Source organism: Dunckerocampus dactyliophorus, chromosome 13, assembly GCF_027744805.1.
Source record: "Dunckerocampus dactyliophorus isolate RoL2022-P2 chromosome 13, RoL_Ddac_1.1, whole genome shotgun sequence".
NCBI classification, from domain to species: domain Eukaryota; kingdom Metazoa; phylum Chordata; class Actinopteri; order Syngnathiformes; family Syngnathidae; genus Dunckerocampus; species Dunckerocampus dactyliophorus.
Window position 1 is genome coordinate 9,654,683 of NC_072831.1, and position 141,539 is coordinate 9,796,221.

Sequence of the window (141,539 nt, forward strand, 5' to 3'; positions counted from 1 at the left end):
AGGCTCAGACTAACAGCGTTCATACGAAAAAAAAGCAATAAAACTGATCTAAAAAATCAGCAAAACCGCGATAGAGCGAGGGAACCCTGTATTTTTTATTTATTTTTGCTAAACTAAATTAAAGCTGCTTTAACACCTAAAGGACTATCTACGTTGCTCTATTTGTCATGTTACTGTTAACAGATGATCTTCAGTGTTGGTCAGTTCACCTGCAATGTCACTGAGCTTATGCAACATTCATGGCGAGAAAAACTTCTGAGGGATGCAGTTTTGTGTTTGTTGTCCATTCTAGTATTCAAGTATTTTCACCGCATTGTAAGATAGGATCTGAAATTAGTTACATTTTTTTAAACTTCATCTGCTTACCCAACAGCACTTAATTAGTGAAAACCTATTGAAATAGGAGTGATACATCGTATTCTGGTCACTAGGTGGCAATAATGACAGAAAACATTGAGACATTACTTACATTACCTGAACACTGCATGAAGCCAGCCGTGGCATGTCCGACCTGACAGAGTGAAAACAACTTACCCTCCCATTCCGCGTGGAAGTGGTAATTTTTTGGCTTCTTAAGTTTAGAAGAAATACATTTTAGGCTAACTGGTTAGCTTGTTAGCCTGCTAGCTTGCTAGCTAGCTGCTGTCTCGAGTCCCTGCAGCATACGAGTTGCGCAATGTGTGGTAAACCAGTGGTTCCCAAACTTTTTACAGCCACGTACCCTTCAGACATTTGACCTGTAGTCATGTACCCCCTACTCCTTGACACTTAACAAACGTAAACCTTTTTATTTTAATTAACTTGAAATATTGAACACAATTAATTAACATAATTACCCATAATTAATTGGGTAATACATTTTATAGTACACGAGGTCCCCCAACTTGCGAACATTCAGAGATACGAACGCAAGCTGACTGGTCTATATTTTCATGTACAGTAGTACCTCACATAACGTAAACCTCCTTTTACGTAAATTCCACTGAACATAAAGAATTTATGTAAAGTTTTTGCTTCGTATTACAGAAGAAATTCCATATAACGTAAAGCGTCAAGTCAGTGCAAGTCTTTTTTTTTCAATCAATTTTATTAATGCCGGTCGGTGCAAAGTCGGTGCAAGTTCAGACTAACACTTGGTGACGCCATATGACGCATCACGCTCTCATTGGCTGATTTTCGGGGCACCGCCTACGCTCTCATCTCATTGGCTGATTTATACAGCACGTACGTGAGTTTGTGTGAGAGACAGGCTTGTCCCTTCAAACTCCTTCCTCTTGGTAGTCGCCCTTAAACTACCCTAAACAATTAAGTTAAGTTACAAATTAAAATTTTGCACACAACATTATCGTGTAGTGCATGTGCGTTTGTCTGTGAGACCAGCTGACTCTTAGACTCTTTGAGTCGCGTTTCGACTCAGGCTAGTCCTCCTCCTCCTTCCTGCCTCCACTTGCGCTCCTGATCAAGACATCTCGTGAACGGTAAGATTGTTTTTTTTTCAGTTTTATTCATTTACAGTCATCTTATTTATTACCTTATTTTATATTGGAATGTTACTCTACTATGTTTATGCTAATGTTTTCTTATATTTTCCCACCATATTTGGTGGACTTTGAATATTTTGAAGTGTTAAAGGGGTGAGTTTGGGAAGATATTGGAACGGATTAGGCTATTTACATGTATTTTACGCTTCGTATAACATAAAAACCCCATAACATAAAGGTTCTCGGAACGGATTATTTACGTTGTAGGGGCGTCTATTGTATTTTGCTTTGTAGTAACTCCATATTTATACTGCTACATGCTTGACCAGTAGAGGGCACTGTGACACTGTTAATGGGACCAACAGGTACAGGAAGCCGGTGGGGAGAGAGTGTAAAGGAAAAATGGAAAGCTAAATTGTAGCTGTACGATGCAGAGTTAATAGGCCTGCTTAATTCTACACCACCCACAGAACACTACCTCTTTTAGAAGAGTCTAACGACGACGACCATTGGTCCTTTTTTCAATAACTCCTCCTCCACCACTACCACCAACGACGTATGCTCGACCACTCCTCTTCAAAGGTAAATAACATTTATCATTACGTATTATTATATCATTTTAATTTGTTTTTTTTCATTAATTATCGTCGTTTAATATTACTACTGCATCCAAACTCATATTTACATACATACGCATATACTGTATATGTATACACGTACATGTAGTACCTATATCATTGGTAATATTACCTTTTCCCCTACTTAAGAACAATTCGACATAAGAACGGTCGTCTGGAACCAATTGTGTTCGTAAGTTGGGGACCTAGTGTAATTCCGGGTCAAAAATGTGTATTTTGCATGGTCTCATTTTGATAAAGTTTCACATTAGCAATAAATATGTAATCATATGTAATATGATATGTAATTATCCTACATATTTTTATTCCAGTCTGATGTTGGTATCCTTGTGCTCGAATATAGATGATTTCAGTCCTGGATGATCGGAATCGGCAGCATAAAACCCTGATCGGAGCATCCCTAGTAATTACATGCTCTCTTCTCTAAATCTTCAAATTATGGTGGACACATTGAATCTAGTGATATTTGGTTGTATCCTTTGTCCGGCCTCCCTCACGCTCATGGACAAGAACATGATCAATCACAGTAGCTCTGATTTCATCAGATATTACTGTCCTTCGTCTTCGCTGACCACCTCAACCACCTCCTCTCAGGTTTCTATCCATTGCAGTGCCTCACAAACCAGTGCTCTCTATACTGGCTTCTATTTGTTCCCTCACATCACTAGCCACAAGTGTGATCCATTCATGTTGCTGTGTTCAACCGGTGTCACCTATGCTTTAATTGTGTTTGACTCCTGCCAACTGTGCTCACCATTATACAACACAGGTGCACCACAATGAAAATGTGTTGGCATGTTGTGTCTAAACAGGTGAAAAGTGCTTATCAATCAGTGGGTTCGGGCAACGATTTGTTTCAGACAATGGGGTTTAGTATTTTAGCAATTGAGAAAAACTGTAACACACCAATCAGATCTGTGTGTCAATAAATAGAGCCCAGAGGCATGTTCACGTGCTTCGGAACAATGGTTCCCGAGAGGTTGCTAGACAACAGAGAAGATGGGGAAGAGGGAGAGGACAACAAAGACAAGTGAGATCTGATGAAATCCGTGCCACTCTCGTTCATCATGTGCTGGTACTGTACATGGCTCGTCATGAAATACTGTGGCCTGGCCCTGACCTGAGACAAGATCATGCTGATGCTGATGCTGTTGCTGTGAGTGCTGATTAGGGGTGCAACGATACACAAAATTCACGGTCCGGTTCGGTTCGATGCGTTTGTATTGTGGTTTGATATTTTTTCGATACAAAAAACAACATTACCTTGCCTTTTTTAATTTAAATTTTATTGAAATTGCCCAATTTTTTTGCCATTTTTCTACATTTTCAGCATGGTATGAATGTGGGAGGCGGAGCTCAGTGGCTCTGTGCTTGACAATGCAACCTAAGCCGGAGTAACTGATCGCAGATACACTGAGCTGTCAGCACAGAGCGGCGTCAGAAGTTGATAAAATAAATATGAAACTGCGTATTGTCCGATACAGGGGTCACGGTTCGATACGCATGTGTATTGAACGGTTCCATACAGATACACGAACTGTTCCACCCCTCGTCCTGATGAACCTGTATCAGCGTATTTGCTGAATATGGAAATACTATCGAGCACATTTTGGTGGCAGTGTGTTGAATTACAGTTTTTCTTAATTGTTTGCACACAAATATTGGTACTTGACACACAATGACCACAACATGTGACTCATGCACCAACCTCCTGAACAATTCTACTAAACCGCAGGCGCAATTCCTGTTTGCCCTCAAATTGCAGTTTTAAAAACACACAATTTGCACAATTTTTGCGAAGAAAATCACAAGGAACACACCATCCCTACTATGCACACTGACTCATCACATGGACAAACACTTGTCACACACTTTTACAATTAGCAATCAGAGCTTTAACATTAAAGGGCAACTTCTGTTTTGGAGCAATAGATGCCAACAAGAAAAAGTATGTATGCACTCATTTCTTGTGCTGTTTTGTATGTAGATCACTGTGTGTGCAACTTTGTGTTGGATGGGATGTACATTGTTTTTGTGGGGAAAAATACTGTAAAGTATTTTTGTGACTGTGTTACTTGTGTGTTCTGAGTATTAGAAAGGTAGTAAGGATAACACTGAACAAAAAATACTTCTTCATGGAACATGGAACAGTAGTGAACCTTCCTAGTACTGGCCGGCCAACCAAAATTACCCCAAGAGTACAGCGACAACTCATCCAAGAGGTCACGAAAGACCCCACAACAATATCCAAAGAACTGCAGGCCTTAATTGCCTCAGTTAAGGTCAGTGTTCATGACTCCACCATAACAAAGACACTGGCAGAGTTCCAAGACGAAAACCACTGCTGAACAAAAAGAACATTACGGCTCGTCTCAATTTTGCCAGAAAACATGTGGATGATCCCGAAGACATTTGGGAAAATACTCTGCGGTTTGATGAGACAAAAGTTTAACTTTTTGGAAGGTGTTTGTCCCATTACATCTGGCATAAAAGACAAAGAACATCATACCCAACAGTAAAATGTGGTGGTGGTAGTGTGATGGTCTGGGCTGTTTTGCTGCTTCAGGATCTGGAAGACTTGCTGTGATAAATGGAACCATGAATTCTGCTGTCTACCAAAAAATCCTGAAGGAGAATATCCGGCTATTTGTTCGTGACCTCAAGCTGAAACCAACTTGGGTTCTGCAGCAGGACAATGATCCAAAACACACCAGCAAGTCCACCTCTGAAGGGCTGAAGAAAAACAAAATGGAGACTTTGGAGTGTCCTAGTCAGTGTCTAGTCCTAGTGCTCGACAACCCTCCAATGTGGCTGAATTTCTCACACCCTGCTGTGACACTGGTTGTATGGTTTTGTTATTGTCTTGATGTTACTCAGTTTGTTGTGCCTTTTTACTTATTCTTCTTTGCCCTGCACCTAGACCCTGGCCACTCCTGTCTTGGGCGGAGCTACGGGATGTGCTATTCCTCGTGGTCAAGACGCCAAGCCACGCTTCCTGCTCCTTCTCTCATGGTTGACTTCTTAGCAGTCTTGCTACACATCCCGTAGCTCCGTCAAGCCTGGTATAGTTAATCCTCTGTTTTTCCATTTTGTCGCAGTGCCCTTTTTGTTTGTCTACAGGCACCGTTGTTTTTTGTTCACACGCACCCGTGCAACAGAGACTATTAAAAGCCTGTTCCGTACCAACCTTTGTCCTCCGCATCTTGGGATCCAGATTTCACAGTTTTGTCCACACTCCATGTCACAGAATTACAACAATTCTGCAAAGATGAGTGGGCCAAAATGAGTCCACGGCGCTTTAAGTTGTGTTGTCATTGGCTAATATTTAAATTTGTTTGATGATCTGAAACACTGACAAACAACAACGAGTTTGACAAACATGCAAAAACACTAAGAAATCAGGAAGGGGGGAAAAGCACTTTTTCACACCACTGTAGATATACAGTGTACAATGTCGGCACAGATTATGGAGACAGAGACATGTTTTTCTAACCTCTGCCGATTCCTGTTAGCGTGACATTATGTCTGTTTGTCAAAGTGTCCCCACAGGAGACACCCTCACCATGGTGAAAATTCAAGGACAGTTGATGGTAAGTCTGAAAAGAAGTTCAACAAAGAACTGCAAAATCGTCACAACACTGCACCGTGTGTTGCTATCGTATGCTGTGATGTGCCTTTCTTTGCAGCACAGTGTCAACATTAGCATTAGCTGCTAGCATGACGGGAACAAGTGTAAGTAATGACATGCAGTGTGTGCACGAACACGTGCAAGGCTCCCATGTGTGTGCCTGAACACATCATGACACGTTCACACGCTTGTTCATGCACACTTACACTCAAATGGAGTGTGTGTGTGTGTGTGTGTGTGTGTGTGTGTGTGTGTGTGTGTGTGTGAGGATTGAAATGTGGGCAAATATCAGCTACACACACACACACACTTTATGGGCATGCTGTATGGTGTAAATGTATTCATAATGTCTTCACAATGTCCTCATAATGTCTTCATCAGGTATTGATAATGTCCTCATAATATCGTCACATCTTTATCATGTCCTCATTATGTCTTCACAATGTTTTTATAATGTCTTCATAATGTTTTTACATTGTCTTGATAATGTCTTCATCATGTTTCCATGTCTTTCTTCACAATGTCTTCATAATGTACTTCACAATGTCTTAAAATGTTGTCACATCCTCATAATGTCTTCATCATGTCTTCGAAATGTATTTATGTATGTACTTTATTTATCCCACAGCGGGGAAATTTGCGTCTTCATCTTGTCTTCATAATGTCCTCATAATGTATGTCACAATATCTTCATGTCTTCACAATGTTTTCACAATGTCCTCAATGTATTTGACAATGTCTTCATACTGTCTTCACAATGTCTTCATAATGTCCTCTTAATGTATTTCACAATGTTCTCAAAATGTCTTCACAATGTCTTCATAATGTCCTCATAATGTATTTCACAAAGCTCTCATAATGTCTTCACAATGTCTTCATAATATCCTCCTAATGTATTTCACAATGTTCTCATAATGTCTTCACAATGTCTTCATTATGTATTCACAATGTCTTCATCATGTCCTCCTAATGTCTTCACAATGTTTTCATAATGTCTTCATCATGTTTCCATGTCTTTCTTCACAATGTCTTCATAGTGTATTGACAGTGTCTTCATAATGTCTTCACAATGTCTTATAATGTTGTCACATCTTCATAATGTCTTCATCATGTCTTCAAAATGTATTTACTGTACAATGTCTTCATTGTGTCTTCATCATGTCCTCATAATGTATTTCACAAAGCTCTCATAATGTCTTCACAATGTCTTCATAATGTCTTCACAATGTCTTCATCATGCCTTCAGATCTTCATAATGTCCTCACAATGTATTTCAGTGTTCTCAAAATGTCTTCATAATGTCCTGATAATGTATTTCACAATGTCTTCATAATGTCCTGATAATGTATTTCACAATGTCTTCATAATGTCCTGATAATGTATTTCACAATGTCTTCATAATGTCCTGATAATGTATTTCACAATGTCTTCATAATGTCCTGATAATGTATTTCACAATGTCTTCATAATGTCCTCATTATGTATTTCACAATGTTTTCATAATGTCCTCCTCGTGACTTCTCATTGTCTTCATAATGTCTTCACAATGTCTTTATAGTGTCCTTGCGGGCGGTCCCCGCTGACTGCGTGGTTGTCGTCAGGTGAAAGAACAGTCACAAAGCTTTTAATTTAGCAGCTTGACAACTTCCTGTCTTTGCGTCTTTGACACGTGACAAGCGCTAATCATTGGAGTCGCAGCACGCTAGCATCGAGCCGCTTGTCATTACAGCGTCTTTAGCTGCTAATTGTAAAAGACACTTCCTGATTTCATTAGCATTAATTCCTCACTCGGTTGGAAAGGTCTTTCACACTTTGGGAGCCTTTTGCTGCTTGTGATGTCACTTCCTGTCTGCCGGAGCCTCACAGGAATCTCACCTTAGCTGTGACGCTGCAGGGTTTTAACATGCTAAAGTGGTGAAGTGTGCTAATAACGCTAGCTTGATGCAGACAGATGGTTCCTCAAAGGTGGAGGTCATCAGTCTTGTTGCTGCTAGAACGTTCCAGCTGAGTCCACGACCCCCGGCTGATCCGGCCGACTGTTTGGACTCAGACGTCAGGCGGGTTGATGTATGGCGATCCATGTTTGGTCGCCATGGATCACAGCCGTCCGCCATCTTCTTCTTCTCTGTCAGCAGCTCATTGGTCAGCTCGTTAGTGGGCCGTCCATCATGGCGGCAGCAAGGATTCGAAGATGGGGAGGGCTGAGCTGCTCTGAGGTTTTTTTTTTTATGCCCCAACATAGACTTCGTCAATAAATGGATAGTATGGAGAACATTTATCAGGACTTGCTGTCTGGCTCCTTCTGTTCCTTCCATGTCTTCTCTGGAAGACTTCCTGTCTTTCCTCGCCTGAGGCTTGAGAATATTGTCACCAACAAAAACCAACCAAAAATAATAGGAAGCAGACGTGGCTTAGCTAGCAGCTGGTGTGGAGCAATGAGGCCGTCAAAGGGAGACAAGGTGGACAACAGAGAAAAGAGAACCTAGCCTAGTGAAGAACAAAGATGGCCGCCCATTATGAACTGCAATATCTTATTTTTATATTAATATTAATAATATTGGCCGGCCAATATTATCAGACATGCATAATGATAAGAAATTATATATATATATATATATATATATATATATATATATATATATATTATAATATATATAATATAATATATAATGATGTTCTATCACAATAATAAATACATATAAATTCATATAAAGAAGAATAAAAATAAATTAGATGGCGATATACGATAAGAAATAACTAATTATTAGTCTATAATATAAGTATAGAATATAATAATAATAAGCAAAGTAATAAAAAAAACAAGAACAACTGTAAATACAATTACAATATGGAATAAGAAATGCTACATAAATACATAACAGTAATATAAGCATAGAGAAATAAATATAGACTTATAGAAATAAATAATAAATAATAATAATAATAATAATAATAAATAGATAATCAAAGATAATGTTGATTAATGGTTCAAGTGTAAACAGGAAGTCATCATCTTTATCACCTGATGAAACATTAGAATGTTACATAAATATACACACTTTTATTATAACAGTCGTCATCAAGACATTCTGTGCGTGCGTGCGTATGTGTGTGTGTGTGTGTGTGTGTGTGTGTGTGTGTGTGTGTGTGAGTGTGAGCAGCACTAAACAGGCTTTGATTGACAGCTCTCTGACAAAAGGTGCACAGGAGAGATTTTTCCCGCCGCCGCTCTGTGCTGTCAGCGTCCGCATCTAAAGCGTCGCTAATGCATCGCCCCTCTGCCCCCGTACGCCCCCCCCCCCAGCAGAGAGAGTGATGTGATGAATAGTCGCAGCATGACAATGCGACGCCGCGACGAAGACGAAGAAGAAGAAGTAGAAGAAATGCTCGCTAATGGCGGCGGCAAATAGCCAAACATGTTTAGCGTGACAAAAGGGCCGTCGCCTGCCGGCGCGCTCAATCTTCTCAGGTGTCACCAGGCGCCAGACTGACACGCGTCCTCGTCCTCGTCCCTCAAGTGCATCCTAAGTAGACGGGGAAGATGATGATGATGATGATGATAGCGGCGCAAGAAGCCATCTTGCTGCCACACAAACACTTTGTGTAGCTCGCTAAACAACATACTTAATGTCACTTTCATCGGGTCGCCTGCCAGAGGTCAAAGGTCACAGTGTCCTCTCTTTCCTTTCCCTGTTTTGTGAGTGTGTGTTTTGTGTGTGTTGCATCAGTATCACCCCAGCTGTAACCATGGCAACCTCCCTCAAGTCTACCTGAGCAATAACACACACATACACACACACACACCATGTTGTAGGATGTGGGTGTCATTGACATCATACATTGTGAAGCCCCACCGCCCGCCCCCCAGCATCATATATACGTATATATATATATATATGTGTGTGTGTGTGTACAAAAGCTACGTTGATAACTGTAGCTAGAGAGCTAGCTGCTGCCAATGTGAAGTACAGACAGTGACAGCTAGGAAAAGCGTGCAAACAACAACGCAAGAATAGTCAATCGGCAGTAGGTTTTGGTAAGGAAGTGATCAAACACGCTGGGATCGATTGGCGTAGCCTGTGTCAAACTCAATACGAGGCGCGACATTTTGTCGGCAACCTTACGTGGCACAGCAGACACGTAGTATTTGCCGTCGCGCACCAATCGTTTATTTGTGATCGGCTTTGAAAGGCGCTTATGGGCATACGCCGATCACGTTTTTACGGAAATCGGCCAATATTGAATATTGGTCGATAGATCGGTGCATCCTTAATATACATACATATATATATATGCACACACATACATACATACATACAACGTCGTCCCTCTAAGCTGCTCATGTTATCAGCCCGCAGCAAATGCTTGCAGTGCAACAAAATAACCTGAACTGTAAATAAAATAAACACAATTTATTCTGCAGCATTTTGCAATGCAACCCCGTGAGTGACACAGCGACAACAAGCGGTCCAAACACTGTCCAGCCAATGATGAGATCCTGTAGGTATGAATTTACTTATGCAGCCAATCAATTCATTAACGTCGCGTGACCTAGTGAATGACGATGCAGGTTAGCGTATAGCTACTGGTGCAGGGCAGATAAAGGGAGCTAAATGCTGCTTGCTAACCCTGCATTGTGGCGAAACGAACGGGCGGCGCCGCATCCACACACCAAGCTAAAGTTTTTTAAAAAAAGGTCTTTTAAAGTGGACTGGCTGTCGGAGTATGTGGGAACAGAAGGACAAGAGTTGAATATGGGTGAGGTTTTTTTTCTTTTTCGAATGAGAAAGGATGTCGGAGGGACTGGAAGGTGGTTGTTTTTTTCTGTTGAGATTTTTTTTCTTCTTTTTTGATTTAGTCGGAAGTAAACACATACAGCAAATGTAGCATCACTTTCAAGTCAATTTCCAGAACGAAACAGTGCCAGGCTGCTGCAAAACAGAAAGGAAATAAGGTAAAGTAAAAGTAAGTATAAGTGAAAGTATGCATAATTAACTAAATAAATGGTAACCAAGAAAAGAAATGGAAAATGAAATAATACTCGAGGTGCTTCCTACAAGATTCAGATGATGAATCGGATGAGATCTTCTTACGACTTGTTTTGTCTGAGGTGGACAAAAACAAAGCTACATTGTGAAATACTCCTTGCTGACCTAAATCCATTCTTATAGTAAATACCACAGAATGGAAGTTGGACTACCTTAGGTTCTCAGGTTTTGGACAGGTGTTGTACTACAAGTGTGCACGTCTAATGGCGCTCACAGGGTGAAGATCCTCAGGTTGTTTGTGTGTATATGTGAAGACTGAATATATTATATATTCCATGGCTGAATATAGCCATGGAAAAACTGTTCGTTTCTTCAGTATCTTGTTCATTTTAATGCCTGATACAACTAAAGGTACCTTTGTTTGGACAAATATAACAATGAAAACAAAAATAGCTCATAAGAGTTACATTTTTGGCAGTACAATGCTATAGCTATTCATGTAAGAACTTAAATGATATTGGTTATTATCAAGAAAACCCTGGAAGTTGCTAGATATCAGCTCTTAAATTCAACTCTTATGAGCTATATTTGTTATCATCATTATATTTGTCCAAACAAATGTACCTTTAGTTGTACCAGACATTAAAATGGATCAATAAACTGAAGAAACAAGGGTGGTCTAATCATTTTTTCCATGACTGTATATATTAGGGATGCTCCGATCAGGTTTTTATGCTGCCAATATCGACACTGATCATCCATGAGTGAAATCGACCGATACCGACAGTGAATACATAGATAATAAGGACATTTTTAAATAAAAACCATTTATTTTCATCTTATTTCAACCTTATTTCAACAAACAGAGGATATGTTTGTTTTACCAGAACATGAACAAAATGCTGGTATCCACAACTCACATGATGTTTTTCAGAAGGCATTTCTTTCTAGTGTTCTCACATTAACTGAAAACCTGAACAAAAAGCAGGCTTGCAGGGGCCTCATTTCGTTGCGGGGGGCTCTCTGGTGCCCACGGGCACCACGTTGGTGACTCCTGAGCTATATTATATAAAAGGGGAACAAAACATATTTGACTTACTTTTCAAAATCACTGGTGAATCAGACGCCTTCTTAAAGGAGACTTTGGATGCAAGAGAAGTTGGATGGCGCTCCAGCAGGACCCCAGGCAGTCGGCAAACCCGGTTCCCTCAACCGCCGGCGATCCAGTACGACGAATCCAACCACTGTTCGGGCTGTCAGAGGCCGGCATTTTGGCTAATTAGCCGCCGCCCGACCAATGATCACATCGCGAGCCGTGAAAACTCACCAAAGCCTGCCAAATATCGCACCAAACTAAAGCCATTAGGGTCACGGCGATATGCTGGAGCCTATCCCAGCTGACTTCGGGCGACAGTCGGGGTACACCCTGGACTGGTCGCCAGCCAATCACAGCAGTCCTATATATATATATAGATATATATATGTAGACATACAGTACACATATATTTTATATATATATATATACTTAATATAATAAATACAGAGTGTCACTAAAGTCTGCCCACAGAAGAGAAAATATTCAATTCTAAAATAATATTAAATATATATATATATTTATCATATCAATAAATAATAGAATTAAATGTGTTCTTATTTTTCATTTGACCATTTCTCATTGAATTTCTACATTATTATATATTTTATTTGTCTTTTTATGTATACTTCTTATTTTTATTTAAATGTCATTATCTTTAATGATTCCATCCATCCATCCACTTTCTATGCCGCTTATCCCCATTATTTTTTATGAATTAATTGTTAATGACATTAAACTTTTTTTTTTATAATGTATGCATATTCTTTCATGTGTATATTGTATGGTCAGACTTTAGGGACAAGATCATTGACCAAACAACACAGTACATACAGTTGTACATAGAATATAACATACATGTTGTAACATATACTCCATCCATCCATCCATCCATCCATCCATCCATTTTCTTCCTCTTGTCTGGGTCTGGGTCACGAGGGCAGCTGTCTCAGTAGGGAAGTCCAAATTTCCCGGCCACTTTTTCCAGTTCCACCAGGAAAACACCAAGGTGTCCCCAGGCCATCTGTGAGACATAATCCCACCAGTTTTTTGTAGGTCTGCCCTGAGGCCTCCTCCCGGCTGGGCATGCCCAGAGCTCCTCACCAGGGAGGCGTCCAGAAGGCATGCGGACAAGATGCCCGAACCACCTCAACTGGCTGCTCTCGGTGTGAAGGAGCAGCAGCGACACTCTGAGCACCTCTGGGATGACCAAGCTCTTCACCCGACCCCTGAGGGTTATTCGAGCCACAGTATGGAGGAAACTCCTTTTGGCCGCTTGTATCTGCAATCTCTTTCTTTCCGTCACAACCCAAAGCTTGTGACTAAAGATGAGAGTGGGAACATAGATCGACCGGTAAATTGAGAGCTTTGCCTTCCGGCTTAGCTCTCTCTTCACCACTCACTTCTAACCCAAAGGGTGAAACCACCATTTTGCGACTGAGAACCATGGCCTCAGGCTTGGAGGTGCTGAGTCTTATCCCAGAAGCGTCACACTCAGCTGCAAACCGCCCTAGTAAATGCTGAAGGTCACAGCCTGATGAGGCCATCAGGACCACATCATTTGCAAATAGCAGAGACGAGATTCTAAGACCCCCAAACTGGACAGCCTCCACGCCTTGGCTGCGCTTAGAAATTCTGTCCATAAATATTCTGAACAGAATCGGTGACAAAGGACAGATTGACTCACTGCTGGCAAAGCGAACCAGGCAACCAGTTGCGTACTACCAACCCTGTACTCCCGCAGCACCCCCCACAGGACATTGTGAGGGACACAGTCAAATGCCTTTTCCAAGGCTACAAAGCACATCTAGACCAGCTGGATAAACTCCCATGCACCCTCCAGTACCCTTGCAAGGGTGTACAGCTGGTCCAATATTCCATGACAAGGACGAAAACCACATTGCATCTCCTGGAGCAGAGGTTCGACTAAATGTCGTACCCTTCTCTCCAGCACCCTGGAATACTGTAGACTTTCCCAGGGAGGCTGAGGAGTGTGATCCCCCTATAGTAGGAACACACCCTCTGGTCACCCTTCTTGAAAAGGGGGACCACCACCCCGGTCTGCCAATCCGGAAATACTGTTCTTGACTTCCACGCAATGTTGACGAGACGTGTCAACCAAAACAGTCCCTCAACACCCAGAGCCTTGAGGAATTCAGGGCGAAACACATCCACCCCCGGAGCTTTGCCACTTAGGACCTTTTCTGACTACCTCATATACTTCAGCCACAGTGATGGACCTTTTCGCGTGTGCTCAGACTCTCCAGACGTCCCAGCACACCCTTACTGCATGTGTGGGTCTGCCAGGTCTGTCCGGAGCAAGGAACATATACCCCCTGATCTCAATTTTAAGACCAGTTGAAAAATTGCAAGAATTTACATTTTGCACTGTTGGATGTTAAGGAGGAGGAGTAGAGTTTCAAATTGCAAAAAGGAGAAATGGAAGTGAGGCCAAAAGAACATTAAAGTGAAAGAGGATGTTCATCAGCTGATCAAAAGTTTAAGACCACAGCCTTTAAAAGCCAAAATCTTGGCAAAAATGTGGATTCAATGTCATTTTCTGTTAGGTATTCACTCTGCCAGGATCTCTTGATGGCAATGTCAAAAAAGCTAGGCCTGTTGCTGAAGTTGGATGCAGTAAGACAGTCATTTGAAACTTTCTAAAAGATCCTGACGGTTGTGGAACAAAAAAGTCAAGTGGTAGACCCAAAAAAATTCCACCTGCCCTGAGCCAGAGGATCCCATTGGCTGTGCGGGACGATCCTCGGCTCAAATAAAGGTTGTTCCTTGTACCGGGTGCAGCCCAACAACCAACCGACATCTGCAAGAGAAGGGTTTTAAAAACAAAAAAACATCTTCAAAGGCCTCGTCTCCTTTGACGCCACACAATTCATGGTTCTTTCAAGTGTACATGGGTTTATGGTTATAGTTTTACTCTTTCTATTTTATTTCATATTTTATTTTAGTTACTATTTATTTTTTGTCTATGTCACGTGATATTGTTGCTATACTTAAAATCAACCTGCCCTAAGGGACTAAAGGTGGAAATTAGCCACTGGTTATAATCTTGCATTCATTCATTCATTTCCTATGCCACTGGTCCTTGCTAGGATCGCATGCTAGAGCCTATCCAAGCTGACTTGGGGGCGAGAGGTAGAGTACACCCTGTGACTGGTCGCCAGCCAATCACAGGGCACATACAGTCATGGAAAAATGATAAGACCACCCTTGTTTCTTCAGTTTCTCATTCATTTTAATGCCTGATACAACTAAAGGTACCTTTGTTTGGACAAATATAACAATGACAACAAAAATAGCTCATAAGAGTTACATTTTTTGGCAGTACAATGCTATAGCTATTCATGTTGGAACTTAAATGATATTGGTTATTATCAAGAAAACCATGGAAGTTGCTAGATATCAGCTCTTAGAAAGAAACAAGGGTGGTCTAATCATTTTTTCCATGACTGTATAAATAAGCAACCATTCACCCTCACTATTACTAGTGCATATTTACATGAAAACGTTTATTAATATGTCCTGTGTCTGTTTTTATTAAATAAATAAATCTACAAATTGAAAATCTGAAGAAAAAAAAATTGGGCCCAATTAGTAATTTTTCCTCCAGGGTCATGTGACTCGTTAGTGTTATAAGGTGTTAGGTGTGACTGGGGAGCAGGTGTGTTAAATTTGGTGTGATTGCTTTCACGCTTTCTCATACCGGTCAGTTCAATATGGCACTCTCTGTGGATGTGGGAAAAAGGAGTCCTTGCTCTACATAAATATGTTCTAGGCTAGAAGAAGATTGCCAACACCCTGAAAGTGAGCTGCAGCACGGTGGCGAGGACCATACAACGCTTTACAGGACAGCTTGCCATGGTCCACCAAAGTTGAGTGCATATCGAGAGGTTGTGTTTGTAAAATAGACGAACGAGTCCTGCCAGCATTGCTGCAGAGGTTGGGGGGGGGGGGGATCAGCATGTCAAATTAGTTTGAATGGCTGTCGTCACAGAAGAAGGCCTCTTTTAAACATGATGCACAAGTAAGCCAGAAAACAGAATGCTGAAGACAATCAGACGAAGGACATGGACTAGTGGAACAATGTCCTGTGGCGTGATGAGAAATTTATTTGCTTCCGATGGTGTCAAGCGTGTGTGGTGGCAACAAGGTGAGGAGTACGAAGACAAGAGTGTCTTATGTACAGTCAAGCATGGTGGTGGGAGTGTTGGGCATGGGGGTGCATGAGTGCTTCCGGCACTGGGGGAAACAGGAACGCCAACATGTGGTGTGACATACTGAAGCAGAGCACGATGTCCTGCCTTTGTAAACTGATCCACGGAACAGTATTCCAACATAAGGACACCAAACACACCTCCAAAATGACCACTGCCTTGCTAAAGAATCTGAGAGTAAAGGTGGTGGACCTCAACCTTACTGAGCATCAGTGGGGCATCCTGAAACGAGAGGTGAAGTGCGAGGTGTCTAACGTCCGCCAGCTCAATGATGTCATCATGGAGGTCTGCAAGAGGGTTCCAGAGGCCAAGAGAGTTAAGACAGTGTTGGAAAATAATGTTTTACCCTCACTAAACATTCACACGCTGGACACAATTTGGACAGTTTTATGAGGGGTGTTCTCACTTTTATTGCCAGCGATTTATACATTCGTGGTTGTGTGTTGAGTTACTTTGTGGGAAGAGTAAATGTACACAGATTTATACATTTATATATTTGTGGGAAGAGTAAATGTACACTGTTGTCCAAGCCGTACACTGACTACTTTATATTGAATCAAAGTGTCATTTCTTAACACGTTATTAACACATCAACTTTGACAGCCCTAGTTAGAACAAACGTTATGTTTAGCACCAAAATTCCCCTATTTTTTCCTCTATTAGACGCTCAACTACTTCCACATTTCTCAAGCCATTCCAAGCATTTCTTGATACATGCATTCTGAAAAGGTACCACATTTTCCATAAATGTACATTTTCCGTGCCAACATTCCCATTGAAAACAAACACATTTCTCAAGCGTTTCAAAGCATTGCAACATGAAAACATTTTTAAAAATTCTGGACAATCAGGCTTTATATTTTACACATCCCAAAAATACCCACTTTTCCTGTAATTCCACATGCAGTATTTGAGTTGTTGCGCATGACACAATGTCTACACAATGTGTTGATATAAGCAGCGAATGACATTAATAACTTACGTGTGCGCTGGCCTTCTGCCAGAGGTCCTCATCCCCTCAGCCACAGGCCTGGAGGCGGTTGCCGTGGAAACGATGCTGGAGGCAGTTGATTGACAGTCTCTCCTGCTGCTTAATGCTCTCAATTTACTGCTGAGATCATCGACAACACAGCGACCTCCTCCTCTTCTTCTCCCTCATCGATGGATGCCTGACTTCTTTGTGACTCCATGAATCATGAATGTTTGAAGCATCAAGCACGCTTATGTATTCAAACACATACACACACACACACACACGCGCACACAGTGGTTTGTTGACACACAGCCGCATCGTGTGTGTTTGTCCCAAAGCATCATGGGAACATGACGAGAAGACACAACAAGAAAAGACCAGCTCGTTCTGTGTGTGTGTGTGCGTGTGTGTGCGTGCGTGCGTGTGTGTGTGTGTTGGGGGCGTGTGAAAATTCACACAGTCACACAAACAACAGTGGCAAGATGTAATATGGCGTTGAGGGTATTGAGGGTGTGGATGTGTGATTTAGGGGGAGTGGGAAACACCGCTGCCACACACACACACACACACACGCACACACACACGCACACAGTGCATTATTAGGAGGAGCAGGTACAGCTGGGACTTAAAAACACCTGCACTGATGTTCGTCTGACACTGATTAACACAACGCTACACAAAGACACACATTGAAAATGTGCATTTGTCGCGTCTTTAGCGTAAAATGCTCTCCTGTACCCTCTACTGGTCACACTCGTCATCACACTGAGGTGAAAGGTCAACACAAATCAACTCAAATCAAACTAAACTAAGGTCAAAGGTCACAGACATCATCATCAATGACATCATGCCCCGTCCCCCAGAGGCCACGCCCACTCAGGGATTTGTCACACTCGTCTTTGTGTCTGCAAACACTTACAACACACACACACACACTGACAACACACACACAAACAAAACAAAGAATGCAGCAGCTGTGATTGTTTTAAGATATGCTAAATTGCTAGCTGGCTAGCTTGTGTGAAGTAATGCACACGCACACACACACACACACACACACACAGACACACACGCACTCAGTATTTCTATTTTTTCTTGATCGCTTTGATGTGCTGAAAGATCATCCCAAATTCTTAAAGCGAGGAAATAGCACACATTTTCTGCATGAAATGCATATAATAGATAGTCATAGATGTCAGTCAATTCATTTTCAAGATAATAAACGTTAAATACAGACCCGATGCTCTGTAGCCCCTGTGCTGAGCTGTGATGTCATCCTGCATGGATGCATGTCGCCATATCGTTTTCTGTGTAATTGCCTGTAAGAATCATAAGAGTTTTACGCAAATTTCTTGGAAGTTTTTGGAGAAAATGTCAAGACTTGGTGTCGCAGGAGGGTGCAGTAATGGCACGGCTCACGGTGTTCGTCTTTGTAATTGGCCGAAAGACTAAAAAGTTGTGAAGAGCAGGACGAAATTAGTCAGGAACACGCGAGTGTAGAAACAGTGGCGGACCGACGGGGTGGCCACCCTCGGTCACTCTCCGACCACCCCTGTGGCCACCCCCACGACCGGGGGACAGTTTTGCCAAACTGTGGTGTAGAACATTAGTTTCGGCCTATCCGACGTTTCTGCTTGGACGCGTTTCACTGCAGCACACAACTTTCCGTGTGGAGGAGCTGCCAATAAAACCGCGTCTTGCATGAACTGAAAGCGGTAGTTTTAGTTTTCCATGATTACTTTGGGCCGTTCCGGTCAAGTTTTCTCATTACATTGACTTTGACTTAAATTCTTAAATTCAGCACATAAATCTGTTAATAATAATGGAATAATAATATAATGGAATTAATAATGGAAGCTCTCTGTGGCAGCATGAATGGGCATGTATACCAAGCAGTCTCGAGTTAAAACAGGAGTGCCGACTGGCATGCACTTATGCCTTGCGCGAGTTTGGCCGCCATGACGGTGAGCAGAATCCAGAAACTATGCATTTAAAACATGTCCTCGGTACACTGCTCAGCTATTAATTGCTCTAATAGACGGCCCAAGACACTACCTCTAATAGACACCCCCGCTGCTACGGGGGTGGCCAGTTGTGGCCGTGGCCATCCCTGGTCACCCCACCGGCCATCTAGACAATTCAGGTATCAACTTATGTGAGTAATGGTCTCACCTTGGCCACCACAATGAAAAATTTCTGGCTCTGCCACTGTGTGGAAAGGACCATCGAATGAAGTGGTCGTTGCTATGCTCGGCGCATTTCAACGATGATTGCTTCGAGGAAGCAATCATCTTCCACCAATTAGGCGAAACTATAGTTGGTCAAACAGTTACGGACACTAATAACTGACCTGCTGGTCGCTGTTCAGGGATTCACTCAGTTTTCATCATCACTATCTCAGCAGAGCAGAAGAAACCTCTTGCAAGTGTGTTCACCTTTTGTCAGTGGATTGACACATTTCCCCCCCCAAGCAGTCCAAACTCCATTGTTTTAGGTGTGGCAACCAAAAAGAAAGCATCCATTCTTAACTACAGTGGTATCTCGGTTGAATCCATTCCAAAGCTGAAACATACAAAAACTGAAACAATTTTTTCCATAAGAAACATTTTAAATCCAATTCATTCATTCCAGAGACAAAAACATTTTTAATATAGAACAATTATAGTTTCACATGGAGAAAACCATTTAAAATGGACAAAAAAACATTTAACATCACTTTTACCTTTATTCAAAACTCTTGTTGGCAAAGATGAGGCATCAGCGAGGGAGGAGGGGGGGAGATATCCACACAGACACCACCTGCGTGTTTTGCCATGAGTTATTTCTTGAATTCAACAGAGGTTCTCACCTTCTTCACCAAAGTGCTGGCACTTGCCACTTTCTTTGTCCTCATGGTGGGTTATTTTGCAGCCATACTTGTGGAGTAACTGTGTTAGTTAGCAAAGAACTACAGAGTCAAATGCTGATGATGCCATAGACAGGCGACGGAGCTGGGGGACGATGACTTGAAGTTTTGGTTTCCAGTTGATAGCATGCAAACAGGAATTGTTTTGTAATAAAGGCATGTTACAAGCACAGTTGGACTCATGCAGTGTTTTAATAACGCCACAAGACTGAGTCTTGTTTGGGAACTCAAGGCCGCAGAACAACACGCGGGCAAATGGTCAAATGAACGTGCCTTACATCAGTGAAGCTTATCCGTGGGCCGCGAGCGCACGCTAAAGGGCTGCCAAAAAAATATCTGCGTTGTTGCCAGGAGGCCTGGAGACTCTTAGTTGTAATACACCTTTCCACCACTTGTGGCAGATTGCCATCCTGTTTGACCACATCAACATATTCATTATTTAACATGTTTTTAACCGTTAATTCATACTGACTGACATTACTGTCGACACCCACGAGAGGGCGCTCTAGGCTGCTGTTCAGAAGCCACAGATGAAGGATTCAATGGAGTCAGTGATGTGGAATGAGATCGGGAGCTCAGTGAACTTGGTAACTTGCCTGCTGGACTCGCTGGCTTGTCATCTTAATTTAGCCTATTCAGCCTCCCAGGTATGTTCTTTATGCTATTGTGTTGCTGAATAGCTGCTCATGTGTTATGTTAACATACTGGACACCTATTCAGCCTGTTGTTCTGTGTGTAGTTCAGGGGTGTCCAAAGTTTTTCCATCGAGAGCAGAAAAATGAAAGGATTTCGGGGCCTTTTTTGATATTTTAATTTGTTTTTATTTTACAAATACGATTTTTTTTTTATTACATACATTTAAACCCAAAGCTTTGTTATCAATTATACATTTCAGCGTTTTTCTTTACATTGTGGCTTTTTGCTCTATTTTTCCCATTTTTGCCATTTTTTTTAGTGTTTCATTTTATTTCTCAACATGCCGCGGGCCAATAATAAACGAGTATTGGGCTACAAATGGTGCCTGGGCCGCACTGTGGACACCCCTGGTGTAGTCTGTTCTTGGTCTTGAATTTTGTGGGTTTTTTTGCTTTGTTTTATATATTTTTATAAAATGTAGATATAATTTTAGATAAAATACAAAAAAAATCAATATTTGTATACTTTTTTCTTTTCTTTGCAATCTTTACAATTCGAAGCAGTCTATGTAGACAGACGAGGAATGTCAGGGGCATGAAAGCTACGTAATAGGCTATAATGACAAGCAATGCCGCACTGCTTCACACTGGCTGCTGTATTTGCTATTTTGTTGTGCATTGTGTAATTATTGCTTGAAAGAGCTCCTACTCTTGTTTGCAAGTTGTGGTGTTTGCTTTTGTTGCACATTTTAAATGCTTTGGCAGGGTTACAGCCTTTTACAAACATGATGTGTTTGTAAAGCCACTGTTTCGTGTGCGTTTACGCTTTAGAAAATGTGGAGTTTGAGTTGACTGCTGCATCGAAGCAATCAAGAAAAAGTAAATACACGAAGAATGTGAAAGCTGTGATTGCTTGTAGATATGCTGAGATGCTCGCGTGAAGTAGCACACACACAGTATTGAAGTGTGTATTAATTAATAATAGATGATTAGTGAGTGGTTGTGATTGATCAAGGATGAATGAAAGGATGAATTAAGAGCTGATATTGGACACTTGGCTCCTCAATGCTAACTTTTATGTCTGATCCATCCGTCTTGGGGGAGGTAGGGCTTGGGGAGGGGGGGTGCCTGGTTGTCATTTTCTGCTCCGGTGGTGAGGAGGACGAGGACTAGGGGTGGGGGTGGGCAAGTGGACGTCTTTTTAGGACAGAAAGCTTCCAAAAGAGAGCAGAAAGTGTTGCAACAAACAAGGTGAGGCTTTGTTAGCATGATGCTATCAGGAGGATCGCTTTACCACCACGAGACTCACTGTCGCCGCTGACAGACACACCAGGACCACCGCCACCACTACAGGAAGTTACTAATTACACACACAATTAACCATATATATGTGTGTGTGTGTGTTTGTGTGTGTGTCAGTGATTTTTACATTAACATGTGAACTAATTAGCCATCAACATGAATTCATGGTAACACTTTGTTGGCGTTAAAGTACCATCACTTCACTTGTATGTCTGTCCCTAATATTTTGACCCACTCCGGATGCAACGGCGGTTCGTACAATGTACCAAATGAAGTGTTAGCATGTTAGCTCTTTCACACAGTATTGATCATGTGGTCAGCTGACAAAAATGACCAGACATGTGACTCGGTCATGTGATCCAATCACAGGTCACGCCAAGTTGACCCCTCCTCGTTAAGGCGGCATCAAACAATGGCTTGATGGCGGCGGGCCATCAGCTGCGGCGTGAAGCGGCTTTTGCACTTCCTGTCTGGACAGGCGGGGCCTCCTTCTGCTCGACCCAAACACGCTGACACCGGGCCGCTCAGTACACACACACACACACACACACACACACACACACAGCAAGGCCACAGACAAACAGCAAGAAGAAAGTTGACATGAAAAAGTTGATAAAAATGAACATTTACCACGAAGGAATATTAAAAATCAAATATGAGCTCTTCTCCTAGTAATAGCATGGCCATTTGCTTGTTGTGACACTTTCAAAATGAACTTACGTTTCTGTCTTTTTTCAACTGTAAATGTGATAATACACCATCTCAGGCAACTTCGTTCCATTTTGTTATGCTCACTAAACCAAAATTACTCATTTGAGTAAAAAGACTGAAAGTAACAAGAGTCCGTTTTTAGCATAAAATGAGCAAATACGTAAAATATGTAGAAGGCATTTATGCCAATAGCATGTTGACACTAAGCACGTTAAAGTAAGTCAATACAAAATTGTATTTTAAAAATAAAGTATAAAGTATTTTAAAGTAACATCAAAAAATAATTTAGGTAACAGAATATGGTGAGATTTTAAGCCCACCCAGTCATAGTTGAAATATTATGGAATGTACAGAAAATTAAATGCGTGAACGTACTTTTGGCATTCCGACGGCCTGCAGAGGATCTAAATGATTCCAACCATGTCACTTAGAGAATGTGCTATATTTTTTAGAGGGAGTCATGTGTTCGGGTTACAGGACACGACAAAGTGTTTTGTTTTTTTAAATAAATAAATAAATATAATTTCTGAAGGATTTAAATCATTATATTTCATGGTGAGGTCTACTTTTAGGAATCGAGACAGGCAACAAATGCTATTTTTCCACATACTGAAAAATCAAGGGATGCGGGGGTCCACTTTAATTTTGTAAAAAGGCTAAAAAAATATTATATTTAAAGACTAAGTATTGTGTTGTCATTACTAGTTATTAGTATCAGTAGTTCAACCTTTTTGCTCTGTTTCTCTGTTTTGTTTTTTTTTTGTTTCATTTTATTTCTACAATATACTGCGGGCTGATAAAAAACTCTCCACGAGCTGTAAATAGCCCCCGGGCCACACTTTCGACACCCCTATTATTCCTCTACTGCTATAACGCTCGGGACATGAAGACAAAACAGTACAAAAATGAAGGTTTGTGATGATGAATCTTTGTTTCATACGAATGAAGGTCCGCTTTTTAGGTTAGTCCGTTGTTTGGTGTTACACTGAAATCATTTCCAAACCACAAGCAATGACGCTTACAGTATGATAGACTGATGAAGTCTAACTTCCTGTTACTTCTTCTAGGTGAATGTATGATAAACCTATTTTGGCAATTTGAAATTTGGAGGCGGGATCAGGTTTATATTGGCTGTAAGCTTTGGAATGACACGTCAGTCACTGAGATTAGACAATGCATTCAGCACACAACCACCCACCCACCCATACATACATGCATGTTTATTATTAGAAAATGTCATTATTGAACATGAATCATTTGTGACAAATGTTCAATTTCCTGGCAAACATTACTCACATTAATATCTTATTTTCTTAACTTTATTATATTATATTATATTATATTTTATTATATTATATATACATACATGTATGTATGTATATATGTATGTATATATATATATATATATATATATATATATATATATATATATATATATATATATGTTCCTTGAGATGATTTATGTCTTATATCTTCACCTGATACACAATAGCCTTCAAGTGCCATGGCCTACATGGCCTACAGATACTCCAGGGGTATCTGAAATATTCAAAAAATACATTGGAAAAAATGTTACATTATGCATTTTCTTATGTATGGAAACTTATGTATGGCCCACCCTGTATGTACGTACATACAGGGTGGGGAAAAGTGTTTTCCCTCATTTCTTTTTTTTTTTTGCATGTTTGTCATATTTAAATGTTTCAGTTCATCAAACAATTTTGAATATTAGTCAATGACAACACAACTGAAGACAAAATGCAGTTTTTAAATGAAATTCTTTATTATTAAGGGAGAAAAACACCCAAACCTACATGGCCATGTGTGAAAAAGTGATTGCCTCCTAAACCTAATAACTGGTTGGGCCACCCTTAGCAGCAACAACTGCAATCTAGCGTTTGTGATAACTTGCAATGAGTCTCTTACAGCACTGTGGAGGAATTTTGGCCCACTCGTCTTTGCAAAATTGTTGTAATTCAGCCACATTGGAGGGTTTTCCAGCATGAAGCGCATTTTTAAGGTCATGCCACAGCATCTCAATAGGATTCAGGTCAGGACTTTGACTAGGCCACTCCAAAATCTTCATTTTGTTTTTCTTCAGCCCTTCAGAGGTGGACTTGCTGGTGTGTTTTGGATCATTGTCCTGCTGCAGAACCCAAGTTGGTTTCACATTGAGGTCATGAACAGATGGCCGGATATTCTCCTTCACGATTTTTTGGTAGACAGCAGAATTCATGGTTCCATTTATCACAGCAAGTCTTTGTGGTCCTAAAGCAGATGGACAGCGCAGACTATCACACTACCACCACCACATTTTACTTTTGATATGATGGGTTTTTTTCGCCAGATGTAATGGCACACATACCTTCCAAAAAGTTCAACTTTTGTCTTGAAAGGCCGCAGAGTATTTTCCCAAAGGTCTTGCAGATCATCAAAATGTTTTGTGACAATATTGAGACAAGCCTTAATGTTCTTTTTGTTCAGCAGTGGTTTTCGCCTCGGCACTCTGCCACGCAAGCTGTTTTTGCCTTGTGTCTTTCTTATGTTAGAGTCATGAACACTGACCTTAACTGAGGCAAGTGAGGACTGCAGTTCTTTGGATGTTGTTTTGGGGTCTTTTGTGACCTCTTGGATGAGTCCTCGCTATGCTCTTGGGGTCATTTTGGTTGGCCGGCCACTCCTGGGAAGGTTCACCACTGTCCCATGTTTTGTGGATAATAGCTCTCACTGTGGTTCGCTGGAGTCCCAAAGCTTTAGAAATGGCTTGATAACCATTTCCAGACTGATAGATCTCAATTAATCTCACTTAAGTTATGTTTTAACCAGGGGGGGGCAATCACTTTTTGACACAGAGCCATGTAGGTTTGGATTTTTTTGCTTCCTTAATAATTAAACATTTCATTTAAAAACCACATTTTGTGCCCGGTTGTGTTATCATTGACTAATAATCTAATTGATGATCTGAAAATAAGAAATCGGGAAGGGGCAAACACTTTCACACCACTGTATTACACACACACACACACACACACTGTATATATATACAGTTACCACGGTACTAGTATAAACAGTACTAGTATATACAGTACGAGTATATACACCCTGTTAGTAGTAGACCTTTAACCTCTGCAACAAAGCAACAAAGACGCTAAAGCTAACTAGCGCAGCTATGACGCTAACTATATATTTCAAAAAAAAGAAAAGAAATGATTTTGTTTGTAAAAACTTTCATTACTAGCAAAGGAGAAGCAGGCCCGTGCACGTCACAGCAGGCCCGTGCACGTGTGAGGAGGTGTCCATTGATGGTGAGCACCCGAGCATGCCAACTTTTTAAAGCAGCGAAAGCAAAGAAGACCGCGGCTTTAAGAAAATATTGTTGTGTCTCCTAATTGGCCAAGAAGGGGTGGGGGGGTTCGGGTCAGGCAGGTGGGGGTGTGGGAGGGTGTGGGTCAAATAGAAGCGACACCACTTTGCACTTTGTTCACTTTGTTTAACCCCGCAGGCCCTCAGACGGACGCTTGCTTTTACTCTCATTAAAAACATTTTTCACGAGCCGTCGACTGTTTGCTGCACACACACACACACACACACACACACACACACACACTCTTTGTGATGAACTTCTACTTCCTGTTTGCTGTACCACATTCTTCACAGCATGAATATCCTTCTTAGATTTCATAAGTCTCATTTGTTTCGCTTTAAAATGAGGCCTTACAAGTATGCTTACTGGCATCCTTCCTAGCATTCTTGCTCACATCCTTGCTACCTGAAAATAAGAATAGAGAGCAACATTTTCTCCTTTTGCGTCAAAATATGGCATTATGTTACATTAAATTACATTAACTTACTTTGCCTATACAACGCCGCCTCTCTCCCATCCTCAAGTGTGATCATTTCCATGTTCGTCACGGTGAGAAGAAATATGCTACATTAGCATGTAGCATATTAGCTGTTAGCCACGCCCACAAAGGTTCAGCGAATACAAAACGTGTGCGGGATGTCTCACTCTGACACAAACATGTTTTTTTTTTAATTAGAGTGTCAGCTCAAAGTAAGATTTCTTTATGATACTGGTTTTAAATTATAAATGTTTGTGAGTAGAAAAGGAGCATGAAGAAACGATTATTATTAAATATTTGCCACTATGCACCTTTCCTTAATGAATTGTACAAATGAAAATACCTAAAACACATTTTATCTTTGAGCAGGGCAATAGTCAAAATTGCAAAGGCAATGTAATTTAATTTCTTTTTTAAAACACAGGCATGAAAATACAGTAAATAGGATTGGATTAAAATACAGTAAATATTATAAAATCGAAATACAGTACAATAATACAATTAATTATAAAGTAATCAATTAATTTGTGCTCAACAACACTTTCAACACTTAATATGAAAGCACAATTTACCTTTTCGTGTGTGAAAATATTTCGATGAGCTGCCATTATTACATTTTACGTTGGAACATTTCAAAATTTCCCCTTGTTTATTGCCAAGCTGTACAAACAAAAATAAAAATATTCAATACTTCACTAAATGTGCACGCTGAGGAAAGTGTTAAATATTGATCAATGTTTACATAGTTTATATTTACCAATGACAAAATCAGAATAAAAAATATTTAGAAAGAAGTACAATTTCCCTTTTTTTCCTTTTGTCTAAAAGAAACGCAAATGGAAAATGTGGAAATAGGGCAAAAAAGTTCCTTTTTGTTTTAATGAGTGAAGCGTTCAAAAGGCACCAGGAAGTAGTCGGTGCCGTTCTGAAACAACACGGACAGGGTTTAGTCCAATGACATTTCACCCCCTCCCTCCCCCCGGAAATAATAATGTTAATAATAATAATAGTAATCTGATCATACTCGCAGGTAAAAATAACATGACTACATTTTTACTGAGCTAAGAAACAAAAGAAAAAATAAATAAATATATATATATATATATATATATATATATATATACTGTATGTATTTAATTATGTTAAATATATCAATACATATCTTTCTTTATGTTGATGTTAAAAAATTGTTTGGAAGCATTTCGACACTTGGTGTAAAAATGTTTACGTTCAATTCATTTCACATTTTACCAAACAAAACACTAACTTCATCTTCGTTTTCTTATATTACCTTTTTTCAGAGCTGCTTTCATTTGACAATATTTGCTTGAGTTGAAGACATTTTTGATTGAAATTAAAACAAAAAGAGGAATGAAATTATTGAGCAAATGAATTTTATGTTTTGTTGTTGGATTTATTTTTGGAACGCTTCAGACAAGAGACATTTTTAAAATGGTGAAAATGTCCTCCGTGCGTCCTTCTGTTCAGCTGACAGGATCGGAACATCAGAACCACACATTGGGTTCGTCTGCTCGGCTTCTTCTCCGATGAGACAAACAAGCCAGAAAAATCATGGGAAATTATCTTTGTGTTCCGTAAAAAAAAACATAATTATTATAATTTTTAAATATAAATAGTAAAATTATTTGTCTGCACAACATTCTTACGAAATGACGAAAAGAATGGACAAAATGTACGTTTTTACATTCATTACAATTAAACGTCCATCACGTTTAAATTTGGATTCCGTTTTCTTATATCAGTTCAAATGAAACCTTTAAAAAATATCTTCTAATCATTATTAGACACATTTGGTCAAACGTGTTTTAAAGTCTCGATCTGTGAGGCGTACAAGTACATTTTAGACTAGTTTTCATTCATTTGTTAACCAATTGAGATAAAAAAAACTACTTTTAACATTGTAATAATGATCCTACATTAATTGTAACAGCGCTATCATCAAATGTGCAAAACATCAGACACTTTTACGAACCTCAGAGACAAATTGTAATAATAACACATTTAAATAATTTCAAATATCACAATAAAGCCTTTCAATTTGTTTTGAAATGATGTGATTACAATCTTTCAATCTTAGACACTATTTACTAATACGTTTTATATAGTTATATATATATTTATAATGCATCTATAGATATATTATAAATAGATATTATTTGCTTTATTCAGATTAAATTGATGTGATAAATAAAATAAAATGAATGTAATCAAAAGTGAGGACGTCATAAAAGTTCAATGACAATGAAATAACATGCAAGATAATAACTCATATTAACGTTTACATTTATTTTAAGGTTAGCAAAACAAGAAGAAAATAATCTTCAAAAATAAACTCTATTTGCTTTCCTTTTAAAAAGCGCAAAGAAGTGGTTGGATTTGAATTCAAACAAATGATTTTCATTTAGCTGTAACAATAAGAATCATTTTTCAAAAAAGAAAATATTTCATTAAACTCCAATGCGCGAGTAACGCTGGAGACGTCAGCATCTGGACTGGCCCTCGTTTTTCATATCTTTTCAACATCAACACACACACAAACGCACACGCGTCCCGCCAAGCAGCAAACCGGAAGCAGAAAGACACAAACCTACAAAAGAGCACGCGCACCACGTTTGTTTGTTTGTTTGTTTGTTTGTTTGTTGGAGAGAAAAAAATAACATGTCAGCGCGCGTGCGTGTTGGTGCGCGAATGCAGGGAGACAGGTGAGCGCAAAGAAAGACACAAGAATGTCTTGTTGTTAACAAGGTAAGCTAACTTTATTTCTAACACTTCAACACTTCCTGCTCTGAAAAAACACACGGAGAAGAAGAGGAGGAGGAAGAGGAGGAGGACACGTGACGTTGTAGGATCTCAAGACGACATTGAAAGACAGAGGAACAAAGTTTACAAGCATGTTGGACATTTTGTCTTCACTAAAAAGTCCAACAAGGACATTCGTGCACGTGTCACTCAGCATCAGACAGAACGTGCGCGTGCTCAGCGTTGGACACGAGCCAACCGAACCAGCAGGTCCAAACAAGTAGACATAATAATAATAAAATAATAATAACAACAATAACGTGTAAATAATCAAAATAATACTGAAAGTTAAAACGAGCTGCTCCGTGCACCTCGCTGACATGACACGCACACGCACTATGTACACACAAGTTCAAGGAGAAGAAGAAGACATTATAATAATATTAATAATAACAACAATAATAATATTATTAAAAAATAGCTGGAAACTTCCCGGATGTTTATTTTTTTCTTTCTTTCTAAACTTTATATTCTTTTGTCTTTTTTTTTACACTGAAAATGTTCAACTTACAGTTGGAACTCCTTCAGGTTCGCCGAGGTTCGTCGGGCCGTGTTAGTGTATGAGAGGGTTCGGGGTGGATGCCTGGTTCTGGTGCGTGAAATAGTCAGACAGGCCGGCGGAGAGTCCGGAGGAGAAGGCCGGCAGAGAGGCGCCCATCGGCGGCCTCAGGGAGTCACACGAACCGGCCTGTGGGGAACCGGAGGCCGGGGCCCGGGAAGGCTGCACCGAACCACCGCCGCCGCCGCCGCCGCCGCCGCTCTGCGTGCTGACGGGGGGGTGTGGGACGTGTGGGAAGAAGTAGCTGCTCTGACCGGCCAAAAGGTTGACCGAGCACGGGTTGAGGGAGTACGTGGTACCAGAACACGGCACCGACAGGCCGCAGGGCACCGCCGAGGCCGCCAGGGCCGCCGCCGTCAGGTGATGCGTGGCGTAGGGCAGGTCCCCCCCGACCAGGCGCTCCATGCTCAGTCCGTTAGGCGGCGCAAAGGACGCGTGGTTGGCGCCCACGTTGTGGCCCAGCACGGTACCGTACGACATGGGGTGGCCCGGGTAGGCCGACGACGTCCCGTTGTAGCCCATGGTGGCGCCGGGCCGCGGATGGTGCAGGGACAGGAAGGGGGACACGGGCCAGTACAGCGAACCGGCCCGTTCCATGAAGGTGAGGCCCGAAGTGAGCCGGGCGCCCCGTTTGAAAGCCAGCTTGGCTCGAGAGGTAGTGGAGCGCCGGCGGAGCTTCCCGGTGGTGCCCCCGATGAAGACGTCGTCGCTGCTGGGGTCCAGCATCCAGTAGTTGCCCTTTCCCGGGTCGTCGTAGTGTCTCGGAACCTTGACGAAGCACTTGTTGAGGCTCAGGTTGTGTCTGATGGAGTTCTGCCAGCCTTGCTTGTTCTCCCGGTAGTACGGGAAGTTCTTCATGATGAACTCGTAGATGCCGTTAAGCGTCAGCCGCTTCTCGGGACTTTGGCGGATAGCCATCATGATGAGAGCGTTGTAGGAGAACGGAGGCTTCTCGAATTTTCCGCTCTTCTTGTCGCCCTCCTTCCCGCCAGAACCGGCGTCTGCGTCTTTGCCCTCCTTCTTGTCTTCCGCCGCGTCCGCCGCCTCCGGGCCCGCCGCGTCGCTCTTCGCTTCCGCTTTGGTGTCCTGCGGCGCGGGGGGCTTGTGTTCGGCGTCCTCGCCGCCGCCGGCGGCCCGGTGTGGATTCTGGTTGTGGAGCGGGTGGCTGTGGTGGTTGTCGCTCTGTACGGCCTCCGGTATCAGGCTGTGAATGGTGAAGGACGACTTGGGGATCATTTTCAGCTCCTTGCGCTCTCCCATGTCCAACATCACCGAACTCATCCGAACTGAGCCTCCGAGCAGGACGGGAAGGGAGGAAGGAAGTAAGGAAGGGGGGATGGAAGGAAGGAAAGTGAAGATCAACAAACTATTTCATGTTCGCTTTGGGGAGAAAAAGGGAAACACACACACACACACACACGCATACACACACACACACACAAGCGCGCGTCGATAGGAGACAGATCGCAGCAATTAATTAGCAGCCCAGCAGAACCACACATTGGTTGGACCTTCTGGCTCCTCAGCCAATCACCACAAAGCCAGCAGGCGCCGAAGGCCAATCAGTGAGCGAGGGCAGACATAAGCGCATGCGCACTCACGCGTTCACTGCAAGAAGTTCCCGTTCAGATGGGTCCAAATCAGCCATGGGCCTCATGTGATCATTGTACTGACCCACCAGAACCAGAACACACACATAACAAACGTTTACGTTATTATTATTGAACAATAAAAATACTTCTGTGGGCGGAGCCTACACCATCGTATACGAGGGGGGCGGAGTCAGATCACCTATCAGAGCACAAAATGATCGACGAATAAAAGCTAGTCGTCGTTGCCTTGACAACCTCAGGCTTCCATGAGGCCTGCAGAACCAGAAGTGGATGCATTTGTTTGGCAGATTCATGGGGTCACGTGACGTCAGAGAAGGCCTTCTGTCCACCACCTGACCTTTGACCTTCTGTCCCCCTTTGTGCCACCTGAAATGTGTTTTCAGTCTTAAGGTAGAATCAGTCCATGTCTTCTTTTGGATGCCACATGACGGTTCTGATCATGTGACCTAAACATTTGAAGGCCAGCTTTCGGGACATGACCTTCTACCTCAAACAAAAAGTTCCTGTCACCTGTGACCTCAAACAAAACCACAGGAAGTGTTGCTCTCTTGTCAAAAAGTTTTAGTGTTGTAGGAGGCGGTAAAAGTTGTTTTAAAAAAAAGTTGTAATGCACGTGTTTATGACAAAGTTGTCTCCAGTGTTCTGATGGTTCTTGTCAAGTTCTAGAGCACTTTCAAAGACGTTGAAGGCGTTGTGTCCTCTTTAGACTGGTGCAAAGGCGCCACCCAGCGGTGAAAAGATGATCAGCAGATCTTTACGATTTACTTGTTGATATAAAACCTTCAGAACCTTCAAGACGCCAAACAAACATTTTGTTGTTTTAACAATCAACACATTTAATGATAATTTCTTCTACGTTTAAACACTTTTTGTCACTGTGACGTCATGGAGTATGAAAAGGATTGACCATATTTCGTCCAGTAGCAGCCAAATGGTGACATCTTGTGGTCCAAAAGTGTACAACAATTTCTCTCTCGTCCTGGAGGGCCATGTGGCGTTTCACGTCTCCAAGGCTGACAGAAACATGACGTCGTGACAATGACGTCACCACGTTATTGTTTTTGTTGTTTAATGAAGATGATTAGCTTCAAAGATTGAATAAATGAGCTCGTTACAAATGTTGTACCAGCTATTGATTGATTGGCGTGTGTGAGATGATTGATTGGGTGTCCTAAACTGTTTTTGCTTGTCAGCCAGCAGAGGGCGCCAGTACTAACGTGAAGGCAGCCATGTTGTTTCTTTTAAGGGTTACTTCTTGGCAAAGAACTTTCGGAAGACACTCATCCTGGTTTTGCTCACACTGTCATCCAGGAGCAGCTGGGCTGTGGGGGGGTTGAGGGTGTTACGGGGAGGAGCCTCTGACGGAGGCGGGTCGCAGCGCCGGAGCGGTGTGTCTGTTGTTGGATGGAAAACAGACATACTAGCATGCTAGCTTGCTAAATGACAAAAATGTTTTGACTTCTCACCTTTACTCAGGACCTCGCCACCGTCTGGGTAGCGGTGCTTGTCGTAGAACGTGTGGGGGGGTTTGGGTGGGGGCTGACTCTCCGTGGATGACTGTCTGCTCGGGCTCTCATGTCCAGCATGCCCCGAGTCATCCGAATCAGTGCTGCCAGGTCCAGAGAGAGCCTGCAGTGCCTTCAACCAAAGCTGCTGAAGATCACGTGTGGACGCTGCAAACAAATACTGAGCGCCATCATCCAGTCTGCGCGCGTACACGCACGCACACACACACACACACACACACACACACACACACACACGCACACACACGCATACATTTCATTACTGTGTGTGTGTTGTGTTGTGTCGAGGCTGTGGTGGACTCACATGACTTTGAAAGTGTTGTCCTTGATCCTGATGTGAGGGTCCTCCCTGCAGACAGCGCCCAACAAGCTGACAGGAGGCCACCTAGAGGTCCCCTGTGGAACAACAGCACACGTTCACATCTTCAGTCAGCTTCTTCTTCTCCTTCATTACCTGAGCGGCCGCCTCTTCATCCTTGAACAAGCACAGCGTGTTTCCCTCCACAACAGCAAAGACCTCCTCCCAGTGGTCCTGACCCTGCAGTGTGAGTCAGCTGGTCAGAGGCAGGACAACCAATCATAGATGGAAGCTTCTTACCTTGCTTCCGCCACGCTTCAGCTTGATCTCCAGCGTTCCCTCCAGTGAGCGTGTTGCCTAGGAAACAGAGTAGACTGTCAACAAACATGACACGTCTCAATGTCATCCAATCTGACCTCAGCTGTGGACTCCTTTTCTTCTTCTACATCTTCGTCTCCTTTTTCTTCTACGTATTCTTCTTTGTCGTCATCTTCTTGTGGCTGCGGAGGTGACTGAGGAAGCTCCGCCCCTGCAGAAGGAATGTTACGTGATGCAGGATCTATCTTGGCGGCAGAACCCAGCAGGTCAGGAAGTTGGCTGCTGGCTGGTTGCGTGTGGTCCAGGTGTTGGCTTGTCGTTGGTGGATGGCAGTCCACCTGCTGGTTTGGAGGAGACATGGTGGGCTTTGGAGGCAAAGGAGGTTTGACTTTAGAGGAGCTGGAGCGAGGCAGTCCAGGATGTGACATGGTGGAGGTTTTGGCAGCCATGTTTGCTGTTCTGCTTCTTCCTGGCGCTCCAACATAACTGCAGTACTCCTCTTCCTTCTCCTCCTCCTCCTCCATCTCCGCGTGAGATCTCCTGCTGCTGGAGCAGTCAGGGAGGAGTCTGGTCCAGCGTTCTTCACGTGTCTGTGGGTCGCTGTTTGGACTTTTAAGATCTGATGCCTTACGGAGGGATGAAACTCTGGTAGGAGGTCTTTTCTGGATGAGCTCCTTCTCCTGCTTTCCTTGGAGAGCGAGCCTCCTCTCTCTCTGGAGAACAGTGGATGGAAAGATGAAAACAGGTGGAGGAGGAGCCTCAAGTAGACATTGATCAGTGCTCCTCAACACTTGATGATGTGAGGAACTAACCTGGGTGGACCTCTTGTGGAGGGCGTCAAAACGCTCACTCTGAGCCTGGATCATTGCCTCCATGTCCTCCTGCCTCTTCAGGAGATCCACAACATCTGATAGGGAATCCTGGAGGAACAGGAGAAGACCTTATAAGGACAAGAAAGAGAGGGTGGTCACCATGTTTGAAGACTCACCCCATAATGGTGGTCTGTCAGCGTCTCCTCGTAGGTGCTAAGCCACCGCTCGGCTTGCTCCAGCTCCTTCTGCAAGAGCTCCACCTCCAGCTTCTCCTCATACAGCTGCCAGGTCTCCTCCCAGGTCTCCTCCACACGATGCTCCAGCTCCTCCAGCTCACAAACACGCCCCTCGACCTTGGGGAAAGGAGCCACAGGTTGTGTGAGAAGATGTGACAGCACAGGGACAAAGAAGCTCGCTAGTGCTGATGCTGACCTCTTTGGCCATGAAGTTTCTGTCTTCCAGGAGGCGCCAACCATCACGTTTCACCTCCTGACACCTGATAACCAGTCTCTCCATCTGGACTTTGTACTCTTTGTGTCTCTTAATTAACTCCTCCAGGTCATTTCCCTCTCCAGCTTGTCCCTCCCCCTTCACCAGCACCAACATCTCCCGCAGCCATGTCCTGACACACACACACACACACACACACACACGCACACGCACACACACACACACACTTTCAGCAGCTTCTAGGAGATGTGGAATGTTCTGTCACAAAGAAGAGGACCTACATGAGCTCGGTCCAGACGGATAAGTATTTCTGGACATCCTCCACCTGGCCCAGCATGGCATGGCGCTGGCTCGCCTTTTCCTGGATGGCGGTCCAGTAGGACTGCAGCTCATCAAGCCTGCGAGTTATGGCCACTCGGGCCTGAGGATGACGAGTGCTCAGAGTCCGACTCTCCTCTCTGGTCCGGGTCACCTCGGCAGAAATCAGCATCAGGTCTCTCTGAAGGACAGAGCAAGGACACGATGTATCACTGAAAACTGTTCCTCATCCAAAACATCTTGACTTCGAAACAACAAACATTAGCATGCTAACGACCTTAGACAACATTATCTATGTTAACATGGTAGCATGAAGGGTGCCTTAGATAACACTGTCCATGTTAGCATGAAGGCTACCTTAGATGACTGCCCATGTTAGCATGACAGGTGCCTTATGTAACACTGGCCATAGTCCAATTAGGTTAATTTAGTCTATCATTCATACATTCTAAACAGTTCTTTATTACAGACCAGAGTTGGCAAGTTTTTCATACCTTACAGTTTCAACTGCTCACTTGCAGTCTAACACTGTCCATGTCAACATGTTAGCATGAAGGTGAAGGGTGCCTTAGATAAAACATTGCCCATGTTAGCATGAAGGGTGTCTTACTGTATGCAACGTTGTCCATAGCTATATGTTAGCATGAAGGCTGCCTTATGTAACTGTCCATCTACTGTACATGGTAGCATGTTAGCATGAAGGGTGCTTTTGATAACATGGCCCATGTTAGCATGAAGGGTGTCTTACGTGACATTGTCCATGTTATCATGTTAGCAGGGTGCTTGATAAACTACAATGTTAGCGTCTTTAGCCTTGTTTAACCTCGAGCGCCTCGTGTTGCTGCAGCCGCGTGTGGACGCCGTGCAGGTCCTGCTCCTGCTCATCCGAGTCCAGTACGGCTTCCTTCTCGGCCATCCAGCTCTGCAGCTCATCCAAGTCGTGATGAAACTGGTGAATGTCTCTGGCTGACTGTAAGTTCTGGGCGAATGGGACATCTTTCATCAGCGCTGTCCACTGCCGTCACTAAGAAGGTAACCAGGTAGTACCTGTTCTCTGGTTTTGATGGCACCATCAAGGTCGTCCCACAGCTGACGAAGGGCCTCGTCCCTCCTGCGGGCCTGGCTGTCCTGCTGCAGTCCTCGACCGAGCTGCTGCACAGAGGTCAAGCGACTGCGACCCAGACCGGAGACTTCTGACACCAGAACCTCCAGCTTCTTCTGTAGAACCTGCACTTGGTGGAAAGACATGAGGCCAAATAGAAACACACACGAGCACCATTGTGTCTTTAGCAGTGATGATCCCAAATGGTATGTGCACCTCCACGTCCTCCAGGTCTTGTCCACAGTCCTCTGAGTCCACCAACGCCTTCCTGGTGCGCAGCCACGTTTGGAGTTCTCTGGCCTCTCTGTCAAACACAAACAGACGCAGCTGGTCCTCCAGAGCGCCGCGTCGAGACACACAAAGTCGTCCAATTGTGTCAAAGAGCTCGGACACAGATGGCAGAGACTCACTGACCATGTGGCTGACAGGACAGGAAGATACAATGTTAGGGAAGGACATGAGGACATGTCAAGACATTGAGTGACATGTGGCTGACCTGTTGGGATGTCCAAGGTGTTGCAGGGAGTCTCCTCTGTCCTGCAGGCGGTCCAAAGTCCTCCTGTGGTTGTCCAGCTCCACATCCACAGAGTCCAGCCTCCTCAGCAGGCCTTCTGTGGCCTCCTGGCTCCGCCCACAGTCGTTAGACTCTAGCATCCCTTGCTGCTCATCTAGCCACAGCTGCAGCTCGCACAGCTGTGCACATGAGTAGTGATTTGTTGAGGAAAGCTTGTCAGGCATGTTGTGTCTTTTCTTTCTCGCTTTTGGGACATTTTGCAATGTCACCTCTGCAAGGAAGGAATGGATGCTGAGCGCCTCCTGGAGGAGCTTCCCCTTCGTTTCTGCCTCTATCTTCACCTCCTCGTGGACACGATTGAGCTCGTCCAGACGCTCCTGGATGTCATGTGATGCAAAGTGGCGACCTCTGACCTGTTGGCGATGCATGAGCAAAGACGTGAAGGGCACGGTCCTCATGTGGATCCATGAAAATGACAAGGCTCCTCACCAAGCTATGCCCCGTCTCCACAACTGCTTGGATCAATGGGGCGCGGCTGGAAAGCTCCTGCACTGCCACCTGGAAAACATTATGTGGCTGTGAAGAGATGGAACCTGAGACAAAGACCAATCCTTCTTAGTGACCATTGACCTTCTTACCTGGTGTTTGTGGAGGAGTTGCTGGGAGCTGCTCAGAGAGCCTCCACATTCTGCCGACGAGACAGAGGTCAGTCGTTGTCTGAGCCAGTCCAGTTCCTCCTCCTGGTCTCTGGTGAACTGGAACAGGACCTGCCAGGCCTCCAGGGTCTCCCTGCGACTCTGCAGGGGCTGCGACAGGCTGTTGTACCTGCATGAGGCCGCACGACTTATCCAACAAGTCCATGCACAGAAAGGATGTGAGAGATGTGTCCCACCTGTGGATGATGTTGGACACTCGGTTCTGGAGCTCCTGTGCCCGGAAGTTTCCCTCTGAGTGGAAGTTCTCCACCATCTCTACCAAATTCTGTAGACAGACAGAAGTTTAACTTTATTTATTACTTATATCTATTTATATCATTGTTGTCTAAAGTACAAGTTGTACATCGTGAGTAACACAACACCTGCAATCTGTCTCGCAGTCCGTCCACCTCGTCCTCCAGACCCTGTAGAGTCTTCAGCAGTGTCTTGACTGAAGGCAGGTCATTCCCACAGTCCTCATTGGCCACAACCCTCTCTACTGAGTCCACCCACTCGTCCATGTCATCCAGAGAGCGCTGGAACTGCAGCGCCTGAAAAGGAGCATTTTGGTGCGTGGTCCAGATGTCCAGCAGATTGAGTTTTTGAAGATCTATGTGATCTATATGTGAGGTTGTCCACATGAGGTTGAATGCAAAAAGGTGAATTCAAACAATGATTTCAGCAACATCATTTTTTTGTAATTAATTAATGATGCACTTTCTAAGGGTCCTATCTTGATCCTTTAGTGTTTCTAGCCAAGTGAAGCTTCTAGAAACAGTTTCCATGATCAGATATAACATTTGTCCTTACGGAGATTGTTATAAGCTTAAGTACCCGATAGGCCTCCTGTAACCGATTCTTCTTCTCCTCACAGCTCCTCATCAGAGCGGCCCAGCCCTCCGTGAGCTCCTTGAGACGAGGTTGCACCTTGGCCTCAACAGTTCCACCATCAGATAGCAGCTTGGCAGCTTCCTGCAGGCAGATGCGTCATCAACACACATCCTCTTGCTCTCACCGTGACACAGCGTGCACACCTTGGTGAGAGTGTCCACCCGGTAGCGGTTAGCCAGGATCTCAGCTTCCAAACTTTGATGTTTCAACACTTTGGCCTGAAGGTTGCTTGCTTCTCTCCAGCTCTCGTCTGATGCCACAGCCTGACGCTCGTTCAACCACACGCACACCTGGCAACACACAGACATAGACCACAGTCCAGTAAAATCCAGTTGAGTCTGGCCAAGTCCAATGGAGTCTATAAGAGTCGTCAAGTCCAGTCGAGTCCATTATAGCTTAAAACACTACTCGGGGTGCAACAGTTAAAGGTAACCCATGGTATGGTCCGTGCTTCGGAGTTTGGTCTACAGATTCGGTCACGTTTCGGTATGTTTTTTGTGCGTAAAGGGAAAAACTTTTTTTCTCCCCAAATTCCCTCTTTTCTCTTTATTTATTGTTATTGTTAAATAATTAAAATAATAAAATGAAGCATGAAAATGCAATTGCAATCGACTGTCAGGTAATTCTCCAATAAATACAATTCTCAAATAGAAAATACAAATATTGATATAGCATACAGAAAAATTGAAGGATTTGGGGACCATTTTGATGTGTACAGAAAATATGCAAAAAGCAATCCAATGTAGGTCAGTATAGTGTACTATCCGCTACATAAGCTGCGTTCGCTGTGCGTTCACCACACAGTTTGCTGTGGTTCACTGAAATTATGCGTGCCACCAATTCTGAACATTTCAAATGCAGCCCCGCACAGACTACACATACTTCACATCTGTTTCAACCAATGTACTCATTAGCACGCAAAATTGGGTACCACTGCAGGGAAAAAATGTCTTAGGAGTTGGAACAGGGTGATGATTAATTCATTTTTAACAAAGTTCCTTACTTGAAATACAGCATTAACAGCTGCAGCGTGCAGAACCGTTCTCATCTCGACTGAACAATGGCAGCATGCTGCTTTCATCTTATGAACTCGTCTTTGTACAGTTACAGAGGTGATGTGAAACGGGTGCACCTCAACGACAGGGCGAGGAGGTGGGGGGCCTGGTGGGCACGTAGCTGAGGAGATCTGCCGGGCCCGAATCACCCGCCCCTCTGCATCAGCGATGTGCGGGTCCGCGTGGCTGTTGTCGCCTATACTCTGCAATAAAAACTCTGTGGCCAAATGCTTTACCTTTTTGTCTGCTTTTAGGCACAGCTTCATTTGAAATATGTACAGTTTGGGAAATGGGACATTATGTCATGGGGAGGGCTATTCGCCAGACTCGACAAGCACGCATACACCCAGTGCAAAATGTATTGCAAAACCGCCGGTCCATAAGGGCAGAGCAGAGCGAACGCATCCCTAATGTTCAAGGGATACGTGAATAACAGTGACATGTAGATGTGCAAAAAACTGATATGACAACATAAAATAAATATTAAACTTTGTCCATTGAACTGTACTATAAATGTATTTTCCGAATGATTTCAATCACTTTCTAAATTTTTCTTAAGGGAAAAAAAAAATCGCTGAATTTGCACATTTCCTCATCAAATACAGGGCAGAATCCTGAGGCTGCCTCGAGCGTCTATTCTCAACATTCTACAACTTTCTACGGCCTACGTAATGTCTTATCTGTGTAATTATTTTTGCGGTCAATGAAATACATAGGAATGCCATACATGGAGGCGCTTACAGTCATCCTGAAGGGGTGTAGGCATGCGTGAGCTAAAAGGTTCTTGTCACTGCCGTTCTTCCATTGAGAGAAAAAACAGCATTTTTATGCTCTCTGGAATGAATGAATAAATTTGACTCCCAAGATGGAGGATTATATAGCCAAGCTTACCAGGAGGGGATCAGACTTTGACAACAAAGTATCGGAGCTTTTTCTGGAGAAAGATAGGACAGGGAAACACCATATGCAGATAAAACAATGTGAATAAGAAGTATTAAAAAATGATTTTGAAACGTTTTGGGGGTTTTTTAACGAAATTGAATTATTCTCTTCTTTTTTCCCGTTATCCTCGTTATGAGCAACCCGTATTAATACAGGTTGCTAGTCCATTAGAGTTTGGTCTAGTCCAGTAGAGTCCATTCGAGCCTGGTCAAGTCCAGTAGAGCAGGGGTTCCAACCACCGGGCCGTGGGGAAACTCTCAACCGCAATTATCAAAAAAAAAAAAAAACACTTAAAAAAAAATCAAGTTGTAAATAACTACATCAAATTGTATAGAAATGCATATCATTTTTGGAAATATGATCCATTATTTACTCACAAAATAACAAAGTTTTTAACCACAGTTTTTGCATGTTTATGTTTTGTTTCATTTTGTTTTCATGGGGAGTGGCGACTTATCCGCCTTTGTTCGATGGTCCTTGAATGCACCATATTTTTGTCCGTGTGCTAACTTTCTCCCACGCTGCACAGATAGACTACTACTGTATTTTTACCATTTTTCTTTCACCTCATATTTGGTCTCAAATGCTGATACTATGTGGGAATGCATAAAGGTAAGATTTGATTACGTTATTGAGTACTAATGTGCACATTTGTTCGTTGCACAACCTCAGGTAGCACACTGCCTGTTACCAAACACGTCAAACAGCAACGTTATAATCTTCTCGCCGAAAAACTCGTACTGGTGGATGGTGGGTCTGTATTCATTTTGTGCTTTTAAATCGATGTTGTCCTTGTCTTAGTTTTACAATATAAGAAAAGGCTGAGGACCACTGCAGTAGAGTCTGGTCAAGTCCAATAGAGTCAATTAGAGTCCTCATCAAGACCAGTAGAGTCCATTAGAGTCTGGTCAAGCCCAGTTGAGTCTGGTCAAGTCCCATAGAGTGCATTGGAGTCTGGTCAAATCTGGTTAAATCAGAGTCCATTAGAGTCTGGTCAAGTCTGGTGAAATCTAATCCAATAGAGTCCGGCAGAGTCCATTAGAATCTGGTCAAATCCAGTAGCATCCAGTAGCCACCTGGTAGCTGTTAGACAGGAAGTGCTGTAGCTGCAGTGATTGTTCCAGATCTTCTTGACGAGACTTGGTCTGCTGCTGGAGCTGACTCCGCCTAAAGCCAGACGGACAGGCGTGAGCAGGGCCTGATGGACCACCTGATGTCAACTTCAGCGTTACCTAGCAAAGAGTGCATTGGCCTTTGCTCTGATGTTGTCAGAATCAAAGTGCTTCTGCTGGATCATCTTTTGTGCCAGTTTCTCCACTTGGTCCACTTGGTCTAGCTGGGCATCCAGAGTCTCCTCAAACTGAACCTGCTTCCTCTGCAGGGTCTCCACCTCAGCCACCGAGTTCTACAAAGATATCAAAACTTTTGCATGAAGACCTTGAAGGTGGCACCTCAACTGTGGTTAGGAGGCACGGTCAGTGGTACCCCAAGATCCCGATTGGCCAGAACAGCTTCCTTGTTAGTGATCCAACTCTCACATTGCTCCACCGAGGTGAGGAAGACCTGCAGAGACCTCTAATGAGTCAGTCCAAAACTCTGAAGGATCTACTTGGATCCTGTTACTGATCCAGAAAATGTTTGAACTGTTTCACTTGAGACTGACCTGCAGCGAGCGCGCCTGCTCCAGCATTGTGCTGTGGTTCTGCCAGGCTAGGTCCAATCCATCTTTGGCATCTCTCAACTGGTTCAGAGCCTTCTGAATCTCCGCCTTCGAGCTGTGACCAGACTGGATCAGACTGAGCCCAAAGTCTCGGACAGATTTGACACGCTCAGTCCGAGTGTCAATCTCTGTCTGCACACAGAAACGTAAAAAGTCCAGTTCAACAAAATCAATAATGAATGTTGCTAAAGAGAAGGACTCGGACTGAACTTTCCTTACCTTCCGGTCCTGGTGCTCCACAATGAGGCGGTCAGCCTCTGCTCTGGTCTTAGGGAGACCTTTCTCAGAAAGCTCACTGCTTTGTTTGAGGGTCCAGTCCAGCAGGAGGCGCTGATTTGCCTTGAAGAGCTGCAGCTGATGAGCCTCCTGAAGCTTCGTCTTCCTAAAAGCAGAGCATTTACTAAGCCCTGCTACGATCCAGACCATTGACTTGACACAGGGTCCAAAACCATCTCACCTGTGGTTCACCTCCTTGGTGAGAGTTTTTAGAGTCTTATGAAGCTCCTCCTGTTTGTCTTCCAGCTTCTTGCTCATCACAGACTGAAGCTTCAAGTGATGGTGGACATCTTTGTCCAGAACCTGGAAGGAGGACACATTTACATCTTCTTCTCAAGTCCTGTAAACATGTTAGGTTGATGATATTTACATTTCATTACAATGACGCGTAACGTGCTTCAAAGATCTGCCCCTCTAACCTTTGATCTCTCCTCGATGACCTTGGTCTCCCTCTCCGTCTCTTCATGTCGCCTGATCAAGTTCTCCACACTCTCCACGTCCACACCACAGTCCTGGTCGAGCAGAGGCATCATCTGCAGGGATAGTGGCCAATGGTGACATGACATGAAGATGGTATGACGACGGCATGAAGACGATGTGAAAATATAATGAGGATGACATGAAGATGACAGGTGACTTGGTTGACAACAGACCTTTTCATTGGCTCGATCTCTGGCCTCCTCCAGCTCTCTGATGAGCGCATGGACCACCAGTGCCCCCTCCAACTTCTTCTTGTATGCATTGAGATCCACATGGAACTTAGTCCATCTGAAGGCGATGATGGGTGGGACATGTGGCATTTGAGTGACAGCCCACTGGTACACACAGGTGAGAGGCACTACCTGTCGTTCAGTTGGTGTCTCCTCTGTCTGACGGTGTGAAGCTCGTTAGCACTCTGTCTGTTCTCCAGTCGGGCAGCAAGCCGGTCAATGGCAGTGATGTGAGCATCATCCACTGTCACACCCTGCAAATCAAGCATGCGCTCTCCATCATCATCATCACCAGTGGGATGTTCAAGAGCTTCCTCACCCCGCCTCCTTTTCCTCGGAACTCGCTGAGTTTCTTCAAAAGCTCGAGTCCATGTTCATAGTCCTTCCCCACGTCTCCCACGTTGACCATCACTTCCTGATGGATGACATGCTGATAACACGCTCAACACCCCACCCCTCATCCCACTACCACCGCGTGTGTCTCCCACCTTCTGTCGAATCCAGGCCTCCACCTCTTCCACCTTCTGCAGGAACTCCAGGAAGTTTCTGCTGTCTTCCAGAAGTTTCCCTCGCATGGCCACGGCTGTCTTCAGCTCCTCCCAGTGGCGCTCCAGAGCTTGAGTGCTCCTCCTGGCCTCCTTGGACCTTGGGTGGTGAAGGGAGACCAGTTCTGCGCCAGCCTGGAGGCACACCAGATGAAGATCTTCACTCCCCTCCATCAGCTGACATGAGGCAGTGTCAAAAGGTGGTCTCACCTGCCGTACGCCGCTGATGACCTCACCGTGTGCCAGGATCTCGGCCTCAAACACCTGATGCTTCTGTAGTAGCTTCATCTTGGTCTGCAGGTTGCTGAGGTCGGCTTTTCCGTCGTCAGACAGTTTGAGCATGCGCTCACTCACCCACGCCTCCGCCTGGAAGACGAGAAAAAAAAGACTAAACGAACAACTTCCCTGGGGAGTCTCTCTGGTGTTCTCGTTACCTCAGCAACATCTCTGTTGAAGATACAGAGCAACCAGGAAAGTTGTAGCTCCTCCCTGCGTTTGACAGACAGCTCTTTGATCCTTTCACGCCGCTGCAGGAGGCTTTTCAGTCTGCTTTGGACACAGCCACTTTTCTCTCTGCTGAGCTTCTTCAGTCGACCAGCTAGGTCCTTCAGCGACGAAAGCTGAGGGAGGTCAAAGGTTATACTGATGCACGTTTGACAAATGACATCACCAACATGTTGGAGCCAACCTTGTCCTCCTGTGACGTGAGCAGCTTCTCAAAAGCTTCATGATGTTTGATCAAACCTTCTGTCTCGTCCACTGTGTTACCCAGAGTGCCATTCTTCAACAGGACCTGAGGCGACAAAGCAAAGTTGGACCACAAACAGTCCTTGCGGGTCTTGAAAGTTCTCTATACCTCCTGTGAGCCGCATGTCTTGTCCATGCTGCTGACGTCTCTGTAGAAGACCTGCTCCAGGTGGACATTCTCCAACCAGCCTTGTTTTTGGTTCCACTTCTCCTCCAGCTTCTCTCGTTCGGCCTGTAAGGCGTCCATCTTCTCCAGTAACTGCAGGGAGTGCCACACAGTGAGGCTGCATTAGAACACTACATGGCAGCTATAAACCCTCCCATACCTCCTTCCTGTTGCTTCTGTCCTGCCGCTGTAGCTCCTCCCCCATGTCCATGGCCTGCTGGTACACTTCCTGTCTAGCTTCCATCTCCGCCCACAGCTGCTGGTGCTGAGATAGCTGGAGGTCAGCCATCACCACATCGCTGATGCTCTCTTCAGCGGCCATGGAGACAATAACCTGACTGCACCACAGCAGGTAGTCCTGCGCCTGGAGGGCCACCAGTGACATGGTTACCATCTTCATAAACAAGTCATCCTCATCATCCTGCTCCTTCTCACCGTGTTAAGAAACAAGTATCTCTGGCATGCTAGTTTTAGCTCGACCTCCCTCTGCTCAGTGTGGAAACGTAGCTCCTCCCACTGCTCAACCACTTCGTGTTGCACTTCCTGTAAGCGGCGCTTCAGCTGCGGCGAGCAGAGGTCCAGGATGCTGTCAACAGCATCCAGTTGCTCCTGAAGCTGAAAGCAGGAATCAATCAGCAGCAAAGGAAATATAAAACTTATGACCAAAAGGAACACAAACCCAAGATATATCAAAAAAATTAAACTAAAATAAATGACATATTATTAGATGTAGACAAAAAAAGAACTATTACTTAAAACAGAGCTACTATGAAGTGGGTCCAAAAGCCATGAAGTTATTGGCAAAATGTATGCGAAAGCAACAAACAATAAGCAACATACGGTGGTGCCCCCTTCCCGATTTCTTATTTTTTTGCATGTTTGTCACACTTAAATGTTTCCAATCATCAAATTAATTTAAATATTAGTCAATGACAGCACAACTGAACACAATATTCAAAATGTTTTTAAATGAAAATGTATTATTAAGGGAGAAAAAAAAATCCAAACCTACATGGCCCTGTGTGAAAAAGTGATTGCTCCCACTGTTAAAGCATAACTGAGATTAATTGAGATCTATCAGTCTGGAAAAGGTTATACAGCCATTTCTGAAGCTTTGGGACTCCGGCGAACCACAGCAAAAGCCATTTACCACAAATAGCAAAACCATGGAACAGGATTGGCCGCCCAATCAAAATGACCCCAAGAGTGCGTCAACGACTCATCCAAGAGGTCACAAAAGACCCCACAACAACATCCAAAGAACTCACAGAACAAAACAGAACAACTCACTTGCCTCAGTTAAGATCAGTGTTCATGATTCCACCATAAGAAAGAAAACGGGCAAAAATGGCCTGCATGGCAGAGTTCCAAGACGAAAACCACTGCTGAACAAAAAGAACATTAAGGCTCATCTCAATAATCAATTTTGCCTGAAAACACATTGACGATCCCCAAGACGTTTGGGAAAATACTCTGTGGTCTGACGAGACAAAAGTTAAACTTTTAGAAGGTATGTGTCCCATTACATCTGGTATAAAAGTAAAGCCGCATTTCAGAAAAAGAACATCATACCAACAGTAAAATATGGTGGTGGTAGTGTGATGGTCTGGGGCTGTTTTGCTGCTTCAGGACCTGAAAGACTTGCTGTGATAAATGGAACCATGAATGCTGTCTCCCAAAAAATGGGGAAATGTCCGGCCATCTGTTCGTGACCTCAAGATGAAACCAACTTGGGTTCTGCAGCAGGACCATGATCCAAAACACACCAGCAAGTCGACCTCTGAATGGCTGAAGAAAAACAAAATGAAGACTTTGGAGTGGCCCAGTCAAAGTCCTGACCTGAATCCTATTGAGATGCTGTGGCATGACCTTAAAACGGTGGTGCATGCTCGAAAACCCTCCAATGTGGCTGAATTACAATTCTGGCACAAAGAGGCCAGAGTTCCTTCAGAGTGCTTTAAAATACTCTGCAAGTTATGGCAAACACTTCATTGCAGTTGTTGCTGCTCAGGGTGGCCCAACCAGTTATTCGTTTAGGAGGCAATCGCTTTTTCACACAGGGTCATGTAGGTTTGGATGTTTTTCTCCCTTAATAATAAAAAGTTTGATTTAAAAACTGCATTTTGTGTTCAGTTATGTTGTCATTGACTATATTTAAATTAGTTTGATGATCTGAAAGAATTAAGTGTGACAAACATGCAAAAAAATAAGAAATCAGGAAGGGGGCAAACACATTTTCACACCACGGTAAATAAAATCAAAGAACCCTTATTCTGAGGAGATTATATCCAATCCAGAAACTATAGAAAATTGTTTCCAAAAGGTACTACCAAGAGCTAGGTATATATGCAACCTCTATCAGCAAACAAATAGGAGTTTCTGGAGTTGCTAGACCTACCCTCAATGGAAAATAGAAAAACCACAAACTTACGGCTGACATTACAATAAAGTAGGTGAAAGAAGCAATAAACGCTTTAAAAGACAATAAGTCACCGAGTAGTGATTGGTTTCCGGCAAAGTAGTATAAGATGTTTATATAGGAGCTATCCCCACTGCTCCTTTCTTCTTTCAAGTGGACTCCTGAAAACAATAAAATACCTCCATCCTGGGCCGAGGCAATCATTACAGTCATACCAAATCAGGGAAAAGATAAACAGCACTGTACTAGCTATAGGCCAATATCGCTATTAAATGTAGACTATAAAATATGTACAATAATTTTGAAAAGACTGAACTGGTGGTGTGTGTCAGAATTGATAGACGAAGATCAAGCAGGATTCATAAGAGGGCGCCAGAAGCAAGATAATATCAGGAGAGTGTTACATATTGTGGAACAAGCAAGAAAAGACAGAAAGAGCACTGTATTTGTGTTGACGTTGAAAAGGCTTTCGACTGTGTTAATTTGACTATTCAGAGTACTAGAACAATTTAGATTCAATATTAAATCAATGAAGTGTACTATCTGCAGCCAACTGTAAGAATAAAAATTAATGGCAGACTGTCAGATAAAATTTACATTACAGAGATCAACAAGGTAAGGATGCTGCCGATCACACCCACTTTATTCCAATCTGTGATGAGCACAGAAGTCCAATGACAACGCACCGCTTGAGTTCAGACTAGGGGGTCGTTCCTCCCAATCACGCAGAAAAGAGATGGACAGTTTGGAAAATACCCATGTACAAAGAGATTAAAAACCAAATGGACGAAATTATAAGGCTCACACACTGAAATTCAGGTTTTACATACTAAAAAAACATAAAATGTGAGAAGGGACCACACTATTAAAGTGGATAGCATATGATAGCAGTTTTAAACCAACCAAATATGATAAAGGATTCAAACGGTGGATAACCAAGGAAATCACTATTGTTGAAGGACGGGCACCTGGAGAGGTTCCAAAACGTAAAAGAGAAATACAAAATTATCTTGAAAGCATATTAAAAAAAAAAAAAAAATGGAATTACATCTGAACTATAAAACACTGATATCTAATACACACTCAAATCTATAAATAAACAGTTAAACTTGTCTATAGCGGCCACTAGAGGGAGTCTGCAAAAGTGGCCGCTATAGACAGGTGGCCTCTATAGACAGGTTGGCGTCCAGTTTGAAATGTTGACCAGTAGAGGAAAAAAAAAGGAAAAAAAGGGAAAAAATAATAATGTTGACCAGTAGAGGGCACTGTGGGACTGCGGATAAAAGTTGTACAGCACTACTGGTTCTTATTCTTTTTCTTGTGTTTTCTTTCTTTTCTTGGGAGAACGAACAGAATAAGAATTTCATTGCTTAGTATAACTGTCCGTTTTACTATGCATATGACAATAAAAGTCTTGAATCTTGAATCTACTAGGCTTGTTATTATCCACAACGCACAGAACAAAGCTGTGCTAGTAATGTCTTATGCTTGTTTTTAATATTTTACTTTTTATACGACAGAGTGTCATTACAGCTTTAGTTCATCAGGAAGTGACTGGAAGTGACGGTGGGCGTCCCGAGCAGGAGAGCTAGGCTCAGTGCTAACTGTAAGTTTCGAGAGAGTTGGGAAGTGTGTTTATGTTGGCCTGGATGTAAAGTCCTGCAGTGTTCTCCGCTGTTAATAAAGCCATTAAAGTGCATCGGCGACGTGAGTCTCTCCTTCCCCACAACAAGCGGCATTACAGTATTGACCAGTGCACATTGTCTCACACCAGGAAATAAACGGTGTCACTTGTTACAGGCATTGCCTGGACAGCTATGTGGTGGGGCTTGTTTAACCTTTGCCTTGTGGGCAAGCAGGAAGGAGACACGAGACGAGACGTGTGTGTGTGTGTGTGTGTGTGTGTGTGTGTGTGTATGTGTGTGTGTGTGTGTGTGTGTGTTCTGAACTGCTCTCTGGTGGCCGCGTTCAATAAATAAAGTTGGCAGAAGCAACAGGAGAAGTTTCCTTCTTTGCTTCGGAGCTGAATAACACTGACAAGTTAACAGACTAGTAGCGAACGGAAAACAAGACGGCTTTTTTTGTGTCGAATACAGAAGATGAGGACTTTGATGGATTTGTGGATGAGGATTGATCAAAAATAACGTGAGTACATTCTAAAATACTTCAATTAAGTACAACCAAACTCAGTTTTGCTCCCGCTGCCACATGCATGTTAGCGTATGTTTTTTTTTTATTGTAGCGTCGCTGGGAGCACGTCCTGTTCCCAGTCTACTTTGCGGTAATGTTTTGGTGCAAATGCTGTTAAAGTTACATGTTTGACCAGGAAATAGCAAGCTCAAAAGAAGACGGCTTTTTTATGTGGTACAACTGACAGTTTGTGTGGATCTTGTGAATGATTGTGACTGAGCTAGGACTCAGTAATTAAAGTCTACACACGACGCCTTCATTGATTGAAAAACAAAACTTTTTCGTGCATGAAGCTTCTACTTGAGTTGGTAATTTAGCCGCTATATGCGGTCAGATATTGACCAAGGGAGACAAAATGGGTGGCCGCTGGCCGCGTTGGACAGGTGACTGCTATACACAGGGTCTATAACATGTAAATTTGCTGCGGGGGATTTTTCAGTGGCCGCTATAGGCAGGTGGCCGTTCTATACAGGTGGCCGTGAGAGGAAAAATGCGAATCAGAATTTAAAATAAAAAATCACAGATGAAGAATGGCTAAGCATGTTGAAAATGCATTATACATCCACCAGTTTGCAGAACAGGAGAGACTGCTCTTGGAAGAATATTGCACATTTGTCACACCAAAGATCAAAAGCAAACAACTACATAGAACAATGCCATTGTAGCAGCAATCTACCTACAAAAACATGTTACCTGAGGGATTTTGAAGGCATATCCAACTCGTGATGGTGTGTAAAAACATACACAAATTTATATACAGTAAATCTACAATTTGCTACAACAGCCATGTTGGAGAGAATGTGGAGTAATGGATGCAGATAATTCACATATTTTGCGGAAATGCAATAAGATAATGCAATTTTGGATAATATAAAAATAATACTAAACAGTATACACTATACTGTGTTAAAGATAATACTTGGATATCAGATCCCTATGCCATGCACGGTTATATATATGGAAAACCTATGTGGAGAGAATGTACAAGTGAAAGACAGGTATTTGGTAAATATTCTACGAGCAGCAGGCAAAAAAGCCATAACATGGAAAATGGGAAAAGAAGGCCGCCCCTACACAGGATCAGTGGACTGCAATAGTAGATTAAATCTACATAATGGAAAAACTGATGCATTGCCTTGTACTGCAGGAGACCCAATTCAAGGACAAATGGACTAAATAGACAATATTTACATCCAATCAGCGACAAAATATATAACAATGACTTGAACTAAGAAGCAAAAATGGAAAGCTGTGAAAAGTACTCCCATGTTGGCACTGTTTTTTTTTGTTTATATATCAAGAATGTGACAAAAAAATAAAACAATACCTGTTGCTCAGTGGTGGCCAGTTCATGGAGGAGAGCCTCATGTTTCCTGAGCTGTGACATCACTCCTCGCCAGTCCTTCGCCATGTCATCTGGGATGCTCTTCTTCCGTTCCTACACAAACACACCCACAGTCCAGCATCACTATGTGTCCACACTATATGTCCTGCCTCTATGCACCCTGCATGAGTGTTTATTCTGTGCATTGTCCAGTAATGGAAAACTGCACTTTTTTTTCATCATTTTCTTTTCATCCACAATCCTCATGTGAGACATGTGAGACTCTTTTCTGTGCATTCTAAAGCTATAAAAACAGATAAAAAGAAACAGCTCATTCCGCACGTAATGGGAAACACTTAGTCCACCTACAAAGCTTTCTGAAAAAGACTCCAAAAAGCGCCAACAACGCTCCATTTACATATAATGTGATGTGCATATTAACCAAGCTACAGCCAGCGACATTGTTATTATTATTATTAACATTGTTGCGCCAATCAAACTACATTACTTGCGCATTGACACACCACACCGGCTAGCTACTAGCCAGCGAGAGACTAGCTTCACCACACACTCGCCCGAAGCGCGTCAGCGCCACGCTCACAGTGCCTCAGACCACTACCAAAAAGGTAACACTACATATCGGAGCTACCGCCACTGCTGCTGTGTTTTTATTTTTGAGTTTGAAAAAGTTAACGCTTGGTGTAGGTGTTCGTTTCTATGTTTCTACTGTATATACAGTAAAATCAATGCACGGAGGAAGGAATGCTTAAAAGGCCCAAAATACGGCAAAGTACTGTAAGTACTACATGTTATCATAAATGTGCCTGTTACTACTTGTTCACAGCATGTAAAGTATATAAAACCATAAAACCTTGTTGGAGGTTTTTGGAGGTGTTTTAATAGCGGTCTTTGTAGGCGGCATAGGTGTGTCCCCTTACGTGCAGTAATGAGCTGTCTCTGTTCCTATATCTTTAGAACGCACAGAAAAGAGAAAGATGTGTTCAGGTCTCACATAAAGATTGTGGATGATGGGAAAAATTCCAAAAAAAGTTCAGCTTTCCTTTAAGAAGCTCAGCAGTGTACCTGGATGAGCGTCAAAGCGTCACTCAGGTCTTGGTACAAGTGATGACATTCCTCCGCTTTCTGTAGCTGGCTCTGACGCTCCTTGGCCACACCCCTCAGGTTCTCCCAGCATGCACTTAATAGGATAAGGACAGGTGTATGTATGTGAGAGAAACTTAAGGGCCAGGGAGGTGAGCATACCTGAGCTCTTGCATGGCCTCCTTCACAGCGGCACTCTGCGGGTGTTTGCTGGCAATGAGTCGAGTGGCGAGGTTGCCGCAAGCGTGCAGTCGCTCCTCGGCCACCTCCAGCTGCTTGAGGAACTCTTGAAATCTCCTGCAGAGCAGCTGCAACATCACAGCAGTGAAGCGTCACTTCCATGACCATCTGCTGAGCGTCATCATGATGACAAGTCGAAAACACTGCGGCAAAGATGGCATCACCTGAACGTGCTGGTAGTCGCTGCCCACATCCTGAGACTCTGCCGTCTGCCTCTGCTGGTGCAGCCACTCCTCCAATTCAGATGCTTCCCGTTTGAACTCATGCAGGTGCAGAACTTCTCTTAACCTATGACCTCTGTCACAGGAGAGGGTGTTGGTGTCATCACAAGTGAAACGGTGACTCATTAGACACTCGCTGTGCTCACCTGACCGTCGCCTGATGCTGTAGTTGCTGGTTGACACTGCGCAGGCGACTCAAAGGTCTGCTCAACTCCTCCAGATTCCAGTTCTGAACCGCCTGGTCCACCTGGTCTTCTAACTGGTCCACTTCCACCTGCAGAACCTCCAGCTGGCCCTGTAGAACCTGAGTCAGGAGGAACGTGAGGTTGCTGGACACATTTACACTTGGGGAGATGTCGTGTTACAACCTGCTGCTTGCTGATGAAACTTTGTGTGGCCAGCTGGTCTTTGCCAAAGTCCTCCAAACTGACCAGGTCCAAAGCCTCCCTGAGACGGGCCTCCAGCTCAGAACAGTCCAACAGCAGCTGTCATATAGAGATGGTCTCATTCAAGCTGCGAACAACTGGCGCAGCGCACCCGACTAGAACCTCTTCCTCACCTGTTCTCTGGTGATGGCTTTGCTCAGGTGGGCTGCTCTTCTGTTGCACTCTTCCTCAAGCTCCGCCCACTCATCACTCAGGCGTCTGCACCTGCAACAACAGCAGCACTTGGAACATTGGAGAGGAGCCTTACTCATCAATGAGTTTGTAAGTTTATATGTAAGTGATCATTGGTGCACCTTTTAAGGACTTCCTCAGCATGTGATTGGCTAGACTTGGCCAGGTCCCGCCCCTTCTTTAGGACATGGTTGAGGTGCTTAGAGTGGGCATTCACCTCAGCCTGCAGCTCCTACAGAACCGAACACATCTTCAGCGACCTGGTGTCACACATCATCACAGACTGAAGGGGCGGAACCACACCTTGTGTTTTTGCATGAGGCTGATGGCGCCTGCTAAAGACTTGTCATATCCTGTAGAGCCGCCAGCGGGCACATGTTCAGAGATCCAGTTGAGCTCCAGGTCCACGTCATGGTAAAACTCAAAGAGAAGCACCAAAGCCTCCAGCTGTGCCCGGCGCCGATCCAGTGGCTTCTGAAGGGACTTGAACCTGCAGCATCAACAGGAATGACCACATCTGTCAGTTCTTCTAACAACATCCACTTTTGATTGACACTAACAGGCTCAGGTAGGCGTCGGTCTCCTGCAGGATGCGGTATGAGTCAAAGTGGTTGGATGCCAGATGTTTGGCCCTGCCCACAATGGCGTTGATCTTCTCCGCAAGCTGCTTGGCGTCCTGCTCTAACTGTTGATGTTCCTTCACGCACAAACATGGTTGTTACTGTAACATGTGCACACACCGTTTGGGCTTGGGTTAACTCACTTTGAGTAGCTGTCGGTTGGAGCGGAGGTCGTGACCTTTGGCACCGTTGTTGAGCATCCACTGAATAGACTCGATCTTCACCTTGGCGTCCTGCAGGACACATGGCGACGTCATTAAGGGTCCAACATTTTAATTTGTTGTCTTCCTGGCCTGGCACCTTCAGAAGCTCCATCAGTTGCTCCTGTTGGCCCGCCTGCCTCAGCTTGGCGCCGCGGTCGGCCATCTTATCCTGGAGACGCCTCCAGCGGCTGCTGAGTTGAGACGACTTCCTGCTGATGTTTGCGCTGTTGTCGTGCTCCTCTGCAAGCATGTCACGCCCCAGCTGTACACACCAACCCACACACACACACACATGTTACGGCGCCCTCTCCTGACTGGACTCTGGAGTACACCAGTGACTTCTTTACCTGAACCACTCTCTCCAGCCACACCTGGTGGGCCTGCATCTCACGTTCTGCTGCCTCGTGTCTCTTGAGTTTGTAGAGGATATTGGTGGGCTCGCGGTACGACTCGTCCTCTGCCACCTTGAACTTCTCCTCCATCCACAACAACAACTCGTCTGTGTCCCTTTGGAACTCCTGCAGGAGGAATCAAACACACGTAACTTTGCAATCACGGGATGAACCTGCATGTCATGAAAGAGAAAGGTGGCCTAATGACTTGATATTTCTTGGAGGCCAGCAGTAGACGTCGCCTCTCACTGCTGCTCTCCTTCAACTTCCTGTTGTTCTTCTGGATGTTTCTGCTCCTCTGCTGGATACTGACACACACACACACACACACACACACACACACACACACACACACAATACACAGTTGTATAGTGCACATGCACACAGCTCACAGTGCAAGTGCACCTGGCCTTACTGTTTAGCAGCATAATGTTGCTGGCTGATGAGCTCCTGGCTGCGCTTGGAGAAATGATCCACACGTTGGTCCAAAGCCTTCAGGAGACCTTCCAGCTCCTCCTGCCGAGCCAGTAGACTGTCCACTGCATCCACCGAGTCCTGGAACCACCACAGTCCACATCATTAGCGTCCACTTGTATGACGACAAAACACACTCAAGTGACACATCCTCACCCCAACATCTTTGACCCTGAGTCGGGTTTCATGTCCAGACAGAGCTGTCTCAATCCGGTCTCCTTCCTGGTTCAGTCTCTGCAGGTCCATCTGCTGGTCCAAATGCTGCTTCCTACTGACGCATAGGCGCTCCAGTTTGGACCAATCAGCTTTCAGCTCGTCAATGACTTGTGGGATGTTGACCCCGGTAGATGTCCTGTCTGATGACTTCTGTAGAGACTTGCCTAATGTCTCCATCTCCTTCAATCTGAGACATGTCCAACAGGAAGTCATCGCAATTGTAATCGTGAACGGAATCGCGGAAATGGCCAATAAAATCCATTGTTAAACGCACACCGTCTCGCGGAATTGACATATGATTAAATGCTGTCAACGTGAGAAGAAGGAATGTCTGTGTGGGGAAATATTTCTGTGCAACAAGCAGTGTTTTACCACTTGTTAATAAAGCAGTTCAAATTGCATGGGCAACTGCATCTTCCTTAACCACAAGCACAGGCATTACAGTCTGTTGGGGATGTGTGCAGAGGCTGAAATCCCATCCCATCTGTTTCTGAAATACTGGGCAAAATTGTCAAATTATGTATTGCATCAATAAATGTAAGGGTTATTGCATTTAATTAATGGACATTTTATTCACTGACGCAAAAAATACATACCGTACTCTATAGTATGTGTAAAAGGTAAAAAAAAAAAAAAAAAGAATTCTAAAAAAAACTAAATTTGGAAAATAAAAAACAAAATTTGGGGTAAAATAAAGTGGATTTCATAGGGCCCTACAGTTGTATCTTGTTATGACTGTCATTGTCATGACTCATCATTTTTATTGCTGATGAAGTGAGCAGTCCATTTGAGGTTGACCTGTATGTCATAAGGAGCAGGTCTGGAACCACACATGAAACAAACCAGCAGGGCCACATTTACCTCCTCTTCTGCTCCTCCATCTCCAGCAGGAGCTCCTGGTGCTCCTCCAGCAGGGCGATGGCCGAGGCCACGTCAGTCGCCACTTCCTCCTGCAGGAGGCGGTCCTCGACGGCGGTGGCCCAGCGGCGCAGCTCCTTAGCCTCCTGCTGGAAGTGGTGCAGCCTCAACGCCTCCTCCAGGAGGCGCTGGCGGTTGGCAGCCTGACTCTTCAACTGAGGAGCAACAGAATATCAGGAGGTTTCTCTGTGGGTCACATGAAGTCTGACTCACCTGCTTGAGGAGCGTCTCCAGACCTCGCACCTCCTCCATGATGGCTGCACTCTCCGCTGGGCTGCAGTCCTGCTTCCTGTCATAGAGGAAGTGACAATGAACACCACATGGCAAGCCCACAATCAATAATCCTCAGACCCAATGTAACTCTTACATCTTGGCAACACCCTTCAAGTAGGCAATCTTGCCCTCCAGCATCTTAATGTCTCGAACCACATCAGCCTGGTTCTGCTGGTCAGCCCGCAGCATGAACATGCCGCCGCCCGCATGCACCTGCGCACCATCCAGCTGCTCCAGCTGAGCCTGCAGCTGCATCCTGGCCTCCTGGCAGCTCTGAAGGAAGGAGCGCACATCGGCTGTGCTCAGCAGCTCACGCGCCTTCTCGTCCTTCCGACGCTGGATCCTATCCCACCTGAGGTTACATGCATGTTTGGAATGTACATGTAATCGTAATGTCTAGTTCCCTCCAGCCTTTTCTAGTCCTCCTCCAGTCTCTTCTAGTCCAGTCTCCCTCCAGTCTATGCTAGTCATCCTACAGTCTAGTCTAGTTATGGAGTCTAGCCCATTCTTCCTACAATTTAGTCCTTCCTCCAGTCTCGCCCAGTCCTCCATCAGTCTAGTCAAGCCTCCCTAGAGTCTTATCCTCCAGCAGTCTATTTTAGGCTAGTAGTCTAGTCTAGCCTCCCTCCAGTTTAGTCTAAGTCCTCCTCCAGTCTAGTTTAATCATCTAGTCTGGCCCTTCTCCAGTTTAGTCAGGTCATCCTCAAGTCCAGTCAAGTCATCTAGTCTAGCCGCCCTCCAGCCTAGTCCAGTCCTCCAGTCTAGTCCTCCCCCCAGTCTGGTCCAGTCTCCCTCCAGTCCAGTCTACTCCACTAGTCTAGCCTCCCTCCAGTTTACTGGAGTCCTCCTTCAATCTCCTCTAGTCGTCTATACTTCTGCAGGATACTCTACAGTAGTCCACTAGTCAAGTCTTACTGTAGTCTAGTCCACTAGTCTAGCCTTCCTCCAGTATAGTGTAACAAAACATGTTCCATTTCACCAAAACACAGACCTCACAATCACTCTGCATTACTTTCTCTCCTGCCGTATCACTGCGCGTCCATTGTTGTGTATGTATTCCACAGTGTTTACATGTGTGGTCTTCATCCACTGTGGCTCTTTGTGTGCAGATATGTTATGTAGACTACTTTTGTATGGGTGCGTGCGATGTACGCAAGCTGATGTGTGTCTGGAATGTGACATCACGGTGCGTGCGCGTTCCCGGCCATACTTGCTTCCAATGTGGCTGAGGTGAGTCGCGAAATGTCTCTCCTGAAAGCTATGTGAGTTTGTAAAGTTGTAATGCTGCAGAGCATGAGTTGCATTCTACAGCTTTTTGCAGTGTTGATGTACTGTATTGTGAAAATTTGAACCAAGGTGATGTTCCCTGTGCTGTGCATTATGGAAAGATAGTCTGCTGCTAAACACACCCTAGCGTCATTAGTGCTAGCTGGCTAACAGTCTCGTACTTTGCAGTGTTTTCTGCTCGTTGCTCGTTTCTACATGCTGATATATGCTTCCACAGTGACAAAGATGCAATAAAAGGCATTCAAAAACCAAAAAGTTATGAATTGGTTTGGAATAACAATGGAGTTGTCGTAATTCATAACCCAGACCACAATGCAGAAAGACAAAGCCGGGTTAGATTAGTCTAGTCTCCCTCCAGTTTCTAGTCTCCCTCAGTCCTCTAGCCTAATCGTCCTCCAGTCTAGCTTAGTCCTGCAGTCAAGTCCTCAAGTCTAGTCCTCTAGCCTACTCCTCGAGTCTAGTGCTTGAGTCTTGTCCTCCTCTAGTCTAATCTTCAAGTCTCACCTTCCTCAAGTGTAGTCTATTCCACTAATCTAGCACCCCCTGGTGGTACCTGCTGGAAATGCTGGCGTGGCGGACCTGGACTTCTCTGTGTTTGCTATGTCGGCTCTTGACCAGCTGCTGTGACATTTTGTTGATGTCATCCAGCTGGCCACGCCCACTCATCAGCTCCGTCACAAAGTTCTGGAAAGTTTTTATCGTAAATATTGTGATGAATGAGGGTGTGTGCTTGCTATAAAAGTGCATGTAGAGCTCACGTGCTGACCTCGTATTTGGCCTGCAAGACGTCCATGTGGGCAGCGTGCGTGTGGAAGGTGTTGAGCACGTTCTCCTTGTCCTCCATCCAGGACTCAAAGTCCTGGCAGCTGTTGTAGAAGCGATGCAGGAGCAGCATTTCCTCCAGAACCTTCAACTTGGACTGAAAGCACAAATGAGAAGTAAAAAAATCTCTTGTGACTCGTCAGATGATTTTCACCATGCTGCCTTGCTTACCTGGACCAGATTGCACAGAGTCTTGTAGTCCTGGTCCAACCGGGCCTGCGTCTGCTCCACAGTGTCTCTCTGGTATTGAGGGTCTGGCAGCCATGCTGTTTGGATCTCAGCTGTGCCGCGGCGCATAGAGCGGCTGAGCCTTGGACGGCTCAGCTTCCTGCTCTGGTTGTCTGTCACGCCTTTGGCGGAGGCAGGCAAGGTGGGAGGAGCCTAAGGAAAGAAGGATGTTAAGTATACCCATGAAGTTCTGCTGAACATCCTTTTTCATCTGATCGGACCGGAACTGGCAGAATTGTCAGGTAGGTCTTGGGGACCAGCTGCTGATGTCCTCGAGCATCTCTGACCCAAACTCTATCGTCATCCGGGTCGGTCCTGATGATGCTCACTGTCTCATTGCGATCCAATGGAAACTCACCTGGAAGTACAAGTCCCAGAGGACACTTACAACCAGATGGGTTCTGCTGATCTAGTAGACCTTGTGTGTCAGGCTGACGCACCTCGACTGTATCTGAAGCGGACCTTGGCCTTGATTCCCTCGCTGATAGACCCACTACCACTTTTGATCACTTTTGGACCATCCTCATCATCAGATGAGTCACTGTATTGGATTATGTGACCCATCTGGGGCTCCGCCTACACAGACATCACATTTTCTCAGTGGGTCTTCACGTGTGCGGCCTGTCACAGTGATAAAACTTAAGCAAACTCACAGTGAACGTTGTCAGCTGCGCCGCGTTTCTCGCATGCTCAGACAGTCTCTTAATTTCCATGCCGTAGGACGCCATTTCTTTGTCCAAGCGCAGGTGGCGCTGTAGCAGGGCTGCCGAGCTGGACTCATCCTTTCCGTAATCCTCACTCGTCAAAATTGGCTTCTTGTCGCTCAGCCAGGAGTTAGCCTCTTCCACATCTGCAAAGTACTGAACCCACAAACAGAAGCACTCAACATGGACGGTCCACTTGCTGGTTCCATAATCGTATATTGTTCCGTTTAAAAATTGTCATGTTGAGTGCTGCTGACCTGTTTAATGGCGGCTGCCGCCTGCAGTCTTTGGTGACGTGCACTTGTCTCAGCACTCAGGTGAGTCCAGAGTTTCTTCAAGGTTCTGACCCACTTGTGGATGGCCCGTTGGTTGGACGAACTCTGCTTGGTGGGCAGATCATGACCTCGACTCAGAAGATGTTGATACACGGACTCCTGAGCCTGAAGCTCCACCTCCAGTGCCTACGGTCACAGTCAAGAAGCGACAGTTTTCAAGTTTTTAGCTCATTCACTGTGTGTGTGCTTGAACGTGCACCTTGTGCTTGTGTTGGGCCAGCTGCACGTGGTTCAGGTCTCGTCCCAGTGACGCTGTCTGCAGCTGCAGCCAGCGCTCATAAAGCCACGCCTCCAGCTCCTCACAGTCATGGAAGAACTCAAAGAGTCTGAGCTGAGCCTCCAGCTGGATTCTCCTGAGAGAGTCCCGCCCACACAGAAAGTACATCAGCATGGGAAGTAGACCACCCCACACAGGAAGCAGACCATCCCACACAGGAAGTAGAAAATCCCACGCAGGTCAAGCATACACAGGAAGTATACCATCCAGAACAGGAAGTAGTCCAAGCCATACAGGAAGTAGACCGCCCCACACACAAGGCAGTCAAGCATACACAGGAAATAGATCATCCCACACAGGAAAGTAGATCATCCCACACAGGAAGTTGACAAGAATACAAAGGAAGCGGAAATATAAGACATATGGTAAAGTTTGCTCATAAAAATATTTTTTTAAAAGCACCTGTTGCTGCTGTGCGACATCAAAGATTTATATTGTGTGTCCAGAGCTCTCACTCTGCTCTGTATCTGCTGATCGTCTCTGGAGTTTCCCTGAAAGAAGTACGTTGTGAGCATCCCACCAGACGCCCCAGTCAGACCCCCAACCTCTTAGATGAAGAAGAAGGTACTTTGAGCGCGGCACTGCTGATGACGTTGATTGTGTCGCCGTGTGCAGAGATTTGAGCTTGCAGGAGGTCGTGCTGCTGGAGGAGCGCCTCCACTTCAGTCAGCTGCTTGCCCAGCTCAGAGGAGGTGGCCTGGGTCTGCACACATGGAAGACATTGCCAAAAACAATTAACTTTATACTGTACATGTGCTCAAAGGTGTGCGTGTATGAGTGTCTAGTGCACGCACGTGCAGATCTTTCAGCTCTTGGGAGACGATGTGGATGTCTCTCAGGATGCTGAGAGTGGACACTACATTTCCGAGCAGCCCCCTCTGCTCTTGCAGCTGCCCCAGCAGCTCCTTCCAGCGCCCACTGATGTTCTCCTCCCTGTCAAACACACTGCGTTAGTTTGACGTGCACTGACATTTGTGGCCCCAAGGGGGCGTATATACCTCCTGACGATGCGGTCCTTGCTGTGGTACTTTTCTTTCCTGATGGTGTCCGCCATGTCTCGGAGGGCAGAGAACCGAGGCTCTCTGGCCTGAGCGTCGGTGGCGAGGGCCTCCAGACGCCTCCTGGCAGCCTGGGCCTCCTCCAACGTGCTCAAACCTCTGAAGTCCTGCCTGCGGATCAGGCGCAGTGTGTCCTCCAGATAGCCTTCCCTTAGAGCGGCCTGAGGCAAAGCGGCCTGCTTGAACACTGAACTCCAAAACTAAGCCTTCATCTCAATTTGTTCTATTTGATTACCTTTCTCTCAAACTTTTGGGCCAGTTGCTCCAGGTTCTCCAGGTGCAGAAGTGCCTTCTGCAAGGCTTGTTCTCGCTCATATTCTGCTTTCTCCAAAAGACTCCAAGCTCGCTCAATGTCGCTGAGGGTTTTACCTTCACAAAGCACACACAGCATCACATAGCTGAAAAGTGTTCGCTTAGCTTTGCTTAATAACATAGCTAATGTTCATGGCACAGCATTGGCTGGTGACCTTTAATGTGAAGAACGTAAAACTTCATAGCTTCATGTTGACACGTCTAATGGAGGGACATACTGTGAAGCGAGTTTAGTGGGTTAGCAAGGTCTGTTGAGTAAAAAGCCAGGCTTGCCTGTACAACAAAGGTGGCTCTCTATTAAAGCGGCTATATCACCATGGTGACTTAGGCTAAACTCATAACCTGGTCTCGTAATGTCCAGACTTTCATCTTAAAATCGGCTATGAAAATGCCGCTGTTTCACTGTGCAACTCATTCGGAGATGGCATCACCATTTATTGAGAACCCGGTGGACCTGGAAGAAAGAATAATTCGGGCAACACGACAGGAGCGGCTACTTCGAGATCACACTGATCCGCTAGCATTCCCTGATTGAATTCTCTTTCAGAGATATAGATTTTCAGACCAGGGAATATGCTGGATTTGCTCACATTTTGAGCCGAGCATCAGGAATAAAATGCAATGTGAAATAATAATTAGGACGATGTTAGCAGACGTATATGTCACAGCAGTCCTAGCGTGAGTACTCAGCCCGTTAGTCTTCTTTTATTACAATATTTGCTGGAGGAATAAGTACTCTGAGGTGTCAATCAACTGCAAGAAAATACTTCTTTAACAAAAAGGAAAAATGTGTCACAAAGGAAAAAGCCGCCACAAAACATGTCAACACTGCCACCTAGTGGTTACCACAAAATGCAGTATTTTATCATTTAGAGCAGGCCGTGTTTCATTTGGTACCGGGCCGCACAGAAAGAAAAAATCATGTCCATTCTTTCTTTTTCTTTTGATGTTTTATTTTGAAAAGTGGCCAGATATTCTCTGTTACATCCGTCTCACTTGACGCATGTCCATTGTGCGTGTGCTAACTTTATCTCATGCCGCACAGATAGACTACTACTGTATTTTTACCATTTTTCTTTCACCTCATATTTGGTGTCAAATGCTGATACTATGTGGGAATGCATGAAGGTAAGTTTTGATGACTTATTGAGCACTAATGTGTACATTTGTCTCAAGTTAATTCATGCTAGCACACTGCCTTTTACCACACATGTCAAACAGCGATGTAATCATCTCTCTGGAAAAACTTGGCTGGAACTTGAACTGGTGGATGGTGGGTCGGCATTCATTTTGTGCTTTTAAATGTTATTCATGTCTTAGTTTTACACAATACATAATAAATAAGATAAATTAGATCGCTGTAATGTACGGACCCCCTCTCCCACCGGTCCGCGGGAGATTTGTGGGAACACAAGCCAGTCCGTGGGTCAAAAAAGGTTGGGGACCACTGATTTAGAGCATATGAGAACAATAAAGACATACAGTATTTCAAAGACGAAAAAAGACAGTTGTAGCTCCAATTTATTCATTTTTTTAAATGGATAAGAGTTAATATGTCAAAGTTGCACTAGGTTACCAGTAGGGCAGGGGTGAGCAAACTACAGGCTACATCCGGCCCGCCAAGCGTTTGAATCCGGCTTGCCAGTTGCTTCCAAAGTATTAAATTTAAACTTTTAACATACAAACTGGCAACATGACTTGCAAGTAGTCGGAGTCAATCTGAGACAACCTTAAGTAGGTTTTCACATGCAGCGATCCAGACAATTATTATGCAGTAAAAAAAAAAAAACTGTAAAATTCTTGTGTAAAATACACCGCCTGGGATCGCTTTGTTTTTGCTCGGAAATAGAATAATATGCCCTCAAACGCTCCCTTTCATATGAACATGCACTGAGCACAAAGCTGAGAACAGGACTTGACAAAGTAAGGTGATAACTACTGTCACAGTACGGTTTAACTCTGCTTGGGGAATTCAGGTTTTGTTGAGCTGCATGTTGAGCACAAAGCTTGGGTTTGTTGAACCCCTTTCACAGTATATCCCCATGAGGCTGTCAGAAGAGCATGGTTACTTCAGATGGTGTTGACGTACCTTCTGGGGGGGTGTAGGCTCTTTGGTTGTTGGCGGCCAGTTGGGTTCTCAGACTGAACAAGTGGGCTTCGATGGCTCCGCGTTCCTGAGGAGCAAACAGAGACTCTCAGGGGGTGTTTTTTTTTCACAGATCAAGTTCATAATCTCACTTGATACTTGGGAGGTTTCTCCAGCATCCTGTAGGTCTTGAAGGCTGCCATGAGCACCTGCAGCTCTCTCACTGAGTTTGGAAAGGTTCGGTCGTTTAGGCGCAGCACCTGTAGGCACCCAAAAGCTCATAGACTCTCATGGCTCACTGAGTTATGTGGTCTTCTTACCATCGTCTGGATCCATTGCAGCAGATCACACACCATCTTTTCATAGTGGACCTTCATGGCGTCCAGCTCCATCAGCAAGCCCACCATCTGAAGAGACAGTCCACTCTTAAAGCTCAGACGTCCACAAACCAGCAGGGAGGAGTTCAAACATGGATCCATCAGCACACACATACACATGCACGCACACACACACACACCTTGTGGAGGTTCCATGTGGAACATTCTCTTCTGTACTTCCTCTTTACCCACAATCCACTGAGGCTGCTCCCCACTGACATACCTGACACCCCACCCCCCAGGTGTTCACCTCACTGGTGCTGATATCATCTGGTGCTGACCATCCTCTGATAACCACCTCATCAATTGAATGTCTAAACCCCGCCCACAAGGAGATGGTCACTATAGCAACGTGACATGACTGAAAAGAATCATGTCCTCCCCCTGTTCTTCTTCTGTGTGCTGCACTTCGACGTGTCTGTCTAATCCCGCTTTAATCCACACTGACAACTGGATTACATGACGTCACTGTGATCAAACACGACGGCCACGAGAGGTCAGCATTGGAAAGGGTTGTAGTTCTCTCCGCCACTAGAGGGCACAAAGTCCCAACGTTCTTGTTTTCTGTGCTCAGAGAGGCCCAAATTGAAGGTCAAGGACATAGACAATCTAGATTAGACTAAATAGTGCAAATTAGACTAAATCGTCCAAATGAAACTAAATGCCCACATTAAACTTGCTAGTCCAAATTATTGGCCTAAAAGTAGTATATTAATAGTTAAATGGTACTTTATATTAGACTAAGTAGTCCAAATCAGACTAAATAGTCCAGATTAAACTAAATAGTCATATTTACTGACTAGATACTCCAAATTAGACAAAATAGCCCAAATTATGAAAGTACAAAAATAGACTAAGTAATCCAAATTAAACTAAATAGTTCAAATTATTAGAGCAACATTTAGTATCATAATGTGGACTACTTTGTCATTTTTTGTCTAATTTGGACTGTTTAGAATAATTTGGACTACTTTGTCTAATTTGGTGGTCTAATAATAGTCTAATAGTAGCAGTAGTCTAATTTGGACAATTTAGTGACTAAATAGTCCAAATGAGGCTAATATTCCAAATTATTAGACTACCAAATTAGACAAAGTAGTCGAAATTAGACCAAATAGTCCAAATTATTTAAAAATAATCTATATATTTTTATATATTACTATATATTAGACTAAGTAGACCAAATCAGACAAACAGTCCAGATTAGTAAAGTACAATAAGAAGCAATCCAATTTAAACTAAATAGTCAAAATTATTAGAGCAAAATTCAGTATAATAATGTGGACTATATAGTCCAATCTGGAATTGTTAGTCTAATTTGGACTATTTTGTCTAATTTGGTGGTCTAATAATAGTCTAATAATACCAGCTAAATAGACTAAGGAGCTAATTAGACTAATAGTCCAAATTATTAGACCACCCAGTTATACTAACCAGTCCAAATTAGACAAAAAAAGTCCAGATTAGACTAAATAGTCCACATTATTATACTAAATACCGTACTGTAGTTCAAATTAGACTAAATATTCCAAATTATTTGCTAAATATTCAACATTAGATTAAATAATCCAAACTACACCACCAAAGTAGATTATCCATGCATCCATTTTGTGTACCGCATGCACTTCACTGTACCTCACTATGGTCGTGATCATAACCAGCCACACTCACATTCACACCTATGGACAATTTAGAGTCTCCAATTAACTAGCATGCGCATTTTTGGAATGTGGGAGGAAGCCGGAGTACCCGGAGAAAACCCACACATGGGGGAGAACATGCAAACTCCACACAGAGATACAAACCCACGATCTACTGACTGTGAGGGCAACATGCTAACCACTAGTCCACCATGTAGCCCCAAATTCTACTAAATAGTCCAAATTGATAGGCAACAAAATTAGACTAATAGTCCAAATTATTAAACTAATTAGTCCAAATTAGACTAAATCATCCAAATTAGACTAAATACCCAAAATTAGGCTAATCAATTTAAATTTGACTAAATAATCCAGATTAAACTAGGTAGTCAATGTTAGACTATGTAGTCCAAATCAGACTGAACAGTCCTAAATAGTGTTAATTATTAGACTTATAGTGTGTCTTTGTTGAATGGAAAGACGAAAGAAGTTAGCAAGTGTGTGCTGGAGGCTCAGACCTTAGCCAGCCTCTTCTGGACGGTCTGCTCCTGCTTGATCTTGGAGAAGTAATGGTAGTACAGAGACACGTAGGTCATGATGGACTTCTCGTCCGGGTGCGCCATGATGACGTCATCCACCTCCAGCAGCTGCATGATGCCCAGCGCTCGCTCGGCCACACTGAAGGCGTGATGGAGGTTGCCTCGGGCATCATCGCCATGGAGACGGCGGTAATCAAACAGGTCAGGCCTGGAAGGGTGGGTGGGACGACCATGTTAACGTGTGTGTGTGTGTGCATGCGCGTGTGTGCGTGTATGTGTGACCTGTGGGCATGGATGAGGGCGTTGAAGGCCAGGCCATCTCTCCAGCTGGATGAGAAGTCCTTCACATCAACGTTAGCGTAGCCTGACGTCTTCCGCTGACACCAGATTAGCAGGGCCTCCTTTGCCGAGCGTTGGACGCTGCTGGCTCCGCCCCCCACCTAGGAGAGGAGAGGAGGTGAGACGAGGAGAGAGGAAAGGAAAGAATGGCTGTCGATTGTTTTTTGGGGACCTCGTCCAGGTTGATGCATCCGATCTGAAACCGGAGGATGATGATCCAGAGCAAACCCAGGATCAGCGTGCGGTCCCCGTCCACCACATTCTCTGGACCAATCAAATCCACTCGAATCTACAGCAGATGATTATAAAGACGTTGTCTAGATGTCAAACGTGGTGAAACGATGCTGTAGTAATAAACGCCACCACACAGTAGCATTACACGCTGAGTTCTAGAATGACAGCGGTCACAACAGGCAGTCACCTTGGTCTTCAGGAAGTTGATGGCGACACTGTTGTTCTCCAGGAAGTGGACCCTCAGTTTACGACGGCTGGGCGGCGGCAGCGTCACTGTGGCGATGAGCTCCAGCAGCCGGATCAGAACCACACCGGTCTTAAGCTCCGTGTAAACGTCAGTCAGCTCCACGTTCTCCTGCAGGAGCACGCATTCGCATTGTGACCTCTGACATGCTGGCATTTGTAGCTAATGTGGCTACGCCAGCTAACAATTTGTTTGACATTTCCATCGGGGACAGAACAACAACATGGAATGGAATGTTTCCAGAAGAGTCCGTCAGGAAGTTCACAGTGAACAAATTTCACCTCCATCATCTGCGAGAGGCCTTCTGCTTCCCTCCAGCATTACATAACTTCCTAAAAGTGCTCACTTTAAATAGTTTACTGCTTACTTCACATATTTACTCTTCACTCCTAAAGGAACTTAGCACTAAAATAGAGACCTTCAAGCGCTTTGACATTTCACATCACATCCTCCTCCATTGTTTGTCTTCTTAAATGCTAAGTAGCTAAGTGCCATTCCACCAAATCAGTACCGTTTGCTTGTTGTAATGCTCTCAAAATAAACTTAAATTCTGTCTTTTTTCCAACTCCAAATCTGATACTCCACATATTATAACAAAAAAATGTGCATTGGTCCATCTCAGGAAACTTTGCTTGATTTTTGTTTCCTAAGCTAAGATGACTCTTATGTAACAGGAGAGACTTTTTAGCATAGAATTAGCAAATAAGTGAAGTATTTATGCTAACGGCATGTTGGCGCTAAGCACATTACAATGACTTAATTAAAAAATGTATTTAAAAAATAAATAACATCCGAGATGTGACAGGTGAGATTTTAACCCCTCGAAGTCATAGTTAAAATATCATTGAATATACAAAAAAATAATAAATGAGTGCACTGACTTTTGGCCATCCCGTGGCCTGCAAAGAATGATGATCCAGTGGCCCACGTGACTTGTAGAATATTTAACATTTTTCGGGGGGTCATGTGTTAGGGTAACAGGACCCAGGGGACATGACTAAAGTGACTCACGCGTATTCACTCCTCTGACCGTGCATCGCCCTGCCGCCGTTCGGCTGTAGCATTTTTGTATCCTTGTTAACACATTTTGCTTCTGTCGTCCTCCTCCTCGTCCTACTTCTTGAACCAAAGATTCATTTAGCCAGTTAGCTTCTTCTTCTTCTTCTTCTATTGTTTATAGCAAGCAGCTGAGTCCCCAGATGCCCAATAAAACAAAACTTCACATTTCAGAGTGGCCTTTTATTGTGGGCAGTCTAAGGCACGCCTGCGCACTAATCATGGTGTCTAATCAGCATCTTGGTATGGCACACCTGTGAGGTGGGATGGATTATCTCAGTAAAGGAGAAGTGCTCACTATCACAGATTTAGACAGATTTGTCAACAATATTTGAGAGAAATGGTGATATTGTGTGTGTGGAAAAGGTTTTAGATCTTTGAGTTCATCTCGTAAAAAATGGGAGCAAAAACAAAAGTGTTGTGTTTATATTTTTGTTGAGTGTATGTAGCTGGCTATTGTCTACTGTGGGTTCCTAATATGTTCGTACAGGCACATAAACACACACTAAGACTGGGTGAGGCTGCACATGTCTTCAAATCTCACATGAGTATACAACACCCTCTACTGGTAGCAGTAGTAAATACAATAACAGACACAGACAACAGAACACCGATAGATACACCACAAGGACACAGAACTCAATGCGCATTCATATGCTGCTAAAAAAAAATATCCCAAATTGCTCTTAAAAAATCTGCGAAACAGCAAATCCGGGAAAGGCGAAACACGACGTAGCGAGGGAACAATGTAGTTTAAATTAATCTTTTAACATGTCTTTATTAGGGCCCGTGATTCATCTGAAAATCTTAACGCATTAAAAAAATATTAACACAATTGTATTATATCACTAAGCTTGACCATCGTAGTCCTCCTGCGCGGATGTTTACGTTCCTCGAGTTGAAAGGTGAAAAGCGGGGAAAATGCATCCAGCAGTGATGAGTGAGGAGAAAGACCCTGGTCTGCTTCACAGGAAATTTCCATTTCAAAAGCTAAGTAAAGTAAGTCTGGATAAAAGTATAACTTTGCTAACGTTAGCAAGAACGCTAACAACGTGGGATCAAGCCGCGGTCGTCAAGCTACACTGGCAGCAGGCTCAGACTTATCAACAAAAAGACAACTAGGACCTCATATAGATAGCCACAGGTGACCCATTATATAGAACACCTTCAATGGGAACTGTTGAACAAGAATTCACAAACTGTGTGGAAATGAAAAGGCAACAAAGTTGGACCAGCTAGCCAAAGCTACGTTTGTTGCACTGACAGGAAACCACTGGACAGCAGGAAGCAACCATAACTACCTGGAGATAACGGCACTTCTGATCACAGTCGGCAGCTGCACTCATATGCAACAGTTGCAGTGAAATCGGAGGAAAGACATTTCACCGAAGCATGTGAATCGTCAGTTTCTTGATGTTGCTAAGGAGTGGGGGACGATAGACATGGTTACCACTATAGGGACAGATAGTGCTTGAAATATGATGGCAGCAGCCAGGAGTCTACCTTACGAGCACCTGCCGTGTGTTGCGCACATGCATTGCTCAGCAAATAAAGACATTGCATTGTCTTTATGTGTATAGCTGTTAAGTTTTACAATGCTGGTTTGTTAAATATTTCTTTATTCAAACACCATACCTGTACTACTTTTTATCTCAATAATAAATTCAAGCCAATTGTAGTACTGCAATAGATGGTCTACTTAATTTTATCAATTGACAGCACTAGTATTTATTAAATATGATGAAAATGGCACAGATTTTTTGGAATGGCCCCTAACTGGAGTGCAAAGGATGTAAATAAACTGTGACTAAGATGCTAACAGGAAATAAAGTACTGAAATAACAACTAGTCCAAGCTAGCTAAGAAGAAATAACGATGGTTAGCTTTAGCTTTATAGCTTTAAAGTTCACTTTGTGAGCTAAAAGACGACATTGCTGACAGTAAATAAATCAAAGGTTAAAAAGGTTAAAAAAAAAAAAAAGTGTGTTGACAGCAAACAGCAGCCGGAAACAACACAACATAACACGACATGCTGACACTACTTTGTTAGCATATGCTGTAGTCACATTTTACACCTCGGCTAATAATGCTGAAGGAACACACACACACACACACACACACATACACGTCCTCACCCCGTTCTTGGAGAAGACACTGTTCATCCACTTGGTGAATGTTTTTTTCTGGACCGCCATCCTCTGCTCTTGAAGTTCTCGGACGCGCCCGGCGCCGTCCTCATCTCCGTCCATCTTGACTGGCTGTGGGGTCAGTGAGGTCCAAGGTCATTCTGGTTCACTTTCCACAACCTTTATACTCAGACTTGAAATGTCTCCTGGATTTGAATACAGTGTGAGACAAGACTGCTTCGTGTGTGTCCACAGAAGACATGTCATGATATTTGTGATCTGAAGGTCAAAGATTAGCAAAGTGACTTTGGGTTCTGGATCCGTTCTGGCAGACAAGAACCTCTCATGGGTCAGTTGACCTCCAGCAGTCAACTGATTGGTGCTGATCGCGCAGTTTCACAAAATGCTGTAAAACTCCACATACACCGCTAGGACTACGAGAACTACGATAATGAAGACACATAGGACTACGAGAACAACGACTACTAAAAGACCTAGGACAACTAGGACCAGGACAACAAGGACTACGACAACTAGGCCAACAAGACTAGGACATTGTTGACAATTAGGAATAGGACAACTAGGATAACTAGACTAGCACAACTGCACTAGGACAAACAGCACTAGACTAGGCAACTACCACAACTAGCACCAGGACAACTAGGACTACAAAAGGTAGTTCTGGAGTCTGACTACACTTGGACAACTATATTGGGTCAACTAAGATTACGACAACTAGGGCAAGGTCAACTTGGACTAGACTAGGACAACTAAGACGAGTAGGACAAGAGCATATCCTTGAGGGGAAGGTAGGTCGCTGTGGACCACAATAAGTGTCCTCAAATGTTAGCACAGCTGTGACCTGCAGACTCGTCCATTTGAGGCCGCATCTCACGCTGAAGACACCTGCTGAGTCCATACTTGGACTTGCTGAACTGCTGTCTAAACATCTTAGAAGAAGTGGAGGCATGTACAACTCTACTGGACCCGAAGTGGTTCCGAGTCATTCAGCAGTTTTATCTTACAAGCATTCTGTCTATTTTATTCGTCAACAAACGGACAGAACCGCAATAGAACAATAGAACCACGGTCCAGATGCAATAAAAAGCTTACAAAAGATTCTTCTTACCTGTTCTTCACACAGTGGTCTATCCCAATAGCGTGTGTGAGTAACCTTTGAAGCAGGTTTTACAGCACGAGCACCTGACGCACCACCTGAGGCAGTGTCAAAGTTCATGTGTAATAAGTGAACATCCATTAACCTTAATGCGTGCATGTGACGTGCATGTGACGTGCATGTGAGTGCATTTGATGAAGAAAAAGAAAGAAACTGTAATAAACGGACTTTATTTTTGAAATGATAGACAGGAAGAGGAATTAGGTTGACCTTTGACCTCGCCATTCTGTCACTTTTTCCTGAAGGAGGTCAAAGGTCACGGCAGATTACCGCCGACTTCTGCTCCTAGTGTTGTGAGTTGCCTTGGAGTTTCAAAATAAGGCACTTCAAACAGGAAGTTGTATGCTGGGCTCTTTCCCAATAAAAGCATGAAGGCACAGGACATTGCATTGTAGCCAAATAAAAGGACACAATGTGTCAGCAAACTTTGACCTGAGCAGAAGTCCTAGTCCTCGCTGTGGTTATACATGGCGTCCGCCGTGGGGTCTTTGCGGTGGGCGGGGGGCACCAGGTGGAGGGGGAGCTCTGCAGGAAGCTCGTAACCTTCAAGTTTGACCTTGATGAGGTGCTGAGCCAGCGCGAACTCCTCGTCGTCCAGCATGCCGTCGTGATCGCAGTCGGCCAGCTTCCAGATCTTTCCCAGCACCGTGTTGGGCAGCCGCGAGTTCATCATTTCCTTCTTGGCGTTGACGCCACTGATCTTGCCGTTTACAGGCATCAGAGTGTAGAAGATCTCGTCATAGCGGTGCTTGTCTCGGTTCACGATCCAGTCGTCGGCGTCGGCCCCGGCGCTGATGCCCTCGCCATAGCCCTGACCAAACGGCCCGTCTTGGGAGCCCTCGAAGGCACCTCCGGAGACCATGGCAGGTGGCTGCTTGGACTCCTCGTCTCGGATCATGGACATCAACCCGGAAATCTTGTTGGCCAGCATCTTGTCCACCGACTCCACCAGCTTCATCTTCAGAGACGGGAACTTGCTGAAGTCGTAGTGCTGCAGCATGTCCTGAGGAGAAACACGAGCTGTCACTCACGCTCCCCTTTCACCTCCGAGCCCGCCTACCGGCTCACCTGCATCTTGGAGACGTTTGGGAAGTCTCCTGGGCTGATGTGGTGCTCCCTCTGCAGGATGCTGTAGATCTCTGGCAGCCTCATGATCAGCTCTTCCTTCTTCTTTTCGCGTCCGAACAGTGACGGCATCTCCTTCTTCAGGTAGCTGATGATGTAAGCGTGTACCTGTGGCAGCGAGGGTCAAGGCAAGAAGGAAGGAAGATAGTCATGATTCATCACAACACATTAAAACACAATCAACTGCGTTATCAGACATGGTTTGTTTGGACACGGAGTGGGGGGGCCTCCGGACATTCCAGAAGGTTCCACCAACATTTCCTGTCTCACCTTGGCCAGCCGCGCCCTCTTGATGAGGTCATTGAGTTTGCGGAGCGCCGCGTTCCTCGGAAGACTCTGGATGTCTCGGAAAAGATCCTGAGACTCCGCCTCAAACAGACGCCTGAAGCGAGAGAGAGCGTCATAGGTTCTGACGGTGCTGACGCAGCGGGACTCCACCCTTACCTGTTCTCCGTGTTCTGCAGCGGTTTGGCCCAGAAAGATCCCAGGTATACCCTCACAACTTCAGGAGTGTTGATCACCTTCCCCAGTGACCACATGAGAGCGCCGTACACCCTCATCAGCTGCTGCGTGTCCACCTGGGGGCAGAGAGGACAGGTGAGGGGAAGCTGAAGAACAGGTGAGCGACAGGCAGTGGAGGGGCTGAACTCACCTGGTCAGCCTTGTTTAGGACCACTCGGATCTTGTCGTCTTGGCCTTTGAAGGCTTTGATGGCCTCTGAGAACTCGTCAGAAATATCCAGTTTGTGGGCATCAAACAACAGGATGATGCGGTCCACCCGCTCACCGAACCAGCGCAGGACCTCGGCAAAGTCGTAACCTGCCGACCACATAAATAAGATGCCTTCTTGTCACCACGGCAACCACAAACAACCCTAAAGACAACATGCTCACCTTGACACAATACAAAGATAATGCTCAAGTAAGACGCTCTCCAATTAAAACCCCTATTAAGTTAACCACACAGTCTCGCATAGACACCGGGTGCATTTTCAGCAAAAGCTAATTAGCACAGTCACGGTTGTAGGAAACCTCCTTTTATTAATTCCACAAGATGGAAGTGGCTGCTTCTGAAGTATCATGAGTGGTCAGCAGGCAGCAGCTTTTGTCTAGCTCTGCATGCGCTTTAAAATGTTGCTACTCATCTGTCAGTGTGAGCGTCATGCGTGTGATCGGCTTACATGCCGTCATTTACAATCATTTCATTAGCACTATTAATACTAAGTCAAAGGTTTGCTCCTTGCAGCTTTTACAACATTGGTTCTATTGTGGCTGTGTTTTTATTCATAAATGACATATGTGGTCAAAGAGATACATTTCCACTAGCTATCATTATTAAACTTAACTTGTCTTAAATAATGATTTTGTACTCCAAAATAAATGCTTCATCTTTGATGAGGACTAATAAATAATGTGGAGGTAATCCATTTCACTTTTTTTAACATTCTTATTTGTTATACAAAGGTAAAAAGAAGTTAAGCTGTGCTAACAGTTAAAACAAAAAAATAATCTTAGCTTGAATGAGGAATAATAAATAATTTTGTATATAATGTATTTTGTAAAAAAACATTCTTATGGGCCATACAAGTGTAAAAAGCGGCATAGCAGTGCCAAAAGTAAAATAGTAAAAAAAAATATATATATATATATATATATATATATATATATATATATATATATATTTTTTTTTTTTTTACTAAAATAGTAAAAAGTAAAAATAGTAAAAAAAAATATTAAAAATAGTAAAAAGTATATATATATTTTTTTTTACTAAACTTGATCTTATTTTGTGGCTAGAATTTATTGTCATATGCACAGTAAAACAGGTAGTTCTGCTATGCAATGAAATTCTTGTTCTGTTCATTCTCCCAAAAAAAGAAAGAAAACACAAGAAAGAATAAGAACATCAGAAACATAAATACCAACAAATTAAGCAACAACAACAGGAGAGACATTAATACAAATAAATAAATAAATAGTGCTATGAGTGTGTGCGTGTGTCGCGTGCGGCGTGTGTGAGTGCTTCGTTGAGAAGCCTGATGGCCTGTGGGTAAAAATGTTATGTTTGGATCAGGTGTGTTTGTTTGACACATGAATAGAATCTTTCCTGTACTGGACAGTAGTGCAAATTATTATTATTTATTATTAACCTTTATTTAACCAGATAAAAAACCCGTTGAGATCAGGATCTCTTTCACAAGGGCCAAGAGGTCATCAGCACACGGCACACGTGATAAATATACAAATCTAAGCGGGGACAATATACAATGTATATGAACACACATACTTTGTAAAGTGCAGGTATTTTGTGCTAAATACATAAAAAGCTATTGAAAAACAAAGGCACTGTTCTGTGGTCTCACGCTCTTTGTTCAACAGCAAGGACCGAAAGGCTCCAAACGGGCTAAGTTCTGAGAGCTTCAGTTCAGCCTGTAAAAAATTCCACGCTGTGGGGGCTGCAAAGCTGAACGCTCTCTTCCCCGGTTCAGTTCTGACACGAGGAACAGAGAGATGGAGGATGTCACAAGACCACAAGGCATAGTGACTTTCAGTTCTCTGAAGTAAAGTACTTAAATATGTTGGAACTAAGCCAAGCAGAGCCTTATAAATCAGGATCAGCCAATGCGTATACCTGTGCTCACTCAAAGAGGGCAGTCCTGATTTCACATGTAAGTCACAATGATGTGTAAGGCGGCCATCACCAGTGACAAACCCCAAGGCACTGTGATAAACACTTTTTAAAGATTGGAGACACTTGAGAGGAGCACCCATACACAGCACATCTCCGTAATCAATCAGAGGGAGAAATGGAGCTGAAACGAGCAGTCTCCTGGCTCTGAGTGGAAAAACAAGTTCTATTTCTATAATAGAACCAGAGTTTCACCCTGACTTTGGAAACTAACTTTGCTATGTGTGCTAGGAAAGCTCATGGTCAAGAAGGAACCCCAGGTATTTGTAATTAGGGACCAGTTGGTATATTTACTGGTAACGCACTAGAATTTGAAAAGACCATGAGCTTGTTTTTTTCTGTATTTCAAACCAATTTCAGGGCCCTCAGACAAGACTGAACAGTATTAAAAGCAGCTTGTAAAAACTCAAAAGCCTGAGTTAGTGAGGGTGAACAGCAATAAATAATGGCATCATCGGCGTAAAAATGATAAAATGCATTTGACACATTAGTACACAAACTGTTGATATACAGTATACCGGTAATGAAAATAAAATGGGTCCCGGAACTGATCCTTGGGGCACCCCTTTAAACAAATCCAGAGTAGTGGAGGTGGATCCTGCCACCTGCACACACTGAGTTCTGTTGGTTAAGTAATCAGAGAAATTGCAAACATTAACAGGCTTTGTCATTTCTGGCTTATGAACAATAATCAAAATGTAGTTCTGAAAGCAAGTGTACTGTGAAAAAACACTAACATTAACGACTGTGGCTGTAGGAAAACTCCTTAATTCCTCTTTGACTGAGGTCATTTCATATTTAGGAATAAGCCTCCTTCATGAGCTCAGTGTTGCTCTTCTTCATCCATTAATGATGAAGATGGTGTCAACTTCACCTGCTGCCAGAGTGTGTGTGTGTGTGCATGCGTGTGTGTGTCTATTCCAGGATGCTGGGTGGCTACTCACATGTTCTATTTCCTCTTTCAGGGTAAACGCCTTCAGTCAAACAATCCTGCTTCCTCTTTCAACACCGTGCATGTGGTTTGAGTGCAAAGCAGTCAGTGAAAAATAACAAAATATAGTGTAACCTTGGTTAGCGTGTATTATTTTTTCGGTTAACGTTGAAAATGTAAGCAAAAATTGTCCTTGGTTTGCATACATTTAGCGCACAACGTGGTGTGTGTCTTGTCATGTTATCAATGTAACGATTCATCCACTACATCAATGCATCGATTTATAGCCCTATGATCCAACTACATCGATCTGTTTCTTTGGCACTTTTAATGATAAAACTTTACTCGTGTAAGAGTTTGATTTGGCTTAAGTTGATTAGTCATGCCTGTTGAGTGGGCCGCACGGATGACGTCATGTAAAGGCCACTGTTGTGGTTACAGTGTGGTTGGCGCATGTGGAGTCGAATAAATGGAGCAGACACGTCCTCTCTAAAGACCACACGTTTGTGAGTTTTTGTCCTGTAAAGAGTGACTATAGGCACCCTCGGTTGCTACACTCGATACAGTCTGCCTGTGATGTCATCGCCACGCTTTATACTGGAGACATCGAGTCATACAAGTCAATCTCATTTATCAAAATGCTGGCATTTGCCACTTTCTCCGGTTCCATTATTGAGGTGAGAAACACTATCGAATTCAAGAAATAACTCATGGCAAAACACAAGGTGGTGTTGAAGAGGAAGGTGGTCCACATTGTGTCTTTTTTTTTTCTCGGTTAGCGTCCGTTTCGGTTTCCCTCTGGAATGAATTAATGACGCTAACCAAGTTCTAAATTAAAGTAAAATAAAGTACAATAAAGTCAAATAAAATAACTCCACCCTCATGTCACACATGTTTACTCCACCCAGTCCAGCACTAATGAAGCTCAGTGGCCATCACCATGGAAACCACTCATGTTGCCAAAGAGGACATGGAGGCGGGGCTTGTATCAGGAGTCAGTTGTCACACACAAACAGTAGCAGCTTTGCAGAGCGTCCTCTACTGTTCAGGACAATGCTGACCACCATGTTTACTGTGCAGCTGTGATGATTGCACTTCTGTCAGTGTGTGTGTGTGTGTGTGTGTGTGTGTGTGTGAGAGTGGGTGTTGAGCATCTTCAGCAGAAATTCAGCTGAGCTCCTCTAAATATTTCCAGATGTTGGCAAGGCCCCCTCCCCCATCCTCCCCTTACAATAATACATCCTCCCTCCCCCATGACTCCACCCGCCCTGCTGAGGCCCTAACTGATTATGTCATCACGCTGGGCAGCATGCACTTCGTCCACTGACAGAAGATAAAGGAAACACACACCTCTGCTGATGCGCTGCTTCTCTCCTGACAGGATACCAGGTGTGTCAATGATGCTGATGCTCTGAAGAACCTGATTGGGCATCTGAGAGCAGATGAACCTGAACAGACACACACGCACACACACATTTAGCTCCTATGAAGAGCATGTTGTTATCTTATCCCTTATAAATGTAACATTTAAGACAGCATATCATGATTTTTTCAGCATACAGTATTTTCAGAGTCCAAGCCGTATAAAGCTGAATGCTTATTGCAGGGGTGTCCAACTACTACTTCCATAGTTCACCGTGAATAAAGTATCTATCCGTATTAGTAGGCAGGATTCCCAAAACGTGCACACCGCTCAGTGATGAATAAGCTCAAATAGACAGCCCAAAAGACCGGATTTGTCATTTTTCAAGTTTCCCAAAAACAAAGACAGGTATGTGTCATAAATACGTTGTAGATTTATAACACTGGCATTTTGTAAATAAATGGGACACTTAGGCCTGTCACAATAATCAATAAATCGATTAAAAATGTTAATAATTATGACACTCTCGATAAATTGACATGTGCATGTACAGGTATGTGTCTGTGTTTCATCTGCTCATTGCTCTGTACCACACATGCTGGATGACAAGAGGGTTCGTTCTGCATCCGTCTGTGCGCATTGATTGTATAGTGGAATGAACGGAGAGAGTGAACCCTCCTGTCCTCTCATTCAGCCTCTTTGTGGAGGTGGAACTACTAGGGAGGGGGCACAGGGTGCTAGCACCAAATTAGCCTTGTAAGAAAGCATATGCTAACATGAATGAAGGCACATAAGCAATTGATTCTAAGGAGAACTCAACAGCCCCATTGTGGGAATATTTCAGTTTTAAATAGAATGAACAACGATGAACCGATATGTTGCATTTGTTCGAAAGTAGTGACAAGGAAAAAGGGGAACATGACCAACTTGCGCCGAGAGACGAAGCGGCAAAAACAATCCTCGTAGTCCTGCAGAAAATTATGTGAGAACTGCAACACCTCGGGAGAAAGTGCCGGCCAGGCTTTGAGCTTCACAAGCCTGCCACCCCGTGTGCCCCTGTCTATACGTTTTCTTGGGAAGCAACGGCTCCTCCGGCAACAGGAACTCTGGCACGTCAGCCAGGTAAAAGAGACACGGTTTGTTTGGCTGCCCATACTCTTTTTTCGCACAGGCGGCCACAATGTCCTGGACTTTAAGTCATTCCTGACAATCATACACCAGCAGAGTCAATGGTCCTCACAAAAAATTATAAAACAAAGATAAAACCAATCACAGTGAACTGAGGGAAGTGGCGAGCCAGACAGGCTTATATTATGTCATATAATACATTTGAAAAATTGTCTACAAAAAATGTTGATAATATCGATTATCAACGATAATTTGTAGCACAATAATCGACCAGCAATTTTTTTTTTATCGTGATAGGCCTAGGGACACTACATGTAGGTCATACTTGTTCAGTATACTGGATTCTTACACATTTATCCTCAAGGTCCTCATGTTGAGCATCATCTTGAGGATGTAGGGCTGCATACATTAATCAACGTATAAACATTAATTCTTTCCAATTACATTCATTCATGTCACCAAAATGTATGCACTGCGCATAACTCTGCTCAGAGCAAGCGAATACATTGTACCCCGCCGTGCACCTAGCCCCGCCCAGCTCGTTTTCTTACTAGGATGGCGTGCTCCAGTGCGTACTTCACTCTATTGCATGCGCTTTAAAGTCTTTGGTCCAAAGTGTGACCAGTGACTATTTGCAACCCGCATCTTATTTTTTCTTGGCTCACAGCATATTCTAAGAATATGAAGAGAATATGAATGAATGAATGAATGAGTAAAGTAAAGTAAAGTAAAGTAAAGTAAAGTTAAATAAAATCAAAATATGAAAAGAACTCTCTCACTGCTCACTGGCAGAGTATGTTAGCTTCCTGTTAGTTCACTGGAAGCTTCCTGTTAGCTTCCAAGATGAATATGTTCTTCAAGGTCATACTCTTCCAAGAAGAGTATGTTAGCTAGGGTGACTTTAGAGTTTACTCCACAGATACATACAAATATTACTTCAAAATCTCTGGAATTAAATAACAATAGCATTAACTTGGGATGCTAAGAACGATCCGCCACCGATCAGTATCGTCCGATTTCTGGAAAAAAAAAAAAAAAAAAAAAAAAAACACGTGATGGGTTTATGCAGATAAATGCCTTTCAAAGCCGATCACCAAAACTAATCAGCGTGCGGCGGCACACCCAACATGTCTGCCAACACCAGTATTGAGTCGACAAGGGACGCACCAAGTCCCGCATTGTCGCGAGAATCAAAACTAGTCTGTAAAACCTCAATGGCTTCAGTTTGACAGCTTGGAACAGGCTATGCCAATCGATGCCAGCGTGTTTGATCACTCCCTTATCAAACCTATTGCCGTTCAACTTTCTTCTATCTTTGTTTACACATTTTGCCAAGCTGTCACTGGCGGCAGATATCTAGTTAGAGTTATCCACCTAGTTTCTGATCTTCAAACTCCAAAGTGACTTTTTACCACAGGGACATTTTTTAAAACAAACAAGCGATACGGGTAGTTGGGAGCTCGTTTTTGTCCCAAAAGGAAGCTACAAGTGGATATCACGCTCTTGGGGTACATACTAACTTTTAAGTGTCACTGAACAATTTTTTACGTCTTGTCCTCAAAACACTATTTGTGTGTTGTAGTTTAATGAACATTAACACATAGTGCGTCCAGCCTTATGATGGGGACATTATCACAGGAAGTCCCCTATCTCGCCAGCTGATTTTGAGTAACTCACCAAAAGGGTCAAATAATATTTGCTTCAACTCTTAATTTTCATTATAACTGTTGAATTTAGACTTCATGCCTTTATATAATGACAAATGAGCACAAACAGCATAAAGACGATGGCCACACTGTTTGAGTGGAGATCTGCTTGGTAAATAAAGTAGTGGACAGTTTAAATGTTGCCAGTCATAAATAAAACACAAATAGTTGACAGCTGGAATAAGTGCTGAAATTTGGACACCTCTGCAACCTGGACACTGAATTTATTTTGTTTTAAGTTGAGCAGGACAGATTTCTACTTAATCAATATATTTATTTGGATGATTTTAATCTGTTAATTTTGTTATTTTTAACAAAAAAATTAATGATTGAACAATTTATTTCTCATGTATTCGTATTGCTCCAAAACGTGCATTAAATTAAATTCAGGTTTGTGTCAAATAGTACAAAAATTGTTTCACACAAATAAAAACAATAAATAAATCTACCCAAAAGTTTCTTTTTAAATAATTACCTATTCGCCAGGCGCCCTTGGAATTGTCTAATGGCACCCCTGGCCACTAAGCACTCATCATAAATAAAGTGAAAAAGCTACAGTTCATACAGGTATCGGTATGGGTATCGGCCGATCTCATAGATGATTGGTATTGGAATCGCTGGCATTAAACCGTGATTGGAGCATCCCTAGAAATAATGTCTCTTCCGTATTACAAGAATTGGCCTGTAGGAAAATAATTACTCTCTTTTCAAGTCTTACTGGACACATAAATAACTGGAAAGTATGACAACCCAGCCCTATTGCCACTAAATTTAATGGCCCAATAAAAACAATGAAAACCAGGACATTTACATACTTTCTAAAAAATAAATAAATAAATAAAACGAGGCAGCCAGGTTAGGACGTGAAAACAGGGCATGTCCTGGGAAAATAGGATGTTTGGTCACCAAGAAGCATATGTTAGCTTTCTGTTAGCGCCCAAGAAGAGTATGTTAGCTTTCTGTTCATTGCCAAGAAGGGTATGTTGGCATCCTGTTAGCTCACTGGAAGACGTTAGCATCCGGTTAGCTTCCAAGAAAAGTATTCTAGCATATTGTTAGCGCCCAACAAGAGTATGTTAGCTGATTGTTAGCTCCCACAAAGAGTGTTAGCATCCTTTTATCTTCTATGAAGAGTGCGTTAGCATCCTGTTAGCTCCCAAAAAGTATATGTTTGCATCCTGTTAGCTTCATAGAAGAGTATGTTAGCGTCCTGTTAGGTAACAGACATATGCCATTAATTGGAAGCAGTCAACACACACACCCACTCACACACACACCATGATGATTAAAACACAAACACAAGGTTTCAAACAAACTGAATGACCTTAAAGGAACAATATGTAACTGTAGCTTTAACATGAACGCTAGCAATGAGGAGAGTGTGGTTGACATGGTGACCATTATGGCCTACTTTCGTGGTCTGCAGTATTGGTGGACCAGCCAGGTCAACTGTGATGCTGTGGTAGCCTTGGTGCTTGCATTTACAGTTGTGTGTGGTAAAATGATGAGGCACTGAGGTTAGCATGTTCATCATCAGCGTAGCGTCTTGAGCGTGTTTGAAATAATGTCCACACGAAAGCAACCTCCCGCTCACCTCACCCGGTCTTCAATGGGACCATAAATCGTGTGGTGGCGAACGGCCGGCTGGTAAAGGGAAAGAAAAAAACGTGTGACGCACAAAGACTTCCCCCTGGAAACAATAAGTCATTATGGGGGAGTCGTCACTGACAAGATGGCTGAAGGGAACGCCCTGCATACACAAGTGGGCCTCGGGGGTCCAAGCGCTTTCCCCTTCCTTGCCGCTGCCCGTACAAATATTTCTGGACGCAGGAAGTATGTTCAGACTTTTCAGCTAAATTTAACACTGGAATGTCCACGGCAAGGTTCACGTTAGAGGAGCCATGATGTCACGTGACCTTGATTGACGTGTGGCGTTTACCTGTTGAGGAAGGAGTTGCCGAAGGCGTTGAGCTTTCTGAAGGGTTTCTTGGGGTCGACCACCAGGGCGTTGCCGGGGACGATGCCCTCCGTGTCGCCGTACATCACAGCGATGAAGCCGTCCGTGGTCGGCTCCGGTCCGATCCGCATCCCCGGAAACTCCTGCTCCAGCAGGTACCTGAAACCACAACCTCCGGTCAGCCCACAAAACAGGAAGCACTTCAAGACACACTCACTTTTTCTGTTTGTCTGAGAGACGAGGTGCACGTGGACGTCCTTCATGACGACCTCTTGCACCGAAGGGAGGAGGAAGGAAAGGGGGGGCTAAAGTGGCTGCCAGGGTGAGTTCCTGTTTGGTTGGCTGTGACATGGACATCACAAAGAACAGCGTCTGAAGTGTCAGCCATTGTTTTTAAGTGTCAGCTGATTACATGACTTCATGTGCTGCACTTAAACTGCATGCTAACAAGGAGGACGCCAGCAACACACTGGAAACTAGTGATGGGTGATAAGTACTTTTTAGACATTTTATTACTTTAACGTGTATTTTATATAACATATTAGTCATACCAAATTACAGTACTCGTGTGATATACCGATAACGCGTAATCAATGTACCCATCACTCCTGGAGGCTTGAGGGAACTTTAAATCATGATGCCACGCCCCCCACACAGCATGAGCTGCCCAATCAAAAGACGCGAGTGGCAAATAAAGGTCAAGGGTTAGCTTAGCCTCTACTAATAGGGGTGTCACGGGACAGCCAACTCACAAGATGAGACGATACAGGAGAGTGGGTTTACGAGAAGAGATGTGATTTTAACATTACTCTTAAGAAAAGTACCGTGAAAAAAATATGACTGGACAAAAAAGATTTCATTTAACCGAGTCACAAAAGAATGCAGGTGCGTTTTGAAATGTTTATTGTCCCACAAATGGATGCTAAACAATATTGTTAGCATTTTTTGAAACCAAATAACCACTAATGATAATAATAATAATAATAATAATAATAATAATATCATAATGATGCAATATGTCCTTTAATGTCAGTTTTCACTCTGTAAAGTTGTGGAATTGGTGTTTGTGACATGTATTTTCTCACAGGCAATTCGTACTGTCTAATGTTTGCAGCATTTCTTGAAATGCTGACTTTCCAAATGTATTAAAGAGCAGCATTTCTTTAAACTACACTCTCTCTGGACGCACACTGTTTTCCGCAATTCAGTGTGTGTTGAACTGGGTCGGGTGGATGTGTTTGAGGTGGGCAGCTTTGTTTTGTTGCCTTTTATGTTGCCACCACTTCGAACAAATTCGGCATACTGGCTCGTTCGTGTTGATGGGCTCCTTGCTCATTACCACAGGGGAGCTGTGGCATTTGGCTTTGTAATCAAGTTTTCCCTCCTAATGTCTACTATGTTGCCTTGCATTGCTCCTAATGAGGGTCCATTCTTTTGCTGAGTGCATGCTAGCGGGTGAGAAATTAGCAAACAACAGAAAATGTAACATTGAAAGACATTTTCAAAACAAGCACTCAGCTTTTTCGGAAAAGTACCCAACCGCAGATGGGTGTAAGGGAGCGATTTCAGGACTACTACAGAAGGTTGAGCAAACATACTTTCAAGAAGTGGATGAAGGCTTCAAACTGAACAACAGCTGCTAGCGTACACTGGAGATCCAAGGAGGAGGAAGCCATTCACAGATGGAGAGTAAATGAAAGAATCGTTCAGAAAAATATCACAGCATCTATTCTCTGAATTTAAAAAATACACAACAAATTATTGCTAATTATTCAGAAAATGAAAGAAATGCTCCTCCCTGCAAAGACAGTGAAGAACAGGACCAACAGAATGGCACCAAACATCACCAGTAGGCAAATTGACGACATTCATTCAGTTCATATTGAATTGCCTGTGCTGAGTCACGTGATGTGAATGATCATGAGCAGACACACTGATGTGCAGATACTGTATTTGAACTCTGATGGCCTTTTTTTATGTTAAAGTTGGCTACGTTTTAATTTAATTTTACGCCAACACGGGGACGACTCAAAAAAGCCTACATAGTTCAGCGTTGAAATTATTTCAACTCATTCACTCATTCACTCTGCACTTCTGTTAGTTGAATCCTGTTGTTGCAACAGGTAAAATTGGAAAAAGCTTAAAACGTTTAAAAGTTTATAAGCTGTGTGATGTTTTGCAGCTCCGGACCATTTTTCTTTACTGGAAGACGACGCAAAATGGCTCTTTTGATGCTAAAGGTTGCCGACTCCTGGTCTAGGTGAAACCAATGCACAGAGTGAACTCTCTCCCTGCCTGTTTGGAAGCAAGAGACGAGGAAAACAGACAAGCATGCACATGGCAAATATATGGAGGCCAGCAAAATTAACCAATCCATTTTCATTTGTGATTTACTTATTTATTATCGCGAGACAGGTTTTTTCTGAACAAGAAATCTCGTCTCGTTTTGATCTCGCGAGATCTCTCTCTACTAAATAGCTCACATGATTTTGTCCTTTTGGTTTCCATGAATCATAGCATTCCTGGGAGCAGGGTGGGGCCACCACACACAAACACACACACACACACACACACACACACACTCGCTCAGCTCATATTTCTCTGCAGCTTGCAAAAGCACGGTTGGATCTGCTGATGGTTTGCTGCCAAACTATTTACACACAAACACACACATACTTGGGTGAAAGCACGTGCACTTCACTTTTGTGTATAAGGTTCAGACATGACATTTGGGGTCAACACAGGATGTGGTGGAACAGACAGGAAGTACGAGTGAGTTTGTGTGTGTGTGTGTGTGTGTGTCCAAACAATGCCACACAATGGTTACAAAAATGCAAGAAATCAAAAATGTCACAAGGGGTCACTCAGGTCAAATGACACTGGTTTCAAAATCAGACACGTGTTCATTTTTTGGTAGGAAACGTCACGTCCTGTGTTTCTCAGCTGCGACTGCTGATGAGCAGAAGATGGACACCCAGAAGCGAAACACGGTCATGTCACTATACCAAACTCCCATTGGAAAATATCTCATTCATCACGTTTACGCTAACTGCTCTGTCCTTGTACATTTCAAACACAAACTCGGTGTAAATATCATCGTGCAAGATGAGTGTTACGTTCGGCGTGTATATAATAAATGTCAGGTGTCACTGTGGACCGTATGTCAACTTGCTTTCATCTTGCCACAGCAGTTGTTTGCGGAAGTGCATCAAAGAGGGGCGTAGAGAAGGCGACGCAACAGGATCTATACTTTTAACATTTCTAACAACTAACGTTGTTTGGTATCATTTGAACAGAACCGAATATTAAGTTATTCCGTTGTTACGGGATGATGTTTTTGATTCTTGCTTTACAACACGGGTTATGTTGACGTTTAACAGGACACTTTAAATGTGGGTTTATACTGCGGTGTCTGGCACTAGCCCCAGTCCCAACCACTCGTCGTACGAACCTGATGAAGGTGGTCTTCCCGGTGGAGTACTGTCCCACGAGAAGCACCATGGGCTTGCTCTGGAAGTCTGCGGGCTCCAAGGCAGGAGAGTGGAAGTCATGGAAGAGGTAGGTCTCTTCCAGGGGGAGCAGTTTCTTGCTGTAGAGGCTCTGCAGACCCTCCGTCACCGTCTGGTACATTTCGCCTTCCTTGTTGCGGCCGCCCTGCTCCTGCTTGACCCAACTGAACATCGCCGAGGCACACCAAGAGGAACCAAAAGGAGAAGAAAAAGAGGAAGACAACCTCCCTGTTTCTTCCAGGCACGCAGGATGTTGGAGGCTGTTGGAGGCTGTGACTGACAAACACCGACTGTGACTGCGGCACCTGAGGGCGTGCACACGCCGCGCAGACACTGCCTCCTCTGTCACGCTCTGACCTCACCTGCAGGCTCGGCCTCCCACCCTACACACACACACACGCAAGCACTCGCTCGCGCACTGTGGCAGTTTTCAATGGAGGGGTTCTGTCAACTTAAACTTTTTTTCCTTCGCACCTACGTCACATTGAGGAATCACGTAACAAAACACATGTATGAATTATGTAATGTTCACAGCAGACAGCAATAATTAATCACGCCTGCTTTCAACGTTGTGAGATTTCAAGAAGAAACCTAGCGGCCTGTGGCGCCCTCTGCTGGACACAAACGAGAAGACAACTGACAGGTATTATAATGAAAAAATAAATAAAACTGCTCTTTTAAACGCCGTACTTAGTAAAGATACATCCATCAATTTTTTATGCCGCTTATCCTCACTAGGGTTGCGGGGGTATGCTGGAACCTATCCCAGCTGACTTTGGGCGAGAGGCGTGTTACACCCAGGACTGGTCGCCAGCCAATCGAAGGGCACCAATCGAAGGGCACATATAGACAATCAACCACACAACCATTCATACCAATTAACCTAACATGCATGTTTTTGGAATGTGGAATAAATATATACTGCTAAAAAAAATACAGGAACACTTAAAAAACACATCAGATCTAAACTGGGGGGGGAAATGATCTTGAATATCTTTCCTGATAATAATTGGGTGATGTATTAGTAACAAAATGATGCCACATAATTTGATAGAAATTTAAATGATCACCCTATAGAGGAGGGAAATCAAAGACACCCCAAAAATGAAAGTGAAAAAATTATGCAGCACACTGGTCCATTTTGCTAAAATGTCATTGTAGCAACTCAAAATGATTCTCAGTAGTTTGTGTGGCCCCCACGTGCTTGTACGCATGCCTGACAACATCGGGGCATGTTCCTAATGAGACTACGGATGGTGTCCTGGGGCATCTCCTCCCAGATCTGGACCAGGGCATCAATGAGCTCCTGGACAGTCTGAGGAGCTACCTGGCGGCACCGTATGGACCTAAACATAATGCCCCAGAGGTGTTCTATTGGGTTTAGGTCAGGTGAACGTGGGGGCCACGTTTCGATTGAAAAACGAAACTTTTTCGTGCATGAAGCTTCTACTTGAGTCGGTAATTTGGCCGCTATATGCGGTCAGATATTGACCAAGGGAGACAAAATGGGTGGCCACTGGCCGTGTTGGACAGGTGACTGCTATACACAGGGTCTATAACAAGAGCTCTCTGTTGTTTGTATCCTCCATATTCCTTGTTGTCATGGTAATGTCATCTTTAATATTTATCTAGATTGTTGATGTCTTTGACAAAAAGCATTCTTGCTTCTCCTGGGCCTCTGTTTAGCTTGATGTAGATTTTACCGTTGGTGCGCCAAGTGCTTTGTATCTTTCTCTGCTTCCTGAAGCCTTGTGCTTTCTTGGCAATGTCAGCCAGCGTTGCGTTTTCACAGATGCTCTTTCATATAGACGTTTGTGCCTCTCAAGCTTCTTTCCCTGTTTCAGCAGTGCAGTTTTGAATTCCCTCTTGGCAAACTTAACGATGATGACAGGTGTGGTGTTGTTTCTGCCATATAGTGGGATGCAAGTATTGATGGTATTGATATCTGTGTCCACTTCCTTTGATTGTAGGAAATTGGCTATTTGTTGCTTTGTATTGTATTGTATTGTATTTGTACTTATTTGTACGTATTTATCCCAGCAAGCAAGCAGCAAGCAAGATACGCAAGTAAAGAGTACAGTGTAAAGAATACATAGTGACTACAACATGGTTCAGGTGGTGCAGGTGTTGTAGAGCCTGACAGCGGTCGGTATGAAGGACCTGCGGAACCTCTCCTTCTTACACCGTAGGTGTACGAGTCTGCTGCTGAAGGAGCTGCTAAGGGAACCCACAGTGTCATGTAGTGGGTGAGAGGTGTTGTCCATGATGGATGTCAGCTTAGCCAACAACCTTCTCTCCCCCACTTCCTCTACGGAGTCCAGAGGACCGTCCAGGACAGAGCTGGCTCTCCTGATCAGCCTATTGATCCTGCTCCTGTCCCTGTCCGTGCTGCCCCCTCTCCAGCAGCCCACAGCATAGAAGATGGCTGAGGCCACCACAGAGTCATAAAAGGTCCGTAAAAGAGTCCTGCACACACCAAAGGACCTCAGTCTCCTCAGCAGGTGGAGGCGACTCTGGCCCTTCTTGTAGAGGGCGTGGGTGTTGACGGACCAGTCCAGTTTGTTGTTAAGGTGAACACCCAGGAATTTGTAGCTGTCTACCAACTCTATGTCCGCTCCCTGGATGTTCACCAGTTTAAAGTGAGATGTTTTCCTCTGGAAGTTAATGATCATCTCCTTTGTCTTGCTGGTGTTGAGTTGTAGCTGGTTAAGCTCACTCCAGCTGACAAAGTCCCTGATGACCGTCCTGTATTCCAGATCATTCCCCTCTGAAACACAACCAACGATGGCTGTGTCGTCAGAGAACTTCTGGATGCGACACTGTGTGGAGTTGTGTGTGAAGTCCGAGGTGTAGAGGGTGAAGAGGAAAGGGGAGAGCACCGTACCCTGAGGGGCACCTGTGCTGCAGAGTACCATGTCAGACACACAGTGACGGAGCGTCTCTCCATGGTCTTCATCAGGTGAGAGGTCAAGGCAACAGGCCTGAAGTGGTTAGGCTCCTTGGGACGCGGTGTCTTTGGTATCGAGACTACACAGGAGGTCTTCCACAGGGCCGGGACTTTCTCCAGGCTCAGTCTGAGATTGAACAAGTGCCTGAGAACTCCACAGAGCTGGTCAGCACAGTCCTTGAGGATTTTAGGGCTGATGCCGTCGGGTCCCGGGGCCTTCCTTACCTTGATCTTCTTTACCTGACACCTCACCTGATCATCAGTTATGGAGAGGGGGGTAGAGGATGGCTGGGATGGGGATGTGGGGGTGAAGAGTGGTGAGTGGGTAGGGGATGGAGGGAGGGGCAGACTCAAATCTGTTGTCTGTCCAGATCTTGTCCCCACTGGCTTGGTCTCTCCCCACTCCTTTACCATGGCCTGTGATGGTCTGCAGGCCTCTCCAGACTTCCCTGGCATTATTCTGCTCCAGCCGCTTCTCCAGTTTCCTCCTGTAGCAGTCCTTCCCCTTCCTGATCTTATGCCGGAGTTCCCTCTGGACTCTGCACAGCTCCTCCTTGTCCCCCGAGTTGAAGACCCTCTTCTTCTTATTCAGCAGGGCCTTAATCTCAGAGGTCACCCAGGGTTTGTTGTTGGGAAAACACCGCACCAACTTGGCGGGCACAGTGTTCTCCACACAGAAGTTGATATAGTCTGTGATGCAGTGCGTCATGCTGTCAACGTCACTGCCATGGGGACTACAGAGCGCTTCCCAGTCTGTTGTCTGGAAGCAGTCTCTGAGCCTAGCACTGCTCTCCTCAGACCACTGCTTCACAGGCCTCTTCACAGGGGGTTGTCTATTCACTACTGGAGTGTAGTCTGTGACGAGATGGACGAGGTTGTGATCAGAACGACCCAGCGGGGGGAGGGGGGTTGAGGTGTATGCATCCTTGATGTTTGCATACAAGAGGTCCAACGTTTTATTGTCTCTAGTGTGGCATTTGACATACTGGGTGAAGGTGGGAAGAGCAGAGGACAGGGAAGCATGATTGAAGTCACCGGAGATGAGGAGGAGGGATTGGGGGTGTTGGTTCTGAAGTTGAGAGACGATGGTGTGGATCTGCTCTATAGCTGCAGCAGCGACCGCTGAGGGGGGGATGTACACAGTCATAGCAATAACATGTGAAAACTCCCTCGGAAGGTAGTACGGCCGCATGCTAACCGCTAACAGTTCCACGTCTCTGGTGCACAGTTGCTCCTTCACACAGATGTGTCCCGGGTGGAACCATCTATCATTCACAAACACAGCGATTCCCCCTCCCTTCTTCTTACCGCTCTCCGTTGCATTCCTGTCCGCTCGTACCAGCTGGAATCAGTCCAGCTGTGACGTGTGAATCCGGAGAAAGTTCACTCAGCCATGTCTCCGTGAAGCATATGAGGCTGCATTCCCGGTACTCCTCTGCAGTCGGGTCGTTAGCTCTTGTTGGGGAGAGATCTTACGTTCCCCATGATGACAGACGGTAGACATGGCTTGTACCGTCTTTTCCGCTTCTTGCACTTCACTCCCGACCTGCATCCTCTTCTGCTCCTCCACAGCTCCTTGGGGATCTCTTTGTTGAAGGAACATCCATTCCATCTAGTTGTCCTCTGTTTTGGACGACCCTAACTTTTGACCCGGGTGTAATTTGGAGCCCTGTGAGGATCACATCGTTCATTCGTGCATTCTGAGCCATCTCATCAATTATATTTTTCATTTGCTCAGTAATATTTTCCTTGGCTTCTTTCTCTTCCTTCCTCAAGAGTGGTGCGCAAGGCAGCATTGATTCTTGATATCATGCCTTGATATCATCCTGTAGAATATTGATATCATTGCATAATGCTCTATTTTCTTCCATAGGGTTTGTAACCACCTTAAGAGCAGAGCGCAAGGCAGCATTATCTTCCAATAATCCCTTGATATCATCCTGCAGAATCTTGATACGATATCAATGCAAAATGCTCTGTTTTCGTCCATAGGATTTTTATCCTCTTTAAGAGCTGTGCACAAACTGTACACATTTATACATTTTCCATCTATGTTTTGGAATTGGTAGTTCTATTTCTTCCACCATCTCCGTTTGTGTTACAATTCGCTCTTGTATCTTTTTCATGTTCTTCTCCATGGCATGAAATAATAGCAAATATTTATCAAGAATATTTCCCAGTTCATTCAAGGCGTCGTCCAACAGCCAGGCTGGCCCTGTTTCTGATTATGAATCCGTATTTCCAGGGCTAGTATTGTACTTGGCATTGTGTTTGGCATTGTTGCTCGGCAACAACCGCTTTGAACTTCAGCAGTAGTCAGCTAGCTTGTCTTGCTAGCAGCTGTCAGCACTTATGACAAGTTTATTTGAAGGAATCTTTACCTCTCGCTTATCCTAATTATAGTTGAAGGTATCAGCAAGCTGTTCGGATTTTGTGTTTGTGAAGTGTAGTCAGGAAAACACCAAAAAAGTTAAGAATTCTAGTATTGTCAGCAGAGGTCTTGCCATGTACGTCCTGTGCAGTCAAAAACAAACAATAAAAAAAGTTTGTCACACTTAAATATTTCACATCATCAGACCAATTTAAACGTTAGTCAGTGACGACACAACTGCCACACAAAATGCAGTTTTTAAATGTAACGTTTTATTATTGAGTGAGGAAAAAACCCCTACAAACCTACATGGCCCTGTGTGAAAAAGTAATTGCCCCGCTGTTAAAACATAACTTAAGTGAGATTAATGGAGATCTATCAGTCTGGAATTGGTTATCAAGCCATTTCTAAAGCTTTGGGACTCCAGCGAACCACAGTGAGAGCCATTATCCACAAATGGCGAAAACATGGAACAATGGTGAACCTTCCCAGGAGTAGCCGGCCAACCAAAATGACCCCAGGAGCGCAGCGACTCATCCAAGAGGTCACAAAAGACCCTACAACAACATCCAAAGACCCGCAGGCCTCACTTGCTTCAGTTAAGGTCAGTGTTTATGACTCCACCAGAAGAAAAACACTTGGCACAAATGGCCTGCATGGCAAAGTTCCAAGACAAAAACCACTGCTGAACAAAAAGAACATTAAGGCTCATCTCAATTTTGCCAGAAAACATCTTGATGACCCCCAAGACACCCAACACTACTACAGAGAAAATACTCTGTGGTCTGATGAGACAAAAGTTTAACATTTTGGAAGGTGTGTGTTGAGTTGTCATGAAATACGTTGACTGCCAGAGAGAACAGAGAAGGTGGAGCACTCAGTATTTTTTATTGTCATTTATACAGTGGTACCTTGGCATACGAGATCCCCAACTAAGGAGTGTTTTTTAAATGAGAGCTGTCCCTCTGCTGAATTTATTGCTTTGAACTGCGAGCTAATATCTGAGTTACGAGCTACAAATTAGCGGCAGGCATAGCTGAGGGCAGCTGTTTGGGGGCTTGTGTCACTGCGACCATGACTGACAACGAGAACAGATAAAAATAGCATTAGCAGTGTCAGGATTAGCAGCGCGCTAGCTAGTCACTCGGAAAGAGTTTCAACACATCAGTGAAACATAGGTACATTATAGTTATCTAATTTTCTTATTTATTATGTATTGTGTAAAACTAATCAGATTAAAAGCACTAAATGAATACAGACCCACCATTCACCAGTACTAGTCTGGAGTTTGTTTTTTGGAGAGGTGCACCGCACAAATATGCACATTAGCACTCAATAAGGTCATCACATCTTACCTTTATCCATTCCCACATAGTATCAGCATTTGGGACCAAATATGAGGTGAAAGAAAAGGAGAAAAATACAGTATAGTAGTCTATCTCTGCAGTGTGGGAGAATATTAGATGATGCGTTCAAGGATGATCTAAGTGGGACAAGTCGCCGCTGGCATTAAACATGTAAAAACGGGATGATTTCAAACTGTATTATAATTTGATTTATTATTTTTGGAATAAAATAATGCTGCGATTGGCTGGCGACCAGTCCAGGGTGTACCCCGCCTGTCACCTGAAGTCAGCTGGGATAGGCTCCAGCATACCCCCGTGACCCTAAAGAGGAGAAGCGGTATAGAAAATGGATGGATGGATGGATGGATGGACTAAAATAATGGCCCATATTTCCAAAATTGATATCTCTACACAAAAGTTGATGTACCAGTAGTTACTGTATTTACAAATAATGTTATTTTTTTATCAGAAATATTTTTATTGAATTTTGACAAAGTAAAAAACAAATACACACAATGTTTGCTGGTAGTTTAGGCATAGAATGAGAGAGAGAGAAAACAAAAACAGCAAAATAACAAACAAAAAACCCCAACACAAAAACACCCACAAAGTAAGCCACACACAGCCCAAAGAGACAGAGGTCTGAGTTTGGTAGGACAACCAAATGCAAAACAACCAAAGCAAATGCACAAGTGAATTAAACAACAGATGACAGCAAATAGACCAGAGAGGGAAAGCTATTGGGGTGCTCAGGTAAATTTAAAGTTGTGGAAATATACTAAGAAAGGTCCCCAGACATTTTGGAATTTTTCTTTGGCATTAAAAATTGAGTAATGAATTTTCTCCAAATTTAGACAGGACATGACATCTCTCAGCCACTGAGCGTGGGTGGGCGGAGCAGCATCCTTCCACCTTAACAGAATTGCCCGTCTGGCCAAGAGGGAGGCAAAGGACAAACTTCGTTGTCGTGTGGGGGTCAAACGCGAGTCGGGTTCACCTGTGGTGCCAAACAGTGCTATTAAAGGGTTGGGTTGCAAGGGTAAATTGATAATTACAGAAAGTGACTGAAAGACTTCCCTCCAATACTTTTCCAGACTAGGACAAGACCAAAACATGTGGATAAGTGTGGCATCCTCCCTCTTACACTTGTCACAACAGGGATCCACCTCTGGATATATACGGGCTAGTTTGGATTTTGACATATGAGTCCTGTGTACAACTTTAAATTGTAGCAAGCTATGGCGGGCACAAATAGAGGTTGAATTGATCGTTTTAAAGATTACATGCCACATGTCACCTGTCAAAGACATATTTAGGTCTTGCTCCCATGCTGTTTTGATGTTAATCAGAGAGGTCTGTCTTATGTCCAACAGTTTGACATAAACAGTAGAAATTAACCCCTTGCGTAATAGTTGCAAGTCCAGAAGTGCATCAACAATGTTCGTACCAGGAGTCTCAGGGAAATTTGGTAATCGACTGTAAACATAGTGCCTAACCTGGAAGTACCGAAAGAGATGGGACTTTGGAAGATTATATTGTTCCGTTAATTGCTGGAATGACATGAACGTATTATCGATAAACAGGTCCCGGAAACACAATATGCCTTGTCTACGCCACTCCCGGAACCCCAGATCCAGCAAGGAAGGTTGGAAAAGATGATTGTCTGAAATGGTGCTAAAAAGGCAGAGATCTTCAAAACCAAAATGTCTCCTAAACTGGGCCCACACCCTCAAGGTATGCCAGACCACTGGATTATTGATACGTTTGCTTGACGGGAAAGGGAGTGCAGATCCAAGTAACGCTGGAATAGAAACATTTTTAGCCACATTCAACTCCATTTCCACCCATGTAGGCCGGTCAGAACGGTACTGATAGTATGACCAGAATATGACCCATCGAATATTGGCTGCCCAATAATAACAGCGAAAGTTAGGCAACGCCATCCCACCCTCTTGCTTAGGTTTTTGTAGATGGATTTTATTCAACCTAGGACGCTTGCCCTTCCAAATATAGGAAGATATGACAGGTATGACAGATATGACGAGTCCAAAGTATCAAAAAAAGACTTTGGGATGAAGATTGGGATGGATTGAAAAAAATACAAAAATTAGGGAAGAATGGTTATTTTAATGGAGTTGATTCAACCGGCCATAATGTTATTTTTTTAAGTTTGTTTTTTTTAATATTTGCGCCTGAACCACTTCTGGTGGTTGGGGACCCCTACCTTACAGCATGCTTGGGGAGATGATGTGCTCTTTTATACATTTGAAAATACTGTAAGAATGCCACTTTTATAAAATTGCCTTCTTTATTTTATAATGTAAGTTTCATGTCGACATCAACAAATGCAGCTGTAGAATGGTATTGAATTGTATCATTTGTACACTGTATCGAATTGTATCAAATCGTTCTGTTTTTAATATATGTTGTTTTTAAAACGTATCTTAACCCATGTATCTACATGCGTATTGAATCGTTTACCACAAAGAGATTTAAACACTTCTTTTCATCTGTGATTAATTGTGATTAATTATGAATTAACTATGGACAAAATGCGATTGATCTCAATTAAATATTGAATCGATTGACAGGCAAAATTAAAACAAATTTTAAAAAATGCAATGTAGAGTAATAAATTAGAGAAAGTACAACAGTAAAATATGTGAGGCTGGACCGTTTACATTTTAGACTTATGGACTTCAAGTACATATATATATATATATATATATATATAAATGTGTATAGATTTAAAAATAACAGGGCGCTCTACACTCCTGATCAAAATTTTAAGACGCTTTGAAAAATTGCAAAAATTTACATTTTGCACTTTTGGATGTTAAGGAGGTTCTAAGTAGAGCTTCAAATGCAAAAAGAAGAAATAAGAGTGAGACAAAAAAATTGAGTAAGCAATTTATTACAAACAATCATAAAAGTGAAATAGGCTGTTCATCAGCTGATTAAAAGTTTAAGACCATAGCTCAAAAAAAAGGGAGCCAGAGGAGCTGGAGGCCAGAGGCTCCTCTGGCTCCCTCTGGTGGACAGAGGCAGCTGAATGATTCAGCTTTGAAATGCTTGGAATGAAATGCTTTGCTGGAACAAAATGCATTATAGGAAGAAGTTAAAATTGTTGCTTTTTATTTTAAACTCATATTGGTAGTTGTATTGTATATTTCCTAGCTACCTTTTGAGTGTTAAGTTGCTGTGTGATGAGTTTAGCATTATTTGACACCGTGAGTCAGACTGTTATATTAATGACATCCTGCAATTCCCAATGGGTTGACAAGCTTGTCGTGAGTTGATTGGCTCCTGCCAAAGGAGCAGCCACCATTTCCTCACTGACTCGCAAGCGGCACAGTGTTTAAATGATTAGTAGTATTTCTGAAGTAAAAGAGATGTCGCAAGATTAGAACGTAGCCATACAGTACCCACACCGCTGTGTAAGCCACAAGGCTCAAAGTGGCTTATATACTGGAAATTACGGTAACTTGTTTAGCCACCCGAAAAAACACCACAGACTAAAATACAATGAATGCATGAAGGCCAAAGGTAACGCTGGTCCACTGAATCCCCGTCCATGTCTGCGGCAACCCAGACAACCGTTACAGCACCCCTGCACTGAGCGGTCCAGTATCCATCCACCTCTCAAAGACACGCACACGGAAATAATGAATGCGTTATCAAAACGTTTTACCTGGCCAACGACATGTGCCCTATAAATACTATGAGCAAGGAAGCCTTTTTTTGTTTGTTTGTCGTTTACGATTACACTCTGCAGGTATCACGATACTTGAACTCTTCCACCTGGAACAAGACCTCACTCCCAACCCGAAGGGTCCAATCCACCCTTTTGCGACTGACAACCAGGGCCTCAGATGTGGAGGTGTTGAGTATCATCCCAGACGCTTCACAATCACTTGCAGACCGCCATGTTAAATGCTGAAGGTCACAGCCTGATGAGGCCATCAGGACCACATATAGATCCTAAGACTGCCAAACTGGGCACTCTCAACGTCTTGGTTGCACCATAATTATAAAGGGCAGCCTTCTTGGAAGCTGGAGGCAAAATTTTGAGGCAATGAGGTTAGTGCAGAGCTTGTTTTTGTCCGACAGCGAAGCTACAAGTGGCTATCACGTCCATGGGGTACAGTGCTCACTTAGCAGTGCAGTTAACATGTCCTCATTAACATTGGGAGAGTTCATTGGGGTTTTTTCTGAACAGCGTACTTCCTGCTGTGGCTAGTGTTTCATCAATATACTGTAATATCATAGAGGCTGAATGACACCACATCAGAATGGCTGTAAAGTAGTAAAGTAAATTTGAAATAGACACAGGGCACTATGTCTTACACAAAGATGCTCAAAACACAGCATGGACAGTTCAACACTTCCTAGTTCTTTTCTTCTACGGACCATTTCCTGAAAGGTAGCTCTAACCCAGCATGCAGAACATCACTGCCCTCTGTAGCCCACACTAAACAGCAGTTCAGAACGACACAATACACCCGTCGTTACAGTAACATTGCTGTCCACTAGTGACCAATGTAGAGTACTACATATCACGAGTCCGTATTGAACAACACAGTAGTTTATTAATTTCTTAATTTTGAAAAACCTTGATAGAGCGAAGCGCAAAATTCGAACCACGAAGTGGCGAGGCACTACCACAACAAATTTTAAATAAATCAGTATGCGATGGAAGTGTAGATTTTCAGCTTTAAGAGCTTTGGCAAAAATACAGCATGTATCATTCGCACTTCCTGTCCACTCATCCGGAACACATTAATTGCAACACACACAGCACAACTGTTATTTATGTCTTATTTTCTCTGATTATATCTACTATATGGGGTAATACTCGTGTAAAGGTGACTAAATGGGTGCTATTTCATGTCTAGAGTGCTCTAGTAATGCTAAAACCTGTACGTACAAGATTGTAAATACCGGTAGGTAATCTATGCCATAACTACAAACCATTCTATTTATAAAGAAGGAATTCTACTTCGAGGAAATTCAGTTATCGCGGTCAAGTCTGGAACCAATTAATCGTGATAAACGAGGGATTACACTCGTATAAAAATCTGTGTAGATCCAGGTCGTGGTAATACACAAAAATTCAATTGAGGCAACAAATAAAAAAGGCAAAACAAAAAAAAAGACAATTGGGTCGACCACCCCAAAAAGGTATCCCTTGTTTATTTTTCAAAGAGTTGGCAACCCTAAGTGTACTGCTAGTACAATATAGTGTTCGTAGTACAAGTAGATGGAAAGAAAGTCCAGATTAGCATGTTAGCTATGTTTGGTATGTTGGAGTAATCCTTGTGAGAAGCAAGAAGTGGAGGGGGCGGGTCACATGATCTCTAATCTGGTTTTGAGTTGACTGGACCTTCTAGTGAGAACACAAACATCATTGTGATTGCGAACAGCATTGCATTGTGGGATAAAGTTTGCCAATACAACTCTGTGTGTGTGTTCAAAATGTGTGTGTGTATGTCTGTGAGTAGGTCAAAGTGTGAGTGTGTGTGTGTGTGTTAAGCATGTGCGTAGGTGTGTGTGTATGTGTGTGTAAGGTGCAGGCTCGGCACTCACAGGTCCACTCGTCACAATGAAGTCTGCTGCTGTGGTTCTGCTGCTGCTTCTCAGTCCATCTACAGCCTTCGGTCTGGTTCCGACCCAGGAGGTCTCCATCAGGACGCGGCCGGCAGACGTGAGGACAGAGGAGCTGGAGGACTCAGACCTGCCTCCAGAACTTCCGGTCATCTGGAATGAGTTAGTTGGGTTGAGGCACCTTGTCCTGAGCCTGCAGGCTGTGGCGGTTGACCAGCGTCAGGCCCTTCGGACCACTGAGAGCCGCCTGCGGGACAGTGAGGAGGAGGTGGAGCATCAGAGACACGTTCTGGACTTACTGCAGGTAAAGATGGAGGCTGACAGGAAGTTGGTGACTGAGCTGAACATGGCCCTGAGGAGGAGCAAGGACCAGAGTGCAGGTGAGTCCACTTGGATGAGGACCTACTCACATGAGGCCATCATAACCGCAGTGGACTTGGGCATGAGTCTCCCTCCCTCTTGGCCCCCGATGGCCTGCAATCAGGGGCGCCGTATAGCGGGGGGGGGTTGCACTTGGGAGCCAAACACGCATATTTGTAGCAAGTCAGAGCAAAAATGCTAGCTACATGTGCTGTCGCAGAGCTGCCAACTCTTCCGGAACTGGACTGTTCAGGTTGTCTGAGAAGATGTTTCGCCTCTCATCCGAGCTGTCTTCATCAGTTCACGCTGAAGACTAGGTGGGACACACACCAGTCGGACTAGATACGACAGCTCTAGTCTGAGAACTTGGTACAAGATCCAATCTATTTATCTTCAAAAGGAGGAGACAGGAATAATTTGGCTCCTTAGTGGTGTCAAATGACGATTGTTTGGATACAGTGGATGGTCGATGGTCGTTTGGGTGGTATGACCTTCGTTAACATCCCATTCAGACGTAATGAAGGTCATGGACATACCTAAAACCAGGGTGGCTATACCTTGTTTATTTGTTAGACGCTAAATAATTGAATCCTTTAGGAAGGGATGAAAGGAAAGCATTTTATGTGGGAGAAAGGTGGTGTCACAGACCTCCCCTTCTGTTCAGAGATGGCTTCCCTCACCCCTCTTTCAAACCATCTGTCTTCTCTGTCCAGAATGTGCACGTGTGTCCTCAAAAGGATTGTTCTTTCTCTTTAAGGTGCAGGTCGGCCGCAGAGTCTTGACCTGAAGAGTTAGCCTGTCTGTGTTGTGACATGCGCTTGCTCAGTGACTGCGTTTCCACAATGTAAAAATCAGTGCATTCCTCCCTGCACTGGACAGACACCAGATTGTTTTTTTGGGGGCAGGGTGTCCTGTCTTTGCAGTGTACCAACCTCTGTCTCAAAGTGTTACCAGGTTTGAAGTGTCCTGGTATGTTGTGTTTGTTACAAATCTTTCTGAGTTTCTCAGATAGACCTGAAACACACGGGATGACAATGTTATTGCGTCTGCTACTCTTTTCGTCCTCATCCACCTCGCTTTTTGTTCTTTATGGAGCGAGATGCACTTACAAACGACCAGCTGGGTTAACCACATGTTTTGCGGGCATCCCTCAGGTGTTAAAGCTCTTTACCCTTGGCCTGTGGGCTGGTGGGAACATTATCAGCTGTGTCGTAGGGTTCTGATAACGCCCAGTCTGTGTTCCAGTGGGTGATGTGAGTCAAAAAGTAGGTATTGGTCAGTGTGTGTGGGTTTCCTGTAAACACGATTGTTGTGTTGTGGTCAGATGAGGTTCTGAAGATGAGGTCCAGATTGAACATCAGTGAAAGTTCTGTGGAGGACTTGAAGAAGAAGACGTCAGGTGAGCCATTCAGCTGGTTGACTGATATCTATTGATTGACTAATTGATTCAACAATGTCCAGCTCTGGCGGCCGACGTTCCCTTCCTGCGGGCGAGGTTGAGGGCTAGCGAGCGTCTGGTGGATGAATTGAGGAGAAAGAGTGCAGGTGATCTTCATTATTTCAAAGAGAAGCCAATCAAAGAAGACGTGACTTGTCACATGATGTGTGTTTTCAGCTGTCATGTCACGACTTTGCCTCATGGAGGATCTGAGGAGGCGGAGTTCAGGTCTGAGTTCAGGTCACGTCCTGTTTCCTGTGCTGCTTTCCGCAGAATCGTTGTCGCATGTCATTGTTTTTTCTTTCTAGTGGACCAGCCAGTGCTCAAAGGTCAGCTGAACTCCAGCCTGCACACGGGTGGACCACATGACGTGTGGCGGGAAACAGGAAGCTAAGTCGCCTTGTTGTCTTGCAGAGAAAAATGTCCGACTGCAAGAGGCGGAGTCCCGTCTGGATGAGCTGAGCATGGACAATATGGGTGTGACTCCTCCTTCTTGTTGATACCCTTTGACCTTTGATGATGTCACAAAGACTGTGTACCTTTCAGAGCGACTGGCATCTCCGGCAGCCGACGTGGCAGAAGGTCAGAGGTTGCAATGATAGCATCATAACACTCAGCGCGGTTCCTAACTTTTTGTTTGCCAGGTTTGCCACGTCTGCACTCCAACGTGACCAGCCTGGACGCTCGCCTGCAGCTTGTGGAGAACAACCTGACAGGTTCCTCCTCTCCTTCATCATCATCATCAGCAGCAGTATAACTTAGTAGTCATGTGATCATGTTACAATGATTACAGCACAGACACACACAGTGTCAAACCTGGAAGACAGTACGTTGCAAGTAGCGCGCCATCTACAGGAGATCAGAGGTAACCACACAGCTTGGAGGTCCAGACTATCTGGTTTAATGTGAAGCAGGTTTTTTTTTGGCATTGTCAACTTAATAAATCAGTGCGTGTGTGCTTGCAGCTACTGTGGTGACCACACTGAACAACACATGGACACTAAGTGAAGGTAAACACACAATTGACTTGTGTGTTTGAGTATAAGAAGAGTGAGGTTCTTGTCTGCAGACATGAAGGCCCGTCTGAGCGTGCTGGAGAACCTGGTGGAAGATCTGAGGACTGCCAAGTCAGGTGACAATCATGAAGGTTCTAGAAGGGGAAGACACCAAGAGCAGCATCAAGGGTTCTACTCTGGTTGTTTTCATGTTTCAGTCCAATCAAGTCAGCTTTCCAGCATGGAAGTTCAACTGGCTTACAGCCACAACAACACTGCCGGTATGCTGACATGCTAATTAGCTAGCTGAAGTGTTGGCAATGCTACTAAATACATTAGCCAATGTGTCACTTACAGCTCTTGAGGTCACTGTGAGGTCAGCTGAAGCTCATGTGGAGGAGCTGAATCTTCTCAACATAGGTCAGTCCACCTTCTCGTCTTCCTTTTCTCCGTGATGATGACAACGTGTATTGGTTTTGTCTACACAGGTGGTGCACAGCCTGCTTGTACAGATGCTGGGTTAAAGTTACGAGGGGATGGTTTAGGGTTATGAGATGATAGGTATTGGGTTATGAGGCAGGGGTAGGGGTGTCATAAGATTTCGCAAGATTAAAATGTGACAGGAGTGCCTAGTGTCCACTAGGCCCGGGACTATAATAGGTAAATTAATTAATCACACAATAAATGAAAATTAACTCAATCACTTTGCTGGCCTCAATATATTACCATATGCATACATGTCTGTTTTCCTCGTCTCCCACCTCCTAACAGGCAGGAAAAGGATCCACTCTGTGCATTGGTTTCAGCACCTTGGCATGTTTGTTCCTAGTGAGGATTAGTGGCGTAGAAGATGGATGGACAACCTCTTTGTGTTGGTGGGTGGAGGCAGGGCTGGTAGCAGACACACAGTGCAGAAGAGTGTAATGTACTCGAAATGTTATTAGTGGACTGCAATATATTGTCAGATATTTTTCATTGTACTTTTCTTTAAAGTCTTGACTCATCTCGTTCTCCTATGAAGTCATGGATTGGGGTTACGAGATGGGTTAGGGTTCTGAGCTAACGGGTTTGGGTTAATTGGTGATGGTTTAGGGTTAATTGGTGATGGGTTAGGGTTATGAGGTGATGAGTAAGGGTTACAAGATGATTGGTTAGGGTTACAAGGTGATGGGTTAGGGTTATGACATGACAGGTTAGGTGTATGAGGTGATGGGTTTGGGTTGTGAGGTCATGGGTTATTTATATCATATCATGGGTTATATTTATATCATTACTTTTATGGACAGACTTTCTAGGCACAGCCAAGAAGGGATTCGGTTTGATGGCTGCAGGATTGGATCACTGCTTTTTGCAGATGATCTTCAACTCTCACTGGATGAGACGAGAATCAGCACCTCCAAGTCCGATACCATGGTTCTCACCCAAAAAAAGAGTTCTGATACCATAGAGCCAGTCAATAACACAAACAGTACGTAGCTCTGCCCTGTGATACTTTCTTTTTCTTCTTCAGCTCAGGCCAAGCAACTTTCCAACATGGAGTCACGATTGATTTGCAACCTCAACGACACTGCAGGTGCTCTCATGTCATGACATTCTCATCTCATGTATCATGTAATGTACAAAAGTGCTGGGACACATGTACTTATCAATGAATGAATGAGAGGTTAGACTAGAGTCCTCGGTTGTCCCTGAATCTTCATTCTTCAACTTAACAAAGCATTTTGGACAGTTGTATGCTTCCATCTTTGTGCAAATGCCCGCACCGGGGTTCGAACACAGGAGGTAGACGAGAGCGCTGACCGTGTGTTCAGCGCAGCTTTTAAGGCAGAGGGAGTGAGGTTTACAAACGTACACTTGCACAGCCTGACAGGCTGGTATCCGTTACACTCACCCCCTCAACCCTCACTCCCAGCCGGGTCACGGCACCAACCCGCCCTGCTTCACACTGCCCGCACCGGGGCTTGAACATAGGACCTTCGCAATGGGAGACGAGAGCGCTGACCCCACGGCCCGGACTGTCGACCGTGTGTTCAGCGTAGCTCTCGAGGCAGATGGAGTGAGGTTTACCAACGTACACTTGCACAGCCTCACAGGCTGGCATCCGTTACACACTGGTGAGTTTGGTGTGGAAGTATTATAACAGGTCCGACATCAATGACCTCTGACCTCACAAATGAACAAACAGAGGATGTTTTGGCTGCAAAGACGTCAGATTTTCTTCACTTTTCACTTCCCGGAGCTGTCCCAATACTTTAGTCCATGTGGTCAGATGGTGTTGTTTTGTGTGCAGTGCTGAAGGACAGACTGAATGTCAGTGAGAAACGTGTGGAAGAACTCAAGACAGAACACACAGGTGAGAGTGCGTGTATGTGTGTGTGTGTTTGTGTGTGCGCGTGGTTGCATGGACGTTGTGACAGGTGTGAACTTTGACATCAGTGAGTGACGGCCAGCTGGCGATGGTCATGCAGTCAGTCAAGGTCATAGAAGGACAAGTGGTGGATCTGTGGACAAAGAACACAGGTATGACACATCTACATCTTCATCATCCTCTTCAGCCTCACTGTTGTTGTCATGGCAGAGCTGAAGTCCAGACTGGAAGGTGAAGACCACATCAAGACAGGTGAGACTACGCCTCACCTTTACAAGCTCCTCTCTCTTTCATCACTGTGTGTGTGTGTGTGTGTGTGTCAGTGTTGCAGGACAAGTTAAACATCACGGACACGAAGATAAACAAACTGAAGACGACAACTGAAGGTAAACCAACAGTGTGTGTGTTTGACGTGCGCCTTGCTGACATGATCACGGTGCTTTCCCACCACAGAGCTAATGTTGCAGTTGCGTGTTTTGGAGCAACACAGCCAGGGGTCAGGTAACAAAGCTGTGAGCTGAAGTAGCGTGTTGTTGGCGCGTTGTGATGATGTCAGTGGTGTCATCACCAGGTGAGACGAAAGTGGCCTTTTCCGCCGCACTTACTGACTCGGGATCAGTTGGACCCTTTGACCAGGAAACTACGCTGATCTTCTCCAAGATCTTCACCAACGTGGGCCAAGCTTACGACGTGACCTCAGGTGACCTTTGATGACGCCACCGCGTGTGTGTGTGTGACATGACATCATCATCAACTTGATTCTGTGCAGGTGTGTTCACGGCACCCGTCGGTGGTGTTTATGCGTTCAGCTTCACGACGGCCGACTTCCTAAAAGGTTACATGGGCGTGACCTTGTACCGCAACCAGCAGCCAATTATCTTCAGCCTAGACCTCAACGACCACGGTGGCTACGCATCTGTCACCAACGGCGTGCTGCTGCAGCTGGAGGCAGACGATCAAGTCCGTCTGAGTCTGCCCGCCAGCTACCGCCTCTATGACGACGCCCGAAACTTCAGCATCTTCAGTGGCTTCCTGCTCTTCCCGCTCTGAGCTGATCAGCACAACATCTCCTCGACAATAGACTATCTTGGACTTTGTTCACTTCTTCCTGGTCTGCTTGAAAAGAGGACAAATGTGAACATGTGTCCGACAAGCAGGAAGCAGTGCTTGCCATGCTAACAGTCAAACATTTATTTAACATGTGACATCAAAGGTCAGTCTGTCAGGCCATGCCGTTTCCATGGTTACAGTAAAGTTTTTCAAACTGCAGTCATAGTGTATGGTTCCTTCTTCACAATCTATCATCTTCACACTGATGCAACAGGGAGCTGACCACCATCATGAAGTGAAGTTTTCATTCAAAGCTACTAACAAGTCGACCATCATCAACAGCAATCAGGATCTAGGTGTCATCCAGGGGGCGGAGTTTCCTGTGAACAGCCTGCAGCAGCAGAAGGGAATACTCCTCCAGAAGCGCCGTCGTCCTTTCCTGACCCACCACCTCCAAAAGCCCCCCGCCACCAGCCACTCCTAGGGGCAGAGACTCAAGCTCCACCCTCATGGCCTGGAAACCTTCTGACAGGAGCTGGGCCATGTGACTCTGCTCAGGAGTGGAGTCTTCCGAACAAGAGGCGCTCACCTGCGAGAAGGGTGATCATTTTGAGAGACAATGCTCCCTGAATGGAAAGCAGGGCAGGAAGTAGGGGGGCATACCTTCCTGTAGAGGTGTGCAGCTTGCCTGAAGCAGCTCAGCATCTCATCGGTCAGTGCTTGGCACGCCTCCACACTCATTGGCTGGTCTGCAGCGAGAGGGAAGTCAAACACAATACACAAATGTGGTGTGACAGGTGGGAGGGGTAGACAGGTAAACGGGGAGGTGTCAGTGTCTCACCCGCCGGTGATAGAGAGGAAGAGGAGGAATGATGAAGGCCATAACGCCAGACGAAAAGATGACAGGATGAAGGGATGAGGAAAAGGAGAAGATTCCAAACCTGCGTCGCCCTTTGGCTCCACACCGCCGCCAGGCTGAGGCTCCTCACCCAGCAAGGGCGGAGTCAGGGGGGAGATAGAGATGGGAGGGCGGCCAGAGGGGGTGGTCTTTGCAAAGGGCGAGAAGGATGTGATGGTGGGTTTGTCAGGAAGCGGTGCTCCTGGCAAACGAGCGTGGAGAATGCGGGGGGGTGTGGCAGCCTGGTTACCACGGCAATTCAGAGAAGAAAAAGAGGAACTGATAACAACTGGGGCGACAGCAGCTTGAGGGGGCGTGGCTTGCGGCGTGCAGGAGGCAACTAGACAGGAAAACGCCGCTCCTGCCGGCCCCACCGAGGGATCCAGGGAGGCTTCATTGAGAGCATCGCCCATTGAGACGGAGCGGGACATTTTGGCCATGGAGCTGGTTGTGGGGCTCATGTAGGAACGCGGCGCCCCTACAGATGGGGAAGATGACTTCCTGGGTGTCATCATGGCAACATTTTCCTGGTGGGGAGATCCGGGGGACGCAGAACTAGGCCTCTGAGGGGGCGGGCCTGCAGCGAGGGGACGGCGGGGGCCAGATGGGAGGGTCGTGGGACGTTGAGGAGTCACTCCTCCAGATGAAGGAGAGGTCAAAGGTGAGATACTGCCTGAAAGATATTGAGCAATAAAACAGCACGAGTCGTCACTTTCTGCTTGTGGACATGCTCTGGTGGTACCTGGCTCGCTCAGGAGGCTGTGGACAGACTGGGACTTGTGCAGTCTGGACGACATGTCAGGCTGGAAGACCACACCCACTTTCCGCCTGCACTCCACCTCCTTCCCTGGAGAGGGATGGAGGTTCTGTACCGTATCCTCCGAAAAACAACCTTCTTTTTGGCTCTGATCCTGGTTCTGGTCCCTCAAAGGATGAACCTCAGAGACCAGAGGGTGGGGCTTAATCTCCCGGGCTTCTGACCTGCTCTGAGACCAAGGTACGGCCCGACTGAGGAGCAGAAACAACAAGCTCACACATTAAAAAAGAAACAAAAAGGGTTTGGTTCTAAGACAAACTTCTACCTTGCAGCAGAGTTCTGTGAGAGGAACCTGGACGAGATGCTGAGGCTCTCGCTGGAGCTGTGAGATGTTCTGCTCGGTCCCTCTGTCAAAAGAATACAAACGTGTGTCAAAGCACACATTTGGACTCGGAGCAGAGCGCATGCAGCCAAGGATGTCACCTGCAATGTCAGCCAGCGTGACAAAGTGTTTCTTCAGGAAGGCTTCCTGGTCCGGAGTCTGAGGAACAGGCCCAGCGTCCTCTTCCTCGTCGAGCGAGTCTCCATTGTCACTGACGTGTTCCGCGTGGTCCGAATCTGACGAGAGACAAACTGACTTGTTTGGTTACCTGAAACGCACTGAGTCAAGGTCATGACCTGAGGCCTCACTGTCTGCTCCCGGGTCTGGGCTTGAAGTCCTGGAATTGAATCTGAGCGAGCAGCCGCTGTCCGGACTCGGTTTGTCCTGCTGTCCAACCGCAGCTGCAGAAGCCGTCCCCTTCACCTCAAACTCACTGCAAGAAGTGGACTGAGTCAAGAGTGTGACAGGCATGACAGGTGTGAAGACATGAGGATGGCCTTCAACCTGCTCAGGCTCACTCTGTCCTCCCATTGGTCAGGAAACAACACCAGTTCCTCCTTCTCTGGACTCCGATTGGACAGTGACATGAAGTCAGGTCTGTGATTCGTCTGTAACCCCAAATGTTCCACCTGATTGGGCGGATATCGGGTCAGCGGTTGAAGGTCCAATCAGAAGCACCGGTCACAGATTTCAGCCACTGACCTGTAAACTGATGGTACTTCCTCGCTGCTGATTGGCCCCCTGAAGCCCCGCCTGTGTGACCCAGACTTCTCTTGGGCTCCCATCATTGCCGAGTGTCTTCATCAGGAGGGAGGAAATGAAAGATAGACATTTCATGAAGGAAATAGTTGGGTTTTTTTCATATGGATTGGTATGACGCTATCCCCTGCCCCACCTCTGCCCCCGCTTCCAGCTGTCTCAGATCCAACATAGATGTCATTGCCAGAACATCACTGGCACCGCCAGACTTCCTGGACCAGCGGCGGCGAGGGAGTCGTCTGTCTGAAGGAGGCTGAAAAAAAAAACAAACAAACAAGCTAACAAAAAGATGCAAACAATATAACACTGATAGGGTCAAAGGTCACTCACCGTCTTACAGCTTGTGTTCTTGTCATGTGACATGTCAGCTGGAAACAAAGTGCAGATGCGGCATCAACTTTGATCTAGGGGTTGTTTCTATTGGAAGACATGATGACGTGTTGCTGTGGCAACACACCTGCTTCCTCCTCAACCTTATTGGGATGACCCAGCTGCTCCCCTTCTTCCTCCTCGTCGCTGTCTGAAGACATGGTCACTGCACGAGGACACTCTGCCTCCCTGCGGCAGCAACGGCATATGACACCACGTTTACGGTCCTCCACTCAGAACCGTTAGCATGGCAACCACACACAATGGCTACGTTCACAGTAATGGGCATTCTCATTTTCCTAATGAGAATCACTAAGAAAATTGGTAAAAAAACGTATCGTTAAGCAAACTCAAAAATCAAATCGGAACTGTAAAAAGCTTATCGATTCCCATCCCTAGCCAGGACTAGACCACGAATTGGGGGCCTTGTTTACTTTCACTGACACACGATACCACCTGTGACGTCATTGTGTTCACATTACACAAGAATACAAGTCACCTTGTTTTGGTCATGCAATTGACTGCATGAAAGGATCAGATCTTAACAAAAAATAAGAATTGGGCATCACACCCTACAATCTCATCTCACCTGAGCTTTGCTGCTCGCTGCTGTGGTACATTGTGGGACACGTGACCTGTGGTGGAAGCTCTGAGGTCAGATAGCCGCTGCCGCATCCTGAGCGTCATCTCTGGACTCAGACGCCACACGAAGATACAGCTGCGCACACACACACACACACACACACACACACACACACACACACAAGTTTGACTCAAGCTGCGTGACGACATGGCTCATGGTCAGTTGAATTGTACCTGTCTCCCGACACGCTGATAAGGCGTGAGCAGTCGCTGCTGAACTTCAAGCCTGTCACCACCTCTGACACACACACACACACACACACACATTAGACTGTTAGATACACACACACACACACACACACACACACACACACACAAAAACAGTGACTGACCCGAGTGTCCAAACATTGCAGCTACACACTCGCCAGAGAAGAAGTCAAAGATGTTGATACTCTTGTCTGAACAGGAAGTTGCGATGTAGAGACCTGACGGGTCGATCTGCACCTGAGGAGTGAGAAAAGGATGAGACTTCCTGCTCCTGTTACCATGACAACAGGCATCACCCCAAACCTTGATGAGTGTTCCATCTTCTCCTTGAGATCCTTTGTAGATTTTCTTCTGCTTGCTGTTATTGACGTTGAAGATCCTGTAGGACAAAAGGAGCAACTGTTCCTCTTCATCATCTTCATTTGCTGTGGGCGCTCACAGACAAGGGTGGTCTCACCTAATGCTCCGGTCCTGACAGCCAATGGCAGCATACTTCCTGGTTGGCTCCACGTCCATGTCATACAGCGTGGTCTTCCTTGCCACGTGATGCGTTCGAATAAACTCCAGACCGTTGTCCGTCTGCACCAACAGGAAGAGGAAGGATGGCGTTACCAGCAGGAAGTGATTAGTTAATGAGTGTAGAGGACCCACCTGCTGGCCAGTGCGGAAGTAGATACTTTTGTCGGCACCACAACTGATCAGCCTGACTTTGCCCTCATTAGCTGAAGGACAGGAAGCAAGTGATGATGTCAAAGTTCACGGCAGAAAAGCGTCTAAACTCAGGAATGAGGTCACTGACCAGTGAACCTGACGGCGGTGATGGATGACGAGTGTTCGTCCAGCGTTTGCACTAGACGGTAGTCAGCCGCTGCGTCCAGCACATGGATGAGGCGATCTCGACTGGCCGTGGCCAAAAAGTGCACACCTGACACGTGTGGTCATGTGACATTTTTACTCTCACGGAATCACATGGTTTGATTGGGTCACATGACACTCACCTGTCTCCACGTTAGAGAAGTCCAGACAAAGAATCTCGGAGTCATGAGCCTGAACATTGACGATCTCCTCCAAGGTGTGCACATCATGGACCCTGACAAGCACATGCACGCACACATTAAACGAGAAGATGAATTTCAGCGGAAGAAGATGGATAGATGGATGGATGGATGAATTTCCTGCATTTTCAGTGGGCGTGATCACAAACCTGAGGACGCCTGCTCGGTCTCCTGAGGCAAGGTGTTGTCCATCAGGACTGACCCTCAGGGTCCTAATACCCGTCCGACTCTGGTCGCAGTGTGAGCCCTCCGAGCTTGTTGGCGCCACGACCGAGACGCTGTCCGTGTCCAGCAGGCTTGCCAGGTTGTCATCCATGTAAATGATCTTGTGCAGATCCTGAGGGGTCAGAGGTCAGAGTTATTTTCAGGATGGTTCACATGTACGTGTCTACATGCGTGCTCCTACATGGCTCAAGATGTTGCCGTGGCATCTGTCCACATTCCACACACGGATGGTGTTGTCTGACGAGCAGGACAGGAAGCAGCCCAGAGGGGGGGGCATCTTGCCTGCTCCTCGTCCCCCGACCCCGCCCTCTTGGGGAAACACCTGCAGGCGAGATGGGAGGAGCTAGTCATCAAGCATTGGGGGTCTCAATGACTTGTGATTCTCACCTCTAGGCTCCACACACACGAGGCGTGGTAGAGTGCCGAGTAGAGTTTGCCCACCCGCCGGGGGTCGCGGAGGTTGCACACGTCCCACACGTAGATACTGTGGTCGTTGTAGATGCACGACAGCCAGCGGTTGGTAGGGTCGTAGGTCACAGCCACAGTGTCTGGGTAGCGTGCGTCCAGTCTGCAGGAGAACAGCTGACTGGGAGGAGGAAGAAAAGGATGAGCTTGGAGGGCCGGCGCCCCACGGACGTCTGAGTGCGTTACCTGCCATCCGTCATTGCGGCTACGTCCGCGCCCAGGAAGTGTGGGCGGGGCAAAGTGCAAATGAAGTGTAACGTCAGCGGGCTGAAGGCTCGCACTGCGCCATCGGAGCAGCCGCAGAAGATGAGCTCGTCTGTGACGCACAAACATGTTGCCTGTGACGCCTGCAGATGCACAGCAGACAGTGTCACATCACACGGCCTCAAGGTGGCATCATAACAAATGCATGACTCCGCCCACAACACGCAAGCAGTTATATGACGGCACACCAAAAGAAAACACCAATCAAGTTGCGCGCTTTCTTGTCAGCAGAACATTAGCATGCCAACAGCACCAACTCACCTGGAGCTCCACCCACTTGTCTAGCAGACGGCGGTCATTGAATTGGACCAGCAAGCCAGAAGTGGTGATGCAGAAGGTGGAGGATGCCTGCTGGCCCCGCCCACAACCCACGTCACAGAAAAAGTTGTTCTTGAGCTCTCCCAGCAGCCCTGAACGCCCCAGCAGAGGCACCGTGGCATTCACCTAGACGTGGTGATGGTCACATGGTCACTTGACCACCACATGGACATGTGAGGTCCAAAAAGACAAAAGGTCACCTTGGATGTCTTACTGTGGTCCAGATACCAGAACTTGACATGACGGTTTCCCGCCGTCACAAAGTATGAGCTGTCATGTGAGAAGGACACGGCTGTCACCTTACTGGACACCTTGTTGGCAGCCACTACCACGTCTTTCTACACACACACACACACACACACACACACACACACACACACACACACACACAGGAAGTGAAAACAAGAATGGACCTGACTGGACAGTTCCCGTGAGTGTCTCAGTACCTTCCAGTTCCACACGTGGACCATCATGTCGTGTTGGTAGCCCACACTGATGATGTACTTGCTGTTCGGAGAGAACGTCACGCAGGCGACACCGTATTTGTGTTCCTGGAGCTTTGCCACCTGGACACAATTCGCCACCTCCCACACGCGCACCGCTGGCATGTGGCCGCTCTGAGGACGATCACGTGTCACATGATCACGTGTTAACATTGACAAGAAAATGTCACATGACTCACCTCGCCTGTGACCACATGCTTGCCATCAGGGGAGAACGCTAATGTGGTGATTGTCTTCCTGAAAACAAATATCAGTGATGAGTAACCATGGCAACAGCAGCAGTAAACATACTGAGCTTACCTCCATGTGTTGAAAATGTGACGTTGTTTGTTCTTGCGAGGATGCAGCAGGACCACCACACACCTGTGCACGCACGACAACATGAAGATTCTTTCATTCATTTTCTCGCTTATCCTATGAAGTACAACTCCACCAACTGCAGGTGAAGGTGGTTTTGGACACTTTACAACATTTATCTCTAACGTGTTAATAAGGATATTAATCAACATCACTGATAAAAATGTTTAAACATGTTAATCAATGTGATGTTAATCAATGCTATTGATAAACATGTTAATCAATGTCAGAATAAAAATAGTTCTACCTTTCTCAGTGAAATGTTCACAACCTAGGAATTTTCTTTGGTGTAGTGGTGCAACATGAAATATAGACTAGCAATAATAAATAATCAAACTATAAGGGTATGCAAATAAAAAGTAAATTAAAATAAACAAGATATATGACAAAATAGCTAAATTCATGGATCAAGTCATTGATCAAGATGTTAAAGTTAATTGATAAAAATATCAATCAATGTCGGACGTAATTTTGGAGTGTGGGGGGTGGGGATTATGTCCCCTGCACTTTTTCAAATGGCAGTTTTATTCCCCTGCAGTCTTTACTGTTTAAAAATGATGTTACACTATATTAAATATAGATTGGGTAAGCTCTAGGACGAAGCCGGTTTCCCTCTACAACACTGGCCACAAGACCCCATTGGCTCTGCCGTATTTTGCTAACGTGAGATTAACCATCCCAGCTGTCACTCCATTTGGTGTATGCTAGTTGGCCACGAGTCCGTGTTCATCTGCCACGGTAAGTTGTCAACATGTTGGACGTCAGTTCTGCCTGGGTCACATTACACACATTTTAATATGGAAGATTTCATTTACAATAATATTTGAATCTGTGTCTGTGTGTGCGTGCGTATGTGTGCTTTATAACTGGCACAGAAGGTAGCACGATATAGTGTAAGTTACTCGAAGGACCACATTATACCCCATCGCCGAGCCTCCTTCCTCTCATACACCAAAAACACAGACTCACTCCCCTCTTCCTAAAAAGAAACCTTTTCAAACTGGCATACTTATTGGCATACTATGTGTGGCTGTTTATTGGCCATCTGCAAATATTATGTTGAAACATGCCCCACCTGTTCCAAATATAAAATTTGCGATGGGTGCCTTCCCGGTTCCGCTATGCCTATGGGCGGAACTGGTTGTTGTTGTATCTTATGTTTCAGGGCCATGATACACTGCTGCAATAACCAGGCCATCAGCGGGAGGGACAAACTCCCCCCGCCCCACCAGGCCTTACGGGCAGAAGGACTTCCCCTGCTCACAAGCAGTGGAAACCTTAGGCTGGAGTTGGAGACCCTGGATGAGGAAGTAGTATTGTAAGGGTCTACATTTACTGATGTTGCTCATATAGTGTTTTGCCTGCTTGCTCATGTTGCCCCACAGGTTTCTGATGCACATTTTTGGTGTTTTTACATGCTTACACATATATATGGGGAAAGCTGTTACTGATGATGTCTAGTTATTTCCACATTGTTACACACACCAGCAGCCACTGATGCCATAGGCCACACCTGAGGGGGGGCAGGTGACATTGTTTCTGCCATGTAGGTGGTTGCATGCACATATAGGACTTGCACCACACAAACAGGGGAAGGGTTTTGTGAACTGACCATTAGGCCAGTTCTACAGGGGGAGATGCTAAATTTAGTTTTCTCCCGTGACCTAAAGTCGGCTTTAAGTTTTGGCCCCCTGTGCAATTAAGTCTGACACCCCTGTATCGACTCATGTACAGAACCGTACCCTTTATAACGAGGTACAGTACGTACCATTACACTTCTAATAAACATGTTAATTGATGTTACAGATAAAGACATTAATAAATGTTATACAGGTCACATGCTATGCGACTCTCACCCAGCAGGATACGCCAATAGTCCAGTTCGAGGGTCACATGACAGTGCTCGGTTGCCGGGTGCCGTGATGCCGAGAACCTTTTCCAAGGTCACCTGCAGGACAAAGGTCAAACGAAAAAGGTCAAATCCATTCACACTTTAGCAGCTGAAACAACTGTTTGCTTGTTCGTCACATGATCGTTTGTCAGCAGTGCTCGTCAGCAGTGCTTGTCAGACTTGACAGACGAGTTAGCTTAAATATCTTCAGGCTGTTTGACAGACAAGTTAGCTTAAGCCTCCTTGCTGGAAAGTGAACAAATAAACATACATTTTACGGACACCACAATGATTCTACTGTAGCTATACCATCAACAGTAAAACATTGAAGGTGAAGAAAAGGTGAAGGTGAAGAAAACACACCTCCGCGTCGACCTGGCGGCGCGCGGCTCGACCCCGCCCCCTCAATTTGATTGACGGTGAGCGCAGCAGGTTCTTGATGCGGCGGCTAATCGCGCCGCTTCCATCTGCGCTCATCGCGCTCTTAGCTCGGCGGCTAGCAGCTAGCTCTCTCCCGCATGACGTCTCCAAGCCAGACCGCAGTCAACTGAGCCGAACCGACGGCGTCAGTGAGTCTCGTCCTGGGTCTGGACAGATTCAGATCGCTGACTCTGGGTCCTCATCGCTTCAGTCACCTCGAAGAAGGCAGAAGGGTCTCCGTCAAGAGACAAGTCACCGCGCGGCCACTACACACGCGTTTCCGGTCGTCGTTTTCAAAGTAAAGGTCCAATGACGGAGGTCGCACCGGGCCAATCTTTATTTGGACATTTGTGTTGTCAGCCGGACCCGCTACATCGACCCCACGCTTCAGTAAACATGTGATATTGCTTTTCTTTCCATGTTGGTTTAATATGTTTTTTTTCCTGTGGGTTTCGTTTTGCCATGTGCTGTCTGCTCAGATTAACTTTTTTAAATTACATACTGGACTTTTAGTTTGCTGGTGGGACGGACAACTTCCTGTGTGTACGTATCTGAATCAGTAGTGTAAATGTTGTACAATAAAGGCTCCTTCGCAAGCACTGACTAAAATGTTTTAGGATAAGCGGCATAGAAAAAGAATGGATGATGACGAGAATGATAATTAGTGCCTGACTGCCTGTGATTACACTGCGCGCAAGTCCAAGCTGTATAAAGTAGAATGTTTGTAGAATGATGGAAGAATGTGTACAGTATTTGTGTCATAATGGAGGGTGTGGCCTGAGGAGATCAACAGCCTGTATCAAGGTCTTCACAATTATTCGATATTTGTTTTCCTCATGCAAATGTGCTAAAATATACATTTGAAACACTTTCTTAAGTTTAGAGTAAGTTAATTGAAGAGGCTAACTAGTTAGCTAGCGGCGGCCATCCCTGCAGTGATCCATAGCCTGCTCAATGTAATGTAAACAAAGAGTAATAGGCGTGTAAAGGTAACTACAGGGGTGTTATTTGATGTCTATAGAGCTCTAAATAATGGTTAAAAAAGTCATAAATAGGTTTTCTATGGTAACTACGAAAGTATTCAATTTATTAATATTGAATCCTACTTTGTGAAATTCGCTTATTGCGTTGGATCAGAACCAATTAACTGCGATAACTGTACTTTTTTGTTTTTGGGATTGTACTTTTATCACAAAATCTCATTAGCAGCCAATTAGCTTGCTAATACATGTAAACAGGAACCAGAAGTCAGCTCTATTTTGCACGTTTATGATGTCATTAGTGGTTGATGGTCAGTTAACAGACGAGTCTCAGCTTTCTTTATTGAGCACATCTGCCAAATAACCCAGAATGGAGTTATAAAGTTGCAAGTGTGAGCATTTTGATAAAGGTGAGAAACACACTGTAGTGATGGATGAAATCAGTAGTATCGCACATCACTAACATACCGGTGTCTGTGTGGATCTCGCTGCCACATCGTGGTAAGGTAAAAATGACATTAAATGTTAATTTATCAGTTCAAATCACGCATCTTCGACCACTTATCCGAGGTCGGGCAGCAGCCTAAGCAGGGATGTCCAGACTTCCCTCTACAGCAGGGGTGTCAAACTTGTGCCCTGGAGGGCCGAGACACTGCAGGTTTTCTTTCCAGCCAGTCACTAAAGCAGGTGATTTTAATGACCAACACCTTCAGTTTGAGGGAAGGAGCTCATCAATTAAATCACCTGCTGAAGAAACTGGTTGGCGAGAAAACCTGCAGCGTCTCGGCCCTCCAGGGCACGAGTTTGACACGTGCTCTACAGTACCTGGCTCCAGCTCCTTTGGGAAGTAAAGGAAATGCCTTGGTTTCTGACTGTATTGTGGGGGGTGAATGCAAGGCCATCTGGGGCAGTAATATCATTTGTAATTATCCTTTAATTTTAAAAATATAAAAACATGTTTTGTGTTAACATTTTTGGCTTTACATTATGTCTTATGGGAAAAATTGGTTCGATCAGAGTATTTTGTTGTCAACCTGTGATCACACCTTTTCTTTTAACAGAAAAAAACAATTGCATGTATTTTAAAAAGCACAGGTCAAACTTTATTTAAATAAGTGTCACCATTTACAATGTAAAAAAATAAAACTTTGGAATAAACTAACAAGGTCAACAGAGTTCACCTGACTTGGTGTGAGCTGAAGAGTGATCACTGATATGTCATCAGTTGGGCGGGTTTCCTCTTATGCCCAAAGGAACCAACCTGGGCATTGGCCGCCACGACGTTTCGTCCCGTGCCTCTAATGAAGTCTCTGTCTTAGGAGGGCACGGCGTCTTTGCCCCACCCACCTTCATGTGCAGCAGCGGAGGAGGAGTCAGCACGGCTCCTTTACAGCTCTCGTCGGAAACTTTCTCGTATGCAACCTTTGACACTTTGTCCATCATAGCCGCACTCTCAAGTGAGGTGATCTCTTCGACGAGTGGCTTGAGACCATCTCCATCCCTCTCCACTTTTTGCTTGCAGGCTGAAGTTGGGTCGGATCCGGCAGAGCCGAGGAACAGGGTCACGGGACCAGGAGGTGGACACTCGGTCGTGTGCGGTTGCAGTGTGTTTGTGGGAGGAGCCAAGTGGAAGAGGTTGTTCAAGTTGGCAGCTGGAGACGACAAACTTTAGTCTGACTTTTGAACACTAACAAGCTTTTATCTACTTGTGTGTAACACACTAGCAGCTAGCTAGTCAGCTACAAGATTAATGGTGGACAAGTCAGTCCATGAGCTGGCTACCTGCTAGATTAGTTACAGTTAGCTGATCTTACTGGTTGGTGGGAGGGGCATGGCGGCCAGGTACATGTGCTGATTGGTCGCACTGGGAAGGTTGAGGTTGATTGGGGCAGCGCCTACAAAACCAGAAGTTAAAACAGCGTTAAAAAAAAAAGTTTGTCTTTGATTGCCTATGATAAGGCACCTGGTTTAAGGTGCTATCCCTTCTTGGCTCCAAATGACACTTTTTCCATCCAAAAAAATGTAAGACCACCGCACTGACTGGCATATAGTGCCCTCCAAAAGTATTGGACTGGTGAAGTCAGTTCCTTTATTTTTGCTGGAGACTGAAAACCGTGCGAGTTTGACCTCAAAAGATGAATGTGAGACGAGAGCAATATTGCATCTTTTATTTCCATGTATTTATTTACATCTGGATCAGATGCACAGCTTGGAACAGGGGTGCTCACACTTTTTCAGCCTGCGAGCTACCTTTAAAATGACCAAGTCCCAAAGATCTACCTTCTATTATAAATATGCAAAGTATATTAATTTTTTTATAAATGAGTATTTATGTTACATAGCACATGTATACACCTTAATTTGGGTCGAAGACCGCCCTGTGTCTTGGACAGCCAATTAGATCCTACGGCTCAGCGCAGGTGTGATTTTTTTGGGTCTACCACTTGACTTTTTTCTTCCATAATGCTCAGGATCTTTCAAAAAAAAACTTAGAATGATTGTCTTACTGCTCCCAACCTCAGCAGCAATGGCACGCTGCGAGGGGCCTTGCTTATGCAGCTCGACAATCCAACCACGTTCATAAAGAGAAAGCTTCTTAGCTTTAGCCATCAGGAGGGCATGCCAGTGTGAATGCCTGACAGAAAATGAAAATTTTGAGCAGATTTTGGCTTTTATAGCCTGTGGTCTTAAACTTTTGATCAGGTGATAAACAACCTATTTCAGTTTTTTTTTTTTTTTAAATTACAATCTCCAGATGTTTTTTGTCTCACTTCCCGTTCTTGTTTTTGCATATTGTAGCTCTACTTAAAACCTCATTATGATCCAAATGTGCAAAATGCAAATTCTAGCAATTTTTCAACTGGTCTTAAGATTTTGATCAGGAGTGCATCGGGGTGCACACATATTTTCAGCATGCTATATATAAGCTAGTTAATATGCTAATACATGCCAGTTATAAGTAGACATGACCTATCTCTTACTATTGAACATACAGTGTAACATATATATAAAATCTAACTGGTAAACTTTTAAACTACTATACTGAATATTAATGATTAATATTTCACATTCACAGTTTCCAAGTTTAAAGGGTAATCAAAGTAGTTTACATCATTGACAAATAATTCACAATTCAATTCAATATGGCAATAATAATTCCGCAATAGTTGTGTACATAGTAAGTAATATGTCAGTCAAAATAGCTACGTAGAGTTCTAGGACACACACCTTATGTGTTACGTCCTGTTAGCATTTGCTGTTAAACATTCCCAATATAGAAGAAATGAAAACGATTATGCAAAAGGCAATGCTGTCGAAGTCAAGGCAACATATTAAAAACCTTTCAGCCACGGGCACATTTTCCAATTCATCATGAAATGAGAGTAGAAAAACACGCATTTCTATAATGGAGTTCATGACGCAAGCAAAGCCCTCAAACAAGTCACTTTTTTTCCTACTTAACTAGCCGCTACAAGTAAAAGGATTAATTTTGTTATAGATATAGGCATCTTACCACTCAGTTTATCTATAATCGAAAAATGAAAGCTGCATCTCTGTGTGTAGTTTGAGATATCTGTTCACCATTTTCACGGGGGAGCAAGAGCAAATCATGAGGGAAGCTTAATGTCAGCTGACTGATGTCAGATGACATCTACAAGGTGACGTTTATGCAATCGACCCAAACTACCTTCGCAATCTACAGGTAGCTCGCACCCCTGGCTTAGAAGATAGCACCTTTTGTTTGAACCCACCCACTTTTCATGTGAGCAAAAGTATTGGAACATGTGACTGACAGGTTTGTTTTGTTGCCCAAGTGTGTCCTACTACATTGCTTATCACAATCAACAATAAACAAGCAATTGTGAATCTGAGATAAGATGGAAAATTAGAGCCACTGCACAAACATTGATCATAGCCACGACAACCATTTGGAATTTCCTGAAGAAGAAAGAACAGGTAGTTGGTGACAAGAAGATTATGAAGCTGTAAAAAAATAAAAAATAAATAAATAAAAAAAGACTACAACAATTGTTAGTGACATCAGCAACAACTTGCAGAAGGCAGGAGTCAAAGTATCACTATCTTCTGTTCACAGAAGACTTAATGAACAAAAGTACAGTGGCTTCACCAGAAGATGCAAACCACTCATTAGCAAGAAGAATAGGAACGCCAGGCTGGAATTTGCCAAAAAGTACAGAGATCAGCCTAAAAAATTCTGAGACAAACATTTTATGGACTGAATGTAGTAGGAAAAAAACACACCTGTCAGTTACATGTTCCAATACTTCACTCACGTGAAAAATGGGTGGGTTCAAACAAAAAGGTGCTATCTCCTAAGCTGTGCATCTGATCCAGATGTAAATATCTGGAAATAAAAGCTGAAATGTTGATTGTTTGTTTATATGTGCCCTGCGATTGGCTGGCGACCAGTCCAGGGTGTACCCCGTCTTTCGCCCGAAGTCAGCTGGGATAGGCTCCAGCATACCCCTGCGACCCTAATGAGGATAAGCGGCATAGAAAAAGGATGCATGGATGTTGAAATGTTTTTTTTACGTCAAACCCAGATAAAAAGGAAATCACCTCACTCCAATACTTCTGGTGGGCACCGTATGTTTTTAATAGAGGTTTCATGAACAGATTGTACAAAAAATGTCTATATTCTTAACAGTTACGAGTTCAACTGAATTAGATTTGTCGTTCGGCCCGACAAGGAGAGTTGCGTCAATGGCTGTCACTCGCTCACGGCTTGTGCACATACAGTACATACACACAGTCACAGAGAAGCCATCGGCAACTAGTAGTCATGGCTGAGCAGGAAAAGGTGGGATATAGTACGTTAGAACACGAGTGCTCTAATTGCAGTACCCAACCATGACAGGCAGCACCTTTAAGTTTTGAAGCTAAGTTAGGAACTGACAATAAAAGTGCTTTAAGTGTACCTGCTATGGAAGAAGACGCTAGCTGTCCTGCCATCAGTGGGCTCAGAGTTAGGACTGATTGCCCTGGCAATGCTGTGGCCACCACCGTCAGAGTGTCAGCTGGTATGATGTCCTGACCTGGGGACGTGGATGAGTGCTGTTGTTTCTGCTGAGATGGACACAAACGGATCATATGGGTCTTACCAGGCAAGGAGAGGTTCTTCCGGCGACATAAGATGTTGGGTGTGGTCTTGAGCCGGTTCTTCACCACTTGTTCGTTGTTGGAGGAAGTGGGTGTGACCACCTGGTCTCTTGGAGTGCTCACCTCTAGCTGATGGGAAGCTCTCTGGTCAGGTGAAGGGGCGTTAAGAGCAGGAGTGGGAGGAGCTTGTTCATTGCAAAGTTTCTGACTGCAGGACACATCCTTGTCATCTTCATTGCCTGGACAATAGTTTGTGCAATAGTGCACAAACGTGACCGTTAGTGCACCCTTTTCTGGACACGTATGCTTGCAGTCTGAAGTCAAAGCTTCTTTGCTGTGAATAATTGACTTTTTACAACACTTTTAAATACGTTTTTGTTCACCGCCTTTCAATGCAGAAAGGGATGACTATAGCCATCTCTGATTAGTCACATCCTGTCACCTGACTGATGGCTGTTGGTTCTGGTACATCGCTGCAGGTCCTCGCAGACCTGAGGAGTCTTCACTCTGGAATTGAGCTCTTGACAAGTCTGAAACATGAGGCCAAACGTGAGGCCAAAGTCAGTGAGGCAGCAGAAGGCACTGTTATGTGACTTCAAGGTGCTTTATACCTGAGTTTGCAGGTGGTGCTGTTGACACTCATTGAGCTCTTCAATGGTGTCGCCCCCTGACTTGAAAGCAATGCTGTTGGATGTCACACACCAAAATGTTTGAATCCAGTCACTGCTACGTGTTAGCTTCCTGCTAGGAAATCACTTCTTACACATTGTTTTTGGGCACACATCGTTTCTTTTTGGTGACCTCATGAAATTTCTTGCCCGGCGTTGCCAATCTCAGCCCATCAGCTTCCACTGTGCCTGGACTTCCTGCCTGCGTCTCAGGTGAGACATCATGGCGGCTGGGACCTGTGGCTACGGACACATATGACATCACAAAGGAGGTCACTGTGCAACAGAGGAAGTAGAAAGCACTTCCTACCCGCGGAGGGGACGATGACGGCAAACAAGCGGTCCCTTCTCTTGGCCAGAACCATCTTCTTTCTCTTCAGGCGCTTTTCGCTGGTCCTGAGTTGCTCGATCACCTGGATCGCCTGAAACAAAGTCGCCAACTGTTCTCAAACCGGCAACGGCGCCAAAGCATCAACAACATACCGTATTCAAAGTGGCAAGGGTCGACGAGTTGGCATCGAGTTGGACCTCACACTTCAATGCATCAACCAACTGTGATATCCTATGACGCCGCATTCTCTCCATGACCACCTGACAGAAAGCGACTTAAGATGAGTTGGAACAGGGGATTCCTTCTTGCATGAGCTGAAGCAACAGTGGAAATGCTACGTACATGACTGACAGGAAGTGAGGCACCTCACCTTACACGAATTGACGCTTTTGACCTGAGATGACCCACTAGTGATGTCCATATCAACATCATCACTTGAGTCATCTGTGAAGTCAGACGAGTTTTCCGTCTCGCTGCTTGATGAATCCAGCAGATTGACTTCTTGGATTATGCGCTTGGCTCCCAGGTCCTTCCCAGCATCCACATGATCGTCCACGCAGATGATATCCAGGTCAACCAAGTCCCGAGCGGGCTCAGATGCGGGGTGAATTAGGGTGGGTGAAGGTGTGACCTCTGATCTCAGAGTAGTTACCGTGGTTTCGTCTTCACAATCACCCGTGACAGTCCCAGCTTTTATCCCTGGCTTCACACTGTGGACTGCCGACACGAGCGGGTTGGTCGTGGTCAGCTTTGTGGGCGGGGCCGGAACGTTCTGGGAGTTGAGCGGGACAGGATCTGTTGTGGACCTAATGGGAAGAATTTTTAAGGTGTACATTCCATTTTTGCTCAGGGATCCGGAACCCTTGGTCACAGTGAAAGACTTGAGGCCAGACATGTTGTAGGTGGAGCTAGATGCCGTTGGACGGGTAGTTGCACTACTCGCCGTAAGATAATTAGAAGAATCCATGAGTACAGATGTTGCCGAACCTGAAGACACAGCCAGGAAACAGAAATGTCATGTGAACTTCCCATGGAGCGAGAAAACACACAGAAAGATAGAGAAAGCAATCATCATTGACCCCCAGCAGCAGGCTAAAACGTGACTATAGCCCCTCCCCTGTGTGGTGCCATGCATACTCACCAGTCTTGACAGCGGTGCTGGGGGCTCTCAGCTGACTCACTGGGATCAGCTGGACTAGTTTTCCATCCGGTTTGCGGTAGTATCGTATACCTGTTGGGGTGTGAACTTGGCGTAAAACCATCCTGACTGAAGAGGAGAGGGGGGGCTGAGGACAAGGTAAGACAGGAAGCCTGATGGGGGTGCGAGGTGGTGGAACCATTAACCGTTGAGAATTGGTAGGGGGTGCCAACCCTGAAAAGGAGGTTGCTAGTCATCACGAGCAAAGGGCAAAAAATTATGTCTGAAATCTGCTGTGTTACCTGGGGTGAGGGCTGACTGTTGATTGGATCTCACAGAGTTCATGGTAGCCTTCATGATGTGGTTCGTTGACACCACAGTCTTGATGGCTACTGTGGGCACCACTGCAATACACACACACACACACACACACACACACACACACACACACACACACACGTCATCAAAAGACTGATGTCATCAAGGCTCCGTTTAAGTGGGGAGGTATATTCACCTGCAGGAGGCGCTGGAAGGCCAGAGGCTCCAACCGGTGGGGGTGGGATGGTGATATACGTGGTGGGAACGGAATTGGAGGTTGTCACGGTGACAGGAGGGAGCACAGATGAGGACTGAGGGGGCTCAGCTAAAGAGGTCAGGGCTTGCGGCTTTTTGTTGCCCAGCACACGACCCGTCAGATAAGCTGCCAGGCGGTTGGCAGGGTGGAGCGCCCCCATCTCCCCCAACTGGATCTTGGCCAGTGGATACAACTTTCCGTTGACCTGGGCGCATGCAACACTTGATCACTCTGCTTATTGATTAGTTGGAAAGCTAGATCAAGTGGGCTCACCTGGATAGGATCGTAGCCGTCTGGCGTCTGTTTGCTGGCTGACAGGAAGCCGGCAGGGGAGATTCCCGTCAGGAAAGGTAGAGCCATACGGACACTGTGCTTCCTCTTCTCCATATTCAAGCACTCACTCCCATCATGTACCTGCTGCTCATCCAGATCGCTTTCATTAAGTTCGCGCTGCCAATCTTCCACCAAGTCCTCCTCCATGACCTCCCTCTGCCACTCCTCCACAGGCTCCGTCTCCTCTTCCACTTCTCTCTGCCAGTCATCCACTGACTCCGCCTCCTCTACCGCTTGTCTCTGCCCATCCTTTACAGGTTCCACTTCCTCCTCCACCAGTGCAGTGTAGTCATCCTGAGGCGGTAAGAGTGTGTCATCATGTGAGACTAGCGATGGGCGATATGGCCTAAAATCCTTATTGTGATATACATTGCAGCCTCTTGCAAAAATATACAGTATATCACCATATATTATTTGGCCTACACTCAAAACTACAACAGATTACAGAACCATTTCCAAACAGGTTACAGGTTACAATGTGCCCTCATTTGGCTGCTGAAGTATGCGACAGAGTTGCAAACTCTTCTGGATAAAAATCTCCCGGGCTGTGATGTTTTCATGTGGATATAAAATACTGTCTTACAACTTAATAATGACAAGGTCTCTTTATTGAAACGTACAACCATGCCACAGCGACATCCACAGCCATCTCTCTCACGGCACAATGCTTTGCCTTGCCTTCCCTGCCCTCATCCTAGGGGTCGGCAACCTTTACAATCAAAAGAGTCAGTTTGCCCTCTCTTCCTTTAAAGAAAAATAGTCTGGAGCTGCAAAACATAGCACAGCTTATAAACTTAATACTTTTCAAAAAATTGTGCTTGTTTTGAAAATGTTTGAAAACATTTTTTGTTGTTTGTTAATTTTTTTATACATAAAGCATACAGGTAAGCCAGCTTCGTCGGCAAAGAAGACAAAAGGATTCTGTCTATGCAGAATGAAACCATTTTCAGGACTATCTTACCGCTGGGGAAAACAGATGTCTCGTCAGTAGCCCACCACACACAAGCAGGCACACACCGGCTTCGCCTCCCCTTCCCTTAATCATCCAATCACCAGTCAGAACTCAGTCAGGATGCATTCACGAACTTACAAATAGTCGGATATGTTTTAATTATTTTCAAAAATGTGCATTTTCCCCTTTCAGATGTTAAAAAAATACTTGAGCTCTGCGAAGGGAGCTACAACAAAAAGGTTAAAGAGCCACATGTGACTGTGGAGCCGCGGGGTTGCTGACCCCTGCACTAATTAATGCCCTTAGTCTGATTGTCTTCAGCAAACTGTTTGCAAGCTTTCTTGTGCATGATCTTTAGAAGAGGCTTCCTTCTGAGTTGACAGCCATGCAGACCAATTGGATGCAGTGTGCGTCGAATGGTCCCCCATGCGTGCGTCTTTCAGCTCATGTCTTCATTGATTCTGTACTTTGTGCTTTTGTCGTCATAATTATGTATAATTACTATGTTTATGTGTAACAATAGTGTCATTGTATAACTGATTGCCATGTTGCTGCAGACCACAGCAAAACTGCAAAAGAGCATAAAGATCACAGTTCACCACAGCTTGTCACCACTTTTTATCAATAAATCCACCAAACAGAAAACAAACCTGCCGTGTTCATTAACTTGGACACCCCCATCTATACGTTTGGCTGCTCTAAACTACTAAATTCCAGTAGGCATCTCACCCCTCTGAGACTCTTTGTTTTTGTTTAGTGTATACTCCCAGTCAGAAGTCTTAGAACACTCCAATTTCTCTGGAGGAAAAACCTACATTTAAAGTGTTAAGATGTTGTCTGTCTCTCTCCCATTGTTAATTCCCTTTTTTCTTGCCATTTTTGGAGCAACAAATTACTTTCTCCAGTACAATGCTGTTCAACTGATGTTCACGAGGGTGTCGTACCCTGTTCTGAACACTGTTTTTATGCAGACAGTGGATGTAGTAGGTACTCCAGAATTTGGAACACCTATAGGAATTAGTTGCACCAACTGCCAAGGCTTGATCCACTTCCATTTCTGCAGAACTGCTTTAAATTGCTGACCCAATTTGTCATCCCTGAAACAGGCCTTTTTGTATAATTCTGAAAAACACGTTTTTCAGTTTTGGGTAACCTTAACTTTTGTTAACCTCTGGTACTTCACCACTTACCTTTGTACCATTTCAAGCTATTCATTGGGCTTGAACAAAAAAAAATTGGGGTATTCTAAAACTTTGACCGGTAGTGTATGTGCAGTTCAAAAATAAGACGGGATTTTTTTTGAGCAACGATTAAATCCAGAAAAACTACACAGATCATGCCTTCATCAAACACTGTTTCTTGGTGCACTAATGACATGACGGAGGATGTTTAAAACAGCTACTACAGCACATGCGAGCCAGAAAATTTTACACAGGCCAGGCACATGTCCTGGTGCATGTGTGTACATTCATGGAGGGAAAATTAAGAACCATATGCTCTTCTGTAGATTTCCTTTTCCAAAAAGTCAATTAGATAATTAAACAATAATTAAATAAATCAAACTAAGATGTTTTGCTGTGTGCTACATGACTTCAGTTCAAATGTCTGAAAGGGTACGTGACAGTGAAAAGTTGGGAACCACTGGCTGAGAACAGCCTCAAAGAGTTCTTTGCCGTGAAGTGCCATGTTGAACTTCCAGTGCCCACGAGACAAGTTTTTTTTCTGAAAGCGAAATCAGGTTTTAGCGGCTATCCACACAGAAACGTTCTCAGGTAAAAATGGCAAAGTATTTTATCGTTTCAGCCTTTCATCCACATGGAAACGGTGTTCTGGGTGACCTGAAATATATATATATATACACATATATATATATATATATATATATATATATATATATATATATATATATATATATATATATTTTTTTTTTTACGGCTTCCAGAGTGGGGAAAATCTGAAAATGCTGGCTTGTCATTTTTTCAAGGAGTTATTGGAAAAAAAGGACAAATCGTCGTCGTTAGACTCTTCTAAAAGAGGTAGTGTTCTGTGGGTGGTGTAGAACTAAGCAGGCCTGTTAACTATTCATAAACTTTAATCACACGCTCTGTCTGGGTTGTATCATGAAACTCTTAGCCTTCCTCTCTCCTCTTCCTCGTTTTCCATCTGTTGGTCCCATTAGCAGTGTCACAGTGCCCTCTGCCGGTCAAGCATGTAGCAGTATAAATATGGACTTATAAGGCAAAACACATGAAAAAGTAGACCAGTCGGCTTGTGTTCGTATCTCCGAATGTTCGTACGTCGGATGTTCGTTAGTAGGGGACTTGGTGTATTATGTTGGTTTCTCATTAAAGCTCACTTCTGGTCACGTGATGGCAACGGGTCAGTGAAGTCATCGTTTTCAGAACGAAGCGGTTTGCTTGTCGACACAGAAATGACAAGCCAGCCCTTTCAGATTTTCCCCACTCTGGAAGCCGTAAAAAAAAAAAATATATATATATATATATATATATATTTTTTTTTTTTTTCAGGTCACCCAGAACACCGTTTCCATGTGGATGAAAGGCTGAAACGATAAAATACTTTGCCATTTTTACCTGAGAACGTTTCTGTGTGGATAGCCGCTAAAACCTGATTTCGCTTTCAGAAAAAAACTTGTCTCGTGGGCACTAGGCCTGGGACGATAATAAATACTGTATATTAATCACACAATAAATGAAAATGAACTTGATAATTTCGCCCGCCTCAATGCATTCGTGTCTGTTTTCCTCGTCTACCGCCTCCAACAGGCAGGAAGTGTTCACTCTGCATTGGTTCAGCACCTTGGCATGCTATTGAACAACGGCATGAACGGAGTGCCCTTTTGTCAGTCATACAGTCTCTGTCTTGGTGGGTGGAGGCGGTGCCGGTAGCATACACACAGTGTGTGTATATTGTCATATGTTTTTTAATATTTTTTCATTGTACTTTTTTTTAAAAGTAATGTTAAAATCTTGTCTCCTTCCTGTAGACCCACTCTCGTGCATCATCTCGTCTCGTGACACCCCTACTAAATGGGCCCAATTTTCACATTTAAACATAGTGGTGTACTCACTTTTGTTGCCAACATTTAGACCTTAATGGTTGTGTGTCGAATTATTTTATAGACAGCAAATTTTTCATTTTTTGTGGGACACGAACAAATTGTCATCAACATGCATTATTGCAATATAATCGAAATAGCTATCATAGGCCAAAATTATATAGTTTGTAGTTTATATTTTCAGTTTAGTTTATTTGACTTCATGTGGGGTTCATGCCAACCTGCTGAAGTTTGTCACGTCTGCTGATGAGGACTTTGTAGTGGATGCAGCGTCCAGTGCCGGTCTCCTCCACTGTTTGACTGATGGGATTGATGTGGTACTTCCTGGCCCAGAAGGGCTTATCAAGGCGGTCCTGGGCCATGGTTTCACACAGCTTCTTGAGCACATAATCACGGTCACCGTTCAATTTCCAGCGACACTCTGTGAGGACAGTCAGGCGTCTCGATGGCTTTGGGTGCGTTGAAAGGTTCTGAGGTGGACTGGATGCCACCAGCTGAGCTTGTGGAGCTCCTTAGGGTGGGAGGAAGAAGATTGAGACTCATGATCCATAATGACACTTTGGACCAGTGACAAAAAAAACAAAAAACACACACACCTGAATGCACTTTGTTTTTTCTTCCTAGGAATTTTCTCCTGCGAGGTTTGGGTGGAGGGACCTCGAGCACCTCCTGGAGGAAGATCATGAAAGAGTCAGGAGAGGTTGGACAGATGGACACAGGTGACTCATGACTGACCTGCTGTATTGCTCCGACCTTTCCTGCAAATCTTCTCACTCGCGCACAGCTGGCAGAGTCCTCGCTCACCTTATGAAGATGCAAGAAAAGCAAGTTCACAAATTTCAAGGTCACATTTGAGCTACAGTAAGATGGAGATGGAAACTTGTTTGCACTTTTGAAGATATCCTAGAGGAGACGGTGCAGGAGGACCGCAAGGCAGGTTCTGGCGAGTGGATGGGCTCCGGGTCCAAGCCACTACTGTCCCTCTTCCAGAGAGTCCGCACCCGATCGGCAGGCTGAGAGACGCTGTCAGCCTCCTTCAGAACTGTAAGTGGACGCAAACAGTAGGAACACCAAGGAAGAACACGGAAGAATACAGAGCTGGACTTACTGTAGGCCATCTTCATCCTTTTCCTTTTCTTCTTCTTGCCGGTGCCGTGATGGGAGGGGCTTGAATCTGAGCCGTCCAGGTTCTTGAGCAGGACCACCTTCTGCTTGAGGCAGCTGCATCCCAGCATGCATTGTGGCCGTCCACAATGGCTGATGCGGGACGTGTAGGCCAAGCTAGAGCAGACGCAGCCCAGCCGGCAGAAGTCGTTGAGGCAGGGGGCGGCGGGCCTGCGGGGCAGCTGGATTGGAGCAGTGGGGTTGTCGCACACGAATCCCTGCATGGAAGCAGATGTTTGTCCCTCATCATTGTGCACAGTGTGTGTGTGTGTGTGCTTTGATTGCGCCAATTAATTGGTGGTCTGAGTGTGGAAGAGACACGTGCAAGCTGAGTTGCACACCCTGTTAGAACTGAGCACTACTGTTGGCGTTAATAAAACATAAAAAGAGCATCAGCCTCTGTGTGCTCTATCAGGGTGCTCTAGTACATCCGGTACAGCACGTACAATAAATACATGAATGGGACTTTGACAAATTTGACCAATTTATCATATGCTCTCTGTCTCGCCTGAGTAGTAGTGATCACATTCATGAAATGACATGTCTGACTTTGTGGATTATTATGGAATGTTTCTATTATATAAATTTGTGTAATGAAATAATGTCTATATTTATAATACACACACACACACACACTTACAGATATGTACTGTATATACTCAACAAAAATACAAAAGCAACACTTGTTTTCGCTCCCATCTTTCATTAACTGAAGTCACATATACAACTTTTTCTATATACACAAGGCATATTTCAAATATTGTTGACAAATCTGAATAAATTTGTGTTAGTGAGCATTCCTATTTCATAATTCACAATCGATGCACCTCACTGGTGTGCCTTGGGCTCTGTACCAAAAAATCTGAATCCGAATACATGAGACCGACAGAAAGATGGACAGCCTACCATCAAGGTGAAGAGGGACGTCAGAGCAATGGTTGCTCTTTCTTCTGTGATGAAAGTGCGAGGTCGACCGCCCCATATAACGCCATCCTCCAAGTCTTTCTGTCTGAGCAGGCCTTGGGTCACAGACGGTCCAGAGGCACCAGGAGGGTTTCCACCATCCACTTCGGAGTCAGACTCCAGAGGGGGAAAACCTGCCTTTCGCCAGGGCGGGCTGAGAACCTTAGAGGAGGTTTTAGATTTGATTTTTTCTTTTCTCCTATTGAGAGCAGGACGTTGAGGGGGAGCTAGGAACAGCTCTGTCCGCTTGGCTAACAACGATTGGACACTGGGGGGTGCTTTATCTGGTTTTGGAGGTTCTCTGGGCAATTCTGTGAGGTGCTCCATGTGATGTGACTGGGTGGCTGCCGAGGTTGGAACTGCTGGTTGAGATTGGGGCGAAACATGATCAGCTTCAGGTTTGTAACTCTTCTGCTTCCTGTCACCTTTCCTATTGGCTTTATGCTCTCTGATGGGGACTCTGGTTCTCTTGGAGGGCGGGATGAATCCAGAGATGAGATCAGAGGTCGGCTTCTTGAGAACACTGTTGAGGGGGCGCACGTAGCTGTTGCTGCTGGCAGGCAGCTCGTAGAGTGGCGGCAGCTCTACAGACGGCTGAGAGAAACTAGTGGCACGCTCGTCGATCAGCTTGGCCTCACTCTCCAGGTACTGATCCAACATGTCGCTGCAGAAAGCAGACAAGTTCTTCTTGCTCTGCTCCGAGGCGGTGCACACTGCAAGACCAAACGCTACACTTCAAAATGAAACACTCGAACTTGCCAATAAGGCTGATAGCCTTACACACACTCCCCACAACACAACACGGATGCTATAAATGTCACACTTTAAAGTGGGTCATGTGACTGTGCAGTGACCTTCGGCCTTGGAGGGTGGAGAAACCACTTCAGATGGAGTAAATTTTTCTCTCCAACCTTTAATCTGGGTCAAATCTGTAGTTTTCCCAGTTCTTGACACAAATGATGTGGAAGCACCTGGGGGAAAGCACATTGTAACCACAATACATTTAATTCTCTTAGCATGGTCGACTGTCATAGTAATAGCCAGCCAAAATACTTTCAATGTGTCACTGAGTCTCTCATCAGTAGTGGTGGATCACAGGGAGGTTTTTTGTTGTTTTTTTTTTTTTTTATCAGTTTCAGTGAGGAGAAACTGCATTCGAAAGAGGCTGACCTTACATGAAGGGTTACAGCATCTTCTAAAGACCTCAAGGAATACTTCCCTTTATTGCTCAATAAAACAAACCAGCTCAACTCTTTTTATCTTCACCACTCTGTATTTTTCGGTCCAACACTCTCTTCAATTGATGGCGCTCATGCCCTACATGTTGTAGTTGTGCTCTATGTTTACTGCACAACTACAACATTTATCTGCATCTATTTCAAAATGCAGACCAAGTATTTACTGAAATAAAGACTTTTATTTGGTCAGCACGAGGAGGCCACAGGGATGGCCTGGTACATGTCTACAAAGGCACAGGCCTCCCTGCAGAACCGGCAATGCTCCATCACAAACTCATGGTTCAAATACAAACAACACCGACACCACAGTCACAAGCGTAGTGTGGCCTTTGGCATGAAACATTGTTCACTATAAAAAAAAAACATTCAGTGACTCACTTTGTAATGGCGGCAGCTCTTGGCTAAGGGGCTCCTGAGAAGTTCCAGGCGGAGGGATGGGCAGACGAACACCCAGGTACTGCAGGTCGATCGACAGAGTTGGATCCAGCAGATTCATCTTCAGTCCAACTGAACAACACACATATAAAATTATGTGTGTATTCTCATCCGTCTTCATGTTAAAGCAGATGTCTTTGACTTGTGCACTGATAATGCAGGGGTAGGATGACATTGCTAACCTTGTGTTAGCTATAAGTGAGAGACTAAATATTCCTTGATACCAACCCTCCTGTAGCACCGGGTGGATGATCTGCTGGTGCTTCATCATCTTCACGTCTTTTAGAAGAACTTTCTCAAAGGCAGCTATTGTCTCTTCTGGAAAACAAGTCAGGTTTGTATATTGTCTGAACAGAAAGCTACTGTGTAATCCTGCTAGCTGAGTAAAAAAAGTTAAACCCAGAAGAGTCACAACTATCATATTGCACGTGGATCAAGGTCTAACCTGAGCAATATAAACTAGATCAGTGGATCTCAACTGGTTTGGCTGCGGGACCCGCCATCACCCTTCAGAGACCAGCAACGACCCAAATTGTGGAAATCTTTTAACAAACTTCTCAAATGTCTTAATTTTTTACATGTATTTAAATTTTAAATTCAAAAAACACTGTTTGCAATAGTTACAGGGCTGCCTAAAGAATGCTAAATTTTTAAATTGTTGCAAGCATTATATGCGGTGGTGTCATTTGAGTCAGTTGCAAACAGTCCCTTTAATAAATAGTCTTTAAAGTACAGCTTGAATTTGAGGTAGTGCAAAAATAACAAGGTGTGCTAGCATCAAACAAGTTTCATGATCAGTTCAGCAACAATACGTCTTTATCCACAAATGCAAAAATTGTTTTTTAAAAAAGAGTGTGTGTAAAGGTTTTCCGTTTATTATGCATCAGAGCGGCCGCACGGTGGTCTAGTGGTTAGCATGTTGGCCACACAGTCACAGTCTGTAGATCGGGAAGCCCTGGGTTCGAATCACCGTTGGGCATTTTCTGTGCATGTTCTCCCCGTGTGTGCGTGGGTTTTCTCCGGGTACTCCGGTTTCCTCCCAAATTCCAAAAACATGCATGTTAGGTTAACTGGCGACTCTAAATTGTCCTTAGGTATGAATGTGAGTGTGAATGGTTGTTGTCTATATGTGCCCTGCGTTTGTGTACCCCGCCTGTCGCCCCAAGTCAGTTGGGATAGGCTCCAGCATACCTCGCGACCCTGAGGAGAAGCGGTATAGAAAATGGATGGATATACATCAGAGCATTTGCACAATGACCTGGAAGAGAAGTGAAACTACAACTTCAAAATCAAGCAAGTTCAGTTTCTCTGACTAAACTAGGTAAGTTAGAAGTATCATTACTTCTATAGACCACCCCTCTGTCTGGGCCGTCATACCGTCATACTGTACACGTGGTAGTCTTCATTATAGGCGGAATTACCCCACGCAACACAACGTGAGCTTTCGCTTTATGCCGCGCTCTTCTCCAGTAGATATCTAGCTGTGTCAGACGGACAGCACTGTAAGTCCGCACTCAATGTGCTTCCCTTCCCGCTCAAGCTTACCAAATCGCTCATAAACATGGCATGTACTTCATGGCGGTGTAGCAAGCGAATAGCACAGATGCAAGTTGCGTTCAGGGACATCGGGTCATTACACAATTTTTTTGGCAAAGACCCTGCAACCCACTGTAAACGGCTCCCAGCCCACCAGTTGAGAACCAATGGACTAGATTAAGGTGCAGGCTCTCCAGGGTCTGGTAAGATCTCAGCAGTTTACCATTTGTGTGTTCTTCAGTTAGTTGCTGCAGTTGAACTTGTGATGACGCCACAGGACGCCTGCTCATTTCTTTCTCTTCAGAGTCTGCTATGTGAAGTTTGAGGGCCTCCTGAAATGTAAAATGTTCTTTTCTTAGTCAGCATGCCAATTTGACTGCAGGAATAGAGGAATGACTTTCCACCAAAAGACCAATATCTACAAATCATGACCTTAAGAGCACCTGCTCTGCTTGAAGTGTAGGCGGATATTTGGGAGTTTGGAATTAGTACTCAACGTTGTTGACAATCAGCTTTCAAAAATCAAGAGCACATTTCTGTAGGGTGTGTTTTCATGTTCAACTTACATACATGTTTTGCCAACATGTATGACAGTTAAGTGTAGTGTGTTTTACTATATGTTGTCTGTACAAATGTTTTATGATGTTAATTAAATGGTACAGTCCAAAGTCAGGATGCTCCAATCAATCAGCCACCGAACAGTATCGGACAAATTCTGTGTTAAAGTATGTGATCGGCATATGCCAATCACAAAAAACAATCACCTGTGGCTCATACTATTGCAGCCTGTAGAGAACTCTGTGTGCAGTGTAGTGTCCTACTGTAATGTTCTGGGTAGTGTCCCCCTCCCCCTTTCCTTTACCCTGCACAGGCATGCGGCGGCAAACCCAGCACGTCTGCCATGTGGAATATACAGCATATATGCCATTTGTGAGAGTGACAAAGTTTGCATCCTCCATCACATGCCACAAAAAATATCTCACCGGGATAGCACGTTAAAAATCTTTATTATCGAATATGAAGAACAAACACTTGAAGGAGTATGGCAGTGCTTCTCAAATAGTGGGGCGGAGCCCCCCCTTGGGGGAGCAGTGAACTGTCAGGAGAGAAGCAGAGGCAGGGAGCACTTTCAATATTAGTGCAGAACTGCCAACATGTACGAATTTGTTGTACTCAGCATTCAATTTGACCTTTGAATACACTTTTATGCTTCACTGCTCTCCATTTTGTTGCATTTCACTGATTTCAGTTTTACGTTCAATCTGTACAGCACAGACAAATAACAGATACTATCAGTCTCTCAATAGTAATTCAAATCGGGGGGCACGAAAACATTTCTGCCCCTCGGCTGGGGCATGACAGAAAATAATTGAGAACCACTGGAGTATGACGAGTTTTCGTGGCTAACGGTGTGTCGCAGACAACACTCGCCCATATGTGTGTGACAGAAGGTTAAGCAAATAACCCAAAAAATAATTCAATTCATTGGGCTAGATGACCAGTCCCTCTCAGCAGGGAAGACACAGAGTTCCGCCGACTGCTCTCTCACTTGAAGCCCCGATACTGGAAGTCCTGTCAGAGCTCCATCAGACTATGGACTCTCACATCAACACATCAAAAGTCTCTTCAAAGATGGCAACTCCTCCTCTGTAAGTTTCAAGTTTAAGAGTGTTCTCTTGAAAACTAAGTAAAATATGTGTTTGTTCAAATTAACGTGATTTTATGGTCCCTTTTTTTCAGCTCATATTGGCAATAGCAGGGGTGCAGCCAGGAATCCTGGGCCCATTAATTTAAAAAATCATGTTGCGCCACCCCCCCTTAATTTTTTAATTACCTATTGTTTGGGGGCCCTGGTAGTCAGGGTCCACTTTGATGTACTAATATGACTTCTAATTTCATCATAGATTTATCTAAACCAAATATCAAGGCTGTCTAGTGACAACCCTGTAAGTCCATTATAATTCAGTATAAATATTTTGTTTGTTTTTAATAACATCTATAAGCCATCAGAAAGTCCATTAAGCATCCTTGTGGTTAACTTTTCACTCTGCCAATAAAGGTACATTTATTCTATAATGAGTCTTACTGGTGCAATTAAGGCAATATTGGGTGTTAGATTGAGTGCATCGGGTGGGGTGAGGGGTGGACTGTATGAGACACCAAGTTGGTAAATAATGGACACTGTCAAAGAAAGAATCAAAACCATCACGCAATCTAACATGGATGTGTGAAAGCAGTTGCTACCTTGGATGTGAAGGAGATAAAGAGTTGCTCCTCGACTTCTTCCAGGTTAGGCTGCATGGCTGTGTAGGCTGAGCCGTCCATCTTCTGATCCAAATCAGTCTTGGCGAGCTTTTGCCGTCGTGACCTCTTTTTGCACTTCGAATCTTTGGGGGACGGGACCATTGGAACATGATGAGGATGTCGGTTTGTACTAACTTCTCCTGAAGCATCAGGCGGGCAAGGAGGTGTCAGCGAATCAGTGCTTGGAAAGTCCATCCCCATTCCAAGATGATCATCAGTGGAAAAAAAGTGCACAAGATCTGCAATTGAAGGTGTGGGTGACAAACCATCCCCGTCCAAAGAGGAGAATGTTGGAGACAGAGTCAACGGAAGGGCAAGGGGTGACAGTTCTCCCGGGAAGGGTAGGGGCTGTTCATTCTCTTGAAAGGAAAGCGCATCTACAGCTGGCGCATCGGAATGGATAAGAGTCTGTGCGTCAACAGTCTTTGACTGAAGGTCAGTGGAAGTCTGGGATTGAGGGTTTGATGGAGACTGGGATGAAACGTTGGGAGTTTCAGAAGGCAATAAAGACGACCCCAGTGAAAGAGTTGATGTGGGCTGAAACTCTGCGAAGGAAGAGTCCACGTAGGGTTCCGTAGGCGGTAACACCGTGTGCCATTTAAAGACAGATGGGCAAGAATCATCCCTGGCTGGCAATCTCTCAGGAGGCTCAGAGGTGACAGAGTCCAGGTCTAATTCAAAAGAGACCGGTAGAGAAGGCAGTGGCTCCGGAGAACTCGCAGGGGACAAAGGCTCAAAGCCAAAGGGTGAGCAGGGTGAGTCAGGAAGGAATCCAACAGACTTGGACTCTGAGGACAGGGTGTTTGAAACATGTGTAGAAGCTAATGGTGTGTCAAACAGGGGGGACAACATGGGAGATGAAGATGAGGTAGTAAGAGCTGAACTAAAAATCCTGTGGTTACTCAATGACTGCTCATCATTGGCTAATACTGTTTTTTCCTCCAACACCAATGGCTCTGGTGCACCGCTTTCCCGAACACAATCAATATTTCTTGAGCCCTTTGGTCCCGGAGAAGCCATGGTGTCGTGAAATAACAGAGTGGGACTGGACGGCCGTTGAATGGATTCAATCACTTTTCCAGGAACATTCGTAGTCATGTGGTCTGCTCTGCTTGGGCTCATATCCCGGTTGTTGGGTTTAAGGTTACAACTTGTAGTGCTCGGCTGATTTGTAGAAGCTGTATCTGTTCCTGTTTGGACATCAGGAAGAGCTTGGTTGGGAGGAGATTCTAGGTTGCTCTTGACTTTTTTCTTAGTTGAATGTTGTTTCAGAAACAGAGCCAAGGCTGGCAGAGTAAGCAGTGCTGGACGTTTAACACTGTGTTCTAGCCCAACCTTGGACTGACATTTATGTCCAGAAACGACTTCTGTCCTCACTTTGTCAGAGCAGCTGAGTAAATGAAGACTGCATCCACTGTCTGGACCGTCAGTCTTTTCTTGTGGTGAAATTTCCTCACATGATTGGATAGACGTCTTATCATCTTTGGGAACATCTTGGCTGCAGCCCTTCTCTGGTGTGGTTTTAGTGTTGGTTTGCTCAGGTGTTTGTGAGGCACCCGGCGACTCCAGAGTGCATCTTTTCAGGGAAACATGCGCCTCCCGAATGAGTTCAGCAATTAACTTCTGTTCTGGCTGTGATTTGCTGCTGAAGGAAACAACAGGGTGACTTGTGATTCATTCATTCTTAACAAGCTAGCAGGGACACAAGGAAACAAATTGGTCTGTTTCATAATATTGGGAATTTCCCCATTTGTTACAAAATCATTCAACCTAAAAAGGGAGTCTTAAAATCAACAGAAATGCCCTTTGCAATGCCTGAGTAACCTTTCACTGATCCTTAATTGAAAAAACAAGAAAAACAAGCTCAACTTTCTCTTCAGTTGCCAGGCTGACAAATTGAAATAAGACTATCGATCCATCCATTCCTATCACTCTCAGTAGTGATGATTTTATGGCATTTTTGACTAAGAAATTGCCACTTCAAAGAGACAAAATCCATCACAACCTTCCCTGAAGTGCGGTGCCTTTAGATTAAGTGGTAATGATGCTGACAGTTTTTGTCCCATGAGGTCTTCTAGTCTGACCTTGACAATGTTTTCCTCTAACTCATCAACTTGTTTATTAGGTCCCATCTAGGTACTTAAAGATGCTCTAGCACTGGTTAGCACAGCTGTACTCAACATGATCAATGTCTTTAATAATGGGCTATGTAGCACAGTCATGTGTAAACAAAATTCTTAAAAAAAAAAAAAAAAAAAGCAAACCTTGATCTTGGTCTGAGGTAATTATAGAGCAATATCCAACCTTTTGTTTCCTGCCGAAGATCCTAGGGAAAGCAGTTGCCAAGCTGAGGATTTGGATTTGGAATGCACCATAGCACAGAAACCACACTTGTGAAAGTTACTAACAACCTCCTTGTTGCTTCAGACAAAGGTCTTGTTTCTGTACTGGTCCTGTTAGATCTTAGTGTAGCTTTTGACACAGTTGATCTCCACATTTTAATACAGAGATTAGAGCAAATCATTGGCACTAAGGGAAATGCCTCAAATACAGAATTTTTTCACTTGTCAAATATTTTAAAAAATTGAAATTTCCTGCCACTTGCTGATGCTGTACAACCAGTCCATGCTTCTGTGACCTCCAGGCTGGATCAGTGTAACTCTCTGCTACTAGGTTGCCCCTGTGAAGACCCTCCAGATAGTCCAAAATGCTGCTGCACTAGTGCTAACCAAAGCCAGGCGGAGAGATCATATTTCCCCTATACTAGGTTCACTGCACTAGCTAACTTTAAAATGCAGAACTGAATTTAAAATCCTCTGCCCCACATACAGCATAAAGCACTACATGGACAGGCACCATTGTACCTTAAAGAGATCTTGGTACCTCATTCACCTAGTCCATAATCTGCCACAGTTTACATTTCTTTACTTGTGTTTACTATAATTTTTAAAAGTAGAGTGGGAGGCAGCGCCTTCAGCCATCAGGCTCTTCTCTTGTAGAACCATCTTCCGAATTCTGTCCGCTAGGCAGACATCATCTTCTTGATAAAGTTTATGAACAGGACTGACTCAGGCATGTCCTGGACATCTCTTACGTTATGCTGCCATAGCTCTAGACTGCCAGGGCATCACCCTTGACACACCAAGCTTCCCTTTCCTCTTCTCCATCTAGCGTTCCTACATCTATATCAAAATCTGATTATAATAATGTCATGGTTTTTTCTATGAATACAGCTTTTGTTAGATGTGCTGTTGTGTCATCCCCATCCATGTAATGTGTTACTAACGCATTTCTCTTTGTCTCGCTCCCCTGTGGTTGCTACTCCCTGCTTCTGGAGGTGTGGCCAACACCACTGTACCTTTACATTTATCTTCTTGTTATTAGTGGTGTTGGGACCGGTGACAGTGGTGCTGGAAGAGGACCATTACCGTTGTTGCTGTCATTATGGGACTTTAGCTGTGGTTGATACAGCTGTTGTGTCCACTGTTCTCCCCTACTCTGGTTGATAAATCCCTCTACCCTGTTTTTTCTCCATGTCTATCATCTGTCCATCTACTATCCATCTATCTATCTATCTCAAGCCAACCGGTCAAGACGGATGGCCGTGTGTGGGTTCTGTTGAAGGCTTCTTCCCTAAAGCGAGTTCTTCCTTGCCTCAATCAGCAAGTGCTTCCTCATGTGAAGTTCAGTTGGTTCTCTTAAATGTATGAGCAGTGTGGTATAGACCTGCTCCATGTGTAGTGTCTGGAAATAACTTTTGTTGTGAACTGGCACTATAGAAATAAAATTGACTTGAATTCTCCCGTTCTCCAGTGCTAAAAAGTATCACCTGTTCTATTTAAAATTCACAAAGCTGACCAAGAATGGGTCATCCTGACTGATCAATCAACATCTGACGCCTGCCAATCAGCATAGTCAACATGTATGCCAAAACACTTCTGGATGTTGGACTCGGCATCAAGAAACTACAACAACCAGCAACACTCAAGCACACAAAGAACAATGAAATAATTCAAGTGCAGAAACACAACGTATGTTGATAGAAACACATATTTCTCCAATTTGGTATCTTTATTAAACAGAAACCTGAAGATGCATATGCTGAGTGAAGAAGCTCTTACCAGGAAATGTCCTTCACAACTGTGGCTCCGGATCCAGAGGAGGCTTTTAGGACTGAATCCTCCCCCGAAGGCTTTGGGTCCAGGGAGTTTCTAGTTTTATGATTTGCAAGCAAAGATTTCAAGTTTCTCTTCAAAGGTTGCTGCTCACCGGTTTTTGCCTGTCCATCTTGGTGTGCTTCCTTGTTGGATTTCAGCTTCAGGCCCCGTGACCCATTGGCATCCTCCTTCAGTCCTTTGGCAAATGGGTTGTAGTCCACTTTCAGCTGAGCAAACTGAGAGTTCTGGTATGCAGTGACAGCCATGAACTCTGTCTGTTGGAAAGTGAAGGTAGCAACATTGGACCCATTTAGCTTAATGTCTTTAGCAGCTTTCTCCGTTTGGACCACGTGTAGGCGCGGCACGTAGCGATGCATTGGGTGTAGTACGGCGTTGCCCTCTTTGTCAGCTCTGTTGCTTGTGAGCTTCAGTTTGTAAAAGGAAACAGGATTCTGCATCCACTGTTGACCTGTTGAAGGCGACTCTGGATGAGTGAATGGTGGACTTGTGATGTGACTTTCTGCCTTCCCGGCCACCTGCCAGCTGGTACCAGTCCATGTGTAATGACTCTGGTCTAGAGGTTGAATGTCCAACATCAACACATAGTTCTTTGATGGCTGCAAGCCCGAGATGCGAAAACGACAATAAGGAAACATCCTGCTGCCTTGTTGGGTGAGAATCATTTCAGTTTTACACCTGAAGAATTCATTCCACATGTTGTTGTTGTCCAAAGTCACTCTAATGCCTCTGCAGGTGCTGTCAGGTGCCAGGAAGTCACGTTGAGGCGGTTTCATGGCAGACAGTCCAATGGGTGACCGGCTGGATGCTCTTGGCTGCCCGTCAGCTTGGCCTATTGTTCCTGTCTCTTTGTGGCTTCCATCTGAGCCTTGTTCACCTTGCTCCAGAATGCGTCGGCTTGCCCTACCAAAGCGACGGTGCAGATGGTTGGCCACAGGAGCTGCTGCAGGACTGGCCGCTCCGCCTTCATCAAACACCATCACGTTCTGCTGTGTCTTAGATGCCATGGACACATCGTATATGTCTAAGAGTTGGAACCATTTCGCTTTTTATACATCATACCAAGGGCGAGTACATCTCCTGGGGAAAAAACAAAGCAAAAACCTTTTACCTCCTTGTTTTTCTGCTTTGTCTAGATCTGCACTTGGAAACGAGCAAGAACCTAATATAACCACAAAAAATGCAACATGCTAGCAAACATGCTAACATGTTAAAGTCTCATTTATCATCTCAAGTATTTACAAAGATAGCTTCTTGCTACATATCAGACTAAGCTTGTTACATGTTCTGAGTATGTTCATCAAACCAAGTGAACGACATTGTGTGCAGAAAAACGCATGCTAATCACAGAAAGAAAGCGCGCACTTGTTATTTTTTGTGTTACGCTTAAATAGACAAAAACAATGTTTTCCATGAGAGATCATTTAGTTAGACGCTAATTTAATCCGACAACACTTTGGCTTTGCTAACCCTAAATCAGCAATCTAAACTTGTGATGGGCCTTGTTTTGAGATCTGTTAGCCATTATTCACCAACAACTTATGTTTACAGTAAAATATTAATTTTAGCCTGCATGCTGCTAACATCTGCATGCTAGAATGTAACCAAATGATAATAAATGTACTGCTTGATAACCAAGAATCACGTTGCTTGAACTTAAGTTGGCTAGGAGAAAGCTAGCAAGCTAGCAAGCAAGCTAGCAGGGCCTGAAGAACCTCCACTAAGCTCGACTCCTCCCGACCATGTGTTTGATGACGTCACGCGATTTACCTTTGGCACGGCTAAACAGTTCTACTGCTTCGACGCTGTACCGTCAATCCGAACGTTATCGGCTGCTTTCTGTCGTTCGCGCCTCGTCGACATCTTGCTTGTGTCCAACTGCAGCTAGCAACGTGCGCGTTCAGTTACGTCACGCCTCGTGTGTGTCTCCTGCTTTACTGCGCACCCTCGACCGCCGCCATCTTGACGCCGACGGCTGCTCTAAAGTCGACCCAGCGGAGACGAAAGGACGTCCAACATACATCGTCTTCCTGGCGCTGCGTCGGCCCTTACGGAAGGTGTGTGTGCGTGTTTCAAGCGTGTGCCACGTTGTAGCAGTCAATCATAACTGTGCTTGTTGATACAGTAACGGTACGTGTGTGACACTGTGCATTCATGTTGCCTGTACACATGAAGACAGCTAACATGAAGTTGTTTTCAAAAGACTTCCACTGGACAATGTTGTACGTTTATTAAGTATAGTATACACTACAATCCTCAGTGTAGCATCTAGTATACACATATGTAGAATGCAGTGCTATCCTCAATGGACTATCTATATACACATATAGCAATCGATCTAAAGCTGGCTGAATGTTCAAAAGAAGCATCTTTTTGTAAAGTCTTCTACAAACAGAAAACAAGATGGTAGTCACTGATCCTGCTGACACTTCGCAAATTTATTACAAATTAATATGTACTGTAATATATATATGTACAGGGGTAACACCAGAAATTTCCGGGGGGAATCACATTTCACATTTAGCAGCAAATTTTACAAACTGGTATCAATTAATTAAAAAACCTAAAGCAAATGACTGTATAAGTATTCATCCCCTTCAGGTCAGTAATTGGCAGATGCAACTTTTTCCACAATGTTACATATGGACTGCCGTGAAGGATAGTAGTCATGTATACAGTATTCATTTACTGGTCATGCACAGTTATGTAGTCATTTGGACAGTATTATTCATGTGTTATAGTCATGTATACACTAGTAGTCATGTACATTATACAGTATGTATGCTCTACTAGTCATGAATAATGGTCATGTATAGTTATGTATTGGGACAATTAACGAGGCTTGATTTGTCAAATCTTCAGCCTCTTAACTCGTTTGTTAGCATCACCCGTTAGCATCAGGTTAGAGTCATCACCCGGCTAATAAATGCTATTCTTCAATTACCAATTAGCTTCATTAGTTTTGTGAGCATAATTACACAAGTACACAATGTGAAAGTTTGTGAAGGGGTGCACAAGAAGTCCATCCTTCCATGTCCATCCTTGCATCTTATAGAATAAAATCAAAATAAGCGCACTTTTGATGTCATTCATTGTCCATGAAGCAGGGAGTAGCGGGATGCTAAGGACAAAGGACTGATTGCACACAATGACCTTGGCAGAGATTACAGACGTTCTTGTCAGGTGTTGTTAGGATGAGCCTTGAGCATATTCACCAGTTACAAGTTGTAAACACAATCTTGGCCAAAGTTCAAAGGTCATCCCATCAGCTGACCCCCCCCCACTTGAGTCCAATCAGGCGTGTTCACACATGAATAACTACGTCATCGTCCTCCTCCAGTCTAGCTCCATCTCCCCCCTCCCCCCCACATGGGTCCACTATGTACCTGTAGTCTCCTCCTCCGATGGCCAACGCAGCGCCAGATGGCGTCATCAGCCAATCCTCCTCCTCCTGCTCTTCATTTATACTGCGCTTCCAAGGGGTGCTCCACCTGTCCCCCTCCTGTGAACCCTGGGCAACGCCTCCCACACTGCCCACCTCCGTCTCCTCCCCTTCCACATTGACGTAGTGTAAGGAATCCTTGTGGGAGCCGGAC

At 44.5% G+C, this 141,539-nt stretch overlaps 7 protein-coding genes and 1 long non-coding RNA gene across 22 annotated transcripts in view; 2 read left to right on the plus strand and 6 right to left on the minus strand.

Annotated features, from left to right (window-relative positions):
• Nucleotides 1–29,188: 29,188 nt before the first annotated feature.
• Nucleotides 29,189–31,258, minus strand: foxg1a (forkhead box G1a). Its single transcript, XM_054797072.1, has one exon. The coding sequence runs from the start codon at nt 31,086–31,088 to the stop codon at nt 29,802–29,804; it is 1,287 nt and encodes a 428-aa protein (XP_054653047.1). The 5' UTR covers nt 31,089–31,258; the 3' UTR covers nt 29,189–29,801.
• Nucleotides 31,259–32,238: 980 nt separating this feature from the next.
• Nucleotides 32,239–69,519, minus strand: sptbn5 (spectrin, beta, non-erythrocytic 5). Of its 3 annotated transcripts, XM_054797070.1 has the most exons (78): nt 69,387–69,519; nt 66,139–66,306; nt 65,890–66,006; nt 65,661–65,818; nt 65,358–65,586; nt 63,143–63,229; nt 62,975–63,082; nt 62,826–62,910; nt 60,660–60,793; nt 60,365–60,585; nt 60,161–60,299; nt 59,935–60,069; nt 59,769–59,857; nt 59,289–59,442; nt 59,012–59,215; nt 58,704–58,910; nt 58,491–58,626; nt 58,272–58,408; nt 57,994–58,203; nt 57,767–57,919; nt 57,554–57,684; nt 55,808–56,065; nt 55,654–55,729; nt 55,384–55,595; nt 54,463–54,709; nt 54,248–54,387; nt 54,041–54,140; nt 53,788–53,958; nt 53,538–53,702; nt 53,381–53,470; nt 53,178–53,314; nt 52,921–53,107; nt 52,740–52,849; nt 52,560–52,650; nt 52,369–52,485; nt 52,147–52,304; nt 51,944–52,076; nt 51,702–51,847; nt 51,522–51,636; nt 50,442–50,552; nt 44,941–45,120; nt 44,666–44,869; nt 44,449–44,598; nt 44,281–44,385; nt 44,027–44,212; nt 43,803–43,958; nt 43,536–43,727; nt 43,367–43,462; nt 43,180–43,301; nt 42,991–43,105; nt 42,757–42,870; nt 42,519–42,640; nt 42,281–42,443; nt 42,005–42,193; nt 41,827–41,904; nt 41,574–41,746; nt 41,418–41,508; nt 38,488–38,634; nt 38,288–38,425; nt 37,837–38,004; nt 37,651–37,739; nt 37,397–37,583; nt 37,248–37,316; nt 37,028–37,171; nt 36,741–36,937; nt 36,461–36,665; nt 36,190–36,369; nt 35,966–36,121; nt 35,106–35,323; nt 34,807–34,996; nt 34,551–34,727; nt 34,375–34,482; nt 33,661–34,275; nt 33,545–33,601; nt 33,401–33,484; nt 33,251–33,342; nt 32,887–33,125; nt 32,239–32,814 (listed from the first exon to the last, which is right to left on the minus strand). In XM_054797070.1, exons 1-78 carry the CDS (start codon nt 69,498–69,500, stop codon nt 32,669–32,671), a joined length of 11,922 nt encoding a protein of 3,973 aa, XP_054653045.1. In that variant the 5' UTR covers nt 69,501–69,519; the 3' UTR covers nt 32,239–32,668. The 3 variants fall into 3 exon arrangements, 2 of the variants coding, with proteins under 2 accessions (XP_054653045.1, XP_054653046.1); XM_054797071.1 differs by lacking the exons at nt 65,358–65,586; nt 65,661–65,818; nt 65,890–66,006; nt 66,139–66,306; nt 69,387–69,519 and adding an exon at nt 63,340–63,587 and having other exon boundaries at nt 32,242–32,814; XR_008573485.1 differs by lacking the exons at nt 32,239–32,814; nt 32,887–33,125; nt 33,251–33,342; ... (3 more) ...; nt 34,375–34,482; nt 34,551–34,727 and having other exon boundaries at nt 34,849–34,996; nt 35,106–35,282.
• A 1,186-nt stretch (nt 69,520–70,705) lies between these two features.
• Nucleotides 70,706–85,403, minus strand: ehd4 (EH-domain containing 4). The gene is made up of 8 exons (XM_054796448.1): nt 84,904–85,403; nt 81,435–81,611; nt 76,649–76,746; nt 72,332–72,498; nt 72,124–72,257; nt 71,950–72,061; nt 71,623–71,787; nt 70,706–71,557 (listed from the first exon to the last, which is right to left on the minus strand). Exons 1-8 carry the CDS (start codon nt 85,131–85,133, stop codon nt 71,000–71,002), a joined length of 1,641 nt encoding a protein of 546 aa, XP_054652423.1. The 5' UTR covers nt 85,134–85,403; the 3' UTR covers nt 70,706–70,999.
• LOC129192420 (putative leucine-rich repeat-containing protein DDB_G0290503) lies at nt 84,636–103,634 on the plus strand. 4 transcript variants are annotated; one of them, XM_054796444.1, is made up of 23 exons: nt 84,636–85,604; nt 93,209–93,359; nt 95,401–97,609; nt 98,914–98,988; nt 99,051–99,134; nt 99,205–99,255; nt 99,336–99,356; nt 99,442–99,504; nt 99,574–99,609; nt 99,672–99,743; nt 99,821–99,892; nt 99,993–100,037; nt 100,097–100,159; nt 100,241–100,303; nt 100,380–100,442; nt 101,533–101,595; nt 102,313–102,375; nt 102,459–102,542; nt 102,601–102,642; nt 102,714–102,776; nt 102,844–102,891; nt 102,962–103,090; nt 103,160–103,634. In XM_054796444.1, the coding sequence occupies exons 3-23, from the start codon at nt 97,228–97,230 to the stop codon at nt 103,438–103,440; spliced, it is 1,863 nt and encodes a 620-aa protein (XP_054652419.1). In that variant the 5' UTR covers nt 84,636–85,604; nt 93,209–93,359; nt 95,401–97,227; the 3' UTR covers nt 103,441–103,634. The 4 variants fall into 4 exon arrangements, with proteins under 4 accessions (XP_054652419.1, XP_054652422.1, XP_054652421.1 ...); XM_054796447.1 differs by having other exon boundaries at nt 97,127–97,609; XM_054796446.1 differs by lacking the exon at nt 93,209–93,359.
• On the minus strand, nt 100,515–113,230 carry mapkbp1 (mitogen-activated protein kinase binding protein 1). 3 transcript variants are annotated; one of them, XM_054796442.1, is made up of 31 exons: nt 112,896–113,229; nt 112,498–112,589; nt 110,585–110,647; nt 110,464–110,521; nt 110,228–110,398; nt 109,982–110,119; nt 109,725–109,907; nt 109,386–109,546; nt 109,122–109,320; nt 108,916–109,056; nt 108,659–108,846; nt 108,453–108,544; nt 108,254–108,379; nt 108,106–108,176; nt 107,912–108,033; nt 107,758–107,833; nt 107,580–107,691; nt 107,422–107,485; nt 107,195–107,323; nt 106,694–106,794; nt 106,567–106,604; nt 106,373–106,489; nt 106,180–106,275; nt 105,982–106,106; nt 105,786–105,910; nt 105,579–105,713; nt 105,421–105,502; nt 105,081–105,346; nt 104,382–105,011; nt 104,104–104,189; nt 100,521–104,029 (listed from the first exon to the last, which is right to left on the minus strand). In XM_054796442.1, exons 1-31 carry the CDS (start codon nt 113,007–113,009, stop codon nt 103,793–103,795), a joined length of 4,338 nt encoding a protein of 1,445 aa, XP_054652417.1. In that variant the 5' UTR covers nt 113,010–113,229; the 3' UTR covers nt 100,521–103,792. The 3 variants fall into 3 exon arrangements, with proteins under 3 accessions (XP_054652416.1, XP_054652417.1, XP_054652418.1); XM_054796441.1 differs by having other exon boundaries at nt 100,515–104,029; nt 107,912–108,176; XM_054796443.1 differs by having other exon boundaries at nt 103,883–104,029; nt 104,282–105,011; nt 107,912–108,176; nt 112,896–113,230.
• Nucleotides 113,231–114,852: 1,622 nt separating this feature from the next.
• On the minus strand, nt 114,853–141,477 carry mgaa (MAX dimerization protein MGA a). Of its 6 annotated transcripts, none has more exons than XM_054795658.1 (27): nt 139,714–139,871; nt 137,890–139,023; nt 133,709–135,413; nt 131,688–131,796; nt 130,157–130,246; nt 129,872–130,000; nt 129,110–129,226; nt 128,199–128,968; nt 127,237–127,510; nt 127,019–127,170; nt 126,864–126,932; nt 126,725–126,797; nt 126,350–126,639; nt 122,038–122,391; nt 121,705–121,969; nt 121,493–121,594; nt 121,194–121,424; nt 120,423–121,039; nt 120,205–120,312; nt 120,032–120,143; nt 119,817–119,964; nt 119,665–119,737; nt 119,496–119,583; nt 119,177–119,292; nt 118,873–119,017; nt 115,747–115,827; nt 114,853–115,584 (listed from the first exon to the last, which is right to left on the minus strand). In XM_054795658.1, exons 2-27 carry the CDS (start codon nt 138,948–138,950, stop codon nt 115,154–115,156), a joined length of 7,710 nt encoding a protein of 2,569 aa, XP_054651633.1. In that variant the 5' UTR covers nt 138,951–139,023; nt 139,714–139,871; the 3' UTR covers nt 114,853–115,153. The 6 variants fall into 6 exon arrangements, with proteins under 6 accessions (XP_054651633.1, XP_054651632.1, XP_054651630.1 ...); XM_054795657.1 differs by having other exon boundaries at nt 118,873–119,020; XM_054795655.1 differs by lacking the exon at nt 139,714–139,871 and adding an exon at nt 141,330–141,477 and having other exon boundaries at nt 114,855–115,584; nt 118,873–118,989; nt 119,056–119,292.
• LOC129192104 (uncharacterized) overlaps nt 139,634–141,539 on the plus strand; it is a 17,487-nt gene continuing 15,581 nt past the window's right edge. For 2 of the 3 annotated variants that reach the window (XR_008573352.1, XR_008573351.1), the window contains exon 1: nt 139,635–141,539. This exon is cut by the window's right edge and continues 127 nt beyond it. This is a non-coding gene — a long non-coding RNA (uncharacterized LOC129192104). The other variant, XR_008573350.1, reaches the window with a different exon arrangement.
• tyro3 (TYRO3 protein tyrosine kinase) overlaps nt 140,159–141,539 on the minus strand; it is an 11,440-nt gene continuing 10,059 nt past the window's right edge. Inside the window, exon 19 of the mRNA XM_054795660.1 lies at nt 140,159–141,539. This exon is cut by the window's right edge and continues 102 nt beyond it. Within this exon, the coding sequence (XP_054651635.1) occupies nt 141,248–141,539 (292 nt within the window). The 3' untranslated portion in view covers nt 140,159–141,247.

Bases quoted from the DNA above. Each gene is read 5' to 3' on its own strand.
- sptbn5 (XM_054797070.1), bottom strand. From the start codon at position 69,500: ATGGACGGAGATGAGGACGGCGCCGGGCGCGTCCGAGAACTTCAAGAG. The intron at 52,077-52,146 runs GTGAGCACAGCG...CTCCTGTGACAG, and splicing joins CAGCATCAGGCGACGGTCAG to AGGTCATAGGTTAAGAGAAG. The intron at 34,483-34,550 runs GTGAGTCTTCAA...CTGTTCCTCCAG, and splicing joins TGACAGACCACCATTATGGG to GATTCCCTATCAGATGTTGT.
- mgaa (XM_054795655.1), bottom strand. From the start codon at position 138,950: ATGGCATCTAAGACACAGCAGAACGTGATGGTGTTTGATGAAGGCGGA. The intron at 127,511-128,198 runs GTAGGCTGTCCA...GCTTCCATGCAG, and splicing joins CGTCCCTCTTCACCTTGATG to GGATTCGTGTGCGACAACCC. The intron at 119,738-119,816 runs GTAAGAAGTGAT...GACATCCAACAG, and splicing joins TGTGTGCCCAAAAACAATGT to CATTGCTTTCAAGTCAGGGG.
- mapkbp1 (XM_054796441.1), bottom strand. From the start codon at position 113,009: ATGAGCGCAGATGGAAGCGGCGCGATTAGCCGCCGCATCAAGAACCTG. The intron at 106,795-107,194 runs GTGAGATGAGAT...TTGCTGCCGCAG, and splicing joins CAGCGAGCAGCAAAGCTCAG to GGAGGCAGAGTGTCCTCGTG. The intron at 106,276-106,372 runs GTGGGGCAGGGG...CTCCTGATGAAG, and splicing joins AGCTGGAAGCGGGGGCAGAG to ACACTCGGCAATGATGGGAG.
- foxg1a (XM_054797072.1), bottom strand. From the start codon at position 31,088: ATGAGTTCGGTGATGTTGGACATGGGAGAGCGCAAGGAGCTGAAAATG.
- ehd4 (XM_054796448.1), bottom strand. From the start codon at position 85,133: ATGTTCAGTTGGGTCAAGCAGGAGCAGGGCGGCCGCAACAAGGAAGGC. The intron at 81,612-84,903 runs GTTCGTACGACG...TTGTGGTTTCAG, and splicing joins GGGAAGACCACCTTCATCAG to GTACCTGCTGGAGCAGGAGT. The intron at 72,258-72,331 runs GTGAGTTCAGCC...CTCTGCCCCCAG, and splicing joins TCCTAAACAAGGCTGACCAG to GTGGACACGCAGCAGCTGAT.
- LOC129192420 (XM_054796444.1), top strand. From the start codon at position 97,228: ATGAAGTCTGCTGCTGTGGTTCTGCTGCTGCTTCTCAGTCCATCTACA. The intron at 99,357-99,441 runs GTCAGCTGAACT...GTTGTCTTGCAG, and splicing joins GGACCAGCCAGTGCTCAAAG to AGAAAAATGTCCGACTGCAA. The intron at 100,304-100,379 runs GTATGCTGACAT...TGTCACTTACAG, and splicing joins CAGCCACAACAACACTGCCG to CTCTTGAGGTCACTGTGAGG.